The 144,179-nt window shown below is 44.3% G+C and overlaps 1 protein-coding gene across 1 annotated transcript; it reads right to left on the bottom strand.

Annotated features, from left to right (window-relative positions):
- Positions 1–65,545: 65,545 nt before the first annotated feature.
- On the bottom strand, positions 65,546–127,891 carry B4GALT5 (beta-1,4-galactosyltransferase 5). Its single transcript, XM_054045714.1, has 9 exons — positions 127,608–127,891; positions 84,973–85,107; positions 76,401–76,514; positions 75,021–75,145; positions 73,901–74,017; positions 73,090–73,277; positions 72,703–72,825; positions 71,696–71,797; positions 65,546–67,654 (listed from the first exon to the last, which is right to left on the bottom strand). Exons 1-9 carry the CDS (start codon positions 127,732–127,734, stop codon positions 67,507–67,509), a joined length of 1,179 nt encoding a protein of 392 aa, XP_053901689.1. The 5' UTR covers positions 127,735–127,891; the 3' UTR covers positions 65,546–67,506.
- Between the last annotated feature and the right edge of the window lie 16,288 nt (positions 127,892–144,179).

Below are 144,179 nucleotides of genomic sequence, written 5' to 3'. Positions count from 1 at the left end.
GTCATCAACATTAAATTTCACCCTTGTCTTTCCGTGGAAGGAATTTGAGCCAGCTTCTCTTCACCCACCTTTTCAATGCAAACTGAACTCTTTTAGAATACAAGGGATGAGTGTGAATTTCAGTTTGCTGCTTTAATAAAACATTTAATGTTGCATTTCTTTGCTATGGGCTATTAAGTCCAGTCCACTCCACTAATGGGAATTCTGTATGGAATGCTCACTGAGTTGTTCTGAAAATCAACCCCAAGCCCATACCAGGAAGCGTGCATGTATGATGCAAGGACTCAAAGATTATTAATGGAATATGTAACCAGGAATCACCATGCATTAAACCCTGAATCTGAAGAAGTGAGGTTCTTACCCACGAAAGCTTATGCTCCCAATACTTCTGTTAGTCTCAAAGGTGCCACAGGACCCTCTGTTGCTTTTTACAGATTCAGACTAACATGGCTACCCCTCTGATACTAAACCCTGAATAATTTAACTCTATATGCCTTTGATGACCTATGCATAATTCATCCCTTTGACCAGTCTAGGAAAAGTCCCTGCTAGAACTAAATCTGGCAGATGGAAACTAATGTGTTACCCATTATTTCACCAGTGATCTCCCCAGTCATACCTGTGGGGGGGAAGTCCTGGCCAAGAGCATCACAAAAAATTCTTTAACCAGCAAACAGTTAGATAAAATCGATTTGTCCTACCTTTCTTTGGGAATAATTGATGTTTCCTTACTCTTTCATTTCCACTACTAGACAGAAATCAACTGCTTTGCAGGAGGCAGTGTGGCCTAGTATCTAGAACACTGGACTGGCACTCAGGAACCCTCGGTTCTACTCCCAGATCTGCTACTGGCCTGCTGGGTGACCTTGGACAAGTCACTGCCCTGCTGTATGCCTCAGTTTCCCCAATTGTAAAGCAAGGATAATGGTACTCACCTCCTTTGTTAAGTGCTTGGAGATCTACTGATGAAGAGTGATGGGGATTATTGTATTTGAAATGGTTTGCACCTGCTTCTTATATCAATGCAGTTGTACCTGAAAGTTTACAGGGCAGAAAATAGTTAGATTACATATCTAGGACCCTACCAAATTCACAGCCATGAAAAATGTGTCACGGACCGTGAAATCTGGTTTCCCCCCCATGAAATCTTGTGTGTGCTTTTACCCTATACTATACATATTTCACGGGGAGATCAGTGTTTCTCAAATTGGGGGTCCTGACTCAAAAGGGAGTCGCAGGGGGGTCACAAGGTTATTTTAGGAGGGTTGCGATATTGCCATCCTTACTTCTGCACTGCCTTCAGAGCCGGGAGATCAGAGAGTGGTGGCTGTTGGCCAGGAGCGCAGCGCTGAAGGCAGTGCCCAGACAGCAACAGCACATAAGTAAGGGTGGCAATACCATACCATGCCACTCTTACTTCTGCACTACTGCCTTCAGAGCTGGGTGGGAGGAGAGTGGTGGCTGCTGACTGAGGGCCCTGCTCTGCAGGCAGCAGCGCAGAAATAAGGGTGGTAATACCATACCATGCCATCCTTCCTTCTGCACTGTGCTGGTGGCGGCTGTGCCTTCAGAGCTGGGATCCCGAGTAGCAGCTGCCACTTTCCAGCTGCCGCTTTCCAGCTGCCCAACTCTGAAGGCAGCGGCACTGCCAGCAGCAGCGCAGAAGTAAGGGTAGCAGTACTGCACCCCCCCACAATAACCTTGCGACCCCCCCACAACTCCTTTTTGGGTCAGAATCCCTACAATTACACCACCATGAAATTTCAGATTTAAATAGCTGAAATCATGAAATCTGCTATTTTTAAAATCCTATGACTGTGAAATTGACCAAAATGGGCCGTGAATTTGGTAGGGCCCTACTCATATCCCAGGGGAAATATGCTTATTATTAAATATTTGTGCTACTGTAGAAACTTAAGGCATCAACCAAGATTGAGGCCCCATTTTGATCAGCACGTACACACCCCGTAAGGGTCCCAAAGAGTTTACACTCTAAATAGACAAGGGGTGACATTGGAAACAAAAGTGCAGAGAAGTAACTTGCCAAAGGTGACAGAAGCAAGAATAGAACCAATGTCTCTTCAGTCCCCATTCCAGGGCCGGCTCCAGGTTTTTTTGCCGCCCCAACAAAAACAGAGTACCACCCCCGAAGCAAAGTGCCGCCCCCAAAGGGCTGGAAGGCCGCCCCTTGAATAGTGCTACCCTAAGCACATGCTTGGAATGCTGGTGCCTAGAGCTGGCCCTGCCCCATTCTGTGCCCCATCCTTTACCTGCAAGGAGGGAAAGGTGCCTCAAAGGAGGTGCTCCAGCAACCAAGCTGTGTGTTAATTTGGACAGGCAAACACTGGTTGGGAAATCTTAATGGACACAGGGCAAATCCCAGCCCTAAATCACCAGCAAGACTCTCACTAAAGTCAGCGGGGCCACAATTTGGAGAGGAGGATACTGTAAGAGGGGAAATGCTTTGCTCTTTATGTGGAAACAAGCACCAACCTATTCTGGGGATAGAAAACACTACGCTAGTTAGATGGTGTTTATTTGACTAAGATGTGTTGACGCTGATGTTCACAGCATCTTCCCTACAGCAAAGCAGCATCGTTAAACAGCCAGGAAAGATCACCTTGTCACGCTGCTATTGCATTCACTGCATGTGGGAGGCTTCTGTTCACACTGTGACAAGCTTGTAACAGCCAGCTGCTGAACTGTGCAGCCGTCATGAATCACAGCATGGTTTTCAAAATTCTTAAAACACGAAAAAACAGCTGTAGCTGGGAAGAAATTTAACATGGCCAAAAGCCTTCCCCAGTTACAGCTTTCATCCCTCCAGCAGCTCCTTTAATGCTACTTCCTTTCTTTTGTTACAGTCTGGGTTTAGAACAGTACGCTACAAAGAGTAAGAAAAAAATTGGTTCTGTCGTTTCCTACTGACAAATCTCTTTGTAGGCGACTCTTCCAGTGTGCACTGGATAAGGCAAAGTCTACCAAAAGTTCAATCTCATTCATGCAACACTCCTGGGGTTGTTTGACACACTGTTTTTTTTTAAACTATAACTTCCAGTTGCTTTGGCATACTATAAATAAACCTGGGAAGTCTGTAAGCTTGCTAAACCTTAACTAAATAATTAAACATTTTTAAAAATCCCTCACACACAATCCAGACTGTCTTAGGGGAAGAGAGAAAGAAAATTAGACGAGTATCTCATGCTATTTTTTCTTTCCTCTCTCTTTCCCAGGCTAACAGAAGAAAGCTGCCATCTGCTCTATCTAGTTAGCCCACAAGAGGTTTGAGACGTTAACTCTTAAAAAAGCTGCACCAGAAGTGATTTAAAATCTTTTCCACTCCAAGCTATAGGCATAGAGCTAGGATAGTAAAAACCACAATGCAGAAAGTACAAGAATCTTCCTTCCGGTGCAGAAACAGTACTGCCTAGAATTCAGATAGAGGAGGGAAGAGCAAATCATCAGACACAGAGGCTGCATTTAGTTAGGATGCATCTCCTATACCATGGACACTTCAGATCCCAGTGGACATTGCTAGCTGGCATAGAGAACCAAGTGTATCCAACTTGGAAGTGATGTGTGCATCAAACACAAGGGTAAAGGCAGAGCTTCCAAATCACAACGTTTAAGAGTTCAGAGTCTAGGCCCAGTTTTCAAACACAGACACCTTAACAGAAGATCCAGCTCTCCCATTCATATTAGCACTTAGGTGTTCAAACACTAGATCTGGTCACAGAGCAGGAAAACATTCTTCATAAATAAAATGAATCCCCAATCAACAGCCAAAAAGTGAATAATATGATGAATATCGTTGAGCCATCTCTAGAAATTGTCAAATAACAGAAAACAGTCATACAATTTATCAGACACTGAACTATCTGCAAATACTATTCATCCAGCACTTGCTCTACCATGTAGCTATTTTATGCCACTTTGAGAAGCAGAAAATGGATTTTATGAACCACAATACTTAGATCAGCACTTTTCTGAAATTTGAAACAGTTTTGATCCAGATCTGATCTATAGTATCAGATTCAAACCCCCTCAAATTTAAAAAGAGTTTGGATCCATATTCAAATTCTTTAGCCCAAGCTTGAAAAATCCTATAGAAACAATACAGCTTGGGCTCTCTAATGAGCTTGCCTAGGTTTGGAACCTGAGTTCTCATTTCCTGGAGGACATTTACTCCAAACTATGTGAAGGACATTGTTCTTTTAGAAAAACCCTCGGACACATTTCTGTGAGCGAGCTACAAGTTAGATGGGGAAGGAATTCCGTACTTCACTCTATGAGACAATCAATCCATCCCGCAGCCACTTAGTGTTTGAAAGGTGTTTAACCATCGTACTTCTCCATGGACAAATTAAAAGCATTCAGGCCACCGGGCCTGCCACTTGACATTTGTGCTGATGTGTTTTTCTAACAGTGCATTAGAAAACATTTGACCTATTACTGGAGTCTGAGTCAGTCATTTCTGCAACTAAACCAATATACAATGCCCTACTTCCTGTCAGGAGACCTTTTGGCTCTCATGAAACAATTAGGCAATGGCCGTATTTCACTGACCTTTGTGGTCTCACCATCTGAGATGGCAAGGGAGTTTAAATATGAGAAAGAGGAGCACAGCCAGCTACTCAGCTTGCAAGGAAAACTGCTTTCTCTCAACAGAATGCCAGTGAGTGGGGGCTTGATTCTGCCCCCAATGAATTCAAACCACCATTGACTAGAATGGGGTAGGATCAAGCTCTAGGGGAAGAATGTGTGCATGACAGGGCAGAGTCAGAGCATGACCAAGGCATAGGGCAGGGGTCGGCAACCTTTCAGAAGTGGTGCTGAGTCTTCATTTATTCACTCTCATTTAAGGTTTCGCATGCCAGTCATACATTTTAATGTTTCTAGAAGGTCTCTTTCTATAATATAGAAAGTCTATAATATAGAACTAAACTGTTGTTGTATGTAAAGTAAATAAGGTTTTTAAAATGTTCAAGAAGCTTCATTAAAAATTAAATTAAAATGCAGAGCCCCCCGAACCGGGCAGTGTGAATGCCACTGAAAATCAGCTCGCGTGCTGCCTTCGGCACCCATGCCATAGGTTGACTACCTCTGGCATAGGGGCTGAGATGCAGTTGCGGATGATTCATTCAACAGACATTTTTAGGTTGTTCAGTTACTCCTCCTGCAATCCAGGAGCAGTTGTTACTTCAAACTCATTACAAACTGCTGTTAGAGGAAAGTGGCCATGGGGGGCAGATACTGACACAAACATGTGTCTGGGATCGTCTACAAAAACAACATCCCTCACATCCACGGTATATGCTGGGCACAATGTCCTTGCTGGCCTACAGCATCTGCTCCCTGCCTCTCACCAGCCCGTGATGGAAATAGATTGAGCCAAAACACTAGAGACAATTTCCCAGATGAGAATTAGAACAAAGCAGCCAACAAAACAAACCGTGGGCTCGATCCTGAGTCAGGTGATGTAAATCAGAACAGCTCTATTGAAGGCAGTGGGTCAATGCCAATTTATACCACCTGACGATCTGACACTATATAGAACACATGAGCAGTAGCCTCTCAACATGACAGCTGCCCAGTGGGTGAATGTCCCAGCACTGATTTGATAAAGGGCTCACTGAATCCCAAACTGCACCTAGCCAGAGAGAAAATAATTTTGGAAGAGGAAAGGGGATTTTTGTAAAGGGTGTGCTCTGTTTTCTCTGTGTCCAGGCGGCTTTGAAAACTCCCCAGGAATGTGTGGGTTACACTTGCACTCGCAACGCTCAGTTTACGAAAGAGAACTTCATTTATTCTTGGAATCTACCTTTCTTGGAAGCTGCTTACAGGGAAAGAGCCAGGTTTCTAAAGGGATTTAGACATCTTAAGTTGCAAATAGACGCCCAGTGGGATTTTCAAAAGCACTTACACACCAAACAATGGACGTTAGATGCCTAGGTCATTTTGAAAATCCCACTATATGCCTATCTGCAGCTATGGATGCCCACACAACTTTAAAAATCTGGCTCCAAGTCTTCCCCAGTGCTCAGCTACATGCCAATTTCCTCGCAGAGTAGTACACACATACTGCTCGCAGGCCTCTGCAAAGAACCACTCCAAGTTCTGCCTATTTTTAAAGGGGCAGGTTCCAGAGCTCTCATCAATATTGTTTATTCAGATCAAATTACTACCTTTAACAAGAAGAACCCTTCTCTAAAATTGTCTGTCCCAGGGTGCTTGCACATTACAGTTGGGCTCCCCTGGGCTAGGGCACAACGACCGCAGCCCAGAGGCAATGGCTTGACTTCACTGTGCACCCACTAGAGCCCAGCCCTCTTTTACCACAGAAACCCCACAACAGAGCCCTGATCCTCCTTTCTTAATATCCCCCCCTAGTTAATTAGCCTAGTTAAGCCCCTGCACTCCTTTGTTAGGCAATGGATTTCATAATGCACATTCCGTCAGGTCCATAGGCATTGAGATCGGTGATCTCTCGCTCACAGACTGTGACTATGCTGATGACCTTGTTCTTTTAGTACACAGCCCCGACAGGTTTTGTGAGGTACTCCAGTGTATGGAGGAGGAGTCAGCTAAAATTGGTCTCCATGTTTCATGGTCAAAGACAAAACTGCAAAATTTAGAACCAGGTCCCTCTGCGACTCCAATCTCTTCGTACAAAGAAACCGTTGAATCGGTTTCCAGCTTTTGCTACCTGAGTTCTATACTTACCAGCTTCTACAATTCTCACACAAGGTGCTCCATCGGATTGGCATTGCAGCATCTGCCATGGGCTGTTTACAATGGATATGGAATCAACGTCATCTTAGTATGACAACCAAGTTCAGGATTTATTCAAGCTGCATCCTTCCCATACTGTTGTACAGCTGCGAAACATGGACACTACCCCGCACAGACTGGACAAAGCTGGAGGCTTTCCACACAAAATGTCAACGTCGTATATTGGCCATGAAGTGGAGTGACTGCATCTGTAATGCAGATGTTTATGGTCACTCAGGTCTACGGACTACTGGGGCCATTGTCCGCAGGCGGCGCCTTACGCTTTTCGGACATGTCGCAAGGATGCCACAAGACGTTCCAGCGAACGCCATTCTCCGGGTGGCTTGTAACATCCGGGATAAAATTCCACTGACCGAGGGGTAGAGGCAGCCCAGAGGCAGAACCCCTATTACATGGGGTTATCAAGTCTGTTTCGATGTTGGACTCGGGCTGTCAAGCCTTTGCGGCTACGCAGGAACGGACCAAATGGCAAACGATCGCTACAGTCGACTGTCTGGCTAAGCGTTGACGAAGAAGAAGACTAGTTAAGTAACACCTGGTTAAAGTGCTTCAATGTAGGGACATTAGCCTCAGATCCCTTGGGCAAGAACCTCAAATGGTATAATTTGAGCGATGCCAATTTATACCATCTGAGAATCTGACACGTTGACTCGCGCTGTTAATCCTTTCTTGCCCCTGAATTAGTCATTTAGGATTTTTGTTTGTTTTTATTTCTGCAGATGTGACATGAAGGGGTTGGCCTGTGAGCACACAGGAAACTCATGCCTCTTTCATGTGGCTCCAGCCTTATTATTGTTAATCGGGTCCCAAACAGTCACAAAGCAATTCTGGAATTTCAAAATGCGCTTCATTATGAGGCAGTAGTGACATGAGACCAAGAATAGCAACAGATGAGACATCCAGTATCCATCAGAACAACAAGAACAGCTGTTGGAATGGTGAATACAGGGGTTTTACTTAGTACAAAGCACTGCACGAGAAGGCATAAACACTCATTTAGATTAGGAAAGGAAACCCAAGCATATAGCAAGTGTATTCATATTAGCAACTCTCCGCTCAGTTATTAAAGCAGGCTGATCAAATGTTATTAAAGGGCCTGAGTCTGATCCTGTGTCAAAGTCAAGGGGAGTTGCAGGTGCTGAGCAGTTCCTCTACATTTCAGATCTTAATCTAGGTAAATTGGTATCCACAACACCACCACCAACCCTCAAAAAAACCACGCAGCCTTATGTTCTCCTGACTGATCTCTCTCACATAACATATCAAACACAGGATGTCCAGGGCTTTACCTTCAGTATTAGAGCTGAATGGAAAATAGAGGGGGGGAAATCGTGAAAATGTTCATGACATTTTGGTCATGTTTTTCATACCTACTTTGCCATCAAAATTGAATTTTCACCAACGTTTTCTCGACAATTATAATCAGCACTATGCCCTCTGCCAATCAAACTTACAGTGACAACTGGAAGAGAACTCAGGCCAAATCTAATGAGGTTATCGTGAATTTTGTGATATTTGGTGATTTTCTTAAAGCCCCAGCTCCTGGAGCCATGAGAAAATTTCAGTTTCATTAAAAAATTATTTTTCTAGGCCTTATGGTTGCAGAGAAAAGAATGAAAATGTGGGCCCTGTGTACCCTAAAAGATCAAAAAACAGAAGATAAATACAAAGAAATGTATATTTACTTATTAAAAATCTCATGCTTTTTAAGCCAATCTCATGATTTTTGAACCTTTGAGATTGAGGCCCCTACCACTTGAGCTATATAAGAAAATCTCCATGAGCATTATAGGGCCTAAGACATGAGGTAGAACCGTTCTGATTCCATCCAGCAAAGGGCAATGATACATATACACATAAGCCAGTGCATTACAGTGCTTTGCCCTATACATAGTTTTTGCACTCTATCTACGGTTATTCATTGAGCTACCACTCCCTGTTTTTCCACAGCTTCACATTCTCCAGTCCTGATCACTCTTTAGATCCTATTGTTTGATTTGTTCCCTGGCTTGTTTTAACTCGACTTTCCCTGTTGTTATTCTCATCTCTCTAACCCTTGAATCTGACTAGTCCCATTCCCAGACCTAACAATAGCATATTTTGTTATTTTCCTCCTTTCCACATTGTTTTTTATTCAGTGTCTGATTTCTTAACATCAGAGCCTGGGGAGGGGATTCCCCCCCCCGCCAAAAAAATCATGTCCACGGTTGCTGAAAAGAAAATGAAAAGGTTAATTAGCACCCCAATATTTTGCAAAATTCTAAGGCAAATTTGGCAGGCAAACATTTCTGATTTCTCCCATCTGCATGAACAGCTTGCTAGATGAAATGTGCATTCATATTATACATGAGAGACACTACTTTTCTTCAATTTTCAAATACTTTGCTGCTCCTGTTCTTATGGAACAAAACATCAACTATTGATAAAATATTAACCAAATGCCATGTAAATTCCAGCTGATGTAATTAATCCTTCTGCAAACAAAATAAGCAGGTATTTCCACAGACCCAGATTTGCTTTCTGTAGACCTCTGTGGTCTCTTTTTTTCTTCGGAGTCAAAGTCCTTATTTTTGCCTCTGAAAAGCATCTGGATTCAGTTTAAATAGTCATCCCGTAACCACACTGAAGGAATTGCTTTGGAATGCTGCACACTGTGATGTCAGTGTGCCAGGTACACTCAAAACAGCAGAAAAAGGAATGGGTTTTGCTTTGCAGCCTTCATCATGATGCTGTGGAACTGAGAGGAAAAAACAATTCCTGCTGTATTTTGTTGATCTAGGCAGGCCCCTATCCTGCAAACATTTATGCACAGGAATAACTTTATTCATCCCAGTAGTGCCAAGAAGACTACTCACGTGCAAAAAGTTCAGTTCTACTAGTTGAGGTTGTAGCAGACTCATCAAGATCTACCTATGTCCCAGCCTCTGCTGGAAGGGCAATAGCATGCTATGGTGAGTGGGTGTGGGCTACACAGGGGATGATACAAAATAGGGCTCTGCGATTTACACTCCAGTATATTTTATGTGCCAGATCCTGAGAGTTCAATGGGAGCTGCAAATGCTCAGCCCCTCGGACTATGATGCTAGTCTATTCGTTCCTATTTTGCTGTACCGGTGTGATTTGTCCCAGGATTTCTCCTGCACCGAGCTATTCTATCTTAGGGGTGACGGTTTTTTCAGTGCGGTTTAGTGGAGCGTGAGGCCTTAGCTCCCATTGCCCTGGGAGGTGTAATTGTGTGGATGTGGTTTGGGTATAAATAGGGCCAGTTTTAAATAGGGCCACTTGTTTCTCATTCGTCGGGTTGTGGGAAGCCAAATGTCAACTTTTTTTTCTTCGGCCAAGTCTACTCTGGAAACTTTGCTGATATAGTGACGTCAGTGGGGGAGGATTTTTTATAACGTCTTTATACTGGCAAAAGCCCTAGTGTTAGGGTGATCATACGTCCCGTTTTGGCCGGGACAGTCCCTTTTTTAAGCCCTAACCCGGCCGTCCTGACTTTTTTGGCAAAAGTGGGCGTTCGTCCCCTTTGCTCTTGCCAGCTTGATCAGTTGGCAAGAGCAAATGGGACAAAGACTCACTTTTGTCAAAAAAGTGGGGTGCAGGGGAATGTGTGTGGGGGGGGGTGGCATGCAGCAATGCCAGCCCCGTGCAGGGGGGAAGGCGGGCAGGGCTCGGACAAGCAGCAATGTCAACCCCGCGGGGTGGGGGGCTTGGATGAGCATCTCGGTGGGAGAGAGGGGGCTTGAGCTAGCCCCACACAGTGTCCCATTTTCCCTTTGGGAAATATGGTCACCCTACCTAGTGTAGACACAGCTTCTAGCTTGCAGCTAATCTCGTTCAGGGACTGGATATAAGGCGTACCGGGGAAAAGCAGTGGAAGCTGTGTCTGCACTAGGAGCGTTTGCCAGTATAGCTATACAGGCAAACCTTTTCTACCATAGAGCCAGCCTCAGCCTCAGCCTCTGCCAAGTATTTCTCCTGCCCTATTGCCGGCATCTCACCATCACGGGCACAGCCTGAGGCCTCATTTTTGTTTTAAAATCAAATGTACAATGATGTTCTGACTAGACAGGATGTGGATTTAATTGACCAGCCAGACCCCATTGAAGTTACACTACATTGTACAGATGTCCAGGCAAAGATGACCGAAGTCAATGGGAAAGAATCCCGTTGGCTGAGATTCTGTGTTGAACATCCAGGAGGCACAAGAAAGAAGGTGCAGGCCAGGGGCAGGGAGGAAACTAAGGTGGCTTTCTGGTACCTTTTCACCCTCCCAATTTTGGGCTGCTCAGGAGCCAAAATGGCCTCAAGGTTACTTAAGCAGCCATAGGGGTTGCTCTAAATTACAGCAGACTCCCTGGTGGCCCCTCTGCAGCTTGCATAATGGCCCTGACCCCTCCCACTCCTGACATGACTTCTTCCACTTCTGGCCCTGTCATAACTATAAAGGGAAGGGTAACAGCTGTCCTGTGTACAGTCCTATAAAATCCCTCCTGGCCAGAGACTCCAAAATCCTTTTCCCTGTAAAGGGTTAAGAAGCTCAGGTAACCTGGCTGGCATCTGACCCAAAGGACCAATAAGGGGACAAGATACTTTCAAATCTTGGGGGGGAAGGCTTTTGTTTGTGTTCTTTGTTTGGGTGTGCGTTCGCTCTTGGGACTGAGAGGGACCAGACATCAATCCAGGTTCTCCACATCTTTCTAAACAAGTCTCTCCTATTTCAAACTTGTAAGTAAATAGCCAGGCAAGGCGTCTTAGTTTTACTTTGTTTTCTCAACTTGTAAATGTACCTTTTACTAGAGTGTTTATTTTTGTTTGCTATACTTTGAACCTAAGACTAGAGGGGAGTCCTCTGAGCTCTTTAAGTTTGATTACCCTGTAAAGTTATTTTCCATACTGATTTTACAGAGATGATTTTTACCTTTTTCTTTAATTAAAAGCCTTCTTTTTAAGAACCTGATTGATTTTTCCTTGTTTTAGATCCAAGGGGGTTGGATCTGTATTCACCAGGAGTTGGTGGGAGAAAGAAGGGGGGATGGTTAATTTCTCCTTGTTTTAAGATCCAAGGGGTTTGGATCTGTATTCACCAGGGAATTGGTGAAGGTCTCTCAAGGCTACCCAGGGAAGGAAATTAGCCTTGGGATGGTGGCAGCGGACCAGAGCTAAGCTGGTAGTTAAGCTTAGAAGTTTTCATGCAGGCCCCTACATTTGTACCCTAAAGTTCAAAGTGGGGATACAGCCTTGACAGGCCCCAACCCCAGTTTTCCCCTTGAATCTACAACAGCCCAACAGTGTCCCAGCACCAGAGGAGTTCTCCCAGATTCACTTGTCACCTGTCTACAGCCCCTATATACTACAGGAGGGAGAGGGAGAGGCAGTGTTTTCCCCAGGAATTGAAATTTGGGGGGGGAGGGTGTTCGAATTTACGTGGGTAGGGGAGCAGGGGAGTCATGGCTGATGAGGGGTGAGACCTTGAGGGTGAAGGTGGGCTGTATGGCACCATAGTAAAAACTGAAAAATGTTTCATGACCATTTTATTAGATTTAACTCATGTTTTAAAATCATCACATAAGTTAAAGTTGGCTACTCAAGCCTTCTATGAAGCGCTACATCTACATCCTTCTTGGTTCCTTGTTATAATTTTGCACAATTCTGTTAATGAACTTCTTGAATGCAATGTGTTCATCTTTGGTGGCTTCTCGTGTGTCCGGTACTTCCATTCCTTCAATTGAGATGCTCATTAGTTCATTCACATGATCAGGCAGAAGGCGGCTTCTTTCAGAACATAAAATTCTATTCAATGATGAAAAAGAACAGTCAACTGTAGCTGTAGTGACTGGGAGTAGCAAGAGATGAATTCCTATTTCTTTCATCCCAGGAAACATAGCATAAAGATCGGGTCGAGCCACTAATGATGATAAAAAAGAAGTTGAAGTCAAATCTTCATTCATTCGTCGTATGATATTCCACTCTGTGTTCAAATTCTCTATTCTGTCCTGAACACATGGCAGCCCCATTGCTGGTAGTGCCTCACTTCACCCAACTGTCAGTGTTTTATAGGACAAGGATCTGTAAAAGCTACGTAGAAGTTGAGCAGAATCTAGAAGTCGCTGTTGTAGATTTTTAAGAATCAAGTCTGTGTACTTTTTCAGTTGTCTTAACAAACACTTCTTGTCCTCGTCACTTAAGGATTCAATATAAATGCCTTCATTAGTCAACTTCTGGACGGAAGTCTTTGCTTCTTCTAGTACTTTTTCAATGGATAGCTCTCTGATTGATCCAAATGTAGCTTCTATTGCTGGACAAAGATCTACTACTGTTGTAGCAGATGCCTGGATGGCATTGTTTAATGACTCAAGTGGTTTCAACGGTAGACTTACAAGAGAGAGAATGGCAATAGTCTTCTCTGAACATAGTAGCAAAAGTAATCCACCAGCCTCACTACTTAGATCCATCCCATCTTGGTAGATACTTTCCAAAGCCAGTAATAACGCTGGAGTAATTTTAAGACAACAGCCAAGGATTGCTCCTGAGAAAGCCAGAGGGTTTTCCCAGGTTGGACTAATTTGAACTTCAGTCCCAGTGTATCTTCTATATTTTCCAAGGTATTCAGTCTTTTTTTACTCTTGCTGAAAAAAGAATATAACAAAAAGACATTAAATTTATAGCTTTTTAAATGTCTTTTGAAGAGTCTGCAGCTTGTACTAGTGCTAATTGGAGTAGATGGCCTCTGCAGTGTGTATAGGAGAGATTAGGGTTACACTTTTCTCTGAGCAAAGCTTGTACTCCACCATGTCTTCCAGAGAAGTTTACAGCTCCATCAAATGCACAAGCAGACATCTGTTTGGGGTCCAATTGAAAAGCATTTAACACTTCATGGGTTGTCACAGATGCAGCCGATGTGTCTTCTATAACTTGAATATCTAGAAATGCATCTACTGGCCTACCACTGACATCAAGATAACGTACACAATGACTTAATACTTGATGCCCATTTGCATTGGAATGAGGAGTACTTGTGGCACCTTAGAGATGAAATGGGTTTTAGCCCACGAAAGCTTATGCCCAAATAAATTTGTTAGTCTCTAAGGTGCCACAAGTACTCCTAGTTCTTTTTGCTGATACAGACTAACACGGCTACCACTCTGAAACCTGTCATTTGCATTGGTGCATTCATCAGCCATGTATGCAAATTTTTTGAATGTGGTGAGAGAGTTCCTCACTTTTACAACTGTTGAGACTTTCACTGTTGCACCACATGCTTCTAGCCAGTCAGTTGAGTTTCTTGCAGAAAGATAGTGAGCATTTGCTGGTCTTGTTCAGAACCAGTGTTCAACTTCAGGATGAACAAGTGACAATGCACTTAACATTGGCCTCCAGTTTGTAGTGTGTGGTATCTCTTACTTAAATAGAAAGTATGATGCCACAGCCATGTTTGTTCGCATGAACTGTTTTTTGTCTCCAGCATTCTTAACAGCCTCATTAACACTCACCGGTGTTGTGCTTGGTCAGTGGAGACTCAGAATTTAGAGGTGCTTTCACATGAGTTCACCTCCCAGGTGGGGGGCAAGAAGGCACCTTACTCATTCCTCCAGCAGCTCACGGTTTGCTCTGGCCACTGTTGTTCGTTGTGCCACCGTTCACTCCATCGCTCTATTGCCACTGGCCCTGCGCTGTCACCTTCTGCTGCCACCTGCCACTGTGACCTCTGCGAGTTGGTCTCTTGAGGTTCCACCCAGCGCTCAGTGATTTCAGCTGAGTTCTCAGTGGGGGAACCTCGTTGCTAGTGCAGACTGGGCCGTCTCTTCCACAGAAACACTGTCCCACAGCAGGTCTAAGCACTCAGACGGGATTATCAGTGATTTCAGCTGCAGTGATCACTTAACAAAACAAAAGACTGTCTATGGAGCCTAATCAGCTCTGTCTTTAAACAGTGGAGAGGGGCAGGTCAAATAATACTTGTGACTCAGGCAGACCATCAAGCAAAACACCTGTCCCCACCCTCTCTCTTGATGCCCTCAATCAGCACAGGCTAAGTACAGTTCTACTGCCCTTTACTCATACAATAAGAATAACAACATTTAATTACCCCCCACATTCAAGTGATTTGTAACCCAACCCCAGCCAAAACCTACTGCCCTTTACTCATACAATAAGAATAACAACATTTAATTACCCCCCACATTCAAGTGATTTGTAACCTAACCCCAGCCAAAACCTATCACTTGGGCAACACAGCTCTGGTTGCTGGATACCTAGTAGATTAGGTGTGAATGTAAATACAATCTGGTCCTGAAGTCTTTCCCCCTAGCTCCCAGCTCATCACTAGCTGTCAGGGAGAGCACAGTTAAGACTGCGTACAAATCATAATCTGAAATTATTAGGTTGGCCAACATCACCGAAATGAATGCACTGACATTGTCATAAAAACAACAGCTGTATCAGGAAGCTAGTCTATGTTCATACTTTTCAAATCTATTATACTTTTTCAGATACACGTATTTTATCAGACACTTTATATGCATTTAAAGTGTGTATTAATGTTTCAATTTCAATTCAAATTTCCGATCACTAAATTGGCAACACTGCATATAACTAGTTCACAAAATTGTGGGGGGAGGGTGTTGGGGAAATTTGGGGGGGTGTAGGGAAATCCCTGGAGAGAGGGGCCTAACCATTCCCCCGCCCCCAGGACAAATTCTGTACCCCTTACGGAGTTATCTGCCAGGCTAAAGGCCTTTTGGAACTAATGGACAATTTCTCTCAGTAAAGACGACAAGATTCGGCCCATAAACACTCCCATGTGATTAAGACCCATATACTTTGTAATATAGTAGTTATGGTAATGGAATCTATAGTAAAATAGAAAGTCCTTCAGGATTAGGTAGAAACATTAACACAGGCAATGGACCTAATCCTGCTCCTATTCCAATCAATGGGAGCTTTGCCGTTGTCATCAGTGGGTGCAAGCTTTGACCCTAAATCTTTAAAGTTATGTATTATTTTTAGTCATTATTTTGACTCTTCCCCCCCCCAAGATCTCAAGTCCAAATTCAGGGGAAGGAGGACAAATGATCCCCTGGGGTTCTCTTTAAGGATCTGTTCAATACAACACATTGTTTTTTCCCCAATTTCCTCCTCTAATGGCTATTTAAACCAAAAGGGAAGGAAAAGGCGTGATGCTTTCTAATATTAACACAGTTCGCCTCCTGAACACCCATGTTGTTTTGCAGATTACAGTTCTGGGCCTTCCCGTACCTAGGGTTGCCAACATTGTATTTCAAAAACAAGGGACCGTTTTCTTAGCACCCCACCCCACCCTCCTCCTGATATTATTAAATAAATAATAATAATTAATAATCGGTAATCACCTAAATTTGCCAGGGATATTTCTTGCTGCTTGTTGCAGCACTCAGCAATTCTCGATCTCGTTGGACAGAGATGAAACAATAACCTTGTAACCCTACTGATATTGCCTAATCTTTATTTGTTCAAGGACATTCTAAAGAGTCTTTTAGGAATCATGGGAAAACATCTTCTGGGTTTGTTTTAGCAGCTGCTCTCCACAAGGGCTGCCTCAGCCTTTTGCTGTACTTGCCAGAATTGTAAAATTAGTTTCATAACAAAACTTTCCCCATCACATGCACTGCTATACAAAGACAAAAATCAAAACCAGATCTTTTAAAGAGATACACTCAGATTATAAATCCTGGCCCCAAGTCTGATCTCATTTGCACCAGTTTTGTACCACGGTATTTCCATTGGCTTCCGGGAAGTTAATTCTGATTTGCACTAGTGTAAATGAGAGGAGAATCAGGCCATGCGGACTGGATCCTCAACTGTACCTTTCCACATTTGTGATTTTAGAGCTACAGGGTGTTTTAAATGATGCTGGCCGGAGCAGTCCACTAGGCACCACGCAACTGGCCAAGGACAAGCAGGAACAATATCAGCACAGCCCCCCCACGTGGTCAAAAGTCACGAGTTAGGCCTCCAAAAGTCACAAGATTAAAAACATCTCATGATTTGAAGCCAAAAATAATGATTTTGGGGTTCTTTTTATTTGCCTTCTGCTTTTTGAACACTTGGGGTTCACTTAGCTTATGTTTTCAAGTTTTTTCTGCAACTATTAGAGCTAGAACCTTTTTGTTGTTATATAAATGAAAACTGAGATTCTTCTGTAAATCACATGACTCCTGGAGCTGGGGCTTTAAAACCCCCCACCAAATATCACGGGGCACATCAGAAAACTGGGAGAGGTTGCCACACTGCACTGTGCACTGCATCCACTCCTCAATGTGACTCTCCTGCCTCCTGGAATGAGTCCTATGCCAAGGGGATTCTCAGCAGCCCCTTTAGTGTTCTGGGGGTACTAAGGGACCGTAACAGGAGCTGAGGATCTCACCCCATGTTTTACTGACCAAACAAAATTCCTTTGGCTAAACCTTCACTCCTTGCCTGAATCACTTTGTCGCAGTTGGATTCATCCAGCCACTCCAGAAAAGATCCCATGGGCAAAATGACTGGTGAATGAATGTGTCAGATCTGAAAGGGCCCTATGACCTTCCACAGCCGATACATTCATCTGCCATAACCTATGTCTTTGAAAAAAAATATTTCCCTACTATTGTTCAGATCATTATTTCATCTAGACACACCTGATATTCATCTTTTCAAAGCTGTAGGTATGCAGACCAGACAGTTAGCCCTTTGGCCTTCCCCTTTTTTAATACTCTTTGACAGCAGTGGTGTGCTGGAAATCAATGTAAGTTACAAAGCTTCTTAAAAGTCTGCTAAATTCATCTGAGTAAATGTCAAGAGTTCATCATTATTTCGAAGTGGACGGAGCAGGAATATTCCAGTGATCTATGTGAATCACGAGTAGCTAAAGGAAAATTAAGTATAGTACCAGGAAGTACGAACAAGAAATTTAGAGACAATCTGGACACTAAATAAGCAAAACCCACTTGGAGAAAACTAGTGTTTTGTGGCTTGGTAATAGTTCTTTGCCCTGCCAAATTACCTTCCATTCATGGACGTCAAAGTCCTTTACAAATATTAATTAACCCCCCACAACACCATGCTGCCAGATAAATATTATCATCTTTTTTACAGACAAAGATACCGAGGCACAGAGCATTTTAGGGCTGTGTATGTACGAGACCACACAAATCTGCCCACTTGATTTGCCTTCGTGGTTACTACAGCCAGGGCTGCAGTCACACTAAACACATCTGTGAATAACCAGTCAGAGGTCTACTAGAAAGACATGAACTGTTACATTCCAACAGGCTCACCTCCTCCTCCACCACCTCTTTTTAGAGGAGGATGGAGAAGTCAGGTTGCCACCACCACCTTGACCAGCTGCTCCTACCAGAGAGAGTGAAGAAGAGCCAGGTTAATCAGTTGACAGCTGTTCCCCACTGGGAGTCAAGCTATGACCTTCCTTAGACCCTTCACTGCTGACAATGCTGCTTGCAAGTGCAAGAGAAGCCCTGCACCATTCTGTAGAAGGAGGAGGAACTTTCTCCAGGAAGACATTCTCCTGTTGTAGCTACAGAAAAACAAACAAACTTGCTTCACTACCATATTATCTCCATCCAGATCAAGTGCCTGTTACCAGGACCGTCCCTAGACATTTTGGTGCCTATGCAGCCCTCCCCCCCCCCGTGGGGGGCTGTGGGGGGCCCCAGGCCTCTGCGGGCGGGGGGGGGGGGTAGGGAGGAACCGCCCCCCGGCCTCAGCCTGCTCTGCTCCCCTGGCTCCCAGCCTTGGGGGGCAGTGGGGAACTGCCCCCCAATACTCGCCAGGGAAGCGGAGCAGGCTGGGGCCAGGTCGCTCCACTTACCATGCGGTGAGAGCAGGCCCGTCCCCTGCAGCAGTCCTCAGGGGAGTGGGGGTGGGACTGGGGCAGAGCAGGGGCGGGAAGAAACGGGGCTAGGGCGGAGCAGGGGTGGGGGCCATGGGAAAGAGGCGGAGCAGAGGCTGGAGCATTACACAGCTGTGCAGGGCACCAGGAAATGTGGTGCCCCAAATTCCCTGGTGCCCTACACAGCTGCATACTTTGCGTATGGTTAAGGATGGCCCTGCCTGTTACTAGGTAGATCACCTCCCTTTAGCAACCAGTCTGGGAAAGTTCTGCTGACAGCAGATTAGGCCTTTGTCTTCTAATCTGAGTCTGATGGCAATTTATCCAGCAAGGTGTAGAACAACAGATCCAAGGACAGAACTTGAGTTTTGATCCTCCTAATTGCCAAGCCTCACCCATGACCATAAGCAAAGGAGAATGGGGTAATGAAGAGAGCTGGTCAAAACATTTTCAGTAGAACCATTTTCCATCAGAAGATGCTGTTTTGCTGAGATTGAAATGTTTCGCAGGAACATGTCGCTGTCAATGAATTTTTTAACGGAAAAGTTCTGAAATGTTTCCTTTTGACTTTCCCATTTCAATTTAGAATATAAAAGTTGAAGTGAGAAAGTCGAAATGAAACGTTTCAATAAGGTCATTCCAATTGTTCCAACAGGAAATATTTTGGAATATTCTGTGAAAATTTTGAGATTTCCATGTTTCGTCTTGATTTGGGACAAAAACAATTTGCAAACTATCAGAATTTCCCACGTTATAGAAATTCCATTTTCGAGGCAGTTCTAATAATGAATGCTTGTTCTATGTATGCATGACTACGAGGAGGATGGCTGAACTGAGCTGTGTGCTGTGGGGTTCATGGAGGCCAAATATCTTGGCTACGTGGTAGAAAAAGGTCTGGTAAAACCTCAACTGAATAAGTTAGAGGCCATCCAAAATTGGCCACGACCAAGTTGTAAGAAGCAGGTCTGAGCATTCCTAGGGGTGGTGGGGTATTACCGGCGTTTCATCCCCCATTTTGCCACAAGGGCAAGTCCCCTAATGGACTTAGTGAAGGTCTGTGGTCCGGATCCAGTCAGATGGTCCGATGCAGCAGAGAGGGCATTTGCGGACCTACCTATTGATAGCCCCGGATTTCACCAAGGAATTCATCCTTCAGACAGATGCATCTGAGGTGGGGTTAGGGGCTGTCCTGTCACAGATGGTTGGGGAAGAAGAACACCCAATTCTCTACCTCAGCAGGAAACTCTTTCCAAGGGAACAAAAATACCCAGTGGTAGAGAGAGTGCCTCGCCGTAAAATGGGCCATGGAAACGTTGCATTACTACCTGCTGGGGCGCAGATTTGTCCTTGTGACTGACCATGCCCCTCTTCAATGGATGCAACGGAACAAGGAAAAGAACACAAGGGTAACCAGGTGGTTCTTATCCCTCCAACCTTTCCAGTTCCGGATACAGCACAGAGTGGGCAGTCGCCATGGCAACGCCGATGGCTTATCACGTGTACACTGTCTGGCATCCCAAGCTGCCCAACCCCTTGGTGTTAAGCAGGGGGGAGGGATATGTGATAGACCCAGAGCAGTTGGGAACAGCAGAGTAGTAGAAAGCTGATATACTGGTCAATGGATAAGCAGTTTTCTGTTCCCTGATTGACCAGAGCAGGGGCTGCTCCAGGCTAATGAGAACACCTGACTCCAATTAACCTGCTAAGAGTCAGGTGAGGCTGTTAAGCACCTGACTCTAATTAAGGCCCCTCTGATGCTATAAAAGGGCTCACTCCAGTCAGGCCAAAGAGAGCCAGGGGAGAGGAAGTGCAGCTGAAGGGCTGGTTAATGAAGACACCCTCAAGTCATTGGTAAGGGAGCCCTAAGGTAAGGGTGAAGAAGGGAGAAGCAGGAGAGCTGTAGGGAAGTGGCTCAGGGAAATGTAGAAACTCTGGCAACGAAAGGTTGGCTGCCAACAGATGCTACCATTAGGGTTCCTGGGCCGGAACCTGGAGTAGAGGGTGGGCCCGGGTTCCCCCCAATCCACCACTAGAGGAACACCTCCTGGGAGGGGAAGACAGGCCCCTGTCAGGACAGAAGGCTAAACTGTTTTGGTATGAGGCCGTAGGAGCAACAGAGACTGTGGGAGTTCTCTCATTAACCTCCTTGCTGGCTTATGATGAAAAGGGCTCAGTAAACTGTATCCCTGGCCCTAGAGAGAGAAGGGCTACATGGAGGGTTGCAGTGAGCCTCTGAAGCTAGCATAAACCGCCTGGAAGCGCGGGACCCACGGGGACAAGGTCGGAGCTCTGCCACACCATGTACTGGGGATTGTTTTGAAAAAGCCTTTTGTGACTGACACAAACCGGGAGTGAGGTCTTTGCTAAAGGAAAAGCAGCAGCCAAAATAAACTCTTGGAAATGGATGAAGCCTGCAGTCTTTGGAAGACCACCAGGAACAAAGCTCCTTCATTATAAACAGCCCCACAATGAAGTTACACACACTCGGCTTTCCTAAAGGACAAGGTCTTGACCTTAGCCAGAGTCGGTTTTCATTTCAGAGCCTTTGTTTTAAACTAACTCGTTGGCCCACAGCAACCCCAAAAATATATGTACAGTTCGGTTTTATCAAACGCCTCCTACATCCTGCTTTGGTTGGGAGCTTTAAATTTGTTTAAAAGCATTTGCAAAGATTGAGGTTTTAATCTATTTCAGAGAATTTATTTTGGCTGCTTTTCCTCCTTTACCTAAAAAAACAGTTCTGGTTTCCTTCATAAACACAATTGTTCTATCACAGCAGGATTCTGTGTGGACAATCTGCTAATCTTTAGTTGAAACAAAGAAAATGCGTCTTTCTTTCAAGAAAGCGGTGGGATCCTCTGGCTCTGCATGGAGTCCAAATTTGATATTACCCAGACCAGTATTACTCCCTCCCCAGTTCCAAAGAGAATGAGCTGTTGGAGCAGATACTTGTTTTGGAAATCTTCACCATGTATTCTCACTGAATAAACATCCACTTGTGGGCCTTTCATACTGGGTCCTTCTGAACGGACATAGAGCAGAACTGAAACAATGACAGCATTTGTAATGATCTAGGGAATGATTTGTGCTAGTTCATCATCTTTTAATAACCAGATCCTGAGAGGGGCTGAGCACCTGCTATTCTCATTGATCCCAGAATGGGTCAGGAGGATGTTCATAAGAACAATATAAATATAAGAACGGCCATATTGGGTCAGACCAAAGGTCTATCTAACCCAGTGTCCTGTCTTCTGACTGTGACCAATGCCAAGTGCTTCAGAGGGAATGAACAGAACAGGAAATCATCAAGTGATCCATCCCCTGTCACCCATTCCCAGCTTCTGGCAGACGGAGGCTAGGGACACCATCCTTGTCCATCCTGGCTAATAGCCATTGAGGGATCTATCTTCCATGAACTTATCTAGTTCTTTTTTGAACCCTGTTATAGTCTTGGCCTTCACAACATCCTCTGGCAAAGAGTTCCACAGATTGACTGTGCATTGTGTTGTGATGCTGTACCCCATAATGCTTTTTATAGAAATATGCTTATGAATATAAATGACATAACTGCATATGTTTTATGCTACATATGCCATGTAACATATCTTTGCAAAGGTTATGTTCTACTGAATGTATTCATCCTATTTGTAGGCATGTATCATTTTTATATCTGAAGTTATGAGTGTTGGCTCTATGCTTGTATTTAAAGTGTTTGCTGTAGGAAGCACATAAGACAGATTTGGTCAACATAGTGTGAAGGGGTTATTCAAGTAATTGGGAGTACTTAACTAACAATGAACATTGAAAGATACCGATCCATATCTGAGCTTTCCTGGGAACGTTCAAACTAACATGTAAACAATGGCGTTGGCCTGTAAAGAACTGAGTCATGCATAGACATGTGATTTGCCCATGTGACTCCAAAACTCCATATTGTAGCTGGGATTCTGCATAGGAGAACACAAGGGGTTTACACCCACAAGAAAGTCTATATAAGGCCCTGGGAAACCCCTCCATTTTGTCTTCAGCTTGCTCAAGAGATGCCTGAAAGAAACTGGAACAAAGGACAATAACTACAGGGGTGTGAGTGATTGCTGGACCCAGACTAAGAGGAAGTCTAGTCTGTAAAAGAAGTTTATTGGAACATCTCTAAGGGTGAGAGTTATCTGTATTTAGTTTCTTACTGTATTAGGCTTACACTTGCGTATTTTATTTTGCTTGGTAACTTACTTTGTTCTGTCTGTTATTACTTGGAACCACTTACATCCTACTTTTTATATTTAATAAAATAACCTTTACTTATTAATTACCCAGAGCAAGTAATTAATTCCTGGGGGAGCAAACAGCTGTGCATATCTCTCTCTCAGTCTCTATCAGTGTTAGATAGGGTGAACAATTTATGAATTTACCCTGTATAAACTTTATACAGAGTAAATCGGATTTATTTGAGGTTTGGACCCCACTGGTAGCTGGGTATCTGAGTGTTGGAGACAGGAGGACGTCTTAAGTTGTTTTCAGTTAAGCCTACAGCTTTTGGAAGACGTGGTTCAGATCTGGGCCTGTGTTTGTAGCAGGCTAGTGTGTCTGGCTCAACAAGGCAAGGTACTGAAGTCCCAAGCTGCCAAGGAAAACAGGCTCAGAGGTAGTCCCAGCACATCAGGTGGCAGTCCCAGTGGGGTTTCTGTGACTCGACCTGTCTCAGTATTGTGTGAAAAAATACTTCCTTTTGTTTGTTTTAAACCTGCTGCCTATTAATTTCATTTGTTGTACTCTAGTTCTTATGTTATGAGAAGGAGTAAATAACACTTCCTTATTTACTTTCTCCTCCACACCAGTCATGATTCTATAGACCTCAATCATATCCCCCCTTAGTCATCTCTTTTCCAAGTGGAAAAGTCCCAGTCTTATTAATTCAGTAGTTAGGGCACTAGCCTGCAACTCAGGAAACCTGGGTTCATTTCCCTGCTCTGCCACAGACTACCTGTGTGACCTTGGGCAAGTCACTTGGGTGCCTAAGTGGTCCTTTGTGGCTCTGGGCCTAAGTGCCAGATATAGATGCTACTGTGATCCACAAAACCCCTGCTTGGCTGCTGTCTAACTCACTGGAAGTTCAGGTGCCTAAATGCCTTTGAGGAACTGGGCCTAACTGACTTTCAATGAGACTTAGACTCCTAAGTGCTTAAGTCACTTTTGAAAATGGGACTTGCATGCTATTGAAAGGTCTCATTACCATTCTCTCTCTTATTTATGTCTAGGGGATTTTCAATGTTGATCCACAGATATATTCATAGAGAAGATACGCTTATTAACTAATGTCAAATTCTAATGTATAGTTGCACTGGCAGTCTTGGATCTGGGGTTTGTTTGCAATGGGCTCTTGAAAGAGGTTATATCTCCCTTCCAGATCCCAACAAGAATTAAAGGGCCAGATTTTTAAAGAGTTAAATTACACAAACATGTGCACACAGTTACTGCAGGTACACATGCAAATTAAGAAATTGCACAGGCAAATAGCCAGCTCTTCACGTGCACACACCTGATTTGTGAGCACAACCATAGTAATGGCAAGTGCAAATGAGACAGGCTTTGCACACTCAAACTCTTTGGGTGAAATCCTGATCCCCTTACTCACATTAAGGAGCACCTCAGTCCATAAGAACCTGTACTGAAATCAGTGGTATTGTTTGTGGCTTAAGGTACTACTCCACACAAGTGAGGATAGCAGAAGCTGTCCCTTTAAAAACATGACCCACAATATTAGGAAGGAATCCTCAATGAACCAGAATTGCTACCAAATGGGTCTATTCCAACTGAAGGGGTAGGTGCAAGATATGTAAATTCATTTCCCTCCCATTCCCATCTTAACTCCGCTTTCTTTCCTCTCCCACCTTCCCCCTCCATCAGTCTTGGCAGGACAAGTCACTTTGTAGCATGGTTATTTGACAGCTCTGGTGTCACATCTAGATGCTCTTAAAACCTTGAGCTGTTTATTTGGTTCATTAAATCCCTCAGGATATTCCAGGGAGCTCTCGTAATGCTGTTTTATATGTAGGGCCCTACCAAATTCACGGTCCATTTTGGTCAATTCCCTAGTCACAGGGTTTTAAAAATAATAAATGTTGTTATTTCAGCTATTTAAATCCTGAAATTTCACTATTTTAATTGTAGGGGTCCTGACCCAAAAAGGAGTTGTGGGGTGGGGGGTTGCAAGGTTATTGTAGAGGGGTTGCAGTGCTGCTACTTCTGCAGTGCTGCTGGCGGCGGTGCTGCCTTCAGAGCTGGGCAGCTGGAGAGCGGCAGCTGCTGGCCGGGAGCCCAGCTCTGAAGGCAGAACCACCGCCAATAGCAGCGCAGAAGTAAGGATGACATGGTATGGTATTGCAACCTTTACTTCTGCGATGCTGCCTGCAGAGCTGGGCCCTCAATAAGCAGCCGCCACTGTCCAGCCGCCCAGCTCTGAAGGCAGCAGCGCAGGAGTAAAGATGGCATGGTGTGGTATTGTCACCCTTATTTCACACTGCTGCTAGCAGGGCGCTGCGTTCAGAGCTGGGCGCACAGCCAACAGCCGCTGCTCTCTGGCTGCCCAGCTCTGATGGCAGTGCAGAAGTAAGGGTGGCAATACCACAACCCCCCTAAAATAACCTTGCAACCCCCCTGCACCTGTCTTTTGGGTCAGGACCCCCAGTTTGAGAAACACTGCTCTCCCCCATGAAATCTGTATAGTATAGGGTAAAAGCACACAAAAGACCAGATTTCACAGTCTGTGCCACATTTTTCATGGGCGTGACTTTGGTAGGGCCCTATTTATATGGTTTATCTGGAGATGCCAACTGGAGGGCCCAATCCTGCCTCTCACTCCAGTTTGAGAACTTTGGCAGTGACTTCAGGGAGATCAGGATCGGGCCCCTTAAAGGACGAAAATGTATCAAAAAAGCAGCAGCCTGTTAGCTTCCTATGCAACACGAGGGAAGGAAAGAGCTGGCTCCCACTCTGTGAGTGGGGTTAGAACTCAGCTAGGATGAATTAGAACAACTTTCCCATCCAGTCTTGAAGGCCAATGGGGATCCTTTCTGATTTACCGCAGGCGCTTTCATTTCCTCTGACTCTATGGCACAAAAGAGGGTCAGCAGAGAATGTGAATGCAAAAGCTGAAGCCCTCAGTGGTGGTGAAGCATGGTGGGGCTGTGTGACCCCGTGTCTTCATTGAAGAGGAAAGATTTGATCCTGGGTGTCACCACATCCCTACGGAAGAGCTCCACAGAATCCTAGTCTATTAGTCACCCTGAGTGCAGGTGAGCCCTGCTGGAAGAGGTCAGTAGGGACACATACCAGGGAAGGACCTGGCCCCATGTCTGGTGTAATATGATAATCAAAAAATAGCAAAACTTGGATTTCTTTTTCCTGCGTTGGAGGGGGTCAAGTTAACAGGAAATAGAAGAGAATCCATGGAAAATGCATCGTTCATGAGTCAGCGTTTACCAAATCCAAACAATGGTAAAGAGGGAGAAGTTTTGCTAAGTGCACACATCTTAAGAACTACTGCCATGGTGATCATTTATAGCAGTGGGGCAGATTAGACTACAGAAAACAAACCAGAGTCATTTTTCTCCTCCGTGTGACACAATGGACGTGTCTGATATTTTGCTTTTCAAGTCTTGATCTTGCTTCTAATGAAGTCACAGAGAGTTTTGCCAGTGACTTTAATGAGAGCAGGATCAGGTCCTATGAAAAGGAGATCTATTATTGCTATTAATGTCCAAATACGTTTGTCTATCCCCACATGCCAAGGAAATGACTGTTTCTTACTCAAACTTGAATTTAGATCTTGTCTGAACGAAAGCATCTCATGGACTCAATTCAATAAAAAGATGGTCACTGTTTGTCCTGCAAAGGCAGCTACCAGGACACAGAAATCCAGAAATGTTGCAGCTTCCAAAGCATAAAAGTTCTGACAGTTTTCTCCAAATCATGCTGTTATTATACATGAAAAGAACCACTCTAGGAGACGGACCTAGAGTTTCTGTGGGACCTTGAGCAAGTCACTTAACATCTCTGGGCCTCAGTTTGCCCTCCTCTCCTATGAGGTGTAGTTTTCCTGAGCTGAAAGGTGCTGTGATTCTAGTGTAGCATTATACTCCAAATAGGGTTTGGGTTGAGATCAGTACAGTAGTGTAATAATGTTGTCATCCTCACTTCCAACACAAGTGTACCATTCTGACACAAGTGTCAACTTGCTAACAAGTGGTGTCTTGCAGATCATCTTCCCAGTGGAAGAGAAATCAGTGACCTGGAGTCTTGGTATATTTAAATGTAACTTGTTTTATTTATACAAATACACCAGTCCTTGAACAGAGGTGGTCACAAACAGAATGCAGGCAATCCCCACTTTCTGGGATCTCAATGCAACATCAATGTCCAGGCCCCAAGAACTAATTCCAGTCAGAGACCAATCTCTCCTGCTGATCCCACAGCTCCCTCCACCACAACTTTTCAAAACAAAACACACAGCATGTCATCCCAAGACTTAACAATTGCTTGTACACTAATAAAAAAGAACTAGGAAGGCTGTGTAATAGCATCACCTGCCATACTTATATAAAGAGGGGAAAATCATGAGGTCCCTATTCAGGCAATAGGTTTATTGAGTAACTTTAGAGACACACACACACACACACACACACACACACACACACACAACCATGTATATAATATGTTTGAGTATGTGTAGACAACTCAATAAAGATAAACATCTTCTCCCACTAGTGGCAATATAATTTGAAAGATGAATTATGACAAAAATAAGTTTCTTTTTCCTTCCATATAGTAATATATTTTAAATTGTGATTCTATATTTATCATATTCATATTGCAGTAACATCTACAGGCCCCCATCAGGGATCAGGACCTCATTGTGCTGGGTGCTGTACAAACACAGAACAAAGAGGTGAGCCCTGACTCACAGAGCTTACAGTCTATATAAATATTACAAATTATTTTAATTTGGGCAGCAAACTCTACTTTATTTCACACATCAATGAAGAAGAGACTACACACTACCCCATCTAAGTCTTTTTTGGAGTTATATTTTCTTTTTCAATATTTATAAACACAGAAATGGCCGTTTCACATTTTTTCCTGCATTTAAAAAAAAACAAAACATTTTCTATTGTATTGCACTATTAATCTTTTGGCAGCACCAGAAACATTAATGACCAATAATGACCTAATATAAACAACATTAGGGAATAATGTTATCACCAGATTATAAATATTTGGGTATGTGACATGAAAACAATCCACCACTTAATATAAAAGAGCACAGAATATGACACTGACTCACAGGCACTCCCTAACTCCCCGAAGAAAGCAGTTTATTAAAGAACTTCTCCAGATCAGGGTGTTCTTTCTGTTCCTGAACTTCTGATCTTTTTTCTGACCCATTTGTCATTATAACCACCATTACATCATGTCTCCCACTCTGCAGTTACCTAAAGAATTGTTTATGGCATTGCTTCAACTGCTTAAGTGTACTATTCAACGTGATTCTGTATGACGGCAAGTTATGGCCAGCTTGATATGGGTCAGAGTACATCTGCTTCCACTTCACCCTGTGAAAGTCTCCATCAGAAAGCTAAGGAAGGGATGGGCTGTTTAACCGAAGTGCATGTACATTCATAGATATAACATGGCAATGTGCTTGCTGATTGTATCACTACTGAGTCCAATCGTTTATTATCTTTGAAGGGGTTGCAATGAACATCAAAGATACCATTAACAATTAACTTGCTACTATATAGATATATAAAGCCACTAGCAATTGCAGGGAAGTTTAAAGAAAAAGCCTTTTGATTCACTTGATGAGGCCTAATTTAGCCCAGGCCCTATCATCCCTTATCAAATTCAAACTGGCTGGTACAATTTACTTGCATACAGAAAGTAAGAATGCCCCAAACTGAACCCACTACAGGAACTTTCTGGACAAGCCAGTTTATTTAAGGGCAAAACTGTCCCATCACAGTGGTAGGCAGATTAAGAAAGCTCACAAAATGACAAGGAACAGTAGAGAAATGTGATTTATGCAGATGCTTTGAATGTCCAAATAAGGTTTTCTGCAGCCTATGTACAACATCAGATTGCCTCCAAGGAATCTATAAAGGGGGCTTGCTCCAGCTAAACAGGGGTGCTTTTAACACCACAAATATGAGAACTACTCTATATTACTACAAAAATCCCATCCAGCATAAGAGGCACTGCATGCTTTAGGTGGAGTAAGTATGATACACAGCAGCCAGATGTAATGCAATGACACTGCACAGATGGATAGACATATGTATGCCCATACATGCACAGAAGCCAATATAAACATCACAAAGCCAGCATTAGCCAATCCAGATGGTTATGGGCAATCTTTTGAGCATCCTAGAGTGGACACTGAAACCTACAATGATTTTAATAAAATAAAAAGAAAAGGCACCAGTCCTAAGAAGTTCCCTACTCATTAAATCTATTAGTCTATTTCACGTTGACTCTTTTAGGGCAACACTTCAGTAGATGTAATTCAATTTGAATTGCACAGACTTCAGTTGTCAGTTAGACAATGCAAATGCATCTTGCAGATCACAGCAGGCTACGAAATCCAAAGAAAGGTTTCAGTCTTTTACGTGGGCATCAGTAACAAACAACACTGTGTGTGTATTCTGTGCAGCAGGTAGGCTCTATTCCTCCCACTCTGAGTATTTTTCCTTTGTGTCGCATTAGACTTAAGTGGAGGAAGGGAAAAAAGCCACTGTAGCTTGCTGAATGATAAATACAGTGCACTCCTTGCTAGACCCGTGCTCACACTACGCTTTGGGTTTGTTTGCTCATTTATTTCAGTTGCACAGACAATGCCATCAGCCAAAGGTTCTGTTCAGTGGAGACACTGTTGTTCACTGCCACAGGTCTGGCTTGAACTAGCTATGCAGAAGGAATCAGTACATAGAGGGAGGGATTGTGCCTAGACTAGGACCTAGGAGTCAGGACTTCTAGGGTATGTCTACATTGCAATAAAAAACCCACGGCACCGAGTCTGGGTCAGCTGACTCAGGCTAGCAGGGCTCAGGTTGTAGGGCTACAAATCGCAATTTGGGACAGGGGTCTCAGAGCCCAGGCTGCAACCTGAGCCCAGACACCTCTATGGCAATTTTATAGCCTTGCAGCCTGAGCCCAAGTCAGCTGATTCAGGCCCACTGTGGGTCTTTTACTGCAGTGTAGACATAGCCCTAGGTTCTAATCCCAGCTCTAACAGGTGGGAAAGGAACTTCACTGCTCTGTGCCTCAGGTTATCCAGCTGTAAAACGTGGACATCACAATACCTACCTTAGTGAAGTATTGAGAGAGCTGATTTAACGTTTCCAAAGAGTCTGGAAATCCTCAGATGAAAAGTGCCAAGTGCCATTATTAAAAACTATACAGCGCTGGAGGGAATGGGCTACCTCTTTGCCAAAAGAGAGCAGAAAAGGCTCCGTGCTCTTAAATAACTACTTCTGCTATGGATTAGCAACAAAGTTTCAGATTACAAAGTACCGTGCTTTAGATATTTGAAGTGAATTACTTTTTAAGACCGTAAAATATCGTTTTAAGCCAATAAAACACCATATTAAAGCCTCTTGAAATGCTTATTGCTCAAGTTTATCAAACTAGAATTTCTGAAACTCCATCTCTTGAAAAACTAGCATTTTACCAAACTTCAGTTGAGGTGACAGACCCAGCACAGGAAGTATGGGATGAAATCAGATGCAGGATGTTACTCTGCAGGGAATTTGTAATGAATCATTTGGCACCATCTTGAAGAAGGAATGACAGAATCAGATCCTTAACTGGAGTAAGCTGACACGGAAGTCAATGGACCCATTTAAACCTGCTGGGAATGTGGCCCTGAATTTCCATAATATGGCCATTCCAATGGTGTGCTCTCTGATATGCACAAGATTATCTAGTCAGGAAGTTTTAAAAAAGCATATGTAGCACTGAGAGCTCACGGGTATTTAGGGGCATGGGATACCACAAAAACAGCACTGACAGTGCTCATGTGAATTCCTAATGCCGGATCATTTCCATTGTGTCATCTCATGCCCCTTCACGAACAGGTTTCTGTTCTATAAACAGTCCTGCAGTCTGCACAGGAATACACCAGAGATCGAGGATAGGGGCTTGAGTAGGACTCTCCTCTTGAGAGATGTGGGAGCTCATTGTATTCTTGGGAATCATAGGCGTTCAGCACCTTTCACGGTCATGTCAGAATGGAAGAGGAATTCTGCCCAAATGGAGCTTTCCATTACAGAACACCATCCATAGGAAAACAAATACATTATTTTTTTAAAGCAAACAAACCAACCAACCCTCACTGTTCCTTCTTGGTATCAAGCAATGTCCTCAAGAGCAGAAACAAGCCGGCCAACAAAACGTTCAAGAAAGCAAAGTAGTTCAGGAAATGGCTCAAGAGCAAGACCACATCACCGTGCAAGTAAACAAAGATCATTAGCTACCAACTCATTAGGATCAGTCTCCTGCTTCCTTACCGCAGCTTTTGATGCTTTTCAGAACTCAGGCCGCGAGTTTCATAGTACCATCTGAATGCAGCCTATGTGCTTTCCTGCCTCGAGTCCATGGGCTTCTAAAACCGCAATGAAAATAACGTACAAGGAAAGATGTTGGGACCATCATCTGCAGCATGTGCTCTCCTGCCCAAGCCCATGTCTGACATAATGGTGCAGTGGTTCAAATACAGAGACCTATCTTTTCAAAAGTAACTAGTGGTTTTGGATGCATCACATTTTAGGTGCCATCTTAAACACCATAGAGGGACCTGGATTTTGTGAGGGAGGGGGCTCAGATTTTTCCAAAAAACAGGCCTCAGAGTGTCTCAAGTTGGGCACTCAGAAATCGAGGAAACCAAAAATCACTAATTATTTTGGAAGCTCAGGCCAGAGTAACTCGGATGAAGACAATGAGTCATACGCCCATTTCACTGAGAGCAGAATTATTCCTCTTCTGTTTGGACAGAAAAGAAACTGCAAATGTGGCACCTCCCCGTTAGCAGACCTTCTCCCTGTGCACTTAGGGTCAGATCATCTTACTTTCCTGACAAAGACACTTTTATCGTTGTCCTCTCCTGCTAGCTTTACAGAACCATCATCGCTCTGGAGAGGCAGCTGGATTCTGTTCTGAATTTGTAACTAAATTCTAAACATAGACTAGTCCCTGAGAGGATTGCACCTGAGCCCAGCTTGGCAGTCAGGTCCTGGGCAGGGCTGGCTCCAGCATTTCTGCCGCCCCAAGCAAAAAACAAAAAAAAAAGCCGCACTCGGCAGCAGCAGTTCGGCGGCAGGTCCTTTGCTCCTAGAGGGAGTGAGGGAATTGCCGCACATGCCGCCCCTTTCCCTTGGCCGCCCCAAGCACCTGCTTGTTAAGCTGGTGCCTGGAGCCGGCCCTGGTCCTGGGGCAGTATGCAGGACCGGTAGGTAGAAACTAGCCAGATTTGCCCAACTCTTCTCCTAAATGGCCTTGTCTGTTTTGGGGACCCGGCCCCGTTTTGCGGTACAAGAACACGTTACTGTTGTAACCTTTCTGCAAGGGGGTTCATGGCAGCTACAAGGGGCAGGTTCAAGTAGCTAGGGGTCTCTCTGAAAACTAAAACGCCAACTGCTCAAGCCCCCCGCCTCCAAATTTCTGAGATCATGACATGGGCACCCTTACTAGGCAATACTTTCCCTTTCAGGAGCACCAAGGAACAAGAAAAGAATTGTTAGTGGGAAAGAGGACAGCATCGTCTAGGGAAAACATAGCAACAATGTCTTTCTTTCTCCTACCTCTTCCTCCTAGGCTGGCAAGTCTGACTGGGGTCCTTGGGCCAGATTTTTAAAGATTTTTAGGCACCTAAAGATGCAGATGGGCCCCCAATTTTTATTGATTTCAATGGGAGTTCAGTGCTTAGGCTGTTTTGAAAATCCCACTAGGCACCTATATATCTTTGAAACTCTGGACCTTTCTCTCTGTCTCTGGGCACTTGCCACAGTTAATCCCAAACAAGCCTCTGCTGAACTCCTTATTCATGCTTCAATCACTTCCTATCTCCTCCTTTCACCATCTCCTCATCTGTGACTGCCAGGGAGTTCAAAATCCCCTGGCCAGCCTCAGCTTTCACTGTTCAAAGCTGAAAATGAAGCATATCACTCACTTCCCCAGGCACCGTCACTGGCTTCCTCTCCACCCCCATTGTGGCCTGGTTTTCAAATTTACTTTCCACAGGACCGCCTCTCCGCCCACTCATGGTATTCTTCTAGTCTTGGCCCTTCTCCACTTCCCAGCACCTCACACCTCTGCATTTGTGTCTGGAACACCCTCCCTCTTCTTCCCTGGGAGTCACTTCCTCCCTTTGGGACAGATTTTCCATGGCTCATCTTCCTTCCTGCTGGCACAAGCTGTGGCAATTAGAAGTCTGGTTTTCAGAGCTGCTGAGTGCTCCCGGTTCCCACTGCCCTTGCTAATAATTATGGGTCTCAGCCCAGGTGTCAGTCAGGCCCTTGGTATCTAACTGTCTGATTATGGGCTCAGTTCAGGTCATTAGATATGCAGATATTAAAATTAGCACCTACATTTCATTAGCAGGTGCATTTTTTGTGCTAGGATCAGGGTCAGCCTGGCTGCACCTTTTTTCCCCCTTTACATTTTGCCTTTAAGCTAGTGATGGGGCCCAGCTGCTGAATTCAGATCCAGTTTTCAAGCCCCACTTTGGAGGTATCTGGATCCAGATAACGGTTTGGCCCATTCTAGAGCTAGGAACCAGCTTCAAGCTGAGGTCTGGATCCAGGGTCAGATTCTGAATTCCCCAAAGCCCGGGAGGATGAAGTTTGGTTCAAGCCCATTTCTATATGGGGACCACCAGTTGCAGCAGTCAGGCTCGGACCTGCGGGCTTGACACGAGGAATGTTTTAAAATCCTTCCACAGCCTCTCGCTAGATAAGTGATTGATGGTGTTTACCAGCTCATGGAATGTGCCTGCCTGCGCCCAGAATTGGGCATGCTATCCTGGCACACGGTGCAGGGATCATGGAGGTTTGCATGCTGAACGATCTCTCCCAGGCATGTGCTTTTGGCACTGGGGAAGCGACTTAGAGCGGAAAAAAGAACCCACAAAAAGCTGTTTTCTGTTGCTTGCTCAGCTCAGCTTCCTATTTCCTATACAGTTATGAAAGGGAGCACTCCCGAATCACGCTCTGGTCCAAACTCTCATGGCTCAGCCTGTACCAGACACTGCAGTGACTAGGAGGAAGCTGGATAGAGTTCTAGCCTTCTACTCTTTTACGCCCATGCAGAGGAATGTGGCTGGTTGCTATTAACGCACTCTCTTCAGATTTCATTGCTCTGTTGCCATTTCCAGTCCCGGTCATGCTGTAAAGCCCTAGAATTCTCCTGCCACTGGAGACTTTTGGTATCGGTGGCTAATCATACCCAGGATACAAACCTCACGGAGATGAAGCTTGCAGACTGGATAGGAATTCCAGATGATCAGCCTCATTACTCTGTTCAGTACCTCTGTGCTGCGCATTGTTACTTGAGTTCACATTATTTTTCTGCTGTAAATCTTCTGGTACGTCTACGCTGCAATGGCAGCATGTGACTGCCACACTCCAGCTCGCTGCAAACTGCCTGGCTTGGGCAACAAGAGCAGTGAAGCCGCAACCACATGGGCCTCAGCACAGGCTGCGTATGCCTTGTGCTGATACTGCCGCAGCGTCACTGCTATCCACTCGCTTGAGTGAGTCTACACACGCTGCAGCAACCTCACAGGACTGCAGTGTAGACACACCCAAGGACTCACTTTGGAGACATGGAATCAGAGACTGGGCCAAGCCCCAAGTTGCAAACAGTCTTGAACTTCCAAATGGGTTTTGGTTCAACATGGATAATGGCCAGCTTCAAACCTTGGAGAGAGGCAAACTTCTTCAAAGCTCCGGTGTGTCCACACAGTCTCTAGCACTGAGCAATCGCCAGCCCTGTCTTCCCATTCCAAATCCCGTAAAGCAATCCATGCACTGTTCCACCTTCGTATTACAGCATCAGCTCTAACCCCACCTCAGCAGAGAAAGGAGACTGCAACATTTGGGCGCCCTCTTCCTTAGGAGGGTCTTGGACCCAACTCACTATTTCTGGAGACTTCCTCATTGTGTGGAGAGAAAAGGGATTCCCTATTCACAAACAGAGCCTGTGTTGGGGAAAAAAAAAAGTGGCCAGACTTAGAAACATACGTGAAATTCTCAGCCCATTAAAAACGTGATCCATGGTACACGAGGACAAATCCCTGTTGCTCATTCACAAACCGATTATTGTCAGTACTCAAAAACTGAGCCATTTTGATTGGACACAAGTCAATGGTTTTGTTTCTACTCCCTGATTGGATGAGCCGTAACTCTTAGAATTAGGTTCCCAGAGTGAATCCTCATGATTACAAATTCATCCGTCACTTTCTCCACAGATTCTGCCAGGGTCACTTTAAATTCACTGTTTCTGCAAAACATTCCTGCCAGCAATTGCACTCACCTCTGGGACCCATCGATCTCAAGATGTTTGTCAAGGCCCCAAAGGGCCCTGAACTCAAGAGAAGGGAATTCATTTACAAATTCAAACAAATATTCCTCAATATTTTGTATTATTTCCTCCAGGCTCCCCTGAAATCCCTCCCCCAGGGAATGATCAGAGTTTTCCTTTGCTACTACACAGGCAGTTTGGTTGACATCATACGGCAGCGGCAGCATTTTCACAGAATGCACTAACTTCTGTGTACTGTAACTCCTCACTTAAAGTCGTCCCGGTTAACGTTGTTTTGTTGCTGATCAATTAGAGAACATGCTTTTTTAAAGTTGCGCAATGCTCCCTTATAACGTTGTTTGGCAGCCGTCTGCTTTGGCCACTACTTGCAGAAAGAGCAGCTCGTTGGAGCTAGCTGGTGGGGGCTTGGAACCAGGGTGGACTGGCAGCCCCCCTATCAGCTGCCCGCTCCCCTAAGTTCCCTGTGCGGCAGCCACCCAGCAGGCTATCAATTGTCTGGCAGTTCAGCTGTGCCTCCCCCCACTGCCATGTGCTGCTCCTGCCCTCTGCCTTGGAGCTGCTCCCGAGAGCCTCCTGCTTGCTGTGCAAAGGAGGGAAGTGAGGGGCTGTCAGGTTGTCCCCTCTCCCCCTGCCCCATCTCCATAGAGCAGGGCGAGGGGACACGACAGGGCTCAGGACGGAGGGAGCTTGCTGGCAGAAGCTGCTGTCTCAACTTGCTGATCTACTTAAAAAGGCAATGTACTTAGACTGGGGTCAGCATACTGAAAAGGGCAATGCACATCTCTCTCTCTCTGCCATGCTGTCTCCCCTCCCTCCATTCGTGCTGCCTTGTAGAGTGTGAGGCTACATTAACAACCATGTGTTAACGCTTGAGGGCTCAGCTGTTCTAGTTCATCATTTAGCAGCAAGGCATTCCCTGGGAAATATCCCACCCTCTGACTCCTCCACCTCAACCAAGCTTCACAATCATCATTGCTGTGTACAGTATTACATTGTTTGTTTAAAACTTATACTGTGTATATATAGATATATAGTTTTTTGTCTGGTGAAAAAAATTTCCCTGGAACCTAACCCCCCCATTGACATTAATTCTTATGGGGAAATTGGATTCGCTTAACATCATTTTGCTTAAAGTCGCATTTTTCAGGAACATAACAACAACGTTAAGCGCGGAGTTACTGTATAGCAAATCAATCTAGGCCAACAGGACAAACCAATTAGAGCGGCATAGTCTAACCTGCACAGTACTTAGTATGGTGGGAGATATCCCTATGTGCAAGTCATTGACAAGGTGTGAGGAAGACCCAGCTATTCAGAGGTATTTAAGCACCTAACTCCCATTGATTTCTAGCTTCTTATTCTTCCCCCTTTTTAAAAGACGGGCAGGATTTTGTCAGAGAAACTGGATGGAGAAACAGAACCAACACGCTGGCCTTTACAGCTGCTAATTATTTCTCCTAGCTCCAGGGCTATCTAATGTCTCCATCTTCTGTTGGGTTTATTCAGTAACAGCTTGGAATTTATAAGCGCCAAATGCTTTTCAGGAGTGCTTTTTAACCCCCCATTAAAGGCTGAGCGGCAGTGTTGATTATCTCAGCATTCTTATGGCATAAATGTAGAATGTTTTGGTCATCTTTGATAAATATCGTTTTTATTATGACCTAAATGTGGGTGCAATTGATCACTTACCAATTCCAGGATTACATTTGCAAACTGGTAACTGTGCATGCAATTGACCAGTTAGTCAGAATGGCCAGCACTGATGTACAATGTGTATGTGGAGTTCTGGTAACTGTGGGTATGCTTCTCTGAAAACTCAGGCATTGTGTACTACAAACAGCATAATTATGGGCCAGATTTCAAACTAGCATCAATTATGGTAAAATGGATAGCTAGCCATTGCACATACAGTTACTGCAATTACCTCTACCAAAGTAGCTGTGCTTACAAATTCAGTGTGAACCTTTTTGACTGCGCAATTCTGAAAATCCAGGGGCCAAAATATAAGGGATAGGAGCTACGTTTTCAGAAAAAAAAACCCACATAATTAGATGTACAGTTAACATGAAATTACTGTCTGAAACTCAGAATAATGCACTACTTAAATCAATGTTTGTGAAAGTTGTCCCCCAGATATGGTAGCATACATACAGGTCTTTGCTCCTGGGGAGCAGATAGAAGATGCTACATGGTTGACCCTGACCTTGTAGTCCCTGCATATGCTCACTCCACTGTCTGATTTCAACAATAGAACAGGAGCAGCCCAGTCTGAGAACTTGGCAGGCCCAATAACACCAGCTGCTTGTAATTGGACCATTTCTTGGTCTGCCCTATGGCACATGGCATCATTTCGAATTGTTTCCTCCACAGTCAGGAGGGCTAGAAACTTACTTTTTTAAAAAAATGAAAGTGTCCTGTCATCGCAAGACTCCAGGAGCTGGGGCTTGAAGAAAAACACCACGGGTAACATTTTCAAAACCACCTCGGTGACTTCAGAGTCTAAGACCATAGTCAAAAGTGATTTAGGACCTTAAATTGTAGTGATTTAGAACCATTGACTTTTGGAGACTTGGAGAATAAGTGACTTAGGCACTTTTCATCCCAGCTATTGTAAGACTTTCAGTAAAATCATGAGTGTTGGCAATGATGGGCATCACAATGGGGGTCCCAAATACTGCAGGGCTACACCATGCAAGCATTTGGATTCTTTCTGTAAAGTTTCTGGCCCAGAGTCTTAGCTACGTCCAGTATGCACTGGTTCCTGGAATACCTTTAGAATAGCCTTTGGGCTGCACTAAACTATGCTGGCTGGCTATCGCCCCTATGCAACCAGTGAAGATCACTAAAGTGTACTGGTGCTCTGGCCACATTTCTCCTGGACCCACTCCTCACACCAAGGGCAAGGAAGGCGGGTGTAGCTCTACCTGCAGTTCTGGTTGCCCCATCTCAAAAAAAGATATTAGAATGGGAAAAGAGAGAGAGAAAGGCAATGAAAATGCTGAGGGGGCTGGAACAGCTTCCATACAAACAGAGATTAAAAAGACGGGCCGTGTTCAGCTTAAACAAAGAGACAACTAAGGAGGGATATGCTAGACGTGTATAAAATCATGAATGGTGTGGAAAGGGTGACTAGGGAAGTGGTATTTATCCCTTCACATAATAGGTCAAAAGTGTAAATGGGTTAAAAAAAGAATCAGATAAGTTCATGGAGGATAGGTCCATCAGTGGCTGCTAGCCAAGATGCTCAGGGACACCCATGCTCTGGGTATCCCTGAACCTCTGAATGCCAGAAAATGGGAGTGGACAACAGGAGATGGATCACGTGATGATTGCCCTGTTCTGTTCATTCCCTCTGAGGCATCTGGCACCAACCATTGTCAGAAGACAGGGTACTGGGCAAGACAGCGTACTAGCAGGGACGGCTCTAGGCACCAGCGTCCCAAGCCTGTGCTTGGGGTGGCACTTTTCAAGGGGAGGCATTCCAGCCCCCCCCCCCTTTTTCTTTTTTTTTGCTTGGGGTGGCAAAAAACCTGGAGCCGGCCCTGCGAACTAGGCAAGACAGGGTACTGGGCATTGTTCTGACTCAGTATGGCCATTCTTCTGATCTTAAGAAAAGCAGAAGCAAGTCATTCTAGCTCTACACTCCCCAGGGATTCCCACATGCTGGGGGAATCCCCAGGTAGCTAGGAAAACAAGCCTTCTGGAGCCAGGGCCAAGGATCTGTCCCACTCTATGCTTTGTACAAGGGGTAATATTGGCAGGTTTTTGTTCCTTCTCCAATGCAGTTTTTGCTAGGCTGCCATAGCACTGTTTTGCCAGCAGGTGGTGCTTTCGGACTGTTTTAACGAAGCTTGTGTTGCATGATGAAAAATAAAGATTCCAGCTTTGCTCGCTCTCCTGTGTGGGGCTTGTTTAGCTATGAACACAGGTCCTGGCCACACAGCCCACAGTTAGGAACCAGTGAAAACGAGCCATGCACTGCCCTTGGCATAGGCCTGGGTTGCCCATATGGATCGTTTCCCATAAGCAATTAGGCAGCTCATTTGCTATGTGGATGGGCACTCGAACCAGCCCATTGTATGTGGTAAATCCAGTCCTCCCATAGCTGTGCTGGGTAGACACTTCCCCGCACGTGGTGAGTGACCCGAGGGGGCTGGATCCCACATGAAGGAGGAGAATCAGGCCCCCTAACTTGTGGTTGTTTGTCTGACTGCAACTGTCCGATTTGCCTCTTGCTACTCTCCACATGCTCAGAATGGCAGGGAACCTGCTGCCAATCCACTACTCCTTATCCTCTGCCAACACCGCTCTGCTCAGCCTTCCACCTCCCCTGCTGCTGCTTGCTTGCTTTATAGCAGCCTGACAAGTGTGAACTTCCCAGCTCTCTGAATTCAAACCCACCGGCAGGCTGATGTTCATAGAGATTGAGGCCAGAAGGGAACACCAGATCATCTAGTCTGACTTGCTGTATAGCAAGGGCCACCAACACGGCACAGTATCCCCCTACTAAACCCAGCAACCCAAAGGAGACCAAACATTACAGCCCAAAGGAGACTAGACTGTTATGTGCCACCCAGGTGCCCCAGGAATGGCTGGGAAATGATTAGATGTGATACACCCAGCTAATCCTGGCAAGTGTCCCACACCCACACGCTGCAGGGGATCACAGAATCATAGAAGATTAAGGTTGGAAGAGACTTCAGGAGGTCATCTAGTCCAACCCCCTGCTCAAAGCAGGACCAACCCAACTAAATCATCCCAGCCAGGGTTTTGTCAAGCCGGGCCTTAAAAACCTCTAAGGATGGAAATTCTACCACCTCCCTAGGTAACCTATTCCAGTGCTTCACCATCCTCCTAGTGAACTAGTGTTTCCTAATATCCAACCTAGATCTCCCCCACTGCAACTTAAGACCATTGCTTCTTGTTCTGTCATCTGCCACCACTGAGAACAGGCGAGCTCCATCCCCTTTGGAGCCCCCCTTCAGGTAGTTGAAGGCTGCTATCAAATCCCCCCTCACTCTTCTCTTCTGCAGACTAAATAACCCCAGTTCCCTCAGCCTCTCCTCGTAAGTTATGTGCCCCAGACCCTGTAATCATTTTCGTTGCCCTCCGCTGCACTCTCTCCAATTTGTCCACATCCCTTCTGTAGTGGGGGGACCAAAACTGAACACAATACTCCAGGTGTGGCTTCACCAGTGCCAAAGAGAGGGGAATAATCACTTCCCTCGATCTGCTGGCAATGCTCCTACTAATACAGCCCAATATGCCATTGGCCTTCTTGGCAACAAGGGCACAGTGCTGACTCATAACCAGCTTCTCGTCCACTATAATCCCTAGGTCCTTTTCTGCAGAATTGCTGCTTAGCCAGTCAGTCCCCAGCCTGTAGCAGCACATGGGATTTTTCCTTCCTAAGTGCAGGACTCTGAACTTGTCCTTGTTGAACCTCATCAAATTTCTTTTGGCCCAATCCTCCAATTTGTCTAGGTCACTCTGGACCCTATCCCTACTGTCCAGCGTATCTACCTCTCCCCCCAGCTTAGTGTCATCTGCGAACTTGCTGAGGGTGCAATTCATCCCATCATCCAGACCATTAATAAAGATGTTGAACAAAATTGGACCCAGGACCAACCCTTGGGCACTCCACTTGATACCAGCTGCCAACTAGACATCGAGCCATTGATCACTACCTGTTGAGACCAACAATCTAGCCAGCTTTCTATCCACCTTATAGTCCATTCATCCAATCCATACTTCTTTAACTTGCTGGCAAGAATACTGTGGGAGACAGTATCAGAGGGGTAGCCGTGTTAGTCTGAATCTGTAAAAAGCAACAGCGGGTCCTGTGGCACCTTTAAGACTAACAGAAGTATTGGGAGCATAAGCTTTTGTGGGTAAGAACCTCACTTCTTCAGATGCAAGAGACAGTATCAAAAGCTTTGCTAAGTCAAGATATCTCACATCCACCGCTTTCCCCATATCCACAGAGCCAGTTATCTCATCATAGAAGGCAATCAGGATGGTGAAAAAAACCAACAACCCAGGTCATGGTTATCAGTGAGCAAGCCAGCCAGCCATTTCAGTGATGTTGAATCATCCATTACTCACCGAGGAAGCCCTCTGGGAGGCATACTCCACATTCTTCTGGAGGGCATGGATCACGCTGACAGGTTGCCAGTGTTGTAAAGCTATTCAGAGCCACATCCCCAGCTGGCACACGTCAGCATAACTTCGTGGATGCATGCAGCACAGAGCGTCGTCCCTGGTCTTCTGCCCTGTTTAACTGCCTCACGCCACCCCCACCGCTCTCCTAGAAACTATCCCTGGCTCGTTCATCGTGGGAGGTGAGGCAGGCAATTCCGCTGTTCTCAAAGGCCTACTCAGTCCCATTAATCTGGCAAAAGTGAAAATCTCCAGCTACTTCCCTTCTTTGTGCCAGACTCTGTGCTGGTTGTTTCTATTCCCCTCGTGGTGCGAACGAGGAAACTGAGCCCTTCCTGCCAACTGTCCCCTTCATCGCCTCAAGGCTCCGAAAAGGAAACAGCTGAGCACTATGGGCTTCGCTGCGGTGCCTTTAGCCACTCTGACAGCATACAGTACAGCAGCCATATTGCTAGAGAAACCAGCCTCCAGGGAATAATCTCAGCCTAAGAGGGTTCCCAGGGCAGCACAGAGCTCTGGGAATGGCTCTCTAGCCCCTGCCCCCTTCGTTCCTAGCATAAGGGGCATGCTGAGGAAGAGGGCATGGGCAAAGCATGCTGCCCTCCAGCTATTCTCAGCCTACATGAGAGCCCCCTGGGGAGGCTGTGCGTAGCTGGCTCAGCAAAGAGCAGCCTGGACGCTGCTCTAAGAAGCACCAGTGGCCAAAGCGGCTCCCAGATGGCCTCAAAGTATGAGCGGAGGCACAGAGGTGGCTTAGGCGCCTTTGCCCAGCCCTTCTCCATTCCTGTGCTGAACAGAGCATCTGGCCTTTGCATAGCGCCTTTATGCACTATGGGGACATCTAATCAATAGTCCTTCCCTGTCCTGACAGCGCAGGCTCCCACCTGATCCAGCTCCTGACCAGATTTCATGTAACTCCAATACCACCTGGCACCCGCACCTGAGCAAAGCAGCATGGTCATCTCATCCTCACCTGCAAACACGTCTCCCTCCCTGCTCACTTGGGGATCCACTTCCAAATGACTCTGTTTTCAAGGCCTTCCACGGGCTCATTCTGCAGAGACCTCATGTCCTCTGCACCTGTCCCCACTCCCTGGGCTTCCTTAGCAGCAGGCTCCCCTCCGTCTGTGTGCAGCACTGCCCCCTGCACTTTAATGGCTGCAATGATTGTTCTAATACAGTGGTTCCCAAAGTGGGGTTCACAAACCCCTGGGGGTTTACAGGGGGTTCGCCAGAACAATTTCACTAATGGCGGCCAGAGGACTCCAGGCATTGGAGGCAGCAGGTGGGACCTGGTTGCAGGGCAAACAGTCTTCCGAGCCCCAGGGATAGCGGGGCAGAGCAGTTTGGGCTGGCAGCCCGAGCCCTGCCCCCGTCAGCGGGGGAGCCGACAGCCCGAACCCCAGGGAGAGCGGTGCCGGATGCTGAACCAGACCTGAGATTTTATCTTTCTCCAGTGGTTCTGGACTTCCAAGAGCTATGCAGAGCAAAGCAAGCGCATCCATCACACTGAGGAAATTTAAACTTAAATCCCTGGAAATATTCATTTTTAGGAGGGGGTTCATGAGATTTCACAATTTAGTGAAAGGGGTTCGCGGGCTGTTAAAGTTTGGGAACCACTGTTCTAATAGATGCTGAATTGCCCATTTTTGAAATGGGGGTTTGGATGGACAGGAACTGGTCAGTCCCCTTTGAAGACCGATATCAGAGGTCGTGAATGGCATTCCAATTCATTTACTGCTCTTAGAATCTCAGTGTCTCTTCAGCTGAAAAGACACAATCAGCCAGCCAGCAGCACCGACCTATGGGGGCCTCTTAGTGCTACGGGCTCTGCAGCCATAGAACTCCCTTGCCCCAATGAGCTTACAGTCTAAGAGATATTGGTAAGAGGCAACATTTTACATTCTGATGCATCACTGAATGGGAATACCTGTTATTTGGACTCAGTGTGTTGTTGATTATGAAGGAGACAGTCTCGTCTCGTACTTGCTACCTCTCTGTGCAGTAAGATTAGGGTGACCAGATAGCAACTGTAAAAAAGCAGGATGGGGGTGGGGGGTAATAGGAGACTATATAAGAAAAAGCCCCCAAAATCGGGACTGTCCCTATAAAATCGGGACATCTGGTCACCCTAAGTAAGATTGGGAATATGCCCCCATGTGTGGGTTTCTGGCCTCCGGGTTATCAGGATCCTCTCTCTTTTTAACATGGGAATCTATATAGCTATCTACATTAGGCATACTTCAAATCTCTGCTCCCCACCAAAATCTCTTCCTTTCTCACTGCCTAGTTTTACTACAGACTTTGGACCAGATTTTCAAAACAGTTAAATTCACATATGTATATTGTGTGTTTGAGAGTGCAAGGCAGATAGTTGTGTAAATCTGCCCAATGAACCCCTCACATACTCAGTTGCCTGAATTGGTTGTGCACTCATCATGATAACAATGAGCATTAATTAGACACAAATTTGGCTCACACAGCTGCACACCTAACTCGTTTGAAAAACAGCACCCTTTGAATTAATGGTTCCTGTTCCCAGCTGTGGGGATGATTTCAGAACAGGACAGCTCAGTGTGGTTACATACCTGTAGATTTCTCAGTGAAATACTAGATGCTTTTCAGTACCTGAGAACATGAGTCACTTGTGCTTAGCGAATTCCAGCAGAATTTGTTTTCTGTTCCCAATAGACTCACATTGTCAGAAGGCACATCCCTCTGCAGGCTTAGCTGTCAGGGTGATTTGTGGTTATGGAGCCTGGCTGCTGTGGAGGACAGTTTCTTGGTGCACAGACTGCACCGTACATTGGTCAACCTCACAGCAGTTCTGGAAATTTCCTGGGCTACACCTATACTTAGTGACGAGACCATTTCACGAACACTGATTGCATGAAATAATGAACTCCCGTTTAGTGCATCCACCGAGCAACACAGTTTGCAATAGCACCAGTGTGTTGCATCCACACACCAGGTGCCTTACAATCATTGGACCAGTGCATTCTGGAACACCAGAAGCCCCACCCCAGGTACCTCCAGCATTTTCACTGGGAGCAGTGGGTTTGGGATTATTTCCACAGACACAGCCCTGCATGCTGGGATGGATTTAGAGCGACTGGCTGAAATGGTTGCATCTGCAGTGCTTTCTGCTTCCTGTTCATAATGAGAGAAGCCTTTACTACAGTCTGCATCAGAGCCAGAGACCTTGACCCAGGCATTGCAACTAATTGGCACAAGCAGTGCTTGTAAAATGCCTTGGATGGTTGTTGCTTACACTTGGCACAGCTAGAAGAGAGGTGGCTTTAAACTATATTTCTGCTGCTCTAATCCTGGGACTCGGGGGGGGGGAGCTGTCATAAAAAGCCCCTGCATAATTTAAAGCAGTCTAAAGGCTGCTCTAAATTATGTTGGCGAGAGTGGTCCCATAGGAAACACACTATCACCTGAGGATTGACTGGAATATATAGTTCACCCCTTCCTAGCTTGCTCTACAACCTGCAATATACCTACCCTGCTACTTCCTGCACACTACATGCCCCCTATGCCAGGTGGGGAAGTAGGTGACAAAAACAGCTTTCTGCAAGATAGAGATTCTGCCAAACAACAGGAAGCCTCTGTGGCCTCTTAGAGCTGGTTTCAGGTCCTGTTGTGCCACTCCAATAGGTCAAACCGTAGCAGGGCTGCCCCAAAAGACATCATAGCCTTGGCCATTCTCAATCCCCCCTAACTCCAATGGCAGTTGGGGACACTTGTATCCCACAGGAGCAGGCCATCTATGTACCCCGACAGTGCTCAATGGCACCTGATAACAGCATAAGGTACCTCAAGAACAGGAAACCCCCACTGATCCTTTTCTGTAGGTCTAATACTTCCATTTGATGGTTTAAAAGGCCTTGCCAGCAATGAATAATTAATTACACCTGACAACACCCTCCACAATAGGGATGCATCATTAACCCCCTTTAACCACTAGGGAAACTGACACATGGCCAGGTGATGTGAATTGTGCAAGGTCAGAGAGTGTGTTGGTGCTGGAGGCAGGAATAGAACCCAGAAGTCCTGCTTGCCAATCTCCAGCTCTAAATACTAGCCAGTACCTCCTCCTTACTGTAGGGATATAGAATCATAGAATATCAGGGATGGAAGGGACCTCAAGAGGTCATCTAGTCCAACCTCCTTCTCAAAGCAGGACCAATTCCCAACTAAATCATCCCAGCCAGGGCTTTGTCAAGCCGGGCCTTAAAAACCTCCAAGGAAGGAGACTCCACCACCTCCCTAGGTAACTGATTCCAGTGCTTCACCACCCTCCTAGTGAAATAGTGTTTCCTAATATCCAACCTGGACCTCCCCCACTGCAACTTGAGACCATTGCTCCTTGTTCTGTCATCTGCCACCACTGAGAACAGCCGAGCTCCATCCTCTTTGGAACCCCCCTTCAGGTAGTTGAAGGCTGCTATCAAATCCCCCCTCATTCTTCTCTTCTGGAGACTAAACAATCCTAGTTCCCTCAGCCTCTCCTCATAAGTCATGTGCTCCAGACCCCTAATCATTTTTGTTGCCCTCCGCTGGACTCTTTCCAATTTTTCCATATGATGTGGGTTGTAAAGCACTGTATTAGAGCTAGGTATTCTTATGTTTGATTGCCTAATTTCTCTCTTGTGCCATAGCCGGGGAGGGAGGGAGAGGGGAGGGAGGAAATAGCCTTTTCAAGAAAGAGGCTCTGGTGAGATTTTATTGTAGCAGGCACTCCCCAGAGCGTAACTTCTATTATCTCTAATTTCCACTTTTATTTAGACAGGGGACCACACCTAGTTGCACAGGAGGAATGTGTGTGTAGGTGTTCAAAAGATTTACTCCTGTGTGGGTGAGAAACTCTTGTAACACAATTAAAAGCTGATAAAAACCCTACAACTCCTTATTGTGGAGGGTTCTAGCCATTTCTTCGGCTGAGAGGCTCAAACAACATGTAGGTCCCAGTGGCCATTTGACAGGCCTTGGATGGTGCCCACTTGCAGCTGGCTATTGGAAGGGCTCGCTGTCCATGGTCTGGCCTGAAGAGCTTTGTAATCCAGTGATTAGCACCAGCAGTGAGTTCCCACTTCACACACAGGCAGGTAGAAAGGCTTAGGAGATGTCAATACTGCAACTGAGAGTGGGCCTCCCAGCCTGGAGACAGACACTCGCTAGCTCAGCTTGAACTAATGTGCTAAAAATAGCAAGGGAGGCTGTGGCTGCGGAGGCTAGGCACCTGAACGGGGACCGGGCCAGCCAGGCAGCCGTGGACTTGTCCTGAGCCACCCCCATGTTGCAATATCTACACTTCTGGAGCATGCTAGCTCCCGTAGCAGAGCTCATGAGTCTGCTTACGTGGGCTGGGAGGCCTGCTCCCAGCTACAGTGTACACGTCCCCATAGGCTGTGGCTGTGATACTGGGCAGGGGTCCTCACTAGCTAAGGCAGGAGCTAAAAGCAGTGACGGGTAGGAGATCAGAGATTAGCAGGGATCTGGCTAATAGGATCCTGGGAGAAGGTAGCCGGGGAGACTAGTTTGGTTTAAGCCCAGGCAGGCCTATTTTTCTGTCAGTGCTAAAGGTAGCTCTCCGTTCCAGGGAAGGTGTTTGCGCATGTTTTGCTGGCATGCCTGGAGACTTTGCTACACCAGAAGCGTCGTCCCCAACAGTCAGGCTTTATGAGGAACAGGTCCACATTAGACACCATTTTGGCCCTTCGCTTGTTGTCAGAGATACATCGCGAGTTCAGGAAGCCCCTGCACGTAACGTTTGTTGATCTTAAGGCTGCATTTGATTCAGTAGGCCGTGTCGCGTTCTGGAAGGCCTTAAAGGGCGTAGGTGCAGGGCCGGCTTTAGGAAGTGTGGGGCCCAATTCGAACATTTTCGGCGGGGCCCCAGCAGGGATGACTAAAAAAAAAAGCCTTTCATTTCTTCCATGTATTATTTACTTTCCATAACTAGATAAATAATAAAATTAGATATTATGCACATTGCGTCATATATGCTGTTGATCAGTTATTAATGAGCTCCATTTCACATGTGTGGGTCCCCGCCACTCCTTGGGGGTGTGTGCACATGTGTGGGTCCCAGCTGCTCCCTGCCCTGCCCCGCCCCTCCGCCCCCCCATTGAAGCAGGTGTGCAGGGTTACTTCCCGGGGAACTGCAGGGCACCAGTGGACATGGGGTAGGCTGGAGGCAGGGCAGGGGCTGACTGGAGGTAGGGTCTGGCTGCAGGCAGGGCAAGGGGTGCTGGGCTGGCTGGAGACAGGGGTGTGTGGGACAGGCTGGCTGGCTTCAGGCAGGGCCACAGGGGGGTGCGGCAGGGGACAGGGCAGGGGGTGCAGGGCTGGTGCGGGAAGGGGGTGCAGCAGAGGCAGCTGGAGCCCCAGCCCTTTAAATAGCCCCCAACCCCCCCGCTATCCCAGGGCTCTGGGGGCTATTTAAAGGGCTCAGGGCTCCCCTGCTTCTACCGCCCCGGCCCTTTAAATAGCCGAGGGAGCCCTGGGGAAGCGGCGGGGCTCCGGTGGCTATTTAAAGGACCGGGGCAGTAGAAGCAACAGGAGCCCTGGACTTTTTAAATAGCCCCCAGAGCCCTACCCCAGGGCTCCAGCAGTGGAGCTCTGGTGGCAATTTAAAGGGCCTGGGGCTCCAGCCCCTGCTGGGCCCCAGGCCCTTTAAATTGGCCCCTGGGGCCAGGGCGAGCGCTTCCACTAGGTGACCCTAGGTGGTCACCTAGGGCAGCAGGATTTGGGGGGCGGCTTTTTGCCGCCCTCGGCGCAAATTCGGCGGTGGGTCCTTCACTCGCTCTGGGACCCGCCGCCAAAGTGTTCTGAAGACGCGGAGTGGAAGGACCCCTGCTGCCGAATGCTCAGAGGAGGAGGGCTGCTACCTAGGGCTGCAAAAACCCCGGCGCCACTTCTGCCTGGGGAAGCCAGGCCACCCCGGTACAGCGCACTGGCTCTTGCCGGTACGCCATACTGGGGCTTGGGCGTGGGGCCTGATTCAGGGGAATCGGTTGAATCGGCCTAAAGCCGGCCCTGCCGCCACCCCTCATTTGGTGGAATTTTTTCCTGGATGTTACAAGCCACCCGGAGAATGGCGTTCACTGGAACGTCTTGTGGCATCCTTGCGACATGTCCGAAAAGCGTAAGGCGCCGCCTGCGGACAATGGCCCTGTAGACCTGAGTGACCATAAACATCTGCATTACAGATGCAGTCACTCCACTTCATGGCCAATATACGACGTTGACATTTTGTGTGGAAAGCCTCCAGCTTTGTCCAGTCTCTGTGGCGTAGTGTCCATGTTTTGTAGCTGTACAACAGTATGGGAAGGATGCAGCTCGAATAAATCCTGAACTTGGTTGTCATACTAAGATGATGTTGATTCCATATCCATTGTAAACAGCCCATGGCAGATGCTGCAATGCCAATCCGATGGAGCACCTTGTGTGAGAATTGAAGGAGCTGGTAAGTATAGAACTCAGGTAGCAAAAGCTGGAAACTGATTCGACGGTTTCGTTGTACAAAGAGATTGGAGATTGGTCCTAGATTTTGGAATTTTTGTCTTTGACCATGAAATATGGAGACCAATCTTAGCTGACTCCTCTTCATACACTGGAGTGCCTCACAAAACCTTTCGGGGCTCTGTCCTAAAAGAACAACAACATCATCAGCGTAGTCAAGGTCTGTGAGCGAGAAATCACCGATCTCAAGGCCTATGGACCTGACGGAATGTGCATTATGAAATCCATTGCCCGACAAAGGAGTGCAGAGACCAGAGCCCAGCCCTGCCTAACACCAGATATTGATTTAAAAGGCGCTGACATCCGGTTCCCCAGCCGAACACGGGCAGTTGTTCCATTATGAAGCTCTCTAATCAAGTCCAGCAGAGTGGTAGGCACACCTAGGCGGCCCAGAGGCAGAACCCCTATTACATGGGTTCATCGAGTCTGTTCCGACGTTGGACTCTCAGGCTGTCAAGCCTTTGCAGTTGTGCAGGAACGGACCAAATGGCGAACGGTCGCTACGCCCAACTGTCTAGCTAAGCCTTGAAGAAGAAGCCAGGAAAGCATCAAACTTTTAATCTGAGGGTCCAGGGTTCAAGTCCCGCATCAGGCACTAAGCCTTTCCCCCTGTTGCATGCCCCAGGAGCTTCAAAAGGCATCTCTTCAGAGCCCTCCTTGAGTGTTAAAGCTCTTGCTGTTTAACTAAAGCTTCCTGACAATACGCAGAAGCTCCCTGTAAGTGATGCTGCCACTGGGCCATGGGGAAGGGGGAGAATGACCCAGGTGGTTTATTTGGAGGGAACGCATTTCTCAGCTGTTCTTTCCCTAACACATGGTACTGCTGTGAATGAGCTCTCGCCTGTCTCCAAAACAGCACGGAGCAGACTGTAATAAACACTGGGAACAGTGTTTGATTTCCAATGTAATGTGACGGGGGGAGTTGCAAAGGGGACTGAGACACTGACTCGCTGTGTGGTCCTGCCCCCTAAAGTCTTCCTGCCTTAGCTCCCCAGAGTGTAAAATGGAGAGAACAAGCTGGCCTCCCTTTGTAAATCCGCCTCCCATGGCAGGTGCTGCTGTATAAGAGCACAGTATTGGTATGGATTTGCACAAAGAGTTGGGGGCCACCTGTTTAAAGGTAGGTGCTCTGGGGAGTCACATGGTTGTGGGGGCACAGCCCTCTTGCACCTGAAAAAACTGTACATTTGCTGGTGAACTGAGCTGACCTGGCAAGAACAATTTCCAGGGTTCTGCATCTCTCCAGCATTGGCTTGAGCCTGAGCCTGCAAGCACTATATGTGCTGGTCCCTCACTGGCATAATAGTTAAAGGCCCAGTCCTGCATCCACTGAAGTCAGTGGGAGGAGTGGGGACGTTGTTACTGATTTCATTGGGAACAACATGCTCAGGCTGTAAAGCAGAGGGAGGGCTTTAGGAGGGGGAATCAGTTTTTGCAAAAGCAAAGCTGGTTTGGATTTAGCTCCCGCTTATCTGAACACTCCTTCCAAATTGCAGCCGAAGAGAGACAGGCTCTTGCACTCCAGTCATGGCAAGTGAACAAAGGAGTTACTGATGGTTCAGCGCTTCTTTTGGATTAGCGGGACTTCCATGAATTCAATCACCGGCTAGTCTGCCCATCCTTTAAATCTGATCAAAACCTTCGGAACAGAAATGCTTTCTATTAAACATAGCCTCCATCACCTGCCTTTCTTTGCACGGATTGCTTTGGACACAGGTATTATTGGATCCTTCAATCACTGGCTATAGAAAGTGGCCATCTAACTAATGAGGAAGTTCCAAGTTGTGAATGGCAGAGAGAAAAGAAGGATGCAATGAATCTCAACTAATAGCAGAGGATTAGGACTCAGTTGGAACTGAGACACTTATTGACAACAGAGCCCTCCCATGTGCATGCCTTCTGGGACTGGTTCCCTGGTGATCACACAGCTAACAAGATTAGCTGCTTAATTCAATCAGAGTGAGAGAAGAGCACTCGATTACAATAAAGGCAAAGTATGTATAATGTGACAGACCCCGGTCGTCAGCAGGCAGGATTGAACCGGGGACCTCTAGAGTTTAGTGCGTGAGCCTCTGCCACATGCTAAGGCTGTAAAGCAGACTCATTTTTCTAAGTGGTCTTGGTGCCACTAGATGGGACAGAACACCACACCCAGAAGGTGTGTGGGTTACACATGCATCCGGCACACTCAGCGTCAGCAGTGACGGAAGCTGGCCACATGTTAGGGTTATTTTCATGCTTCCCTTGCGGCGTGTCATCTGCAGGTCAGGGCTGCTACTGGAAAGAGTAGCTGCAAATTACTTGATGTGGTTATGGCCAATCAATCAGTTCAGCAAACATTAATTCACACCACACGTGGCCTTTTCCCCCTGATGATTCAAGTGCACTTTCTTCTCTGTACTTTCACATGAAACCATTTAAAAATACGTAATAGAGGCAAAGAGCCAGTGCCTACTCAGGGCTGCTCAGATGTCAGGGACAATCTGAAGACATCTGGTTTGAGGGCCCAATGCTTGGGGGAGCTGAGCTCGGCTCAGCACAAGTATACATGGCTTTATTTCTCCTTTAGGCACACACCCCGTACTGCGACCAGCTTCAAGGCTGTTCTAATTTGCATTGGCTGGTAACCAGCCCCCAAGGGGCTGTTACATCAGCTGAGAATCATCAGAGCACAGGGACAGCTGGCTATGCCCCCACTCCTACCCCCCAAGCACATTCCCTATACTGAGAACTACCAGTTTGTACCAGTTTGACTTTAGCCAACTATTTAGGCCAGTATTCCAGCACACACCATAATGGGAGCCAGGATGTGGCCTTTATGTTATTACTAAAACCATTTGGGAACAGACTGTGCCTAAGATTCAGAGAGCAACAGGGCATAAAACACCACAAGTCTATCTTCCAGTGGTTTTATATTGCTACGTATCACTTTACCGTCTGAGGAGGTGTGCAATCACACATGGAACTGGCATGGCTGTGCAGTTACCACAATGAGATTTGCCTTTCCATGCACAGAGGAGCAGTTTTGCATTGTCATTTTTACAAGCAACTAGTCACTTTTGGGCATGCAGCCACACTAACTGGGCATGCATCTTGGGGGGTGCAGTTAATGTCCGACCTTTTGAAATTCATCTCCTTTGAAGCTACACCGATATTCCTTTAATAACTTGGGAGGGATTTGCAGGGCTGCCCAGAGGATTCAGGGGGCCTGGGGCAAAGCAATATCAGGGGCCCCTTCCATAAAAAAAAAAGTTGCAATACTATAGAATACTATATTCTTGTGGGAGCCCCTGTGGGACTCGGGGCCTGGGGCAAATTACCCCACTTGTCCCTGTGGGCAGCCCGGGGGATTTGAAAGGGTTTATTTCCCAACCATATTTCAATGCGTCCTTCAGTAATCAGAGGCAGGCCGGATGTGTGTGTTTGCCAGAGCTACCTCTGCACACACAATCCACCCACACATCAAGGATGCATTGTTTTCCTAAATTTCAAGTATAGTGAAATTGATGTGGCATTGCAGATCTGAGGAAATCGCACTAGGAATGTCAATACTGGTAAATGAATAGCTCTGTTCTCCAGGAGCTGCTGAGTAGCATTTGTTCTCACTTCACCAAGCTGAGCTGCGGAGGGTTATTGGTTTTGCTCTCTCTCTTTTTTTTTTTTTTTTTTTTTTTTTCCCCTAAGCCAAAAGCAATTAAGCATGAGTGCAAACCTTCTGCTATTGTCTGAAAACTTGGGAACAAGGATGCCTACAGTTTGTGAGCCCAGTTATTGCTTCTTAAATAGTACAGCTTTAAAACCCAGATACGTTTTTATCAATCTCTGAGTCAGAGTCGCAGGTGCACCTAAGCTGTGCTGGGGAGGAGGGCCACCTGGAGAAAGCTTGAATAGAAGGAGACTTTCCATTACTTCCCTATTCCTTCCCCATCCTGGGGGCAGTTTGTCTTCAGCTCAAATTAGAATAGCCTCAAGGCTGCTCTGACTGACACCATCTTGAACAGTTCCAACAACCACACAACAAAAATATTAACCCAGGAACCTATCCTTGCCACAAAGCCCGATTCACCAGCAACCACACAACAAAAACACTAACCCAGGAACCTATCCTTGCAACAAAGCCCGATTCACCAGCAACCACACAACAAAAACACTAACCCAGGAACCTATCTTTGCAACAAAGCCCGATGCCAACTCTGTCCACATATCTATTCAAGTGACACCATCATAGGACCTAATCACATCAGCCATGCCATCAGGGGCTCTTTCACCTGCACATCTACCAATGTGATCTATGCCATCATGTGCCAGCAATGCCCCTCTGCCATGTACATTGGCCAAACCGGACAGTCTCTACGCAAAAGAATAAACGGACACAAATCTGACATCAGGAATCATAACAATCAAAAACCAGTAGGAGAACACTTCAACCTCTCCGGCCACTCAGTAACAGACCTGAAGGTGGCAATTTTGCAACAGAAAGACTTCAAAAACAGACTCCAACGAGAAACTGCTGAGCTTGAATTGATTTGCAAATTAGACACCATTAACTCCGGCTTGAATAGAGACTGGGAATGGTGGAGTCATTACACTACTTGAATCTATTTCCTTATGATAACACCTCTTGTCAACTGTCTGTAATTGACCATCTTGATCATCACTACAAAAGTTTTTTTCCTGCTGATAATAGGTCATCTTAATTAACTAGCCTCTTAGAGTTGGTATGGCATCTGTTCCGTATGTGTGTGTGTGTGTGTACACACACGGAGAAGATGTACACACACACACACACACTTGTTATATGTTCCATTCTATGCATCCCATGAAGTGGGCTGTAGCCCACGAAAGCTTATGCTCAAATAAATTTGTTAGTCACTAAGGTGTCACAAGTACTTCAGTTCCTTAAGGACTCTCCTAAAAGGCCAGAATTGTTAGAGCACAACGCACTCCAGCCCCATCTTGGCACACTCACAGCTATATTGGAGGGCCAGGAGCAGGTGGTACAGAGCCATCTGTACAAGCTTTATATCACCCAGGGTTCTCCCAATGCAACAGGAAACCCCACCTGTTACATGTGGGCTGCTCCCTATCCCCTTTGAGCTGCTGCCAAGGATCTAGTCCCGTGTCCTCAGCTTTGTGTCCTAAACTATTTCCTAGCACTGTGGTGAAATAGTTGCTTCAATTCACCCCCAACTTGGCTGCATTTCAGTGGTGGAGGGAAGAATGGATTCTTTCATATTCAGATAGTCATAGATTGTAGGCTTTACATTTTTTGGCATGCAGAGTTACAGAGCTTGCACCTACAAATCCGGTAATTGTGTGCCAGTGATGAGAACTGACCCCTGGCACATCCAGTCATGGTAGCAGCACACCTGAAGTCTTTGAAAATCTGGCCCATACAGCTCGTGAAGTGCTTTTGGGAGCTTTGGACTGAAAGGCACTAGAGGCATTTGTTGCATGAGTTTGTATGGTGACAGTACTCAGATTCCCTTCCACCAGAGCTCCCAGCACCATTGTGTTAGGCGCTGCTCACCTCCTTCCCCCTCCAGGAAAAGACAGCCCTGTCTTGCAGAGCTCACAGTCAAGACAGACAACTTTCCATTGAGCCTGCCAAGATGGACACCACTTGCAGTGGTGTTTTTTGTAATGTGGCCACTGTGTAGAGATCAAGATATAGGAAACTGTATTGGAACCTGCAGACAATTAGTAAACAGCACCAGATCTGGCTTCCTTAAAAGTGAGTATGGCCTAGAGGTTAGAGCACAAGACTCTCCTACAGTTGTCGGCCTTTTCCCCTTTCTACCATGTGCCCCATATGGCCCCTGAGAATTCAGCTACACATTATTTTTAAAGGGCATCTGGGAAAGCAATGAATAGCTGAGATAAGCAAAGGGCCAGGGCCGTTCAAACGTCAGGGACAAGCTGAAGGGGGGAGAGGCTCGGGGAGGGTTTCAAACCCAGGGCAAGGTCTCCTGCCAGAAGCTGAGAGAGACCATAAAAGTGTCCTGCCCCCACTCCACAGGACTGAGACGAGGCTTTGCCACTTTGCTTCCGTCAGAGCACAGGCAGGTGCCAGCTCAGCTCCAAACCCTGGAGCTGGGCTGTTTGCTGAGCAAGGAGGAAGGAGCAAAGACTAGAGAACACAAGCCGGGGCAGGCTGAGTGTTTGTTTAAACTGTAAAAGCAACAAGAGAAAGGATTTCTTTGGACACCTCCCCAGGACAGGAGTTGCAAGGAGATGTCGCAGAGAACCAGACCTCTCCTTTCCCGTTGCCGTGGATGCCTCGTGTTGCCTCTTGACTCACAAGTGCCTTCCCTTAAATAACAGTCGATGCCAATGAGCAGTGCCAGCCCAGGAGGAGGAATAAATACATGGGAACAAAACCACCCTCCACTCCCCAAGCAATCCCAGTTTCCAGTAGCAGTAAGCACCCAGAAAAGGCTCTTCACTCTCTCAGTGCACACAATGAACATAGCACTGCTTAGCTAGGCTGTTGTCCCCTACCTTTGGTCTGGTTAAGGTCAGTCCAGTCTGCAACACATTGCAGCCAGGCAGGTAACCAGGCTAGGAGACATCAGGTTCCCTGAACGGGTTGTGGGATAGCCAGGCCTTAACTCTGTAGCTCGATTGCCAACACTGGACTCTAACAAGGACCAGTATTGTTTGCAGCATCTCTAGAAGGTGAGCCAAAAAGACCAGCCCCTGCCATTAGCTGTACTAAATTCCTCTCAACTGGATGTTGCTAATTACCTTTCATCCTTTTTGCTCTGTTGTCCTTTCAGTAATCCATCTCACATAGGATGCTGAATGGAGGGCTCAAGCTAAGTAGTATGCTACTGGGGTTGAAAGGAAAGCCAAGCCACATCTTTCTAACACAGCATCTCATTATGACCACCACCCTGGCTGGATCAAGCCCCAGCTACCCTGAAGATTGAATTTCGATCTATGAACCACTGCCACAGCTCCAGCTCCTCTGGAACAATACAGATAAAACCCAGGACTCAGTGTGAGAGCTGGTGACAAAGCATGATTGGTAAAGGGGATCTGGCTATGGAACAAACATATAGAGGAGTTCAGACAAATCCAGAGTCTGAGCATCTTTAGGAAATGCTGCAAAATCTTCCCCTGCATAAAGCCCTTGCCACCGTAAGAATGACACTCTCAGCACAGACATCCGCTTCAGCCCAGGAAATTGCACCCCCTCCAAAATAGAGGAAATTAACAATAATAATAAAAAAAAAAAAACCAAACAAGCCCTGGCCCCAGGCAGAGATTTTATCTCAAAGAGGGTGAAGTGCCAGAGAATTCAAGAAGTCCACTAGGGACTTCACAGTTGCTATTGATTGGATGTCAGAGGAGCTGATACTATCACATGGGCAGCAGTATAAAACCCTCAGATAAATAGCCAGATCCTACAAAGGAAAGCATGTGGCTCCAACTGGGTTGTGTGCAGCTGGAACACAGCAAGCAACTGGATTGCGCTAAGGTTCCTTAGCACTTTGATTTGTGACATCAGCCTTCCATCACTCTGCCCAGCGTGAGCCCAGGCAAATCACTTAATTCCTCCATACCCAAATGTCCTAGTCTGAACAATGAGGATGCTACTCCCCTTCTTCTGGGGGAACGGGGTGGGGATGAGGACTAGTAGGTGCAAAGCCCTTGTCTCACTCCAATGATTTGGGATGGCATCTCCTTTGGGAAGCATCACTTCTATACTGTTGAAGGTGCCACTGTAGGCAGCAATACAAGAAACACCATCAGCTGTAGGATGTGATAGAGAGGGGAGAATTCACATGCCATCTCTCTCCGCAGGGCCGGCTCTAGGCACCAGAAAACAAGCTGGTGCTTGGGGCGGCACATTTTTAGGGGCAGCATGGCCGGCGCCAGAATGCCGCCCCTAAAAATGTGCCCCGGCCGCCCTAGCTCACCTCCGCTGCTGCTGCCACGGCGCGCGAAACAGCTGATTCGCGCGCCGCTACTCGCCCTCCCTCCCAGGCTTGGGAGCAGCGGCGCGCGAATCAGCTGCTCTGCGCGCCGCGGCGGCTCGGGGTCTCCCCCTCCCTCCCAGGCTCTCAAACCTGGGAGGGAGAGGGAGATCCCGAGCAGCCATTTCGCGCACCGCTGCTCCCCCTCCCTCCCAGACTTGAGAGCCTGGGAGGGAGGGGGAGCAGCGGCGCCCGTGCCACGGCCACTCGGAGTCTCCCCCTCCCTCCCAGGTTCTCAAACCTGGGAGGGAGGGGGAGACTCCGAGTGGCCGCGGCGCGGCGCCACTGCTCCCCCTCCCTCGCTCCCAGGCTTGAGAGCCTGGGGGGAGGAGGCAGGGCTGGGGATTTGGGGAAGGGGCGGAGTTGAGGCAGAGCTGGGGGTGGGGTAATTAAAGAACCAGGGGCGGCCAAAATGGTTTTTGCTTTGGGCGGCAAAAATCCTAGAGCCGGCCCTGTCTCTCCGCCTTCTGGATTACAGAGCCTGGGGTATTTCTAATCTCTTCTCCTTTACTGGTAGGAGCTGCATGTTTCTTTTCAGTTTCCCGATGCTCTTTAAGGCACAGAAATGTCCCAATTTTTCCCAGGTTACAAAGGGAGCATCCACCAGCTGAATCAGAAATCCATGGTGAGCCACCCGTGGCAGGAAGCAGTTATGCTCCAGCTGTCTTGGAGGAGAAAGTCATTACAATTTAGTGTGATACCAGTTGTTAGGGGAGTCTAATTTCTAGCCCACACATTGCAAAGGGCAGGAGCCCGAGATTATTCACTAAGCATTACTGTCACTTGATTATTACAGCTGCTCTGACGGTACGGCCAGACGTCGTCCTACCCTGGACCGTTCTTGTGTCTGTGTTTGTGGTAAAACCCAGCCTAACAATTCTTTGCTAAGACTTCAAAAACCAGCAGTGATTTCTCCCTCCTGCAAAAGCAGATACACCATGAAAATATGGGTAAAGAACCAGAAAAACAATTTCTGCATTTTCTTTACAATATTTTCATTACCAGTCCCCCATTTGCGAATATTTTCAAAGTATCTCTATGCAGTTAATCAAGGCTCATCTCAGAAAACTGCTCCCAGGGCTAGTCTGCACCGGTAATGAATCAGGCATAGCAAGACAAGGCCATTCTAGTATGATTTATTGTGCCTAGAAAAAGCAAGGTACCCCAAACTTGATGAAATACGACTAACTCAGACGCTGCAGGCTTCAAGGACATTTTATTTAGGGCCATTCAGGGGAAAGTTGGACAATGTTAGACATTTTGTAGAAGGAAAAATAACCCAACATTTATGGAAGATGTGTCAGGATGCAAAAAAACTCACCCAAACGAGCCTGTTGTCACTAACAGGAAGTTGACTTGAGAGATTCTGCATCTCTCTTGTTTCAGAGATAGACATAAGACAGCCTCAGAGATTTAGGGGGGAGGGATAGCTCAGTGGTTTGAGCATTGGCCTGCTAAACTCAGGGTTTTGAGTTCAATCCTTGAGGGGGCCACTTAGGGATCTGGGGCAAAATCAGTACTTGGTCCTGCTAGTGAAGGCAGGGGGCTGGACTCATATGACCTTTCAAGGTCTCTTCCAGTTCTAGGAGATAGGATATCTCCATTAGAATTTAATTAAACTTTACCCCCTCCACTCCCAAAGCACAGGGAAATCAGGACTGAAATTCACTGCGTGGTCCCTCTGTCCAGAAGAGAGCTATTCATATGCTTGTCCTACTCTAAGGTTAATCAGCACCAAGATACCTTTTCCCCCCCTTCCATGCAAAACCCTTTGAAGATGTAAATGGAAGAATCACAGGCAATAACCCTGTCCCTAACAGAAAGGCAGTTGTTATTTAGTCCAGATTATCTGGCTGATCTGTCAGCAGCATCTGAATGGAATGCTTCCTGGCCTTTGTGACTGGCAGACAGAGAAGCACATATGCAGAGCACACTGCTCCATGACTTCCCATGTGATCTGATAAATAAAGATATAATCAGCCAGAAGGCAACATCTCTTGTGGAACTTTGCCACCTGAGATGGGCAGGCACCGAATCACATTTCAATCTACCTCACACCTTCTTGGATTTCGTCATGTCCAATCCTGATGACAAGGAGGAGAAAGATACTGCCAGATACAAATGCCGCACTGAGTGGCAGAACCAGCCGCAGGTACCTGGGCACCGTACCTTTCTTCTGATACTCTGGCTATTGACTCCAAGGGGATAGGGCAGGATGTGGGCCCAAGGCTTCACTACTAAACTGGTCTGTCTTCTGTAGGATCAATGAAACCTCTTGAGTTTCCCCAGGAGATCATGTTTCCTTTGGTGGAGCAGTTTGCTAGGCCAGTGAACAAATAGTTATTCATGATTCAGTGATGAATCAATAGGACAGCCCCTACTCTGAGAAAGGCCGGAATGGTTTCTCTATTGTGTATCCTCCCATAGGTTTGAAGTTTTATTTTGTGCACATGAAAGGTGCTGGATAGCCAAGCCTGGATCCTCTTTAGCGACAGAGCATATAGACCCCGGGCAGCAGCAGCTTCCTTATATATGCTCTTCTTCCACCCTGCCTTTTATCTCCATGGCCCAGTCCAAGCCTTGGTTTCCCTGAGACTGCCAACCAAGCGGCTGATGAGTGACACCTGTTGGTCTAGTTCATGGGATATGGACACTTGTCTACTGAGAACTGGACTGAGACCCGCACGCTCAGCCAGCTCGCAGTAACTGTCACCTTCCTAACTTCAGCCCTGGCTGGAAGAGGTGATGGAGGGTGACAGACTGCATCCTCGCATCACTATTCTGTCTCTTGCAACTAACTTTCTCCCTTCTCTGATGTTATGCCAGTAAAAAGCTTTCACCACAACCAGACTAGTCAGTGCCTAGGAATGATCAATTACCCCACCTGCTCAATTCCACTTGAAATATGTAGAAACTGATACCGAGAGATTAAGGCACAAAGGGAGAACATTTCCATTACTACACCAGTCCCACCGGATCATGGTCAGAAGCTCAGTGGAGAACAGAGAATGTAGTTTCAAAACTACCTTTAATCTGAACAAAACCCTTGAGAGACTGGTTCCCCGGAGCAGGCCAGCAACAACATGATAACAAAACATACTTCTAATCTGACTCAGTAACTTTAAAAGCATCACTTTCGATAACAGGATTAAAGTTATTGTAAGCTTGAAGAAGCACATTACCCCATAGCCAAGAGTTACATGCGCAATGAGTGGGAGGAAACTGCAGTGAAGGAAAGGGAATGAAAGAAAAAAAAAGTTAATTATCTGTACAGTAACTGTTTTCCAGGAGATGTTGTGCACACATACCTTCCCCTCTAGGTGCATGTGCCCAGTACACTTGAGTTGGAGACTTTTGCCAGCAGTACCTCTAGGTGGCGCACGAGTCCCTGATCCTTTTGCTCTCAGGTGAGGGGTAAGTGGGATATGTTTGCTTCCTCCCTCTCTAACTTCTCATCACTGTAACCAGAGGCAGATTAAGATTTACTGGGGCCCTGGGTGCAAAACATTTGGGCCCCCCACATCATTCCCAACCATGGAGCCCTGTCCCCTGCTCCTTCCCTTCCCCCAAGGCCCCTCCCCCAAAGCTGGGGCTATCATAAGAACTGCCCAGGGAACCTGGGCCACTATGGGGAATCCTGGACCTCCCCCACCCCATCTGCCCTGGGCAGCAGCATCCTAGGGCAGGGACACAGGCACGGGCTGCTCTCGGGCACGCCGGTCCGCCACCCAGGGAGGGGTCTTGGACCAGCTCTGAGCAGGGGGCAGAAGGGAAAGGGAGGCTTGAGCCAGCTCCATGTGTGGGGCAGGAGGATAAAGGGAGAGGGAGCTTGGCCAGCTCTGTGCGTGGGAGAGTGCGGGGGAAATATACTCAAGCTAGACAGGTTTGGTCTTCTGACCTGGCCGGGGCCTCAGGGGGAAAAGGAGAAGCAGAGCCGAGGAGCAGGGCTGATTGGGGGCGGGGGTGTGTGTGTGAAAAGCGAGTGAAGGACCTGCTGCCCAACTGCCGAAGACCTGGAGTGCTGCCCCGTCAGTAAAAGTGCCACCGGGTGAGTAAAAGTGCCGCAGCAGGTGGCGCCTTTTTTTTTGTGATCGCTCTCTGTTTGCTACACCTGGCTACGTCACTGACACCTGGTTGAGAACCACTGGCCTAGAGGGAAATCTGGTCTTCTTGGAAGACCATGAAAGGAGGGTCCATCCAGGAGAGCCTGAAGTTCTGAAACCCTCCTTGTAACCAGAAATGCCATCTTCATTAGACAATAAAGGTAATGATGATGTAGCCATAGGTTCAAAGAGGGGTCTTATGAGTTTGGAGATGACTAGATTTGAGATCCCATACAGGTACAGACACAGAAGGGTAAATGTTTTAGGGTTCTTGTAAGGGCTACTCAACAAAAGAGGGTGAGAGAAAATGGAAAAACCCATCTACTTGTGGATATAATGCAAAAAACTGGAAGCCAGGTGGACTCTCACTGAACTAATCAAAAGGCCTGGGGATGTCAGGTGCAACAGATAGACTAGCACATCTGTAACCTCGGTCTGATGGGGTGATAAATATTCTGCTTAAACTGAAAATCTCTTCCACTTTGCTGTGTATGTGGCTCTAGGGGATTTCATTTCTCAACTTCTTGGGAGCACAAGAGACCATCCATACTGTGAGGTGGAGATACTGGCAGCCGGGATGTTGAGACTTCCCTTGGTTTTGACACAGGAGATCCTTGACTAGTGGTAAAGTTATCGGCGACCAGATGGGAGAATTGATGCATGTGTGTGAACTAATACTGTTTAGGCCACACCAGTGCAGTAAGGATTAATGTTGTTTTATCTCTTTTCCATTTCCTGAGTACACTTGGAATGCAAGGAACTGAAGGGGATGCATATAAGATGACTGGATCAAGGGAGAATGTGATGGAACCCAAGCGGCAGCCAACCCTGAAGCAAAGTCTCATGCACTTGTTCAGGTTGGTTGTGAACAAGTCTATTGCTGGAAACCCCTAGCAGTGGAAAAACTGAAGGAAAATGTCCTTTCTGATTGACAACTTGTGTTGGTCTAAGAAAACCCTGCTGAGAGAATCCACAACTGTGCTCCTCACTCCTGGAAAGTGGAAGGCCTCCGAGGAAACGTTGTCACATATGCATAGATTCCATAAGAGGGTAGCTTTCTGGCATAGTTGAGATTATCGAGTGCATTGGACACATACCTGTAGCAGAATGTGCCTTCACAAAATCTCGCAAAGGAGAAGGCAGGATTCTGTCTTGAAACTAGAATGTCAGCTGTTTATTCCAGTGTGTTGGCACTTTAGGCCTGAAAGAAAGAAGGGTTAAAGCTGCAGTAGATAAATTTGTCCTGGTTTGCTAATTGAAACTGATCTCTCCCTTCCCTCTGAAAAACAGATGACTAAAGCCAGTTTAGAGAACGATGAGAGCTCTGGTGTGGCTAAAACACAACAATACTTTTATTTTAATCTCAAACTGCACTAAAAATCCAACAGCAAAATGGCAAGAACCAATCCAGAGCAAAGCTGTTCTCGTCCAAAGCAGTCAGAGGTCAACTTCAGTTACAGCCCAAGAGCATCAGACTCACGTGTGCATGTCAAAGGATAATGTTTAATAAACTCTGCTAATGTTGAAGGCCACCTCCCCCTGAGCAGATGCCGACAACGGCAGCTTGTGCGAAGGGCAAACACTCACATACAGTTCCAATCTTCATAACACCCACAATCTTTATAACACCTCTTATCACTAGATAATCTGATTAGGCAAACTCCTTATGTATTACACACCCAAGGACCTGCCCAGACCATCTGAACACACACTGCATCAGAGCTAGAGCATAAAGCAAGCACAGGACAGCGCTAGGAACTGCAAGTATGACCCCCAGCTCTAGGACACTCCACCTGTAGCTTTTGCTGTGTCACTTCAACTCTGCCTTCAAAGTTCCCTCCACGAGTGCATGAGACGCATAATTAGCGTTTAATATAAGCTTTTTGGGAAGATACATTACAAAGGTGCCATCTGTCAAACATACTCTGCTCTTTCCCCAGAGATTACAGACAGCTGACCACTATGGGAGTGAGTAAACAAAAAGGTTCAGATGGGCAGTCTCTGGGACATTTTGCTGCAGTAGAAAAAGCTGGTGAATCCAGCTCTAACGTGGGGTGGGCAAAATCCATCTTGAGGAGCTTCCTCTTTAATTTTAGAGAAAACTGGAGGCTCATGAGGCTTTGAAGGATCTCTTCCATACACAGATGACAACATGAGAAGCTGCCCCATAGTGTCCCCCACCAATTCAGTCCTATTCTAATCACAGCTACCTCTCTTAAGGAGGCAGGGTGTTCAGTCAGTTGCCTTGGATCTGTGCCAATTTGGGTGGTGGTAGGCAGTAGACCAGGGGTCTCAAACTCAAATGACGACGAGGGCCACATGAGAACTAGTACATTGGCCCAAGGGCCACATTACTGACACCTCCCCCCATGCCACCCTCAGCCCCACCCCCACTCTACCCTTTCCATGAGGGCCCCGCCCATTCCCTTCCCCCATTCCAACCTCTTCACCAAAATCCCCACCCCAGGGGGTACAAGAGGGGTGTGGCAGGGGCTCAGGGCAGGGAGTTGGTCTGGGATGCAGGAGGGGTGAGGGGTGCAGCAGGGGGTCAGGGTGCAGGAGGGGTGCAGCAGGGGGCTCAGGGCAGTGGGGGGAGCTGTGCGGGGTGGAGTAGGGGGTTCAGGGCATGGGGTTCAGGACAGACAGGGAGCCTGCCCTGCCCCCGCTGCACGTCAGGCCCGAGCTGCTCTAGGTAAACGTGGGGGGGGGGGCATGAGGAGCTCGCGGGCCACAGAAAATAACCCTGCAGGCCGCGTGTTTGAGACCCCTGCAGTAGACGTAGGTACCTGCCCACAAATCACTAAATACTCAACTCATTTCACCAGGTCATCAGCCAATCGTAAGTTGGTGGTGGCAACATCAACCAAATCTAATCCAGACGGCTAACCTTCTGACTGGCAACCTGGCATGCACAAGTCTTTCCCACGTGCAATTGCTGCATTTGAATCACAAAAAGGCAAAGAATCTTCTATTCTTTTTCTTTGGGGCCTGAGCAGTGTGGTTTTCCCTTCCCTTTGCACAGGTGCTCAAGAGAAGGGCTACAGCTGCTTAGGAAAGGAGAGAATGCCTGTGGGGATGCTAAGCAGCTGAGGTGCAGGACTACTAGTTGTTTCACTGCTACATGTGCTTCCCCCATGTTTGTTGCATCCACCTGCTGTCTTATCTGTCACTTATATTCAAGCTCTCCAGGGCAATGACCATCTTGATTATGTTTGCACAGTGCCTAGCACAATCAGGCCCTGATCTCAGAATGCCCCTGCTACATGCTGCTGCAATAAAAATAAACCATACCCAAGAGCAGAAGATTGGGTGGACCCTCACTCTTCTTTTCTGTTTGTTGACATTTTGCTCTGTTCTGAAGACTTACCATTCAAGGTACAGAGACCTCCTCTTTCCATCCTCAACAGATACAAGCCACAAGCCTCCCCTTCCTCCCCAAAAGAGGGCACAACATAAGAGACTCCACTGCAATTTCTTGGTTCTTGAATATGTATTTTTTTACTGAAAAATCATTCATAAATTAAATACAAAAATGTACAAACACATGGGTAAATAAATGTAATGATACAAAGGATTGCTCTGCTGAAAAAAGTGTGTGTGTATGTGTGTGTGTGTGTGTGTGTGTGTGTCTTAAAACACTACATTTCAGTGCAAACATGTACCCTGGCACCTCTTAAAATCATAAGAGTATGTTCAAAAGCCATGATGGTGAACGGATACTACCTGTGGTTTAACTCCACCTCAGACGGTGGGTGACTAGAAGTATGTGACTCTTGCTCAGTTGGTAAATTCGTTATAGAAGAAGAGGATCTTTAAAAAAATAATGAACTTTAAATAAATATTTTAGCAAATAAAACCCCACATGGCTTGTAAAAAAAAAAAAAAAAAAAAAAAAATCAGCATTGAACATGCCCTGACTCCCAGCAAGGTTAGTAGACCATGTTGACATACACGGGGTGCACAAGGGGCCTTGTTGAATTTCAGCTGCCAGAATACGTACAGTTCTTTTTACTATGAGAATTTTTACACCATAACAGCACATGCGCTTGACAAAGTGTTTTAACAATTACATTTCTACACAATATTTGACTTAGCTGATAAGATTAACAGTGCACATTTTAAGATATTCCACATTTTAGAGAGAGGGAAAAACTCAACCTGATTGACAAAAAAAATGCAAAGAGTGACATTGATTAGCTGTGAAATGGGCACTTTCAGGCCAACCTTAAATGAGTACATTTCTGAGTAGAGGTAATGCCTTTTTTGTTCAAAACATAGGGTGTAAGAGATGGTAAATATACATTAAAGACTGAGGATTCAAACTAAAATACAGTAACATCTACTCACACATGCATTCACAATTCCTGTGGTGGTGAATTTAGACCATTTGAAATACATTCCTTGTTTGAAGCACCATTAAAGACATCAGTTGCTAGCAACATTTCAAGATTAAAGAAATGAGGGGGAGAGTAAAGGTTCAGCATTTGAAAAGGATCCACAAGAATTACAGAGATCAAGAATCAGAAGCAAGAGAGTCTTTATTGCTATATGTGCCATAAAAAAAAAAAAACTATAAATAACCTTCAAGAAACAGTTTTAAAGCACATGTATTCCAAGACTTTAAACCTAAATTACAAACTTACCAGCACTTTCAAGGGCAGATGAACTGTCCTTTCATGCAGGCTGATAAGATCTACACAACAAGAACTCCATGTTTTCTAAACCAAAGTTATTCCAGAGACAAAAAAAGAGTCCTGGTCAATCACACCCACAGCAGATGTGTATGGGGATCATATGTCCATGGAACCAAGAAAATAATGTAAACCATAAGAGTTAAGGAAACAGAAGGCAAACAATTCAATAAAAGAAAGTTAAGTACTTCTGAGCTTAAATACTCACAATCTCTTTATATAGATATATAAAAAAGCAACCCAAAGCACTTTTACCATATAGAAGTCGAGTAAAAGTGAGTTTGTACATACTGTATAAGTGATGGATTGGTTTTAAACCAGAAAAAAACAACCCTAAAACAGGCACAACCCAAGGAGAACAGTTCAGAAAAAAACCTAAATCTGCAAAACTGGATGGGGACAACCACCAAGCACTTCAGTTTTGTATACTCATGTTTTCCTGAACTAATTAGAATGCCCTTCATTTTTTCTCATTATGATTTTACATCTGTGGATAAATCTAGCTCACTATTTGTACTTGTGGAATGCATTCCCTGGCTAAGGATTATAACCAAGGGTTCTACCTACAGTTAGAATGTACATTAGTTCAGTGTTCTGTTCAATTTACACAATAAATATATCAAAATATTATTTCATGAAACAAAAATGTTACATTAGAGGAATCACTGTAGAACGTTGTTAATTCAAGGGCAGATTTAATAAACTGCAGCTGACTGCCCAAAACTAAAGACAGTGACTGAGGAGGGAAGGTAAGATTTTTTGCATGGAAACCACACAGGCCTACTGGTGAAATTTGAGGGGAGAGGGGGAGAGAGAAGAGGAGGAGGGATGTGTTTGAGTAAGTCTAGAATCTAAGCTTGCACTTGCCACCACTGTGGTATAGAGGGTAATGGGCAATGAAAACCCAACAGGAATAAAATGGGAAAACTCCATATGAACTATAATTTACACATTATCTACCACACAATGATATGAACTGGATATTTGTTCTTTCATGAAGTTTCCCTTATCCCTCCCTTCTCCCAAAAAGCCCCCGCCATTTCCATAGTATGCAATGATGTGGCTCCATATTTCTGAACCCCGACATCCTACCAACTAAGGCCCCTATCCTGTAAACACCTACGCTTAACTTTACATCACTGGGACTACTCACATGAGTAGAGGGACTTGCTCAGGAGTAAAGTTACCTACGTGTTTGCAGGATTGGGGCCTAAATGAGTGACCTTAATATGTAAACCTTTAGCTTGAGTTTTAATTGTAAAAGAAAATAAAAAGGCATTTTACACAGCTTATTTACACTTACACTTCTTTAAGAAGCGATTCTGTGGTATATACTTCAAGCAGGTCATTAAAAAAAACCACACAAATGTAGAAGAATGGTATCATCTTAAGTTTCATTTGATCTCCTATTAGGGCAGTTGCCTACTGGGTTGCTTCTGGCATCCAAACTCAAGAAGCCAACAGAGTCATTCAGCCAAACTGGTTCTGTGAGACAAAAGCACGTCAGATCACTGTTGTGATATTGAGATTGTTGGAGGAGACGGAATGCAGAGACGAGAGCAGCAGGTCACACCATCGTTCATAAAACCAGAAAGCGAGCGAAGTCCCCGAGCTTGTTGCACAAACAATCGGACTGGGCCAGACGATTTGGGCGTGCACTTTCAATTTTATTCTTCGAAATACTGTGATCCTTCATTAGACAATGTGTTTCTTGTCCTTGGTAACTCTATAAAAGAATGTCTAATGTGTTGCTTTCTTGGTGAAGGGCAAAGCAAACTTATTAACTCCTCTCAGTATTCGTTTACCAGAGCCAGCTCTGGTGTCAGGTTAACAGTTATGTTTTTATACAAGGCGTCATATGTAATGTTTGGAAAGTAGTTCAAGTTACTGAGACCGTCCAGGACTTGCCTCTCTTTTGACTTCCTCAGCAACGCATACCTGTTTAAAGAGAACAAAAGATGGATGTATCCACTCCCACACTGCTCAAGGCTGCAGAAATTTAGGCTAAGAGCTATTACACGCAGTCCCAACAACAAGAACAAGAAAAAACGAACATGAGAAAATCCTCCTGAGCACAGACCCCTTAAGATAGATGTATAAGAGACAACTCCAGCATTTAGACACGTAAATATTTAATACACTTTGCAGAAATAAAATTTTGATCCACTGTCTGGAGTGATGCATAGCACAGACCAGAATCAGATCAGTATTATTTTTCTAGGCTAGTATGTTTTCTGTGTGTCCAGCCGGCACAGTTTTGTCAAACTGACAATATGCACAGAAATAAGAATTGGTAACTTCCTTCCCAAAAACGGTAGATCATGAGGACACAAAGCAGCTGAATGACTCCAGGTGTTTTCTGCATGCCCCTATACAAAAATAAGACATGGCCTTCATCCCACAGAACTTATCATCTAAGTGAGACAGAGCAAACGGGGGGCGGGGGGGAGGAGGGAAGAGAGGGGGAAGGGAAGATGACAAAATAAAGCCACTCACAAGAGCAGGAGCAAACAGCATTGGACTAGTGGCAGGCAGAAGCCAGAAGAACTGAATTTGAGGAGGGGGAAAGCAAAGGTTCTTGGCACCTCATTTCAGGGTTGGGGGCAGCATGGAAGAGAGTTACAAAGGTACAAGAGACAGCATAGGGTGTGAGAAGAAACAGATGGAAACATACAGGCAGGGTAGGTTCTTTGGTACTTGCACAGCCCTCATAACTGTCGTATCTACATGTTTCACAATCTTTTAATGCTTTTCCAAAGGGGCGGTTAAAGTAGAGCACGAAGACTTTGAACTCGGCTCAGTGAAATATTAAATCAGTACAGGAACATGGAGGTGAAGTAGTTAATGTTACAGGAGCAGCAGGAAGAGCTTTATCTGGAGCACACTGGATAGATTGAAGAGGGGGAAGGAGTGAGTCCAGAATGGAGAAGATTACAGTAGCCCAAGCAGGAGAAAAACAGTGGCATAAGATAGAGTTTTAGCAGTGGGGATGGAAAGGACACAGCAGAGGGAGAAGTAGCAGTGAAGATCTGGCAAGAGATTGGGTGTGGGGAAATTGATAATCAGCTCAAGGTTTGAGTGAACAGACTGAGTGCGTCAGTAAGGACAATGTACGGGGAAGTGAAGTTCCATTTGATCAATTAAAGTCTGAGAAATAGTGGGATCCAGGAGGAAATGTGAGGAGGCTGGAGGTTCATCAGCACAGGGCTCTGACACTACAGGAGCAGTCAGGCAAAGCTGTTTACACCAGTGACATCAATGTAAAGCAAGGCTAAGTTGCACCGGGGCAAATACCAGCTTTGGCCCATCTACACTAGGGAGCACCCTCGAGTAAATACACTGGTGGCTCTAACCAGACCCCATACTGGACAAAGGCCTAGTCTACAGAAAAAAGGGAATAAAGGAGTTAGTTCAAAGGCTTTGAACGGAGTCAGGTAGGCCTGTCACTGTAAGCTTTACAGTCAGCAGTGGGCTACGATGTTATGCTCGGATGTGTAATACCTCCAACTAGCAAGGTGAATGGCTTAAAAAAATAATCAGACTGCTTCAAAACCCTCTGAAACATACTATCTCCTCAACGCTCCTCAAGTGACTGTTGCCAAATAAGTGACAGCAGTTCACTGGATGCACGCTGACCATCAGCCTACAAAATTCCAGATCTGATGAAACAAAGGAGGCAAATCTAAAGCTCTCATTTCCACTGCACTGTAAAGCCCTTTGATGCTTTAGAGAAACTGAACAATTGTGACATTTTCCCCTGAAACTGACGTCCTTGGTTCAGCTACAGAGAATTGAAATGGTAGAAACTTATTTCCCTCACCATAATCTGTTTGGTAGCAAAATGAAAGCTAGATATAGAGAGGAAAAAGATTTTTCTCTCTATCAAATGGAAGCTCGGAGAACAGGAAAGTTGATGCTGGAAAGAGGCCCGGAGCTTAATGAACTGCTGGTTCATTCCCTGCTTGAATTTGCAGTTAATTCAAAAAGTATTAGCAGGGTGAGCTTTGTGAGTTTCTCTTCTAGAGCTCTCCTAGCAGTTCCTGTTCTGGTATTCGTAGTGATAACACAATTTATAGCTAATTGCCATTCTAAACAAACAGTTGTAGCTTGTGAGGTGTTGAGTCATGTAATTGTTCACAAATAAAACATTCCCACTGGTTCGGTTAAACAAGCTCTTTCGTACCACTGCATACTGCTCGCTCATACGCCTCCTGGGGCTCCTCTGGAAAACAGGGACAGCACCTGTGCATTTATGCTTCCAGAAACAGCTCTCTGGGCCCTGCTGGAATGCCAATCCTGATACACAATTTAACTCTTCACAGCCTCTTGAACAGGAACAAAACCTAATGATGTGGAGCTTTTCCCGGTGACTCAGCACACTATCACCTAGACTATAAGCTTTGTGGAGCAAGGCACTCTTTTGTTACTTCTCTTTACAGTCCTAGCATAATGGAGCCCCGATTGGCATTCCTAGCCACTACTGTAAAATAAAAATAAAAATAAAAATCAGTTAGCTGGATGCAAAATCTTGCTCACTTTAAAATTATGGCAAAATCTATTTTCTCCTATTGCAGCTGGGTTTTACTCTAGAAAAATGAAAAAGGAAGCCGACTGAGGTGTTCTTTCACCTCAAACAAAAATGGAGCAAAACGGTTATGAAGCACATGACACAGACATATTGCTTTTGCAATGGAAGCTACCTGCATGATGCAAATATAAGAGAGTTTGAAATCCCTCATAAACAGGGTCTAATAGAAACAGGGACAGAGGTTGTTATAGTAACTATAACACAAGGCTGTAGATCCTGCTACCATCCCTCTTGCAGGCTAAGCAGGGCTGGCCTGGTTCTAGGTTTGGAAGAGAACCTTTAAGGAAAACGCACATTGCTTCAGTACGTGGTGCTGACTATTCCACGTGAGGCTCACTTTCTACAGAGTACAGAACCAGGGCCGCAGCTTGTTACCAAAAGGTTCTATGCTGCTGAAACTCTTTTGGAAAAGCAACAACCACTAAAGAGGACCTTAGAATAAAGAGTCCAGGGTATTTACCAGGCCAGTTTGGGTTATTACATCCTGCCTCCCTGCAGTTCTGATTATTCCCTTCCTGTCCTAAGACTGTTGTGAACAAATTCTGTGCATTGCTTGACAGCTGCCACATATCACCCTGGAGGTAAATGAAGTGAGTCTCTTATACAGTATGAATGATAATTTGTGAAGTGCTTTAGTATACAACATTAGAACATCCGAGCTGCCATATGGGGTCAGACCATGGTCCATTTTGCCCAGCATCCTGTCTCTGACAGTGGCCTATACCAAAGCTTCACAGGGAGTGTACCAAACAGGGCAATCTTGGAGCGATGCAGTCCTGTCTACCAAACCCAGCTTCTGGTAGTCAGAGGCTTAGGGTCACCCCAAGCATAGGGTTGTCCCCCTGACCATTTTGGCTAACAGTTATTGATGGATCTATCCTCCATAAACTTACTACCCAGTTCTTTTTTGAACCCAGTTAAACTTTTGGCCCTCAGAACATCCCGTGGCAATGAGTTCTACAGGTTAGCGGTGCATTGTGTGAAAAAGTACTGCCTCTTGTTTGTATTAAACCTGCAACCTATTAATTTAATCAGGTGACCCCTGGTTTTTCTATTGTGTGAAAAGGTAAATAACACTTCTCAGTTCACTTTCTCCACACCAGTTAAGATTTTATAGCTCTGTCATATCCCCCCTTAGTCATCTCTTTTCTAAGCTGAACAGACCCAGTCATCTTACTCTCATCTCGTATGGAAGCTGTTCCATACCCTTGATCATTTTTGCCACATTTCTTAATTTTTTCCAGTTTCACTATACTCTTTTTGAGATGTGGTAACCAGAACTGGACTCAGTATTCAAGGTATGGGCATGTCATGGATTTATATAGTGGCATGATGATTTGGGGATCCTTCCGAATTAAACATAAATCTTCAATAATAGAAATCTCACTTGCCTTCCCAGGAACTGGACTTCGCCTCGATGATGGTGTGGAATTGACTTGTATTTCCCTGTGACTCCTCTTGGTCGAGTCACTGAGTAGCCTGCATACCGCACCCTGTATTATAAAGATAAGACTGACTGTTGCATTTGCTCCAAATTCAATACTCGCCAAGGCTGAACAATCATGAGCCACAACAGACTCGTCGTCTGTAGTAAGTACAGGTTTCCATTAGCTAGCTAAATAAAGGGAGAAGATTTCAACCAGTTCAGGCTTTGGACAAACTAAGCTACTTTCAGTACATTAAATTTTAATTGAGTAGTCAAATTGATCCTCAGATAAACATCAACATGAGAAATAATGCCCAAGGCCAACAATTTCACAGTTACTTATGGCAAGAACTAGACTTCCTCATTTTCTGTTAGTTACGAGCTTCCAATCCAATTTGCTTTAGTAGAATGGAATCAAACCTCAATCTATCCATTTATCAGGATACCCTAGAGGGCGTGATCATCTCTCCCCCTTCCCTCATGTGAAGAGGGCATGGAATAGTTCCACAGCCAATCCATACTGCCTGGGGTGGGGAGGGGCAGCTTCCCTTCACATGTTGTGTAAAACCCGTCTCCAGGCGATTGCAAAGCTGCTCAACCAAATTAAGGCTTTCAGGGGGCAGGCTTAGAACCAAGTCACAGCAGCAGATAAAATACCCATGCTTTATTTCACTCAGAACACGGCAGGCAGAGCCCTGAGGAGTGTCCACTGCCAAGAAGCTGGATGCATGCACTGTATGCCTGAAGAAATATATCCCCAACCTGTGTGGCAGCACATTCCTGTACCAGGCCAGCCACTACTGTATTATCAACGATGGCAGTTTGTACAACATGCATCAGGTGTTATGAGTTAGATGCTATTACAAGAACTCAATGAATAGAAGAGTCACACCATAGGAAAGTCTGCATGGAAGTTTGTCCATCCCCCTAGCCTTTGGGAAGTGGACTCAAGCCAAGACACCACATCAGTACCTGTTCCAAAGATCGTCATCCTCTCCGCCCCAGCCCCAGAACGCATTAGGAAAGCCATTGATTTTCCGAAACTGTTCCACTGTTAAGCCACTCACTCCACCAAAGAACTCATTATAAGGGAGCCTAAATAAAAGAAAGTGCATTAGTCACAACAGGTGTGAACAGTGTCTCAGGTCAGGGCTGATACAATTGCCTGCTCACAGACTGTCAGAGCAGCCATTCTCCTGGATGCAGCTGAATTAAGCCTTGAGCTATTGGGAAGTTTGCCTCTATTTCTGCTATGTTTACTTGCACAAAACCTGGAAACCAAACTGAAAATAATCTTTTAAAAATCTAGCTATTGGCTTTTTATCCATTATTGCATAAAGGGGGAATATAGTTCCTTACAGATACATATATTTATCCAGCTTGGCTGCAAAGTGTCTTGGCATCTGTCCACATCCATAATAGTTACGGTCATTTTCTGGTATATGGTCCACATCATGAAAGATCAGACAATCCCAGTCCAAGTCCTTCATTGCTTCCCGAAAGCCAATATTGAAGAGCATGGCACGGTTAAATGGTTGGTTACCAGCCTAGGAAATAGAGTTATTTCTCAGAAGAAGCTCAATATACACATTATATATATATATATATACACATATATATATATACACACACACACACACACACACACACACACAATGTACACTGTAAGTACATGTTTGGAAGTCAGTCATTCTTTTCATGGCCTCCTACACAAACTCAAGAGGGGGAAAAAAACCCTTAAATTCTTGCTTTTGTAACCCTCTTGCCCTGGTTTAACAATAGATATATGTGCTAAACAAACCTCATTTATTCTAATACACTTTAATTTCCCAGAAGCTTTCAGAAAGTGCCTGTGTCCAACATAGCATTCAGGTGAATGGCATATTATGAGAAGCTAGGTATTGTACACACATCAACATTAGGCAGTAACCTTTGAAAGCTTATGATATGTACTCTGCCTGATAAACAAAAACACACAGGACACACTTTGGAGAGTGGAATTTACTGTGCAATAACTGGGGGCAGAAGGCAGTAAATAGCCTTTTATATATGGGATGCATTGGGCAGCAAATCAGTCACGCAATAGCAAGTTTCATGTTCCAGTGGTTATTCCCACAGGTGAAGGCTTAGCCTGGAAAAATACATTGCATATACATGGGAAGTGACTCACTTGCTCAATGACATAAAACGCGAACTGTAAACGTTGGCGCTGTAGCATTGGAATAAGGTGCCTAAAGAGAACTGGAAGATGCTCATAACGATTGCGGAATGGTATCAGGATTGCCACCTAAGAGATAGAAGACATCAGGTAGTTGTTATATCTGGAAACCAGCTTTCACTTTGGCAGCCCACAAACCTACAGCTCAGGGCACTGGGTGTGCCTGAAGCCATGTGTATGGGTGTTTATAATCACAGGACCATAGACAGTGTTGATGGAAAAGGACTAACAAATCTAACCCATTTCCTGGGGCTGCCATGAAGGATTATTTTATAGTACACCATACAACATGGAGGAAACAATTGTGTGTTGGCCATTCACTCTCATGCCTCCTTTACTTTGTGCATTTCAGTACTCTAGCTTTTTAAAATAGATACTACTTTGAGAGATTAAGTTTCTTTCAAATATTAACTAAATTTCATGCTGGGTCAGGGGAGAGAGACTGACTGCACTGGAGACTTAAATCCTCTACCAACTGAACAGGTAGAGCACGATTCTCTTACACCATGCTGTTAATGTATCTCCACCCTCACAAGCAGGGAACCCTTCTAGCAAAGAAATCCATGGTCTCCAAGGTCCATGTTACCCTTGGTCTTTCTGGGCTAATTCTTGCACAAAACCAGAGGTAATTTTGGTGATCTGGATACCTATCAGTTAGAAACTAATTCATTACACAAACCACTAAACAGCCATCTGCACACAACACATTTCAGACCTATCAGCTGATCTGGATTTGAACAGTTACAGAGCTGACACGCGCCACATCCCATTAGCAACATACACCCCTCTCCAAAACTTTCTTATAAAAGAAATGAAGTGCTGACCCATCTGTCACTAGGTAACAGGCTCCTGAAGCTACGGGTTTATAGAGGACTGCTGTAGTCAGACAAGAAATACCTATGTTACAGGCAGCCCTACATTATCTGTGATGCAACTAAAGATATTTTTCTTTAGAATGGCAAAATGTAACCATAGCCCAGTTCTTGCCAATACCATTGTTTGTACTCCTTTGTACTGAACAAAGGCATCCCATTTTAATGTAGCTTGTGGCTGTTTTGAGGCTACAGTTTACCTTCCAGCGAGGCAGGCAGTCATCAGGTTTCCAATGGCCTCCTAGCTTGATGTCCGGGTCTTTAGAGAATAATTGATGGATATCCTCCATTCTGATTTCACTCATATTTACATCAATTGGGCCCTCTGTGTACACAATGGAAAGAAGAGGTCAATATTCCAGTCCCAGCAAGAGAAGGTGCATCTCAGGCTTCTCACATATTTCGGTCTCATGGTCCTACATCAGTGTGCATGCTTCTGCCGACTTCACTTTTCATACACTTATTACTAGGGCTGATTGCAAAATGGGTCTTTTCCTGTCAAGTATCAAAAAACTGCCACAGTACCTCATGATCTCATTCTCCTTTATAGGTTGGGCTCCCTAGTCAGACTACATCTCCCATGATGCATCAGGGTCTTCCCTCTTGTAGAGAGGCAGTGCATCATGGGAGACTTTGGTTGTGATGCACAATAGGAGTTGTCGTCTGGCCAGGGAGCCCAGCCTTTAGAAGAGAATGGGAGGATAAGGCACTGCGGCATTTCCAAATCAAAATAACGAGATTCAATGGAAAAAAAAATTGATCTTCAGCAGAAAGTCTTCTCACGGGAAAGTTTCGTTTAATCAAAAGCCAATTTTCAATTTAAAACAGTTGACAAAATTTTTCTAGTTTCTTCTTTCCTCACTAGCATTTGGATTCCCAACACTCCACCTTAGTCACTATTTTCTGACCATAGCTCAAGGAAGAGACACTTTCCCAATTAAATTCAAACTAGGATTTTTAGAGGATAGTTTGGTGGTCCAAATCATTGTATTCCATTGCTCGGTTTCTGGGACAAGTCCAGATTGGCAAATATTGCAGTAACCCCTGTGAAGAGGTAAGGAGCAAGCACTTCTATCATTCCCTTATTAAAAAAAAAAAAAAAAAAAAAAAGTGTCTCAGAGATTGATTCGCTTTGGGAGTCTGGTAAAAGTGATCTACAGCATTTGTGCTTGCAGAACAACATTTCTGCTCATTCCCCACCCTCCTAACATAGCTAAATGAAAGAAGATGCAGTGCATAAGTCAGGAGGTAGAAAAACGGTACTAGAACACACCATCCAAAAACATGCAGGAACAGACAAGGACTCTGGAGCAGTTAGGTAAAGCAGTGAAGATCTCCCAGAAACCCACATGTGGAGATATGAGGATATTCTAGTTATCAGCATAGCTGCCGAATTCCCAAAGACTGCAACGTACACCACACTGGGATGGTGCAGTACCTGTAATAAAACAGTACACTTTTCCTACCTCCTCCCACTCCCACAGGAAACAGGTTTTATAGGTTGTAACCTGGAAGGAGGGGGCAGTATGGAGATGGAGGATAGGGAGGGGAGGAAGATAACGAGTCACAGCACTACTCACTCATAGAAGGGAGTCTCTCGGGACAGGTATGGTTTGGAAAGTAGGTAAAATCTTCAGGAAGAAAAGTTGTGGTTTGCAGAAAGGTTTCACTGTGGTTCAAATCAAGAGGATAATCTAGGGAGGGGAAAAGAAAAAGCTACTTGAGCTATAGGTTTTTCCATTCTCTAATATTCTATTACTAACAAAGCCATTTAGTATCAGAGGGGTAGTAGCCATTTTGGTGCTTTTTACAGATCCAGACTGAGTCCTGTGGCACCTTTAAGACTAACAGATGTATTGGAGCATAAGCTTTCGTGGGTGAATGCCATGCATCCGACAAAGTGAGCATTCACCCACGAAAGCTTATGCTCTAATACATCTGTTAGTCTTAAAGGTGCCACAGGACTCTGTTGCTTTTTTACAAAGCCATTTAGCTGACAATTTCACAACTACAGTGTATTGATGGAACTTCAGCTACAATGAACTGCAGGCATTTCCACACAGCTTTATTCCTTGATAGGTCATGATCAGACTACAGTTTCTCGGCCTGGCCATTTCAACAGACAGCGTGCACATGGCAACAGGTGGACATTTAGGAACTGTCCCAACATTTCTGCTAGGCAGAACAGCTGAGGCTGAAAGGACCACAAGAGAGGCATATGGGCCAAGTTATGCAGAAGGTTAGATTAGACTATCATAATGATCCCTTCCGGTTTTGCAACCTACGAATTATTTGAGTTGCATCTTTTCTCATTAGAAAAGATCAGACTGAAGTAGAAGGTTGGGTGAAGGAGAAGAAAGCACTGCTTGGATCACTTTCCTAAGGGCACACATGCCAACTCCATCTCCAGATCTATCCTCCAAGCCTGGCAACTTCTTTCATGAATGAAAGGTTGCATATCTTGCATAATTCTACTTCTCGTTCTCTTAATATACCGCTTTAATAAAAAAATCCAATGTTAGGTGCAGCCTTTTATTCAGTTAACTAAAAATAAAGAGCAAGTGAGGCTGACACTTCAGCAGGCCATGACTGTATCTGAAGAGCATGTTTCTCCAAAGCAGCTCTCTTATTTCTCAGTTAAGCGTAAAGACATTTATCACTTTGTGAGTTTCATTTATTTTAAAAAGGTTCTGGGCCTCCAGGAAGTGTATTTCTGTTTTCTACAGACAATGCATGCTCCATTCTTTTACAAAGTGTTTCACAAATAGCCACTTTAGGCAACTGCTGAGATCAAAGGGGAAGTTATAATTGCTTTCAAACATTAGGAGAAACTTTTAAATTAGCTGTACCAAACAAGACCCCTAAATCACAATACTGTACCTCTCATAAATTAAGGGTTTGAGGATCAAGACATTCTCTGCAGAATCTGCCTTTTGAGTCAAATGTCATCGCACTTTACAAAAGGGGAAAAAGCCAGGGGACTGGGTTTTATGCCTGCCTCCTTGGAGCTGGCTGGGGACGAGGAGTGAGTGCAGACGTGGGTGACTGGCTCGCTGCCCCCCAAAATGGACCCGATTGAGGGGTCCTGTTCTCTGTACCTACAAGCTCTGTTTTAGACAGTGTTCATGTCATCTAATAAACCTCTGTTTTACTGGCTGGCTAAGAGTCACGTCTGACTGCGAAGTTGGGGTGCAGGACCCTCTGGCTTCCCCAGGACCCTGCCTGGGCAGACTCGCTGTGGGAAGCGCATGGAGGGGCAGAGGATGCTGAATGCTCCAAGGTCAGATCCAGGAAGGTGGAAGCCGTGTGAGCTTCTTGCCCTGAAGAGAGTTCCCCACTTAGAGTTATGGACAAGTCATTTAACACCTCTTTGCTTAACTCGGAGGAAACAGTTCCCAAATTGTGTTAAGTACCGTGCAAAGAGAACAAAAGGACAGTTCCTGTCCCAAAGAGTTTACAGTTTAAACCGAGGCCATACAATACATTGCACATATCATTACATTGTATGATCTGTGAACATCACATGGCCAGAACTGATATTCTTGCTGGACACAATCAGTCTGGATAACTATTTTATAACTCAGGGTTTTTTTAATTTAATTTGTTTTTTAAAATAAACCCCAATTGAAATTAACCTGTGTTAATACCTAAATGATAATCTATTAAAATTAAATAAATGATTATCATGCTGAGTCAATGAACCCTCAAATTTTTATGAATTAAAGGGAGCTGCTTTTTTTAAAAAATTATACACAAAAATCGAGGGGAAAACATTTTTTTATGTCAACTCAAGCCTTAAATAACATCTTCGTGCTAAGCCCCACATTAAGTACCTATATTCTTTTCAGTCATTATAATGGAGCAAACACTGGTATTTACATTTTTCCAAAGCAAGTGCTTTGTGGAAAAAGCTGTTGCCTTAATTACTTTTGGTTCAGTCAAGCTAGCAAGTGTAGCAAGACTATTTTCTTCATTTGGACTATTTCATCTAAAGTTGAAAAACCAACTGGGAATTGAAAAAGCAGGAAAGCTTATTTTCTTCTCCCAATCCATGAATAAAAACCAGGTGGGCAAGGATGAAATCTACCATTTTTTAGAATTAGGAGGTGATGGGGGCCAGATTTATGAAGATATTTAAGCACGTAAAAATGCAGATAGATGCAAACTTGAATTTTCAAAAGAAAATAAGGAAGTTAGGTGCTTAACTTCCATTGGTTTCAACTTTATTGATTTAAATGCGAGTTAGGTACCTCATCTGCTTAAGTGCTTTTGAAAATCCCACGAGGCCTCTATCTGTATCTTTAGGCACCTAAATACTTTGAAAATCTGGCCCATGGTGACCAGAAACATTTATTAAATCTGCTTTAAATACAAAATGTGCTTTGATGCACTTTTTCCCCTTTCTGTATACTGTATATTTAAGGTAGTTTATTTAACTAAAAACCAGTTTTAAAATTCTCTTTTTGTACATTTACTTGAATTTCAATTTCTACCCAAATGCAACTTGACACAAATCCAGAGGGGAAAAAATGTAGTAAAGAATAAATTTGTTAGTAAAAATTATTTTTACATACCTTGTTCACTAAGAACCTGAATAAGTGTTTAAGCTATATAATTGCTTAAATACCTATAGATGTAGTCTAACCACCTTCTAGCAAAACAAAAGTACCTACTTAATTGTAAAAGATATATTTGGTTTCAAAACAACATGTTTTAATGGTTACACCAAACAAAGAAAACAAACTTTTCTTTAGAAAAGTAAAGTACAAATGCAAAACAAGATTAAAAATCAATTATTTAAATCAAAGTTTCCTGCTTGCTGATTTAGATCATGCTTAAAATGGGTGATTAAAATAACTTTGAATAAAATCAATCCATCCTGCACTAAATTAAACTACAATTCACCGTTTCAATATTTCAGGTTCCTTCCTCTCACTACTATATGGCATTCCCGTGCAATTAGCTCAGTTTATCAGAGCGAGTAGTAATTGCACAGTCTTATTCAAAACTAGAAAGTGAAAGAGGCCAAGATGGAATTGCAAATAAACACTGACAGCCCAGGGCATATTATTAGAGTCTAAATGAGCCAATTTATCTTGGACACTTGTTATTGCTATGACAAAACAAATTCCCATTAAAATTACACTGGTAGTACACCCTCCATATCAGGGGTGGCCAAACTGTGGCTCGTGAGCCACATGCAGCTCTTTTACTGTTAAAGTGCAGCTCGCTGAGCCCCCCACAGCCCTCCCATTCTGCACCTATCAGATTAGAGGTGGGGAAGAAGCTTGGGACCTCTACCTTGCAGTGGGGTGGTGGAGTAAGGGCTTCTGCCCAGTGGGAAGGGGGGGGGTCCTTGGACAAAGGCACCGACTTTCCAAACTGCTGGGGGTGCTCAACCCCCAGCTCTGCCCCAGGCTGTGCCCCCACTCCACCCCTTCCCCCAAGGCCCAACCTGATCCCTTCCTGCCCAGTTCTCCCCCTCCCCCGAGTGTGCCATGTCCTCACTCCTCCCTCGCAGAGCCTACTGAACATTGAAACAGCTGATTGTGGCAGGCGCGGGGGGGAGGGGACGCTGATCTGTGGGACCTGCTGGCGAGTGGGAGGCACTGAGGGGATGGGGGAGCTGCCGGTGGGTGCTCAGCATCCATCCTTTTTTCTCCACACCTGGAGCACCCACAGAGTCGGCACCGATGGTCTTGGGGCTTCTGCCCAGCGGGGTGCACCTGCCGGGGCTCGGGGCTTCACAGGGGCAGGGCTGAAGCCCCAAGCCCTGGCCCCCCAGCAGGTGTGTCCCGACTCTCAAACTTCTGAAGATTATCATATGCGGCTCAGAGGGTCACTAAGTTTGGCCACTCCTGCTCTATATCTTGCACCACTTTTCTCAGGTCTCTATCGACAGTATCTTGTACTGATGCATGAAGAGAGTCAACTCCTTTTCTTTATGCCTGGAATGTGTAGCTATTGCCTTTGGTGTCTGACAAAATGCAAGAGGGAAGATAGTTGCTCTCCATCCACCCAACCCCTGTGCATCCAGATTCCCTCATATCCAGAATCTCCAACTGAGCCTCATCCCCCTCGCACTCTGAACCTCCCCTCCCCCCAATGAGCCCCACTCCCTCGAATCTGGACCACCCCGACGAGCCACTCGGATCCCTACCTCACTGAGCTCCAACTAGTTGCACCTGGATCCCCACCCCACTGAACCCCACTCTCTCAGCATCTGAACCCCTCCCACTGAGCTCCTTGCACCCAGACCCCCCTGCCAAGCTCTATTCCTCCCCCTCCCCCCACACATGCACAGACCTCCCCTGCTGAGCCTCAACCATTTTCACCTGGACCCCTTGCAGAGTCCCATTACCGTTGCACCCAGAACCCCCCCAACAAGCTCTTGTGCAACCAGAACCCCTCACTGAGCTGCCTGCACCCAGATTGCCCCACACAGAACCCTCTCTATCCACACCCAGATCCTCCCACACTACCCCCTCCACACTTGGATCCTGCCTTGTTGAGCCAGCCTGCCTGCACGGAGGGGCAGAGCCCTGGGGTGTTCTGGGGCAGGCCCTGTCCTTGCACTGTGTCAGGGTTGGGTGCAGTTTCATAGCTGAGTCCATGTCCCATGGAGGGAGCTGCACAGTGATCTTCCCACCTCTGTGCAGCCAGTGGCCTGTGCTCCCCAATGCCATGCTGGAGTCTCCACATTTATTTGACAAATAAAATTTGCAGAATTTTAAAATATTATGCACAGATTTTTTATGGTTTTTTTTGGGATGCAGAATGCCCTCAAGAGTAATGATATACCATATATGCCAGTAGTTGAATCTTTTTTAATCTGCGGACTCCTAAAAATTTTTGAATCTTAGAAATTCAACCTGTGGTCTGTGGACCCCTATTATGCTTAAATTGCTTAGACTGAAATACGACTGAATAGAATTCAACTATAAATGCTGCACATGCTTGGCATGGCATTTGGCAAATTTTGAGAAAAAAGGCACTAAACGGTGGGCTTCTATGGTGACAACAGTTCTGGGTTTTGATCTGTAGGTGGGGGTATTTACATGTTTTTCTGATTAATCAGAAAAACCAATTCCTTTTCTGAAATCTGAAATTTTATTTTCATAGACACCTTTCGCAGACCCCTTAGATATGGTCTGCAGACCTCCAGGGGTCTGCAGACCACAGGCTGAAAATCACTGGTATACGCCACTGAACACAAAACCAACCAGGTCTCCTGTTTAATAGCCAGCGCTGCGCCATGACCACACAAGGTACGTTAAAGCGCGGCAGCGCTTTAGTGTTGCCAGTGTAGACTAGCCCTGACACGTGAACAATCCCATTCATTTCAGTGGGTGGCAAACCAGACTTTCACAAATTGCAGGGCTCACAAACCAGGAGGGGCCCAAAGAACTAGCTGGGGAGGGGCACAACGGATGTATAAAAGAGATGTGCATGACTTTACCACCACATGGAGCAGTAGAGGAAGGAAGGGATTCAATTGGTTTCTTTTTCTTTAATGTGTGGGCTTAGCTTTCAGAAGTTAGATTAAAACAGATTTTTCCAATTTTCACATATTAAAATAGACTGAACTGAGTTGCCATATCCAGTGGAAATTCTAGTCTTTTAATCAGGTAGTGAAGACTTAAGTATGTGGTGAGCTACCTGTTGCTTGGGTAATTTGTGAATGCATTAACAATTAACTTTACGGTAGAAAAGCTTAAGAAAGGATGTGACCTATCAAACACCACAGCAACTCTCACTCCCTATTTACAAAGGGGAGGCAGAGTGAGGATCCTGGATTTTAGTCATAAAAGTAACATTTCTCCTGTAACACTCTTGACCCACTTGTTCTCCTAGTGAAACCCAGTGACCCTCATGAGGTGTGGTGCTTATCTGAAACTCACTGTTATTCCAGCCTGATACTGCATAAAGGTAGGTCAAAACTTTTGCACAGTGACTCACTTGTTCTGTGTTAACACTGAAAGGAGCAGTTTCAGTTGGACATCAGTTTGCCTAACTCTTAGTTTTAGAAAGAAATGCCTTCAGCGCTTCATTCTAAATGTAAATGGTTACTTATAAAGGGTTTGCTAGTATAGTTTATACCATTTCCTCCGAACAAAATAAGCTATAGAAACAAAGAGGTTTTTTGCCGGTATAACTATGTCTATTTATAGTAGGCACAGCTAGGTTGGTCAGGCGTGGGGGGTGTGCATGTGACCAAATTAGCTACGCTGGTAAAAGTCCTAAATTTGAATTCTTTATGTAGCTAGAAGAGCGAGACACACTATATATTACCTAGACCAGTGGCCCCAAGTTTCTCCTCACTTACAAACTACTTGTTTACAAAATCAGACAAAAATACAAAAGTGTCACAGCACACTATTACTGACAAATTGCTGACTTTTATTTTATAATTATATGGTAAAAATGAGAATCAATTGGAATATAAATATGGTACTTACATTTCAGTGCATGTATATAGAGCAGTATAAACAAGTCATTGGCTGTATGAAATTTTAGTTTGTACTGACTTCGCTAGTGCTTTTTATGTAGCCTGTTGTAAAACTAGGCAAAAATCTATTTGAGTTGATGTACCCCCTGGAAGACCTCTGTGTACCCCTGGTTGAGAACCACTGACCTAGACCATTGGTTCTCAAACTTATTTGATCACAACCCCCTAATTTGTGTCTATAGTTGCTATGGTAAGGTAAGCACACTTTCTAAAAGGAAAATGGAACACCATGTGGGGCTCACCCGAACCCTCCTTTCCCTCCCACCACGCAGAGCTGGCCCGAGCCCTTCCTACCTGCCATAGCCCCATCGCTCATCCCCCCAAACCCTTTTTTGGCAAAACTTGGTATTTGTTCCATTTGCTCTTGCCAACTGATCATCAAAAAAAGTTGGGACAGGGCTTAAAAAGGGGACGGTCCCAGCCAAAACGGGCCATATGATCACCCTCAGCTGTGGTAAGAGCTGCCCAGAGAGCCCAGGCTGCTATGGGAAGCCCCAGATCCTCCACCTGCCCTGTGCAGTGTGCCAGGTGCCTGAGAGCAGCCCCCAACCTGGGTCCCTGCCCCCTGGGGCACGCCGCCTAGAGCAAGTGGAGGGTTTGGGGTTCCTCACAATGGCCCAGGATCCCTAGGCAGCTCTTACCACCACTTGTATCTGGCTTCTGGCCTGGCCAGAGGGGAGCTTGGGGAGAAGGGGAGGAGCAGGGGGCCCCATGGTGAGGGGGACTTGGGGGAACCCAAATGTTCTTTGTGCCCAGGGCCCCCATAAATCTTAATCCACTTCTGCACAGCCGACACTGCTACAGCAATTTTACGTGACACTGCCATCGGTTTGGCTTGGGCTACCTAAATTAAAATACAATTGGGATGGTGTAAGAGGTGACTGGCACCTAAATTCCCTCTCTTCTAGGCTGTTTTTTGTGTGTGTGTGTCCTAGGAACATAACAAAATTGCACTACTTGTCTAAAGAAAAAAAGATAAAAGGATGAAGACCAGATTAAGAGAACTGGCAGGGAAATTCCTTGGGGGAGATTTAAATTTAGGCCACTTTTGGAGGCGGAAGATGGGCATGTATGAAGAGCAATTTGGTTCAAATGGATCACTAAAATACAAAGGTGGTATATCCAAAGCTGTCAAACCAGCATTACATTACAGGGAACACAGTGCAAGCAGTTAAAAATAAAAAAAATAAAAAAGTCGGGGGCTTGTAGTCGGAACCCCTGTATCTACTCCCAATTCTGAAACAAAAACAATTTAGGGCAACTTCAAGTCCTTTCTTGCATGTGAACAGTGAGGCTCATAAGCATATGCATTTCTGTGTTACCCCTTCAAGAAAACAAAATGTGATTTCACAGATGTCACACTGCATCTCTAGAAAGCAGATGAAAGAAAAAGGATGCAACCCATTCTTATCTTGTTTTGTAAATACCTCAGTTACTAGAGGCATCTGAGGAAAGGGCCATATAGACTATTATATTTAGATCACCCTCCATATTATATTATATTATAGAGGGTGACCTAAAAGCAAACTCTCCTCTCGTGTCTACCCATGCATTCATTCCCCTAAGAAAAACTGTTTAGACTGAGTCACTTTCCAATGGTAATGGGAATTCTAATCAAATTGACTTAATTACTAAAAATATACCTGAGTCATTCATGCTGCTGTTCCTCTTGGCATAGGCACTGCGGACCACCTGCTCATAAACCTGAGCTCCTATTGTTCTCATATTCTCACGAATCATGATGCCTTGGGCTTGCATCATGAAGAGGTAGGTGTTCACTGAAAGAAATAACCAGAGAGATTAAATTAGCAGCAAATTTTATAGGTAAGAGAAACTCAAATACTTAACCCTTTTTGGAACTATTCTGCTTCACCTCAGTTTCCTTGAGTCAAGAAGCTCTTTGTGCGGGTGGGGGGGGGGGGGGAGGAGGAGGAGACACATGCCCAAGTTGCCCAATGTGGGATGGGAAAGATCATACAATTTCACAAGGCTACATCTAAGGCATATTTCAAAATATATCTGGAACAATAAAAGGAATTTAAACTATTTAGTCCTAAAATCCAGGACTATATTTTATAGTTAGAGGCTACATTCCTACTAAACCCTGATACCACTGGGTGACGTTTTTAATAAACCAGGAAATACAGGACTTTGTAAGTGGGGGACTTCACTAAGAGTGAATTAAGGGTTTTGGTGCGGATGGTGCACTACAGCCTGATTAGTAACAGAAATCAGCACATAAACATGGAATTTATTCCATTTTCATTAGCCTTGAAGCTCACCTTTAGTCAGTATGTTAGCAAAGCCTGTTAGGATGCTTAGAACTAGACTAGTAAGTAGTAATAACTCTACCTTTACTCATCATGTATCTTTTTACATGTGGCTAAGTCCTCTGCTGCCTTTTGTCTGGTTCCCTTTTGCCTTTTCCAAGGCCCCTATGTATCATGTTTGGACATATGCATTTTTGTGCCACCAGCCATTTTGGACAAAAAGGATTTTTTTAAAAATAGATTTACCCTTACTGGCAGCATTACTAATAAATACAGATGACATATGCCTTTCCTGGCTTTCTGAGGAACATACAGAGAACTTACAGCAGAGCTGTAAGATCTCCTGCTTAGCTGCTCTATCCCAACGAGAGCGCTCTCCCATCGACATCATTAAACCATCCCCAACAAGCAGCAGCAGGTACGTTGGCAGGGAGGCTCATGCCGACATAGCGCTGTCCACATTTACACCAACGGAAGTGCCACTTATGTCTCTCAGTGGGGTGTTTTTTCACACACTGGAGCAACATAAGTTATACCAACAAAAGTGCTAGTTTATACACAGCCACAGTCAATTTCTAAATAAAGTCTATTTGAACAACTGCACCAAGGCCACAGATTATTAATGACAAAGAAGATGTATCCTAGAAGCGAGTTACATTGTAGAGCACAGAAAAGAGCAGAGCATCTCACCCCATAGGCTGCCACTAGCCTGATAGCAGAAACCCCTACCACAAGGAGGGGGTGAGCCATGTGGAATGGAATAAGGGAAACTGGAATAAAGGGCAGGCATGTAATAGTCTGTGAGGGGATTTCTATCTATTTTTAAAGAAAATTGCTAAAAGAATTGTGTAGAAAGAGGAAATTTTATACATGGTCCAAAATTAAAAGACAAATAAGGCTCACTGACAAATTTACGTAGGTTTTGTAAAAAGTGTGGTAAAGAAGTCTACATACATTCTCCTTCTGGTTTTATCTTTCATTTACATTTTTAATATGCTACAATGAATAATTCCACAAAAGGCCGTGGGGTGGCTCAGGAAAATGTGATATAACTTAATATTCTGACCTTCTGATGACTCAGCTGATGAGGCATGGTTTTTGGCAAGTTCCTAGGAGAAGCAGGAGTTTCTGCCATTTGGATAGTGACAGTTTATGGAGTGAGATGCCTTTTTTCCCTTTCTGTGCTTTGTAAAAACTTTTGGACAACTCAGAGAAGAGGGTACAATGACCCAGGTGTCAGCCTTGGCACATAAAAGCTCTCCTCAGTATACATGCCATGGCAGCATTTTAACGTGGCTTGTGTAGTCATGCAGAGCTTGTGCACTGTTCACTGGCACTTTACAGAGCTGAAACTTGCTGTACTCAAGGGGTGTTTTTCCACACCCCTGAGCGAGAAAGTTGCAGTGCTGTAAATTGCCAGTGTAGACAAGCCCTGAGTATCACTGCTCTAAACCATGCGGTCCCATCTTTGCTTTGAGCAAAATTCTATCTAATCAGCATTGTCTCTAATCTGTTTCTCAGCACTTCCGAGGATGGTCACCCCCTTATTTCAAGAGACTGTTTTCCTTATAGCCTAGCAGCCCTCAGTGATAAGTGTCTTCCTCTGTGACTAGAATGTTCCCAATGTCTAAGATCATTACTCTATTTTATCTCTACCCCAGAGGACAATCACCCCTTTTAACCTCAGATAAGATGTACAGCACTTTGAGGGTGAAGCATTATGCAAATACTATGTATTTGTTATAGTATTCCCCAACCCTTTAATCACGTTTCTTGCTAGCTACAAGAAGAATTCATTTTCACTAGTCTTTTCATTGTCAGATCTTCAGTTCCCTTTTGCCACTTTGCATCACAATTCTAATGAGATTTAAAATGTTTGTATTCATTTTTGGGGCTTGAATAGAGGAAAAAACAGACTGTTTGAAAGTAGAGGAAAAATGCAGGTTAAATTAACCTAACACAGGTAAATGATTTAAACAGGCGTATTTAAAAGTGACCCAAGGCCCCCTGAAGCAATGAGATGGAAAAGCTAGAAGGAAAGATGAAAATACTAACAAGTTAAGCAAAGATGACATCATTCATTAAAAAGGAGGCCCTCAGCACAAGGGTGAGCAGTAAACCAACAAAATACCTCTGAACCCAAGGACAAGGACCATACATTTTTGTAACAAGCAACTGGCTTTCTGTAGCAACATACAGCACAAAGGCTTAACTTGGAAAAACAAAGGTTGGCTCATACCAGGAAGCTCCAAAGCTTATTATGCACCCACTCAGTCACTGACAGCACAGGTTAGAAAGGTTACTCTAGGGCAGTGGTTCTATTGGGCCCCTTTCTGAGTCTGATTTGTCTTGCGTACCCCCAAGTTTCACCTCACAAACTACTAGCTTACAAAATCAGACAAAAATACAAAAGTCACAGCACATTATTACTGAAAAAATGCTTACTTTCTCAATGTTACCATACAATTATAAAATAAATTGATTGAAATTTGTACATACATTTCAGAGCAGTATAAACAAGTCATTGTATAACATTTTAGTTTGTATGGACTTCACTAGTGCTTTTTATATAGCCCGCCATAAAAATAGGCAAACGTCTAGATGAGTTGATACACCCCCAGAAGACCTGTGTGTACTCCCAGGCACTAGGGCACTGCACCCACATTCCCCAGTACAAAGTTCTAAAGTGAGGGCATGTCTACACTACAAGCACTACAATGGCCCAGCTGCAGCACTGCAACTACAGCACTGTACCCCTCAAAAGTGGGTAGTTATGTTGATAGCAGAAATCTTCCATTGAGCTAGCTGCGTCTACAGTGGGGGTTAGGTCGACCTAACGATGTCGCATAGGTAAGGCTAAGAATTTTTCAGAGGTCACGGATTCCATGACTTTTCGTGACTTCTGCAGCGGCCGGTACCCCTGGCCCAGGGGTCGCCTGAGCAGCTCAGGCAGCTCTTGAGACAGTCACACTGGCCACTGCTGGGGCAGTCGCAGGCCACCGCCTCCCACCTCCCGCAGAAGCAGGATTTTGGGTGTGGGAGGAGACTCTGGGTAGCGCTTACCGTGGGGGGGTCCCCAGAAGCAGTGACACCCCACTCCCTCAGCTCCTAGGCGGAGGCGTGGCCAGGCAGCTATACACGCTGCCTCCACCTGCAAGCACCACCCCCGCAGCTCCCATTGGCCGTGGTTCCTGGCCAATGGGAGTTGCGGAGCCAACGCTTGTAGTGGAGGCAGTGTGCAGAGATGCCTGGCCACACCTCCGCCTAGGAACTGAGAGACAGGAATGTCGCCGCTACCAGGGATGCGACTCCCTTTCCCCCAAGCACTCACAGTGCCCTCCGGGCCAGCCCCCCAGAGATTTAGTCAGGGGTATATAGTGTAAGTCATGGACGGATCACAAGCCGTGAATTTTTGTTTACTGCCCGTGACCGGTCCATGACTTTTACTAAAAATACCCATGACTAAAATCATGGGCAGCGAGTATAATAGGCCAGGGGAGAATCTGCCTCCCCCAGCGCTGCTGAAGCAGCCAGACCCCTGGTTGCGGGGTTTGGTGACACAGTTTTTGCCTCATTATGCCCCATGCAGATTCCAGGTTTGCCTCCTCAGCCGCCCTGCTGGGGCCAGGGGAGTGGCGCCTATCCTGCAGCCCCAGAACTCTCGTTGTATAAAAAATGCTGCCATTATTAGGAACCTTAAAATTATCCATAACTGGGACATGCGATTTGTTCAGATTACAGGAAGCCATATTAAGCACTGCAGTCTTTATCCATATAAAGCACTTAAACAACTTCAACGGGAGTCATGGTTGTTCAGCAGGTCATGATCAAGCCCAGAGATAGCCATGCTTAAGTCTTCAATAAGGAATTTCTGAACTGCACTCAAACCTCCCCAATAGAAGTTATTAGCTTCCAAGTGGAGTTTCAAAGTTACTGATTTTGACCTATAAAACGGTGAGTAATTTGGGACTTTTCTACTTACAGACTGCTTCTCTCCATGCAAAACTGGCACAGCTATGATCAGCAGAAGAACTCAAGCTACCAAATATCCTGTTGCTGTTTTGTCTACAAAAGAATGTGCATATGTACATATGCAGTTGCAGTGCTTGTTCAGGTTGAACTATGCTTCAGCTATGCAGTAATTCTTCTTGGAATGAGATCTTGTTGATCTAATGCAGGGGTAGTCTAAAACAGGCAGATCACAGGCCAAATCAAGATCACTAGATGCTTCTGAATAGACTCTGAAATCTTATTTATTTATTATCATTATTGTTATTTTATTATTTTCTTGAGTCTGGACCTTGACTATACCCTTGACTTAGAAATCTGGGCCTTCACAAAAAATAAACTATCCCTGATCTAATGGTTCATACAGGATTATTACTATTAATTATGTTTGCATAGTGCTTTTCATCTCATAGCAACACCAAGTAATTTACAAGCTATATTTATACCAAAGGTGGCAGACAACTAATATACATCACGTTGCATGACAATGGAGGGAGAGAGATGCTGGCTAAGGCCAACTTGGCTGGGATTTATAAATATGGATCCAGATTTATCAAACTTTAGTCTTAATGTCATTTAAGGCATCCAACTGCAGCTAGAAATCCCCACTCTTGAGATGTGACAGTATGGTAGATCTCAGAAAGAGAGAGAGAGAGAGAGAGAGCGCGAGCGCCTTATAAGCTTATAACAAAGGAAAGAATGGCCATGGCCCAAGAACTACAGACACTAGTTTTTGCTACGAAACTAAAGATAGATGGGAATAGCTTTAACTGTGAGACAAAGCCCAATTACATAGTCAATGCTGCAGGCTGCCTGTAATAACTTTTCAGTTGGTCTTTTAGTAGCCCTTCTAACAAAGAAATAGAATAACCTCTTCTCATGGGAAATGAATTTAACTTCACTATAAAGATACGCCAACAGTGGGAAACTTTCCAGTTCAGAGGCTTATTAGGAAGAGGTCCTGCTAACCAGTCTATGCAAGAAGGGATAAGAGTCCAGTGACAGTCACTGTCTGTTAGCACGTTTCTGAAATAGGAAGAGGAAAGAAATGCTTTCTTTAGTGTTTCATTGTTGGGAGGAAACAGTAAGAACATCTAGTTTGTTTTATTAATGAAATAATGCACTCAGCAGCAGATGGTATGAAGATAAAAATACAGCAGGAACTGCTAGACAACAGCCAGGAAGGGTGCAGGGGGGGAATTCAGTTAACAGACAGCAACCTGAGAGAATCAAAGGGGTGGGTTCACACACTACAGAAACAGTTATCAGCTTGGAGTACTGGAGCCCGATGTTTCCTGATGAGACAATCTTCCCAGATTACTCTTAAAAAAAAAAAAAACTAAAACCATGACCAACACAAAAGCATGCAGTATGGTTTAGGGGCGCTCGTATCAACCTCTGTTTCTACAGTATCTGACATTCTTCCTGATTTGTAAGTAGGCCTGAAAGCCTTGTTTAATGCATATGGACCACTTCTGAATTAACAAAAAATATTCTAATCAAGCTATGTTAACTTTTTCAGGAAAACTAGGGTTTATGGAATGCTATTCACCTGCGTTCCAGAACGTAACTGGTGACCAATCCCAACGGTCATCTAGGAACAAGTCTGACAGTAAGCTCCAGAAATTACTGACCCTAAGAGGATAAGCTCTTCAGGGCAAGGGCCATCTTTTTCTTACATGTTTGTCAAGCGTCTAGCACAACATGACCCTGACCCATCATTGCGGCTCCTTGGCACTACCGCAGTACAAAGATTGAACTCCACTTTTGGAAATAATTCAAAGCTGACAATATTACACAAAATATTGCACTCAGCAGTACACATGCAATATGCTAAAGAATCTGAAAAACAGATCTCTTAATTCATTTTATTAATACTAATGTGTATTACAGTAGCATAGAAGCTCCAATCATGATCAGGACACCATTGTTTTTGTCCACTGACTAGTACAGATAGACATTTTCCCTGATGCAAAGACCTTGTAATGTGGCTTAAAAGAGACAAACGGATGTAATAACCTACAGAGCCTTCTCTACAGCGAATCTTTTGTTAAACTCTTCCAGCAGCATTCTACCCCCACTGCAGCTCCATTGGTGGTAGCAGCGGTGAGAGCTTTTACCGAAGCTCAGCACAGACAAGGCCTTAAATAACTGTGCAATTCCTATGACTGTTAGACTACCAAGAGCACAGAGTGGGCACTGAGCGATTAGGAGGCTGGATTTTTTTTTTTAAATTTTCCCTCCCCATATTGTACATGCAAAGATACACCAACAATTCTACTGGCCCTCTATCTAATGTAGATAAGAAGAAAAGTATTCTCCAACTATGCAGCTGCAAAAACATGCAGTTTTATAGGTCTTGAATTTATATTAATTTTAGAGAACAAATGCTTATTCTTAAATGTGGTAACATTGGTATCACCCCTTTATCTACCATTTATTAATAAGTTATTCCTTGCTGAACAATTTATAGCACTAGCTAGGCTAAAAATTAACAGCGCAGAAGCACCACACGCAAGTAATTACAAAACATTTACCCAGAACTGGCAAGTTTTCAAACTGCACATGTATGGATTGACTGAAGAAACAGATTAGACATCATAAAGTATTGCTTAACCAGAAATTGAGTATTGAGTATTTCTCTATATATACTATCTCAGAAATGTGAAAGTATATTGAGGCTGCAAAAGAGGATTTGTAGATTTTTTTTAAGACTAGAAGGGACCTACGATCATGTAGGCTGACCTCCCGCAAAACACAAGCCATAGACTGTCACACAGGAATTCCTGCATCCAGCCCATACCTTCTGGTTGAGTTACAGCATTTTGTTTTTAAACCAAAGACCTCCAGTCTTGGTTTACAATCTTCAAGTGATGAAGAATGTACAACAACTCACAGTAAGTTGTTCCAGTGGTTAATTGGGATGATTTAACTTCAAGAGAACTAGCTTCTAAAATACATACTGTTCATTTGAGTGTGCCTTTCATCCATGGACCTCAAAGTTGCATATATTAAATCTCAATCTCTGAGGTAGCTGAGTTGTTATATGATTAACCATATAAACTGGGAGCCAGAATTCTAATCCTAGCTCTGATACATACTTGATGTGTGGTCCCAGGTAAGTAATCCCCCAAGGGTAAACAATGTCCTGGATCTTCCATCTATAAGATATGGGAATAACTACTCCTTGCCATAAATCAGTATGCTCAGACAGTGCTATAAGGTGTAGCTGTTTTTAACATCTTATTAGCTAAGTGTATACTGTCATTTTCTGAATGGCAAACAGGCACATAATTTAAACTACTTGTCTACTGTCAGTACCAAGCCAGTCAGAAATAAAACCCAGTCTGATTCCCAGTCTCCTGCTGTAATTACTAAACCTTTTCTCACGAAAAGTGATACACCTGGGAGGAAAAAAATATGGAGCACATCAACCAACATTTGCCTAAATTAATGATTACCCTTCCTAGCAAAAAGAATGAGGAGTACTTGTGGCACCTTCGAGACTAGCAAATTTATGTGGGCATAAGCTTTCATGGGCTAAAACCCACTTCATCAGATGCATGCCTTCCTAGCAAGAATTGGATTCTCTTATTTTAAGGTAATTAGAGCTCATGAAGAGACGCAATTCCACATTAGCTTGTCTCTTCTTTACATTCCTTCCCTCCCCCTTCACAACTATCCAGATGTCGTTGTCTCTCCATTTACTGTAATCAATCAAGGAGAGAGTTAAGAGACCAGACTAACTTCTTGCTAGGGTCTCTCTTTCCCCAGGCCGGTAACCCTCTCTCTAAGAGGAAGGAGTACTTGTGGCACCTTAGAGACTAACAAATTTATTAGAGCATAAGCTTTCGTGGACTACAGCCCACTTCTTCGGATGCATCCGAAGAAGTGGGCTGTAGTCCACGAAAGCTTATGCTCTAATAAATTTGTTAGTCTCTAAGGTGCCACAAGTACTCCTGTTCTTCTTTTTGCGGATACAGACTAACACGGCTGTTACTCTGAAACTTCTAAGAGGAAGGGAGGCATCAACTGCGGATCCGATTTTCCACTAAGCCAAGAAAAGTAATGCTACTGTGTCCAATTAGGACTTATGGGCATTACACAGTTAAGTCTATAATGCCACAGACTCTCTCTTCAATGAGCTTAGTACCAATATCAGTAACCAACACCTTATCTCTTCTTAACGTGGCACCACCTACTTACTGAGAACCTGAACCCTGGCAAATGCTTACAGTTCAGCCTGTAGGAAACAACAGCAAGAGCCGCATCAGAGTCCCAACCACCACCTCAGAACTGCTTTTATTTTAAGACCGTCATAAATCCGTCATTCACTGAGCACTGATTCCTCACTATCCTTAGGCAGAGTGGGATCTTTACTTAATTTACAGAGCCATATGCTTTCAACAAACAAGTTTCTGGGGAGAAAGAGAGGGACTCATGCCCTCCCTTAAATGCAAGAGATCCAACTAGTTAGTTCCTACTCCCACCCCCATTCCTTGGGCCAGAAAGTGGCAAGAATGCCAGAGGCAAAAACCTTTTAAGAGAGCAGCAAATGCCACTAAAGGAATGCTCAGATCAATCCACAGTCAGCCTCAACTAGATCTAAGAAGGGGTCTCCTGGACTCCTGGACCAGGGGAGCGTGTATGTATAACGTCATTCATTCCCCTCCCCAAAACAAGAATGCCTAAAAACATGGTGCTGTCTTTCAGTTTCACCTTCAAGTTCCAGATACCAAGAAAATCATACTTGGAGGAGGCTAAATTTGAGCTATTTCCTGCACTTCTTCAAAATAAAACCACTACATTTATTTACATGGTGTTTCTAGCTGTGCTGACCTTTGCAGGCCCAAAATTCAGACACTCTAGAGCAGGCTGCTACATCCAGGGAAGAATAGACAATAAAAATCATTTTCTTAAAAATTTAAAGCCACTATCTATATCACATTCAATTTAAAGAAAAATAGCATTTGGACTGGTTAGTTCTTTAAATTAGAAAAAGATTACCTATGCTCAGGAGAGATTACAAATTATTTTTAGCCTGGAAGATTTTAAACAGAATAATGGGTTTATCTGGTTTGGTGGATTAAATAAAGCCTTGCCATCTAATCCAATCCTAGCTTCCTAACCAAGTTTTAGAACCCCAGCCATAAGAATTAAAGAGTTTATGGCATGCAGTCATTTGGGACATTCCACATTTCTCAGACAGGAGTAAGATACTTGATATACTTCTCAGCAGTGCAGTTTCAATTCACTACTGGTGAAGACAAAATGAATCTAAGCTATTAACACAACAAACTAGGAGCTGTGGCTGCAACTCCATTCTTATGGAGGCCAAATGTGTGTGTTTCTGGTCAGTCATCAGATAATAGGTGTCTCACCCCTACTGGGGTCTAGGTTTAATTCAAATTCTGATTAAGATCTTTTACCTAATGAGAAAACTATAGACTTGACTGATTAACATTCAAGTCTCATGCAAGAATGTTAAAGTTAATAATGCAAAAGGAAAGCACACCCCTAAATTCTCCAGTGCAAGTGCAAGGCTTGCAATTAATTTTTTTTTTTTAAAAACATGGAAATGGAACATATCTGCTCTACAGTCACTGAAACACACATGGGATCACACAATGACATTTTAACGAGTAGAACCAGGCCCTAAAAATATTTGAATATTCTTTCCATCTCCAAAACTTGGGTTTACAGATCCAGAGATTCTAGGACTGGAAGGGACCTCGAGAGGTCATCGAGTCCAGTCCCCTGCCCTCATGGCAGGACCAAATACTGTCTAGACCATCCCTGATAGACATTTATCTAACCTACTCTTAAATATCTCCCGAGATGGAGATTCCACAACCTCCATAGGCAGTTTATTCCAGTGTTTAACCACCCTGACAGTTAGGAACTTTTTCCTAATGTCCAACCTAAACCTCCCTTGCTGCAGTTTAAGCCCATTGCTTCTTGTTCTATCCTTAGAGGCTAAGGTGAACAAGTTTTCTCCCTCCTCCTTGTGAAAAATTCTGTGCCAAAGCCAAAAGGGATTGTGAGGCAATGTGCACAGCTTGGAGTGTTGCACTGTTTGCCTCCAGTGTGGCAAAACTGAAGAAAATTTGAGATTCAGCCTCTAACTTCAACATCAACTCAGTGTGCAGCAGCAGTCAAAAAAGTGAACAGAATGTTAGGAATCATTAAGAAAGGGATAGATAATAAAACAGAAAATAGCATATTACTTATATATAAATCCATGGTACGCCCACATCTGGAATACTGTGTGCAGATGTGGTTGCCCCATCTCAAAAAAGATATACTGAATTGGAAAAGGTTCAGAAACGGGCAACAAAAATGGTTAGGGGTATGGAACAGCTGCTGTATGAGGAGAGATAAATAAGACTGGAACTTTTCAGCTTGGAAAACAGATAACTAAGGGGGGATATGATAGAGGTCTATAAAATCATGACTGGTGTGGAGAAAGCAAATAAGGAAGTGTTATTTACTCCTCCTCATAACTCAAGAACTAGGGGTCACCAACTGAAATCAATAGGCAGCTGGTTTAAAACAAACAAAAGGAAGTATTTCTTCACACAACGCACAGTCAACCTGTAGAACTCTTTGTCAGAGGATGTAGTGAAGGCCAAGACTATAACAGGGTTCAAAAAAGAATTAGATAAATTCATAGAGGATAGGTTCATCAATGGCTATTAGCCAGAAGGGGCAGGGATGGTGTCCCTAGCCTCTGTTTGCCAGAACCTGGGAATGGGCGGCAGGGGATGGGTCACTTGATTACCCATTCTGTTCATTCCCTCTGGGGCACCTGGCACTGGCCACTGTCAGAAGACAGGATACTGGGCTAGATGGACCTTTGGTCTGACCCAGTATGGCCATTCTTATGTTGTGGTTCATATGTAGTGTCAACACTATTCCTATTTCACAGAAACAGGTTTATTCCCTAAAAGCAATATAAAAATCTAAAACAAAAAAAAAATCTCCTGCCAAGGTTTTAAACCCTCATACTGGGGCTAAAGAGTCAAGACACAACTGCGACATGGAGCTCAATATTTCAGATAAGATTCTGATTTCAAGGCAGATGCAATTAACCTAGTAAAACTTAGTATAGCTTCAAGGCTGCTTTATGGTAATGGGACTTTTTTTATCTTAACTGCACCTAATGACTCATCTTCCCCTTATTATTTACTTTAGTCATTGTTCAACATGGTGGAAAATAAAAGTGACATTTCAATATGCATTTTTTCTAAACCTTTTCAGTCCTCCGGCTTGAAATTTGTTAAGTTTCACTGTTGGATTCACACCACTTCCAATTTTTTGAGGGATTTGTTTGGTTTTTTTTTTAAATCACATGGATGACTGTGCCAACAGCTTGGTGCCCCTCGTCAAAAAAATGGGTCACTTATTTTTCACAATACAGTAGAAGTTTCCTGTTGGGAAGACATTCTCCACAGAATGTCAGAACTAAAACTGCAGAGTGAACCTATGGCCCAAAACAATTTCAGACTTCTGGTCTACTTCACTACAGCAGTTTCCTGTAAGCAAGGTCCATTATACTTATGGAAAGTTTAAAAAAAAGTTTGGCTTCAAAACAAAAGAACGCATTTAACAATGTATTGAGGTCAACAGACTAAGTTACTTCTAGATTTAAAATCAAACAATTGTGTCCCAATGCAGCTACAAAAATCATACAAAGTACCCAGACACTGCATAAGATTTCAGAGGGATTCTTATTGTCTGACATTAAAAACTGCAACACTGTAACAAAACTGCTGCAACTGCTATAACAGGAGAAAGATGCAACCTTGATGCTCTGGTATCAAGGCTGCCATTTCACATGATTCATATAAAAACATGTGGTTATGTGATAGGTGTTTATATTAGGCTTTATCAGGAATTATTTATGTAGACTTTGGATAACTTTAAAATATTTCTTCCACCGGGTGGCAAACAGCTGATAGAGATGGCATTATTCAGAAGGTCCAACTTACTGCTAAAGGACAGAGTTGCTATTTGGTCAAGAAGAAGTTATTCTTCTACCCATGGTGAATTTCTTTATCCCTTCTGGTTAACAAATGCACCAGACATTCATTTGCAGGAAAGCAGAGATCAGGACCAGCCAGACCCAAGTTTAAGCTGCTTAATTTCAGGTGAACGAGGACTGCGCTCTAGACCAGAACTAATATGATAGCTGGGTCCTTATTTCTGAACTGCCTATTTTGTGAGAACATTCAGAAAAAGGGAAATTTTATGGGGATACAAAGTTGTCTGTGTACGAAGCCCATGTTCTCAGGAATTTTGTAAGCGCAAAAGGTAGTATAAGCACAAGCTGTTATTGTTATACAGGAAGGCAATGTTTATTTAAAAAACTTCCAGTTCAACTTTTAGTATTGAGAAAGTGATCTTTCCATTTTAGGTTCAATGATTCCAATTCCATTAGCAGGTTTTCAATGTCAAAATAAGATCCATGTGAATGTAATTTACAAAGCTTACTCAACAGATATCCTTACTTTCATGGCTGAAACAATGTTTTTTGTTTGTTTGTTTCCAACCCCTTTGGGGAAGGTGGAGAGGAGGAATGGAAAAGAGATGAGGTTCTCTCTCTCCTCCCCCAACGATAGACAGACAGTCTTTTAAAGGCCAAACATACATTCAATGTAAGCAACTGGAATTCTAAATGGACAACTGGTATCTGAAGGCAAGCAGAGACGTATTTACATATCTTTATTTCATAAATCCCTATTTTTGAAGTGGCCACTGCATAAGCTCTCTAAGGTGCCACAAGTACTCCTGTTCTTCTTTTTGCATAAGCTCAGTTACTTTGTTTACAGAAGGTGGCTTCTAGAAGCCACCATAATTTCCCCCCTATAGTTCCCACATCCTTTTGGCCATGGAAAGCTATGTTTACCAAAACTACTGCCTGAATTGACCAGACATGGTCCTGTAAGACTGGTATGCCCCCTCCTTCACAGCAGGAACAAAATGCATAGCAGGTGAGGCAAAAGCACTACTAGACTTTACCACCACCACCATACTTAAAACATTGTCCAACCTGTTACAATCGAATTAAAAAAAAGTAAAATTTACAGTCTGATATTAAGTGTTAACAAGGCTACCCTGGGAGATTGAAACAATGAAGAGTCCTTGGGGCACCGTAGAGATTTATTTATTTGCCCAAATAAATTTGTTAGTCTTTAAGGTGCCACAAGGACTCTTCGTTGTTTTTGCTGATACAGACTAACACGGCTACCACTCTGAAACCTGGGAGACTAAGTTTATCAAGGGGAATAAGTACCTCATCAGCATTGTCTTATAATCAGACTTCAGAATGCACCCTGAGGGCAATTAAGTAGTCCCCACCACAGCCTGTTGCTTTCTCTACAGCATAAAGACTTGTGTGCTACAAAATTCAGTTACCAGAATCCACTATTCTAAATTAGCTCTAACCAGTGGATCTGCTAGTGGTACTGTATGTTTTGTAGTTTGTCTAATCAGAAAAAAATAACCAATAAAATGCTATACCATTGCTAGGAGGTCAAAAAAAACAAACAAACAATCTTGTGGTGCATTTTATCCATATTGTGGAATTTTAGAAACTAAACTTGTTAAGAGCCAAGGCACTATCCTTGGCATTCTTGACAAATTCCAATACATTCTGCCTCCCTAAATTCCTCCTACAGCTTCAAGGATAGGGTATTCCACCCTTCCTATTCTCAAGTATTTCATAGTGTTGATGTGCATTATTATTAAACTGTTGCCATGTTCCACTCCAAAGGCCACTTACACTTTTGGGGGGGGGGGGGGGGGGACACGGGACAATAGCCTCTTAACTACCTCTTCATTATATAATGAAGCTGCTTAGCTAATGGATCTTAGAGCACTTTGAGATCTCAAATGAAAGGTGCTGGACAAGTGCAAAGAATTAGCACTTTTGCAAATTATCAAAACTACAGGCTCCTCAAATCTATAATATTACTGTGATTCTGTTCAATCCACATTTTTGCATCTGAGCTATTAAAACTTAAGACCTTACTGCATGACACTGATAGGGGTGGAGGAGTCAAAATTTTAAAAGATTTCTCTTCCTATTTCATGAATGATTCAAATTTTCATTGACTGATATGAGAATAGGACAAAAATCGATAGAACATAAGCTGCAATTAGGTTTGACAAGCCCATTGATTGGGCAAATAATGTCAACTGACTATCAAATACTGTCCAGTATTCCAGCAACGTAGATTGTGGCCTACCTTTCTGATTGCATCATAGTGCCACCTGTTAGCAAGCCTACTTAAATGTCCCAATCACTCACTTGACTAAATGCTAACACCGCCTGTTGGGAAAAGGCGGAACTAACCTCATCCTGACTGACTGGAATCGAAGGGTACATCTACACTACCCGCCGGATCAGCGGGTAGTGATCCATCTACCGGGGATCGATTTATCATGTCTAGCGTAGACGCGATAAATCGATCCCCAATCGCTCAGCCGTTGACTCTGGAACTCCACCACAGCGAGAGGCGGGAGTGGCAGCCATCGATCCCATGCCGCGAGGACGTGAAGTAAGCGATTCTAAGTCAATCTACGATATGTCGACTTCAGCTACGCTTTTCTTGTAGCTGAAGTTGCATATCTTAGATTGAGCCGCCCTCAGTGTAGACCAGGCCTTACTGAACAAACACTATATTTATGTGTGTATATCTTTATTTTACACTAGGTCATCAATGTACATGGTGGTTTACAAAACACATTCAACAAGGTAAAAAACAATCCCTGCCCTGAAGAGTTTACCTGCTAAACTGACTACAAACATACAGAAATTCACAAAGAAGGGAGTGGTGGGAGGTAGATAACAATTCAGTCATTAAACCTCCTCCCTAACTAGAGAGAAGATGTACAGCCGTCAGCCAATTTTTCATGCAGCTTTTCTGCCCACCTAGTGTAAATGCATTTAAAAATTACTTTTCTTTTATAGTTACTATCCATTTATTTCATTTTCTTTTCTTTTTTAATAACGGTTCTGTCTTAAGTAAATTTCAAATGTAAATGCTAACCCAACATTAATAAAAATGTTAATTACTATTATTCTTTAGAGCTTCACTTCATTATGGTGGGTTTTTTTAGTTAAAATAACTCAGGTAAGTAACTTGGGTTTTTTTATAATTAGGCATAAGTATCTAAGGCTAAACCCAGTGGAGACCATAAAGTCTTGTTCTTTTTTTGTTATTGTTAGTAACAATAGTGAGGCAGACAACGAAGCACAACCTTTGGAAAGTGGGGAGGGCCTTCGATGGATGCCAAAGGTGAGCTCCTATTCCTCCTACAAGGTACAATCAGAGTAGTTATAAGTACCAGCAGAAAACTGCAGTGTATCACACCTAATGCACGTAAGGGTATGTGCTGCTTCTGTGGAGTCGCACAATAAATAAAGGTACCAGCTGCAAAATTGAGTCCTTCACACCATGTCACTCAGTGATCCACTGAAAGTGTGATGTGGGATTCAGAGTGATACCAAAATACTTGACTTCTGGTTTCTAAAGAAAAACACAAAAACCCTTCACTCACAAAGGCTATGTCTACACTAAAGACCTGACAATGGCACTGCCGTACCGATGCAGCTGGCATCGCTGTAAGATCTCTCATGTAGCTGCTCTATGCCGACAGGAGAGAGCTCTCCCATCGACATAATTAAACCATCCCCAACAAGCAGCAGTAGCGATGTTGGTGGGAGACACTTTCCTGCTGACATAGCGCCGTGCGCACTACCACTTCTGCCGGCAAAACATATGTTGCTCAGGGAGGGGTGTTTTTTCACACTCCTGAGTGTCGTCAATTTTTCTGACGTAAGTGGTAGTGTAGACATGGGCTAAGAGTGATCTCCTCACAGTAACAGCCTCTTACACACGCAGTAGTGAAGTCTGGTCTCCTAAAGAGTAATTTCTGATGAAATAAATGGAATAGTGAGTCCTTAGTTCCAGTAGTCAGGGCTTAAAACATTTATCTAACATTTACTGACTCATGGACTAAGCCTCACATCCAGGGTGGAGAGTACCCCCAAAGCCATGCTCCCTGCAATTAAAGAGTGCTGCATTGTGCACCATATGCAGCAAATTTCTATTTAATTGATTTTATTGAAATGATACTATATATTTTGCTTCCAAGTCTCAGTCTCTTGGGTTTCCATTCCCACCTCTGACACTGATTGTCTTAACTACAAGGCACTTCTCCTCCAGCATCCATAAAATGAGGACTAGAACTACTTATCTACGATAGTAGTGTTTAGGAAGCTAAACCCATTAGACTAATGCACTATGAGCTCCTTGAATGGAGGACAGGATGGAAAAGTTTTCACCTCATGGTCACCATTATCTTTTTGTTTTGTCCTCCCTTTAGTATTCAAACATTTTAGAGATATAGAAGGGTGTTGCTGCCATTGTACATTCCTGTCTGAATTTCAAGTATTATGTTGTTGGATAAACTACTATACTTAAAAATAAAGGAAGGCTGTCCCCAGTTACCCCCTTTGCTGAAATGCAGTCAAATATTTTAGCTTGATAGCTAGTCTCAGAGCTGGCATTTTCAAGGATTTGATCCATTTAAAATAAGGCAATGAGCTTATCCCTTGATTAAATACATAGCATAATCCACCTAAATCTTGTTAGCTGAGAAGCAAGTCAATCGTCTTGCTAGTCGTAGGTGGTGTTTTATTTTGCTGCCAGGAAAGCACTGAAGCCGTCTTACTAACTGAAACTACACCTGAGAAAGTCACCTGCATATTACAGCAAAGGAGGAAGTGCTGAGCAAACAATTCTGAGCAGAGGTTTCAACGTTTGCTGAAACAACCCAATTCAGTGCATCTGCTGCAGGGAGGTTTAGATTGAGTCAAGGCACTGGAGATTGTGGGTTTCTTTTATAATCCTACAAAATGTGATCTATATCTGCAATAGACAGCAATCAGTGAAAAGATGCAGATTCATCTCAGCACAGGCAACATAATAGATTGCCTACAGACTACCTTCTTCAGTGACTGGGGTCTCAATGGCTCTTTGCTGTATCTTAGCTTGGTCAGCATTAGGGATTCCACTGTTTACCTCTCAGTTAGGATTTTCAATAGCATCACTGAATACAATGTGGGTGGGACGGGGACCACAATTTTATTGCTAAAGAATGGAATTTTTATGGGCATGTCACATTTGCAGCTTGATACTGCTCTCTTCCCAAGGAGAAACTAATCAATACTGCAAGTAGCTGGTATTTAATGGAGGGGAAAACTGAAAGCAAAAATGATGCATTTTTAAGATCATCATCAGGAAGGCCTGGTCTCCACTTAAAAGTTGTGCTGGTATAACTACGTTGGTTAGGGGTGTGATTTTTTTTTTTTAAATCAAAATTGTCCCCTCGTATGGACATAGTTGAACCAATATAAAGGTACTTTATACCAGTGCAACATTCCCCTCCCTGTACATAAATGTGTGATGTGTAAAACACCTTCATCCCAAGGACTGTGTCCACAGTAGGAGAACTGTACTGCTATCCTGATACACTTAAAGCAGTTCAATTTTCTAGTGCACAACACCTAAGTCTCCCTCTTCTACCACATCTCCCAGAAACCCCAGGGATGCTGCTATGCAAGCAGAGCTAGCTGACTCTTAGCTCCTCTTCCATGTTGTGAGGGACATACAAACTGGGGAGCAGGGAGACAGTCCACTCTGGGAATTCCAATGTTAGCCACGGACATTAATAGATAAAACAAACTCACAAAAGTCCATTTTAAGCACTGACTAAAAAATCCGTTTCCATCTCAGTTGCTTACCTTTCATTCCTTTGGCTCTTGTGAGGTTATCCTTTCAACAGTGCACCAGTTAGGGTCTTCCAAACTGGACAAGATGAGTTTCTACCGGTAAAAATAATCAGGAATTCTCTCTCTTTTTAAGCTTCTAAAGAAATAAGAGGCACAAACCCTCTTTTTCCCCCCTTGTGTTCACTTTTAACATTTTTTTCCATCTCGATGCTTACAGTACAATTCTACTCTGAAGAAAGCTCCATGTTCCAGTGATTTCTGCAGCAATGAACTCAATGAGCTCAGTTTGCCTTCAAGAATCAAGCTAGGTTCTTTTCTCACTCTTCACCAGAAAAGGTTTCACAGGCCAAATTATGTCCTCTCTATCTGTGGTGTAAAGTTAATATCTTCATTGGGGCTGCACAGGTGTAACTGAGTGGAAATTAACAAAGAACTCTACTGATCATGCATAAGAAGGGGCAGAATCCAGTTCACACACAGTGGTGTTGGCTCAGCAGAACTAGCAGGAATAATAAAAAGCTAGTGCAACATTGTTGTGAATCATTAAGTCTGCAGATCTGTATTGATGCATGCATCAATACATTAACAGATCTGTTGACAAAGGTACAAATTTGTACATAAATTAAAGTCTGAAAGTAGCTAAACAGGCACATAGAGAATGAAATACTTTCAGAATAAGCACAGTATACTTTTTGAGGCCTCAGATAAATGAAGTGTAAATTTCCCATTCAAAAGAAGGATCTATTCTTAGATTAGGCTTATTTAAAACAAAATTGCTTTATATGCAACATTTTGGTGCAAAGGCATCTGGTCTCAGCCCTGGTCTACACTACAGAGTTTGTAAGCTACCTTATTGTCAATCTAACTCTAAGGTGTCTACACTAAAAATGCAGCTCTCATTGATGTAACTTGCCCACTACACCAACTTAACTCCACTTTCATGAAAGGCGTAGTGCTTAAGTCAACATAGTTAAGGTCAATGCAGTGTCAGTGTAGATACTGCATTGCTTACATCCGGGTCGGCAACCTTTCGGAAGTGGTGTGCCGAGTCTTCATTTATTCACTCTAATTTAAGGTTTCGCGTGCCAGTAATACATTAACGTTTTTAGAAGGTCTCTTTCTATACGTCTAGAATACATATTGTATGTGTTGTATGTAAAGTAAATAAGGTTTTAAAAATATTTAAGAAGCTTCATTTAAAATTAAATTAAAACGCAGAGCCCTCCGGACAGGTGGCCAGGACCCAGGCAGTGTGAGTGCCACTGAAAATCAGCTCGCATGCCGCCTTCGGCACGCGTGCCATAGGTTGCCTACCCCTGGCTTACATTGACTGTTGCTGCCTTTCAAAAGCCATCCCACAACTTCCCAAACTGATAGTTAAATTGGTGCAAGCACTCCTGGTGAGGACGTGAACGGTTGACACAAGGAGCATAGTGTGGATATGCAAAGCAAGTTTAATTACTGTGTGGTAGCTGTAAGTCAAAGTAACTTAGGCCTTGGCTACACTTGCGAGTTACAGTGCTGTAAAGGCTCCCCCAGCGCTGTAACTCACTCCCCGTCCACACTGGCAAGGCATTTGCAGCGCTGTATCTCCGTGGTTGCAGCGCTGCATGTACTCCACCTCTCCGAGAGGAACAGCAAGTATTGCGCTGCTCCTGCAGTGCCAGTGTGGCCACCGAATGCGCTGTGAATGGCCTCCAGAATTATTTGGCAGTATCCCACAATGCCTGTTCTAGCCACTCTGGTCACTAGTTCAAACTCTACTGCCCTGGCCTCAGGTAACCAACCATGTGACCGACCCTTCACATTCCTCAGGAATTTTAAAAATCCCCTTCCTGTTTGCTCAGCCTGGCGTGGTGTGGAGTGCTATCAGCGAATCTTTCCAGGTGACCATGCCTCCACGCGCCAAGCGAGCCCCAGCATGGAGCAATGGCGAGTTGCTGGACCTCATCAATGTTTGGGGGGAGGAAGTTGTACAGTCCCAGCTGTGCTCCAGCCGTAGGAATTACGATACCTTCGGGAAGGTATCAAAGGACATGATGGAGAGGGGCCATGACCAGGACACCCTGCAGTGCAGGATTAAAGTGAAGGAGCTGAGGAGTGCCTACCGCAAAGCCCGCGACGCAAACGGCCACTCGGGTGCTCCCCCCGCAACCTGCCGATTCTACGAAGAGCTGGATGCGATACTTGGGGTTAACCCCACCTCCACTCCGAGCACCATCATGGACACTAAGAGCCGGTGGGGGGTGGGGGGAGGAAGAGGAGGAAAACGGGAGTGATGGTGGTGGGCCGGATGGACACCCCCCGGAATCCCTGGAGCCATGCAGCCAGGAGCTCTTCTCGAGCTAGGAGGAAGGTAGCCAGTCGCAGCAGCCGGTACTTGGTGGAGGACAAACAGAAGAGCAGGTTCCCAGTAAGCATTTTTTTTTCCCCCCAGGAAGGAATTTTTTCAGTGCGGGCTCTTTGGGAGAGGAGGGTTAGGCATGCATGCCTAGATGCGGAATAGTGCATTGATGTGGTTTATCACATCGCGGTAATCGGCCTCGGTAATCTCCTCGAATGTCTCATCCAGAACGTGTGCAATGCGCTTGGGCAGGTTTATCTGGAGAGCCACCGTGGTCCTTGTCCCAACCAGGCTAACGTGTCCACGCCACTGTGCTGCGAGGGGCGGGGGGACCATTGCTGCACACAGGCAAGCTGCATATGGGCCAGGGCCGCATTGCAGTAGAAGACCCTCCCTTGCTTCCCAGGTCACCCTCAGCAGCGAGTCCAGGACAAACTCCTGTGGAAAATGTTGCAACAGTGTTCAGTGTAGGTGCCCCCTGAAGCTGTTGCCTCTCCCCAAGGCACAGAAACCCAGAGGACAGTGCAGCCCTGAAACAATCAGTCCCCCTTACTCACCATTTTGAGGATCCTGTGGTATGTGTGTGCTCTGTTTCAGACAGGAAAATTATGCTATTGTGTAGACCCTGTGTGTTTTCTACTCCTTAAGTGCGGGGGGAATCATTACTCTGTCTGGTATAAACAATGCTGCCTCTGTTAAATGTTGCATTTTGCCTATACAGCTGCATCAACCTTGAGACCTCAGCCGTCCCTCTTATCGCCTGCTCAGAGACTGCAAAGATTCAGGAAGAGACCGCGAAAAAGCAAAGAAGACATGCTGCAAGAAGTGATGCGGCAATCTATTAAAGAGAATGAGAAAGCACAGGACTGGAGGGAGAGAGAAAGCAGGATCCGCCAGGAAAACACAGCACACCGGCAGCAAAGCACTGATAGGCTCGTAAGCATCCTGGAGCACCAAGCAGACGCTATCCAGGAGCTGGTAGCCATGCAGAAAGAGGAGCAGTACCGCAAATGCAAACGCCACCCCACCCTACAGCCCTTGTCCCAAAACTCTTTCCGTTGTGCCCCACTGTCACCTCCAACCCACTTTCCCCAACTTCCATGTTCTTCACGCCACCCGCTGCCTCCAACACCAGTATCTTCACCACCCAGCCCTGAAAACCACGACCTTTACCCTCTGCATTCAACTCCCATCACCATGCAGTATAGCTGTCCTGAAGTGCAGCACTCACTGCACAGCACACCAGACAGGACATAAGCGAATCTGTGATTGTACTGTTCCCCACGCCACCCCCTTGTTTCTTTTCAATAAATATTTTTTTTTCCTTTTCAATAAATAGATTCTTTGGCTTTGAAAACATTTTTTATTATTGCATAAAGTAAAAGACTCCTTAGCCCAGGAAATAAACAGGCACTGCAAGTCTGCTTGTCTGCTAAGCAGACACTGATTCCTAAAGATTGGAACTACTGCACTTCACTCCTGTGGAGGGCACCAGATATCACTGCTTGTTTTCAGTCTCAAATTGCTCCCTCAAGGCATCCCTAATCCTTGCAGCCCCGCGCTGGCCCCATGTAATAGCCCTGCTTTCTGGCTGTGCAAATTCAACCTCCAGGTGTTGAACCTCAGAGGTCCATGCCTGAGTGAAGCTTTCACCCTTCCCTTCACAAATATTATGTAGGGCACAGCACACAGATATAACCGCAGGGATGCTGTTTTCGACCAAGTCCAGCTTCCCATACAGAGATCGCCAGTGGCCCTTTAAACGGCCAAAGGCACACTCCACAGTCATTCGGCACCGGCTCAGCCTGTAGTTGAATTGTTCCTTGCTGCTGTCAAGGCTCCCTGTGTAGGATTTCATGAGCCACGGCATTAACGGGTAAGCGGGATCTCCAAGGATCACAATGGGCATTTCAACTTCCCCTACCGTGATCTTCCGCTCTGGGAAAAAAGTCCCGGCCTGCATCTTCCTGAACAGCCAAGTGTTCCGAAAGATGCATGCGTCATCCACCTTTCTGGGCCAGCCTGTGTTAATGTCAATGAAACGCCCATGGTGATCCACAAGCACCTGGAGAACCATAGAGAAATACCCCTACCGATTAATGTGCTCTGATACTAGGTGGGGTGGTGCCAGAATAGGAATGTGCATCCCATCAATCGCCCCTTCACAGTTAGGGAACCCCATTTGTGCAAAACCATCCACTATTTCCTGCACGTTACCCAGAGTCACGGTTCTTCTGAGTAGGATGCAATTAATGGCCTTGCAAACTTGCATCAACACGATTCCAACCGTCGACTTTCCCACTCCAAACTGGTTTGCGACCGACCGGTAGCTGTCTGGAGTTGTGAGCTTCCAGATTGCAATAGCCACCCGCTTCTACACTGACAGGGCAGCTCTCAATCTCGTGTCCTTGTGCCGCAGGGTGGGGGCGAGCTCCTCACACAGTCCCATGAAAGTGGCTTTTCTCATCCGAAAGTTCTGCAGCCACTGCTCGTCATCCCAGACTTCCATGACGATGTGATCCCACCACTCGGTGCTCATTTCCCGAGCCCAAAAGTGGCGTTCCCTGGTGCTGAGCATGTCCGTGAATGCCACAAGCAATTTTGTGTCGTACACGTTATGCGGCTCGATAGCATCATCGGACTCCTCACCCTCACTTTGGATCTTAAGGAATAGTTCAACAGCCAAATGTGACGTGCTGGCGAGACTCAATAGCATTCGCCTCAGCAGTTCGGACTCCATTTCCCACAGACAGATCGCGCTGCACAGAAACCGTTGAAAGATGGCGCCAAAGGTGGACGGAAACAAAGGGATTTCTGGGATGCGAAGCGATGCATCACGGGGCATTGGGACAGGACCCAGAATCCCCCGCACCCATGCCCCCTTCCCACAACCCACAACGCCAGAATGGGAAGAGGTGCTCTGTGGGATAGCTGCCCATAATGCACCGCTCCCAACAGCGCTGCAATTGCCGCAAATGTGGCCACGACAGTGTGCTGGGCAGCTGTTAGTGTGGACAGACTGCAGCGCTTTCCCTGCTCAGCTGCACAAAGTCAGGTTTAACTCACAGCGCTGTAAATCTGCAAGTGTAGCCAAGCCCTTAGGTAGACTTAATTTTGTAGTGTAGACTTGCCCTCGGGAATATAACTGCATGCTAGGTACTTTTTCAATGAAGTGTAAATATTGCAGCTACGTAAATATTGCTCCCACTTTGCAGTAACCACACCCAGTTAGCCTGAGTCTAATCATGTGAGCTCAGAAATGGAAATAAATCCAAGCTTCTACGCAGCATTTGCAGCACTGATGCTGGTTACTGCTGTCAGCCAGACACATTCTGACAGCTATTGAAAGGATTCAAATTTATTTTACAAAATTTAGCATATTATGTGGGTTCTGTAATCTCAATGACCTTGAAGAGCCCATAAACACAGGTGGGGGAGGGAGATCATCAAACTGATGAACAATCCTACAGACAGGCATAAAGAAAAACTTCAAAGGACAATTTTAAAACAAAGAAGGAGATTACTTTGTGTATCTGATTAAAAGATACAAGTTGTTCTTCTTGGAGAAACTCTCCTACATAGTATGCAGGGTTCTCTAACCATCCGCTGGTGTAACAGCAATGTTCCTTTGGCATTTGTATCTCCAACTGGAGTATCTAAGGGGAAGGGCTTCCTGGAAACTAACCCTGCATGATAAATTACAGCACTTCAGCACTGCAGAGGGATTTCACTGCTTTGGAGACTGCTGCTGTAACAGACTTCTCTGACTCAGCAGCTGAAAGGGATGCTGGGAAGGAAGCACACACACACACACACACACACACACACACGTCATGCATTATTAATATAGACTCTGGCAGCAGGGTGTGAGTTGGAAAAACACTGAAGAAACATGACTGCAGAACAAGACAAAGCTACATCCATTTAAGCATTTCACATTCGGAATCTGGCTATATTAGATACTTCAGTCTGGAGTCACACCCAGGGGCGATGGGACACACATACTGATATCACCCAGCTTTTAGAGATCCTGTCACAGTGCCTCTGATCAGCAGGTGACTGCACCTCTGCTGTGAGGGCCCACAGGACTTTATTTCCCCTGCATCAGCCTCAATACTGAAAACAGGAGTTGGCCCTGGGTGTGGCCCACTCCTTACATGTCAAGTCATGCTGCTTTGATTTGGGCTTTTTCCATTTTGATTTAGGTCTGTTTTGACTATTTTTAGCTGCATTATATATGTCAGCACGAGGCACCATACAGTTATTTTCCTTTATTTGTCTTCAATTCTACTACTAAATCCCCTTCCAGGCTCATGATCCCCAGCTCTCCCCTCCCAGTCATGCCCAAAAAGCCCGTTAGGTCATGAGCTTGAGGCACTGCATTAGCCACACTGTAGACAGCACTGTCTTGAGCACAGACTAGTTTTATGTAGGGAGAAGCGGTCTATAGAAGAAAAATCACATTTCCTTCTTCAAGGTCACACATGAAACACTGAATGCATCAGCAATAGGCTCCCTTTTGGGAATGACAAACTACCACTCTAGAGGCCAAGTCCTGGATTCTGCAACACATGCAAGACTGCCACTGAAGACTACAGGAACTTGTGGAAGAAATAATGCAGGTCAGCCCCAAATTTACCACTGGCAATAAAATATTAGACAAAAATACAAGAAAGTTGGTTTGTTATTGGCCAATTCAATACCTTCAGCTGGGGAAGAAAAAAAAACAAAAAACAAAAAAAATACCAATCTTGATTTTGCTTTCAATTCTCTCCCAATCCCAAAAATCCACAGGCATTTGTCACAATAGATGGCAGATTATCAACATTACCAAAGAGATGAGCAAAATACATCATTTGTACATTATTCATATGCAACAAGATGATAATCTCAGCCAAAAGGCCCTAATGAAATAGCAGGTGCTCCCCTCACACACAGGGTGCATAAGCAGGACACAATCACCACCTGACTACCCAGTGACTACATTTAGGCTTTTTATCGTTCTTGTTCTTCTATAGGTCTTGTACCTTTTTCCTAAGTGCTTTGGGCATGTTAACACACACACTTTTCTTGCTTCGCCCTGCACCTAGACATTTAGCATGACAGGTGTTGACACACAGCAACACTACAGCAGGTTAGCACAAGAAGCAACGAAGACAACTAATTCCATGCTGACACAAAGTTGTCATTGCAATGTCTATGTAAGCCACTGAGTCTTCCCAATTTTCATAGGGGCCTATAGATCTCTTCTTGTAAGAAAAGAAATTCAACTGCCTATTGACAGATTTAAACATATCCACAGTATGTTCTTGGTCCTTCTGTTGAATGCCTACACTATAGTTAGACACTTGCGGGTGGCCTGTGCCAGCTGACTCGTGCTCAAGGGATTTAGAGTAAAGGGAGGTTTAATCGCGGTGTTGACGTTTGGGCTCAGGATGCAGCCTGAGCTCGCTTCACCCTCCTTCCTCGCACAGTCCCCAAACCCAAAAGTCTACACCTGAGTCAGCTGGCATGGGCCAGCCACTTGTAGTGTAGACATATCCTAAGCTACAAAGCCATGACACTGTCAACAGCAAACAGATGGGGGTGTAATGCAACACCAGTATCCGTTTCGGTAGCACATGATAAATGATAAATTATCGTTGTATACTAGGGGCTCTGTAATCCAAATCAGAATTGCTCAACTACTTGCCAGGAAATTCCCCACCCACGTCAAGGAAGAGCCACACTTCAAGGCCTTCGTACATACACAATATGTACCAGAAGAAGAAAGAATAGTCCTCCTAGAAGAGACATTTATTCTATAGTTTGGAACCACAATCTCCAGAGAGGTATTCAGTATTAAATTTTCAGTCATCCTAAAGTTGTCCCATACTATCATTCCATTGTATTGTTTGGTAATTTAGGCCTTTGTTTTTAGAGGATGTTTACAAATTCCTATAATTTGTAATTTTTAAAATTTAAATAAAAAAAGATCAATTTAATGATTCCCCAGCACTATTTACAGCTCAGAAATTAACACAGCAGCTAACAAAAATCCAGAGAAAACCACTCTGCACAAGCAAGTAGGACACAAAAGTGACCTCCACAAACTTCAATAAACAAGTCAAAAAAGGGGGTGAAAAGTGAGAACAGCTTAGCACAACATACAAAATAAAAAACACAAAATATCTCAAACTCCCCATCACCACAACTGGAACACACTGATTTCATAGAGCTGGGAACGTTGGGGAACTTGTAACCCAGACACAGATTGCGATGGGCAAAATGTAGATTTGGTTTTGAAATAGTGTTTTGAAAGTTACACAGATGCCCTGCTGGCCTCCAACCTGTTCCCTTCCAGAAGGCTAGCTGGGGAAGCTGACATTCCTCCGACTCAATGAGCTTTAACATGAGCTTGGAGTTGTAGGCCTACCAAGGAGATGCAAGCAGCTAGCTATTTAAACGTGATTCTCTTGGAGATTTCTTGACCTACTGCACTACTATAGTATCAAATGACTCAAGAGCTGGATGGATGTTCTCAGGTCTTTAATCCTCTCCAGATGAAAAAGTTAAGGATTTTTTTTAGAAGCAGTGTTTGTGGATGGGCATGCAGGTGCAGCAAAAGCTTAGCAAGATGATTTATTAGGTGGAATTTGACACCACCTTTGGAAGGTCTGCTTGAGGAGTCCATAGCTACACCTTAGGCTTATGATGTGTACCGCAGCACCACCCAATCCCTGAAACCTCAAGTACGTGCACCATGCATACTGAAACTGCTGCCATGAGGTAAAAATCTAGAGAACACCGTTTCAGAGTGATTCTAAAGGTGGTTCTCTCAGTTTTGAAAGGATCATGTTAAACTTCCCGAACTGTAGGCTGCCTAATGGAAGGTTTTAAAGTGCAGCATGACCTTCATGAACCTGATTGCCACTTCCACAATGCTGAAAGATCCAACACTACCTAAATTAACTCAAGGAAATAACGTAATCCTGACAGGCTGTAGCTAAGGACAGATCTTTAACATCCACACAGCCTCAGCTTAAAGTGCCATTGGAAAAACGTCATATCAGTTCCAGTCAGCTTATCTACCTCAGAAAGATGAAAACTAAGATAATCATGCCAAGATTTGACTCATTTCACACAGACTGTAGGTGTTTTTAGACAGAGACTAAGACCTTTAAGACACATCCCAACAGAGGATGAGAACATGTTTTCAGATTAAATGTAAATGATCACAAAAAGAAAAAACTGGAAATTCTTCATTATAACTGAAGTTGGGCCACAGTCTCTCTGCCTTTTGAATGTTATGCAGTAACTACACACTCCAGAGGCATTTTTTATGGGGACTGATTACATGTACAGTCCTTTCATTGCTTCTGGGACTATTCCAGTAACAGATTAGGATTCATTTGTGTATCTCCAGGGATACCCGGCTTGGGAAGTTACATCACACTTCAATTATTATTTGCATTATCATAGTGCCTAAGAGCCCTGGTAAAAAACCAGAAGCCCATTGTGCTAGGCACTAGAAAACAGACCAAAAAGCCAGACCCAAAAGCTAGCAGAGGCAGACTGTGTTTGCCTACAAAATAAAATAGTTCCAGAAAGTTCCAAGAAATTATAGGATTCCTGGATCTGTAGCTTTAATGTAAAGTGTGCTAGTTCAACAGGTCCAAAAAGAGCCATATAGACAACATCACCATCTTGACCCCAGTCAGAACTTCTGGAGTTTATTCTCCACTCCACCATGTGTGTCTTGGGAACAATTTATCTTTTTGTGTTTCAATAGCCTACTGTACAAATAAAGATAAGTTTCATGATGTCTCTAAGGAAGGAATTACTTTACCATTCATAAAATACTTTGAGCTCTTTATATGGAAGATGTTCAAGTATTATCATCACCACACAAATGCTTCACTGTTCAAAGTATAGCTAGCCAGATGGAAAACCTGGTATGGAAACATCTCTCTTTCTAAGGAGCTCCGTCTAATCAGTAAATTATACACACAGGAGCCTTTTATGAGTAAAATTGTTCAGTGACAATTATTTTTATCCTGCCCTTAGACAACCCTATTGCATTTTCTCTATCTGAATACCTGTGTAAGCACTGCGCTTGCCGGAATAATCCATAAGAGATTCCATAAAACATCAGCTAGATCAAAATGCATGTCATAGTAACACATTTATAGGTAGGCACGGGTGGCCTTTCCACCTCAAAAATCCCACTGTTACTACCCACCCACTTCTGCTCAGCAACTGAGACCCTCAGAAATTTCAGACTGCTTAGCTCTTAAAGATTCATGCTCTGTTTGGAAGTTAAACTTTGCCTACATTACGGCACTGATACGGGAAAAGTTGCCACACACATAGATCCCTATAGTTTCATCTCCCTTTCCCTTCCGACCTAGTCTCTAGGGTTTGCTTCAGACGCTGTCTGAGTTAATATAATTAGTCCACCTGGAAAAGACAGACAATGGGCTCAGAAAACAAGTCAGCAGCTGCCAGACCCTTTGTCTCCACAACTGTAGCCACCTGAGTTGTCCAGGACCCTGGTTGACACTGCAGCTTTCCGTGCTGTCAGCTCTAGTTTTTCAACCTCCAAGACAGCTTATTATTCAGGCATTGATGGCCACAGCTGTGATTCCTCTCCTTCCCTCAGAAATAGGAGGCTGGAGTTCTCCCATAGGGATCCACTGACGCCATAAAAACACAGCTACACCACTCAATCTATTGAGGAAAAACCCTGAGTGAATCCAGCTAGGAAAAAGCACTCTGGCAGGTAGAGATAGGCACTGAGTTTTTCTTCCCCCCTCCCTCTCCCACCGAGAGTGCTCCACTCCACCTCTTCCCACCCCAGTTCCCCGAGGCCCTCGTGGCTCTCAGCCTTACCCCAAGCCCCTCCCCAAGTCGCCAAACAGTTGTTCAGTGGTACCTCCGATCAGGTGTGGCTGGTGGGTGCTGAGCAACCACTATTTTTTCCCCATGGGTGCTCAAACCCCATAGCACCCACGGAGTCAGTGCCTATGATCAATCTCCAGAGTTGAACTACTTGTGGTAGACTGTTCATTGAAGATACAGAAAGTTGATTCCTCAGGCCACACAAGACAAAATCTGGCAGCATCCAGGAAAAAAAGTAATCCATGTTTGTTTAGTTTGGTTGGAGAGCGATTTGGTTTGTTGTTAATTGTGAGCAACATTTGATTTCGGCATGCATCTCTGGAAGTAATTATGATGGATTCAACCAATGTTTTGAATCCATAACATTTCTACAGGTTATTCATTCATTTTGCAAATAGCAGAGAGTCAAGCACAACACTACAACTGGCTGGACAGCAGCAATGCCATATAAGACTTTGCCACTACATATTGTTGTGATAAAGCTTTGATCCATATCACTGTTTTACAAGAAAACCCACCAAACAGGAAGCTACTATGGCTTATTCTGTTAGCCTGCATGAATTCCACCTCATGGAGAGAATACAGCAAAAAACAAAAGAATGGTCATACCTGGTCAGACCAACGGTCCATCTAGCCCATATTCTGTCTTCCTATAGTGGCCAGTGCCAGATGCTTCAGAGGGAATGAACAGAACAGGACAATTTATCAAATTATCCATCCTCTGTCCTCCAATCCCAGCTTCTTCCAGTCAAGAGGTTTAGGAACACTGGGAGTATGTGGTTGCACCTCTGACCATCTAGGTTAATAGCCAATGATGGATCTATCCTCCATTAACTTATCTAACTCTGTTTTGAACCCAGTTATACTTTTGGCCTTCACAACAACCCCTGGCAATGAGTTCCACAGAGTGACTGTGCATTGTGTGAAGAAGTACTTCCTTATGATTGTTTTAATCTTACAGTCATCATTGGGGGACCTCTGGCTCTTGTGTTTTTTTATAGGGGGTAAATAACACTTCCTTACTCATTTTCTCTCCATCATTCATGATTGTACAGACCTTTATCATATCGCCCTTTAGTCATCCCTTTTCCAAACTGAACAGTCCCTGCATTTCTAATCTCTCCTCATATGGAGGCAGTTCCATACCCCTAATCATTATTGTTGCCCTTCTGTGTACCTTTTCTAATTCTAATACCCCATCTCAAAAAATAAAATAAAATAAAAAAAGTAAACAGAACCGCACACAGTATTCAAGATGTGGGGGTGTACCATGGAAATATATAGTGGCATTATGATATTTTCTGCTTTATCATCTATCCCTTTCCTAATGTTTCCTAACATTGTTAGCTTTTTTGGCTGCCACTGCATGTTGAACAAATGTTTTCTGAGAACTAGCCACAATGACTCCAAGATCTCTTTCTTGAGTGATAACAGCTAGTTTAGACCCCATTATTAGAGGGTTTCTGTTTTTGTAGCCCCTCTAATCTCCCTGAGCATTTCACAGTCAGTCACCATCCTGATCAGGTGGTCAGTAGTATATTCTTACTGCTGTACACTTATTCAAGAATATGATTTCTATCCATAGAGATTCTATGGTACAGTTTGATTCATTTAGATTTTTATTATATTTTACTTCTTTCCTTCACATATTGTGCCACTCCCACACCAGCATGACCTACTCTGTCATCCCCATATATTCTGTATGCTGGTATCAGTGTCACATTGATTATCATTGTTCCACCAAGTTTCTGTGATGCCTATTATATCAATATCTTCATTTAATACCAGGCACTCAAGTTCGCCCACCTTAGTATTTAGACTTCTAACATTTGTACATAAGCACTTATAAAATTTGTCAATATTTAGTCGTCTACAATGAATATCTATTTTTAAAATGTTTAACCCTACAATACTGAGCACCCAACAGAAATAACTAAAACCAGCAATCCAAGTCAGATAACACTGTTCAACATAACTGATACCTAACAGGCATATAAAAAAAACAGTAACTTACATTTTTATTGAGACTGGTATCCAAACATGCAAGTCTTTAGCCTTGCCAAAAAGAATGCTTCCAACTAACGCATGTTAAGAAAGAGAGAGAGAGCTGTAGCCCTGACATCCTCTGTCACTTGGGTATTAGACACAATGGCTGCAGAAGCAATGCTTGTAATAACTGTGTTTAAACATGGCCGTAGTGTAGACAATTCTCGTACCCCATAGTAAGAGATGGCTGAAGCAGGTCTCCTTAGTTGCATGTTCCTTTAAGAGAAGAGCATCTTTAGTCCTAAAATTAATCTCCAAGACATAAAGCTGTGATTATTCATCATGTTTACTGTCAGTCTCATGCCATGCTTAACATAGTAGATCTGTTAACTCTTAATTCTACCACTGAGCAGCATGCTTAGGTAAACCAAGCATTTAAAACTACTCAAGCATTCTGTCTATGAGTTTTGTACTGTTGCCCATTACAGTGATATCTGGCAAAAGTAAGATCCCCAGTGGATTTCATGGAAATCTAGTTCTGTTCCTTTATCAGGGTATAAAAACTGTTTGGGGTACAGCGCTTTTTCTTTGATTTGCTTGGGGTCTTATTTATTTTAACTCTTTTCAGAGGGGCAGGTAGTGATCAATTATACCTCCTGGGAGTCAACTAATCTGGATCTACATTTGTGACCATGGTGAATCAGAAGAATAAACTAACACAAAATTACTGACTGAGCGGCAGATGCCCATGGGGCAAAGGATGCTCAAGCATTGCTTGTGTCCTCATTACTTATTTTGTCTTGTGTACATTTCCTGGAGATTTCCCTCCCCTCCCCAGTAAGAAACGATCACTGACGTCTCTGACGCCCATCCCTCTTTCTCTGCTGCAGTAATTCTGGTATTCTTCTTTCACATCTCCACCCATCTCTGAAGGGGGCTGAACCTGACCACCTCTTTATAGTACTCTGCTCACCTTATTGTCTCCCATTGTAAAACAGAGCTCAATTTACAATCCACCTTTTCCACACTGCCCACTGCTAATAGCTCTTGAGCTGTTTCCAATGTCAATGCTTACCATCACAACGCTCCAAGTCTTGTCAGCTATGCCCAGCTTCCCTCACCACCTTATTGTAACATTTCCACCACTAACTGCTGAGCATTTGAGATTTGTCAAAATGATACATTATACAATTAAACTGTATCCATCACATTTGACAACAATTAAGTGAGACATTTTACAGGGAAGGACAACAGGTTAAGAGCAATATGTAGAATGACACATTAGTAGCAGTTGTGTAATTTTAGATTCCCTTTTATTGCACTACTGTTTATTGAGAGAAAATGTCTAAGCACTGGAGAGAAAAAAAGATGCACTCAAGAATTTTGCTACCATGCTAAAACCAAGTTCTTTGTTATTTTACCATAACCAGCATCCCCCACTGATGAGTTTGGAACAGGCATCTGTTATCCACTAAGTTTGGAGAAGTAAAACCAAAGTGAATTACAACTCTACTAGACAGAAAGGGCTTTTTTTAACCCAATGATCTAGCTTCTCTTCATTTTCCAGGTTCAGCCAAATGAGACTCCCAATGCAAGCCCAGGTATAAAGAAAAAACCTCTTGTCAAAGGTAAAAGCTGAAGGAAAACACTTCTGGAATACAGAAGGCAGTATACAATTACAGTGTGAAGGCCTCCGTTTTCCTAAGTATTCAGGGCTATGTAGCAACAATCCCGAAAGAGAACCAAAAACAAGTTGCTGGAGATTCCTAACTTAAGGTGAAAATGCTCAAGATAAGCAGTAACTGACTCTACAATTGATTTGTGAAAGCACTGCTATTACTTTGAACCGAGATAGGGAATAACATTCCAACTTTCTAATTCCTGTTAAGTTTCAAAACTGCATTGGCAAGAGAGGACTACATTTTTAGGAGAGCTAAACTAACCACACTTTGACTATAGCATAAAAAAAACCACACAGATTTCTACAGCAATGGCTCAACAAGCAACCAAAAAATGTGATAGTTAAGGAACACACAGCGCAATATAGATTAAAACTTAAAATGAAACTGTTTAGCTCAAACTAAATCTGTGCTTTTGAGTTGTTTCTGTATAGATTTACAACTCCCTGCTTCAGTGTTGGGTTCTGTGTATGTATGCAGTTTACACAAATTTACTTCTGGGCATGTGTCCTAGTGAAACTGGGCACTATTCTTAATTGGAGGACGCATAGACTTGGAAACAAAGCTGGAAAACCCTATCTTCAGAACTTTGGGAACAGACTGAAGTATATGGATGTGTGGTTCTTTTGTTTATAGCACAGTTAAAGCCAGTGCAGTTGCATTTTGTGATTTAAACCACATTTGCTTTATAGCCCTTACTGAAGTTATCAGCCAGACACTGAAAGAAGACATGTTCTAAGAAAGTAAACAAAAACGTGTCCTATGATTCTCAATAGCATCCCTTTAACCTATTTGTTGCCCTGAATAGTTTTACCATAAGTCAATAAAAACAGACTGCTGTTTCAGTAAGGAGCCCAGATATGAAATGACAGCTCTTTGGGCCTTTGAAACTGTCTTTAACAACCAATCCATGTTAATAGTGGCGCTCAGTTTATCATGAGGCATAATGCACAATGGCAATTAATGGTTATGTGGTATTCTCTCTAATAACCCTTTCCAAACCAGAAACAAGACAATGAAACTGAAGAGCTGAACAACATTAAAATTCACAGGTTTCTTGGGGTTGGGGGAAATCCACTGCATTTATGCAATCAGCAGAAGTAAATAGTTCTGGGCCGGGAAGGCAGATTTTATTTAAACACGTGTGCGCACACATAGAGGAGTATTTTGTTCAAGTACCAAGGAGAATTAGAGGTTGGGTGTGTTTACATTCATTCTTTCACTCTGTGCAGGCTCTAGCTTGCAGGATGCTAAGGAGGGTAGACAGTTTCAGGAGCAAGGATGTTTTGTCAAGAACAGGAAAGGGTGGCGTTACCCATGGTTCAGAGGAAAAAAACAGGGTCAAACCCAAATCCCAAGAAAGTCAGGTTCCCCATGGATACGTGACAAGTTTGTCTGTTTCCTACAGAATTTGACCTTTCATTTCCCTAGGCTTTGCCTACAATATAGGCTTGAAGTTCTTTTAAGGATTTCCCACTATTGCAGCAAAAATGTAAGTGCTAGCCAAGCTGTCAGCATTTAAACCATATTCAGATTCCAAGGCGAGAAAGGACCATTGTGATAATTTAGTCTGACCTCCTTTATAACACAGGCCATAGAAATTCCCCAAAATAATTCCTGCATCCCTTGTAGAAAAACATCCAACGTTGATTTAAAATTCACTGATCGAGAAATCCACCATGACCCTTCATCAATTGTTACAATGGTCAATTACCCTTGCTGTTACAAATTTACACCTTATTTCCAGTCTGAATTTGTCTGGCTTCAACTTCTTGCCACTGGATCACATTATTTATCTGCTAGACTGAAGAGCCCAGTATCAAATATTTGTTCCCCCATGTCATCAGGCTGTAATCAATCGCCCTTTAACCTTCTCTTTATTAAGCTAAATAGATTGAGTTCCTGGAGTCTATCACTATAGACAACCATGGTTGTGCAGATCTGTTCACAGCAGGGTTAGACACTGCCTAAAATGGTGGCAGCCACTTAAAGTTCACTCCCACAATTACTCTCATTGGTTGAGCTGTACCAGTGAGATATTTCCAAAATAGCTTAAGGAAAGGACAATGCTAAAAAGACAGCTCTTCTAGTTGTGATGGACTGTCAACATGCAAACACACCAACAAGCTTAAATAGCACCAAGGAAATGTGAATTGTCCTATTAATTCAGGAGAATGTCAATGAACATGCCAACTGAAGCCTTGTCTACTCTAGGCCCAGGGAAATTTTACAAGCAATTAATCACAGTTAACTCAAGCAATTAATGCAAAACAAATTAACTAGATTTTAAAAATTGCAGTTTTAATTGCACTGTTAATAATAGAATACCAATTTAAATTTATTATAAATATTTTTGGACTTTTTTCTACATTTTCAAATATTTTGATTTCAATTACAACACAGAATACAAAGTGTATAGTGCTCACTTAATTTTTATTACAAATATTTACACTGTAAAAAAAAATAGACTTTTAAAATTCACCTCATACAAGTACTATAGTGCAATCTCTTTATCGTGAAAGTGCAACTTACAAATGTAGAATTTTTGTGTTACATAACTGCACTCAAACAAAACAATGTAAAACTTTACAGCCTACAAGTCCACTCAGTCCTACTTCTTGTTCAGCTAATCGCTAAGACAAACAAATTTGTTTACATTTACAGGGGATAATCCTGCCCCATCTTATTTACAATATCACTGGAAAGGGGGAACAGATGTTCACATGGCACACTTGCAAGGTATTTACATGCCAGATATGTTAAAAATTCATATGCCCCTTCATGCTTTGACTTGTAGATTACATATATTTGCACTGTAAAAAAGAGTGCAATCAAAAATATGAAGTGAGCACTGTACACTTTGTATTGTGTTGTAATTGAAATCAATATTTGAAAATGTAGAGAATATTCAAAAAGATTTATAATAAATTAACATTGGTATTGTATTGTTTAACTGTGTGATTAAAACTGATTAATCGCGACTATTTAATCCCATGATTAATTGTGATTATCTTTTTTAATAGTTCGACAGCCCAAGTTTTTTCATCATTGTCCCAATTAAATCTAATCGGAGCAAATCTAAATGACATTGTACTAGCAGCCCATCTACACAAAGTCCCCCAGTATGGCTCACACCAGTGCAGCTGAACCAGTGACAATGGTGGAAAATTTTAATTAGAATTCTTTAGAGCAGTCAAGGCTAAATGGTGAAATTTTCAAGAACTTTATTGCATTAACATATGCACAGCTGTGCACCTAATTTGCATGTGCACTGGTGCCAGCTGGAGGATTTACAGTTGAATCCGGCACTCCTGCTAGCCATAGCATAAACAGGCATCACCCAACATTCTGTTTAATGGAAGGGAGCTAGAACACTGAGATCTTAAGATTCTCTGGCAATTGGAAAAGGGGAGGCCTAAGGAATGGACACTGAGGACAGCAGCATCCAGAGAGATCCCAGGGAACAACCAGGAGAGAGAGTTATAGGAAGCCAGGTAACATGTGAGAAAAGAACATGGTTCGGGGTGGAAGAGACGAAGGGTTGGAGAAAGGAGAGAAATGCATCTCCTGGATAGTGTCTCCTTGCGCTGAGGGTGAGAAGACATCAAATCCTACCAAATTCTCTCAAGTAATTCTTGCATCTCAGATAATGACTCGTTAGTTGCAGGGGAAAGGGGGTAGGTTTCCCTTTATTTCTAAAGCACCCATTCACCTAGTATCCCAAGACGCATGAGGGTTATCCCATAAACACTAAGATGTTTCGAAGGGAGGAGGTCGCACATTGTCAGAAGTGGGGTCCTCAGCTCATGCTACACAAAAGAGCAAGAGACTACATTAACAGTTTTATCTTGCTGCCAGGTAGGACTCCCCACCCAGACTAACTTGGGAAGAAAGTCTCAAAACTCTTTCCTGCACACATATGGAGTTGATGATGACAGGTAGGTGGACTCCCCCATGGTCACTCCAAAAGGGGGGAAAGGAGGAAGAGAAGATACCTCAGAAACTTCACTATTTCTGTTGATGTTACCTTGAATGTTCTCAGATACTATGGTGATGGATGACAGAATAACATCTTAAGATATGGGTGGGCACTCAGCTTCTCTGCTGCCAAGATGGGCAAAACAACCTCTCCTACCCAAAAGACAGGACTTTCAAGACTGTTTTCCGGTTTTTGATCCTGGAATTGGCAATACTACCCCCCCCTCACCCCTCAAACATGGGCTTACATCTCCTTTAGAATTAGGAGTATCCTTACCAGTGGTTTTAAAATGTGATCAACCATTAAGTGTTGCTTTAATGTAGGCAACTTGCAGAATTTTGTTGTTTTCTACAAAATCTGGTCCAGTACCTGAGGATGCTAGCCATTTATTAGCCTCATTAGTGCCAATGAATTATTCTTTTTGTCTCAAGAATTTGGAATTAATCTAGAACAGTGTTTTTCACCCTTTCTAGAATTGGCAGCCCTTTATTCAAAGTCCAATATTTTTGTGGACTCCCCACATTTACTGTACAAGTCAAAGATGTACAAATAATGATAAGCCTGTACAATTAATCTGTGTGCATGTTTCAAAAGGTTGACAGAAAGTACTTGATCTTGAAGGGTCAGTGCATGAGGGGAGAGGGGAAACAAAATTTTGTTTGCTTTAAATAATACAATTTTCAATGCCTCATGACCCCCTCAATTGCCTTTTGTGACCCCCTTTGGGGTCATGATCCATCAGTTGAGAAACACTAATCTAGAAGTATAGGACCAAGTAGAATTAACCAACTTCATTGCTCCTTATTTTTGAGACAAAGCAATTAAGACCAAAAAAACAACAAAGGGATAATGATATCTCTAACACTGCAGTTAATACTTGTTAATTCTTGATTTTAAAATTTAACTCTCAGGTTCAAGGAGTGTAAGAGGTTTGCAGTTTTGATCAGTTGAGGCCAGCAGGTCCAGTCAACAATGATGATGCAGGATCAGATCAGAGTTTACATAGTTTTTGTACGGGTGTCAAGTATTGGGGGGGTAGCCGTGTTAGTCTGTAGCCACAAAAACAACAAGGAGTCCAGTGGCACCTTAAAGACTAACAAATTTATTTGGGCATAAGCTTTCGTGGGTAAAAAACCTCACTTCTTCAGATGCATGGAGTGAAAGTTACAGATGCAGGCATTATGTGTCATTATATAATGCCTGCATCTGTAACTTTCACTCCATGCATCTGAAGAAGTGAGGTTTTTTACCCACGAAAGCTTATGCCCAAATAAATTTGTTAGTCTTTAAGGTGCCACTGGACTCGTTGTTGTTTTTGTACTGTTTACCTATATTGGCTTCAAACCAGCGTAAACACACACACACATACACCCTCCCCCTCCCAGGAGAGATGCAATTATACCAGTATAAGTACCCTTACACTGATATAGCTTATTCCTGTAAATTTAGGGAAATAAGCTAAAGTAGCATAAGACACATTTATACCTGTACAGTTATCCACACATGGAGTTGTACAGATTTAATCAATTTCAGTTACAAAACAAATCACACCCTGCCCAACTGAACTAGTTAGATCAGTACTAGACCCATCAACCTTTTACCCCCAATCGGGGATATTGCAGATTATGTATTCCTCATGCCACCTTATCTTAAACCAAACTTTGCACCCTCGATAATCTGTATGTTATTCCCTGATAACCAGAAACTTCTATGCTCAAACTCTGTTCACTATTTTTTAAACATCATCTTAATAAAATTTTTAAACCTGAACAGACATGAAGACTTAGTTTGTGAGGAGTTAAGAACCCATGACTCTCCTTGAGGTCAAGAGGAATTATTGGTTCTCAACACCCCAGAGAAGTGAGCAGTTTGGACCCAATCCTGTAAGGCCTTGTACACCTCTGAATTTTCAAAAAATTTCCTCTGGTGTTTAACAGTGAAAGCACCAGTGTAGACTGGATGCTGGTATTTTTTAACTACTGTGTCACCCAGACCTACTCTGAGCAGGTAAAGAAGCTCAAGTTCTGTCTACAGTCACTGGCATAGTTTGTGTTGTTGAATTACAAATTGTCAGTGGGGAGACAGCTATACAGGATGTTAGAGCTGAACATTTTTTCTTGCAGTGTTTAGAGTGGAACCACTGAACATGCTTCCCTCCACAAATCAAAGCAACTCTAAGGACAGGGTGGGCTGGAGGTTTGGGGGTTTTAGTCTATGTTGCAATAATAGGTCTCACTAGGAGAAATAACTATAGTCTAATGTAAACAGATGGCTGGCACTTCAAACAAAGGCATTTAGAAAGCACAAGTATTGTATGTGCAACACCGTACACTTAAAATCCTGTTTATGGATGCAGTCTAATTTGTAGTGCATGTACACACTAAGCAGAACCCAGAAATCACCCCCTAGAAGTCAGGAGTTCCTCCACTTCCTCTGAAGAAAAGATAAAAATGAACCTAGAGCAACCCTGCTCTTTGGACTGAACTCCCCTTTTCCCTAGTTGAAAACTGGGAATCCAAGTCTAAACACTCATAATAAGCAACCTGGAAACATCTACACAAAAAGTTTATTCGTTTCAGAAAAGACAGCAAGAACAAGAGGAAAAGAACCCAAACCCTTCCCTAAAAGAATCTGAATTCACCAACCATCTAGAATTTGTGGTCAAGACTGCAGGTTACTCTACTCCTATATTTTTATTCAAATACAGACTACAACAATACAAAACAATACAAAGGTGTATTTAATTAAACATTCAGCAGATCAGCCCCACCTTTTATATTCTTTAGCTGACTGACTGCATCCAACAGGGGCTAGAACTAGGACAGAGACTCATTCCTTTGCTTAAGAAAGCCTCAGATAGTTCAAATATTGTTAGAGTTACAGAATAAAAATGTTTACAACAGTTCTGCTTCACTCCCCATGCAGAAGAGCTATTAAGAACTACAGCACAGTTACTTAAGAACTAGAGACACAGCAATATTAACCTTCCTCAAGCCCTTCGTCATCACTTCAGACTCTCCTCAAATAAGAGCTAGATAGTACTTCTGTATTGCTTCCACATTGTCATTTTGGGATGTTATAATTTATCAAGGATTGCAGAACTCCCCTCCCTTAGAGCATTAGATCTAGTTGCCAAGTCAAGAAAGTCATGCTGGTAAACATGCATACCAAACTCCCAGGTAGCTGTGCAGATTTCTACAGTGGATACAATACAGAGACAGGTTTCAGGCCATCAGTGCTACCCAAGCCCCAGGTAAGAATAAGGTTTAAAAAAAGACAGGCGATTAAAGGATTCTGATGGAACTCAGACAACACTGTTGGTGTACTTTACTAGCGATAGCATTTTGGTGTGTGGTTGCCCATTTCACCATGCATGGTTGACCAGCAAGAGGGAAGTTTTAGCTCCTTAAAAGACAGTACACACTTCACACTGAGACATTTTAAGACTGAGGAAAAGGTTTCTGTTGGAAGGAGTTTAAATCATTAACACTTTTTTGATAATGCTTAACTCATTTACAGTGAACACTCCAAAAAGCAGGAAATCATCAGTGGCCTCGGAATTTAACCCATAGCAGGCCATAAATGAGAGCCCAAACTCAACTAGAGTTCAGAAACTGGAACAGAAGTAATGCAGCCTTGGAAAATTGTGTAATTACCAGCCCATCTTTTAGTAAGGTGGATTGATAAGTGAATAATATATTCTGAATTATCAAAAAAATATTTGTCCTAGATCAGAGGAAAAGTAGAATTTTGCAAGGTTGAAATAATGCAGGACACATACTTTGCATTACAGGTTTTTATATACATGGGCTTCTTTTGATTTCCATATTCTGTTATCAAAAAGTTCATGATCTACTTATAAGCCAATAGAAGAAATATTTTTAATCACTGAAACCAAACTGCATGTTAACCAAAAAGAAGAAAATAATGGATTAATACAAAATTATGTTCATGTTCATCTATGCTCTATTAGACACCGAAGTCTCCAAGGATTAATTTACAGCTACTAAATTTAATACACAGAGGGAACATATCTCCCTCCTTCCGGTTTTCATATTATACCAACAGGACCTAAACCCCTAAATGGATCAGTTGTGCATGTTAGAAACAGCGGGTGTTCTAAAGTATGCTGAAGGTGATGAAAATACTAACTTTATATAACTGATCTCTATAGAAAGCTTAATCATCAACCCAGGACACTCTCAGAACTGCTAGGTAAGCACACTAGTTGCATTTCATTTCTAACATGATTTTAAATCTGTTCACATTAGAAGGTGCAAACCATACCATGAATTTTCAGATCAATAGTTTGTACTAGACAGTGGAACCAGCTTATGTACAACCGAAAGAAAATTCCCTGATTCCTTTTCTCAGAAAAGGGCTTATCAGGATGTGATGCAGCCTCTGAAGTAGTAAATTAACTCTTTCACAAGATATACCTCGTATACCATGTACTGGATTAGAAACTAAACTTGTCAAACTGATCAACCTGAGAACATTTGGTAATACAGCATTCTTGATTTTTTAAAAACAAACAGTTACCATTTTCATAACTCAGTAGTTAGCAGTAAGACCCCTAGTCACCCGACTGAATTTAGTATAATGGTCTAATTGCACAGCCTAGGTGCCTCTGAAGCGAATAGCTGTTTGGTTGACTGCCGTTTGAAAGGGAAAATGGTGTCATTGCTCATTGGCTTTACAAACTTGCTTCCTCTTCCAATGCTCTCCCCTGCCCCCTGGCACGAGGGAATACACCGGACATAGAGGTTGTGTCATTTTTCTATTTTGAAAAAAACCACCCCACGTTCTAGGGTGGATTGCGGAGCATTTCCCGCTCTCCTTCTTGCATTGTTACCCCATTAGCTAACCCTGACTGAAACTGTACGAGCAGAGACCACCCCCTTCTGCGGTCTTTCCCTAAGACGTCTAGAAGCTCCGGGGGGAACCCCCCTCCTCCCCTCCTGGCGCTGTTGTCCCCCTACACAGCCGGCTCTCTGCTCACACCACACGCCCCCGCAGATGCCAGGTGCCGGCCAGCCCAGCCCAGCCCCGGGCGGTGTCAGAACCTGGCCAAAGGAGGCGGATTCAGGGACTCGGATCGCCGGGCCGGGCTCTCTGGAAGTTTCTGGCTGGCGCGGATCACGCGGGGCTGGCACCGGTTCCGCCCGCCGCTGCCCCGGCCCGCTCGGGGGGCCCGCTCCCGCCCCGCTCGGGGGGCGGGCAGGGCCATAGGCGAACCTCCAGCCCAGCGCGCCGAGGGGCCCCCTCCGCCCAGCCCCGGGATCCGGCGCGGAGCTGCCGCATCCCCCGGAGCCCCCCGCGGCCTCTCACCGATGCCGGGCGCCACATAGACGAAGTAGAGGAAGGAGGAGGAGAGCGAGAAGAGGAAGAGCACGGCCACCAGCGAGCGTCGGGGCAGCAGCCGCCAGGCCCCGCGGGGCCCCCGGATCAACCGCATGGCCCCCGGTCCGATCCGCCTGCCCGAGCCCGGGGCCGCTCACAGGCGGGGAGGGGGCGGCTCGCGCTCTACGGCCGATCCGCCGCCGCCAGCTCCCAGCCCCGCCGCATGAATGAGGAGCTGGCTGCGCTCCCCCCGCCGAACGGCACCGGCGCGCGGGGCGGGCGGGGCCCGAGGGGAGGCGGCGGAGCGCAGGGACCGTCTGCAAACTCCGCTCCGGCGACACTGCAGAATAGGGACCCGCCACAACTTCCCCTCCGCCCACACTGCAGAACTGAGACACGCCTCAAGCTCCTCTCAGCCTAGACTGCAGAATGAATAGGGATCATCTGCGAAGTCCTTTCTACCGACACTGCAGTACTGGGAACCATTTGCAAACACCCCTTGTTTCATATTGAAACACCCAGCGGGTGTCCACAAACTAATCAGTTTACACTGCAGAACTCAGGGACTCCCTGAAAACACCCTTCTACTCACAACAAGGGGAGTATCTCTTTGCAGCACTTATCACTAAACTACAGGGGCATCTGCTAAGTGCCCTGCACTCTCACTCCAGCATCCAGAGAGCCTCTATAAAGTTCCCCCCACTCTTGCTTCAGCTCCTAGAAAGAGTCTACACATTACCCTATGCTCACACTACAGCATTCAGGAATTATCTGCAATTTACCCACCCCTCCCAGTCCTACTGCAGTACCCAGGTACCATCTGTCAATTCTCTTCTGTCCCCAATCACACTACAATACCCAGAGAGCCTCTGAACAGTATCCTCCTCTTCTCCCCCTCACATTTCAGCATGCACATGTGTCTGCTCCTCTTGGGTTTACGCCCATGGGATGTCTACAAACATCTACAAACTACCCTTCTCTCCCACTCTACACTGGCTGAAAATTATCCTCTCGCACTGCAGCATCTTCAAATTACCCTTCAATTCTACTCACACTACAGAAGTGTGCTCTTTGCCTTCCTATTACATTGGTTAGTGTATGCATGAAAATTAATCCAGAATAAAGCAGGATGTGAATTTAAAGCAAATTAACTATTAGCTATTCCTGATTACCTCCTTTCACTGTCCGGTCAGGATCCAGGGGTGCAATCCAGAGCAGTGAGGGGTTGTGTCACCACTTGTCCGGCAATGCTGAGTGCCTTTACAGTGCTTTGCTGCTGGAGCTCCCAGCCTGGGACACTCACAATGAGTCTACAAGAATGCAGATCACACCCTGAGTTTCTGTGTGCTAGACAGCCCTCGTCCAGTAATTCTGACCCCAGCAGCCTGTCTACAGCCTTACTTTGGCTTCTACCCAGTCTTGTTGGTAAAAACTAGCAAGATGGCCCCAACACACTCTCAGTCGTGAATTTCCCCAAAACCATGTGTTCTGAAGTGCCCAGCCCTCTCCTGAACAGCTCAAAGAAATAATAAGATTCATTACTCCAGTAAAGAGACAAAACCATATCACAGTTTATTAACTTAACTGGGGTAAATACACCCTTCCCTTTAAACACAGCACTGAGTTGGTTTATAGTAAAATAAAACAAACTTATTAACAATAAGACATAGCTGGAGACAGTGTTGCTACATAAAAGTTAGAAAGGGTTACAAGCAAATAAAAATGAAAACACACATCTAAAACTCTAAAACTTAATCTAGCAAGATAAAGGCTTTGTTCAAGATGGTTTCTCTCACCAGTCATTCTTCTTCCCAGCAATGGCTGACTTTCCCTCAGTCAGGACCTTCCACAAAGCAAAGGGGGTTGGTTTCCCTTGTCTTTGCAGCTGAAAGATCTTTGCCTAAGCAAATTTCTCACCTATATTCAGTTCCAGAGAGTTCAGCTTCTCCCCTCCCCCTTTCTTTGAAGGATCCATATTTCTCAGCTTGTAAGAGCTCTGACCTCTTCTGTCTGTCTAGTGATGGATGCCCAAGATGGCTTTTCTCCTTGCTTATAGCTCAGTGACTTTCTTTCAAGAGGCAAGATGAACTCATGCTGTTCTTCCCTTACTGTGAGCTTCCCATCCTGTGTAAATGGGGCTTCCATTGTTTCTCATTCCACCATGCTTAATTTACATAGGAGACAGATAGATAGATTTGACATTCCCACCTGTCCAGGCAGATTGTACAGCCTAATATCACTGCTCTACAGCCAAAATGCTTCTGAAATAAATGTAGTCAAACTTCACTAATTCTGGGTCACCGAGAACGAAAAAGATGCTTAAAATTGTTGATTGGCTCTAGTTTTCAAGATATGCTATTGGGTCAGTATATACGACCCTTGACTTGGGAATGGCAGAGGATAAGTGAGTTATAAAGGGAAGGGATCTCAATTTAAACCAGAAATAACTAAAATACATCTTTGACTGGATCTATGAATAAATCTATGACTGGGTTTGGACAGTACTTGCTTTTTAGGCAAAACAATGAATGATGCAATCTGAAGCTGGTATTGCGTCATACATGATATGAATTGCATCATGTTATTCCTAGAAGTCAAGATGATGCAATCATAACGAAGCTTACATCACTCTGCTGAACAAATTGCCCTATATCAGCTCTAGAAATCATACAGTGTCGTGCTCTCTTATTTGTCAGTGTTTGATTTTGCAAAGGGACACATTTCTGTTTAGCCAAAGTGAGCAGAGATGCCTCGTACTTGTGTGAACAGTGCAGATAACTTCTGCTATATTTGTGGTGAAGTGACTTTTGCATCACAAAAGCGCAATATAACCACTATGGTTAAGAAAGCCTATCACCTTTATTTTGGCTGCAAAATTGGAGATCAGGACAAGAGGTGGGCCCCACACATATGCTGCAACACTTGTGCAACAAATCTTCGCCAGTGGTTGAACAGGAAAAGGAAATCTATGCCTTTTGCCGTGCCAATGATTTGGAGAGAGCCAACAGATCATACCAGCAATTGTTACTTCTGCATGGTGCCTCCAGTTGGGAAAGGTGTGTCAAAGAAGAAAAAGTGGACTGGGCATTATCCAAACATTCCATCAGCTATACGCCCAGTACCCCACGGAGAAGGACTGCTGGTTCCTGATGCACCAGAATCATTTTCACTTGAGTCAGACGAGGAAGAGGAAGAGGATGAAACTTCTGGTCCTGAACCATCAATGTCACAGGACCCACATTTTCTCCCATCCTCCTCCTCTGAACCACACCTCATAACACAAGGTGAACTGAATGACCTTGTCAGGGATTTGGAACTACCCAAGAGTAAGGCAGAGCTGTTGGGCTCCAGACTACAGCAGTGGAATCTCCTGGCAGGTGATGTTAGGGTTTCCATGTTCCGTGACCATCAAAAGGATCTTGTCCCATTCTTCTTCATGGAAGGTGATCTTGTAGCCTGCAACAACATCGATGGTGTGATGGCAGCCCTCAACATCGTTCACGATCCAGATGAGTGGAGATTGTTCATTGATTCATCGAAGACGAGTCTTAAAGCTGTTTTACTGCACAATGGCAATGTTTTGCCATCAATTCCACTTGGTCATGCAGTCCGTATGAAGGAAACCTATGACAACATGAAACAACTTTTGAGGTGCATAAACTATGACCAACATCAGTGGCAGCTTTGTGGCGATTTGAAGGTTGTTGCTCTCTTGCTTGGTCTGCAGACTGGATACACAAAGTACTGCTGTTTTCTCTGCGAATGGGATAGTCGTGCAAGAGATTCCCACTACATCAAGAAAGATTGGCCACTCCAACAGTCATTGGAGCCTGGGAGGAAAAGTGTTCAGCATCCACCACTTGTTGAATCAAGGAAGATTTTGTTACCACCCTTACACATCAAGCTGGGTCTGATGAAGAACTTTGTCAAGGTCATTGACAAAACACAAGCAGCTTTCAAGTACCTCCATGGAAAATTTCCAGGGTTAAGTGAAGCTAAGATAAAGGAAGGTGTCTTTGTTGGTCCTCAGATTCGTGAACTTCTTCGAGATGATGTGTTTGACCATGCACTGCATGGCAAGGAAAAGATGGCATGGAAAGCCTTCCAGTTAGTGGCAATAAATTTTCTCGGAAACAAGGCAGACAACTACAGGTTGTTGGTGGAAAACCTCCTCAAGGCATACAAAAGCCTTGGTTGCAACATGTCACTAAAGATACATTTTTTGCACTCTCATCTAGATTTTTTTCCACCGAACTGCGGAGCAGAGAGCGACGAGCATGGTGAGCGATTTCACCAGGACATTGCAACAATGGAGAAACGCTATCAGGGCAAATGGAGCCCATCAATGCTTGCAGACTATTGCTGGACAGTGACAAGAGATGCTCCATTTAATGAATACAAGAGACAAGCCAAGAAGCGCCGAGTAGACACTGAATAGGACTAAACTATGTATATAATAGTTTTTTGCCTTTTGTTTCATAATACATTTTATTTATATAACCCTTTTGCTGATTTTTACAGTGTTACATAAACAGGACAGGTGAAATATTATCATGTAAAGCAACCATAAACACATGAAAAGACCTAGGTTTACAATTTATGATTAAAAATCTACTATCTACACAATATACATAGACATAAAATGTAAAAACTTAAATATCTGAGAAACAGTAGCCAATCAGTTGTTTTAATTGTCATATTTGAATTCAGCACATCGAAATACATAATAAATAGCACATTTTATCTCTGAAGCAGACGACTTCTCAAAAATTGTAGACCAGTGTATCCATTGCTATACATAGTTCCTTACATAGTGTTATTACATACATTTCACAATTATATTGATCACCAGTGTGTCATTAGCTTTCAGAAAAGACGTCACTCCATACACCCTTATAATACAGTAACATTGTTTACAGTCAGTTGATTCAGTTGCTTATCACTTGAGATTCAGATCCCCTATCTTTATAGACCAGTGAACCTTTGAAATGGATTCTTCTGAGAGTTACCCCTCAAAGTAAAGTTTATTCAAGCAGTGAGGAAGACAACATGGAGTCTGACGGTGAAGGAAGTTCCAGGCTCTTTTTTCCCTTATTTGTGTTTGCTGAAATGCAAATGTCATCTCCTCCCCCTGCTGTCTTGATGGTCTGTCTACTGCTTATGTGTTAACATGGACCTTCATTGTCTTTGTCTGAATATCGGGCTTGTCAGAAAATCAAATACACATTCCTTTGATAGACCTGTTTAACAACTCTCCTGACATAAACGAGGAGTCCAGTGGCACCTTAAAGACTAACAGATGTATTTGGGCATAAGCTTTCGTGGGTAAAAACCACTTCTTCAGATGCATGAAGTGAAAATTACAGATACGAGCATAAATATACTAGCACATGAAGAGAAGGGAGTTACCTTACAAGTGGAGAACCAGTGATGACAAGGCCAATTCAATCAGGGGGGATGTGGTCCACTCCCAATAATTGATGAGGAGGTGTCATCACTTTCATACCAGGTCCAGAAGAGCCTGGGAAAGGTCAAAAGTGATACACTGTTGCCACCAATTTTTTAGCCTGCGTATATGTTTAATTGGGAGAGAAACAGCAGGAGCAGAAACAACAGCTGTAGTAGGGCCGGTCAGACACTGATGTTGTCACCAAAGCCCAGTTGCTTATTACAGATTTCACTCTGGACATTCTTTCCTTTCTGCTGATTGGCTATTGGCTTGAGCTCCCTCTTGCCCTAGCCTTCCCAGTCTATTCACTTCCCAGTCTATTCAGTCAACCCTGCCCTCCATGTTCCTCTTCTGCTCCCCTATTCCTTTAGCCCTTCTTCAATGTCCCCTCTCCTGCCCTTTGTCTGTGTGGTTAGCTAATCCCACCTCTCCCCCCAACAAAACTCCATCCAAATAAGTAGAAAAAGAATGAAGCCAACCAACAAGAGCATGAGGACACAAACCTGATGTTTGCAAACCATCACACTGGCTTGTATGTTACACACTGTCTAGTTCAGGGGTGGGCAAACTTTTTCGCCTGAGGACCGCATCGGGTTTTGGAAATTGTATGGAGGGCTGGTTAGGGGAGGCTGTGCCTCCCCCAACAGCCAAGCGTGGCCCGACCACTGCCCCCTATCCCCCCCCACTTCTCGCCCCCTGATGGCCCCCCCGGAACTCCTGCCCCATCCAACCCCCCTGTTTCCTGATGGCCCCCCCAAGACCCCTGAACCATCCATCCCCCCCACTCTCTGTCCCCTGACCACACCCAGAACACTCACCCCTGACTGCTCCCTGCTGCCCCATCCAACCCCCCTCCTTCCTAACTGCCCCCCAGGACCCCTGCACCCATTCAACCCCCCATTCCCAACCCTCTGACTATCCCGTCCCCATCCACACCCCCGCCCCCTGACCACCACCCCAAACTCCCCTGCCCTCTATCCAACACCCCCTTGCTCCCTGTCCCCTGACTGCCCCCAGAACCCCTGCCCCGACTGCCCCCTCACCCCATCCAAACCCCCTCCTTCCTGACTGCCCCTCGGGACCTCTGCCCCCATTCAACCCCCCGTTCCCTGCCCTCTGACTGCCCCGACCCCTATCCACACCCCAAACTCCCCTGCCCTCTATCCAACCCCCCCTGCTCCCTGCCCCCTTACCATGCTGCCTGGAGCACCGGTGGCTGGCGGTGCTACAGCCGCACTGCCCAGCCCGGCCGCCCAGAGCATTGTGCCGGCGGTGCGGCGCGCTGAGGTTGCGGGGAAGGGGAAACAGCAGGGGTGGGGCTGGGGGCTAGTCTCCCGGTTCAGGAGCTCAGGGGCCGGGCAGGAGGGTCTTGCGGGCCGGATGTGGCCCGCGGGCTGTAGTTTGCGCACCTCTGGTCTAGTAGCTCTTTGGGGCAATGGCAGTCTCTCAGGGCTTGTCTACACTTAAAAAGTTTTACCAGAACAACTACGTTCGGTGGGGTGAGATTTTTTGCTAGCATAGCTATGCTGGTAAAAGCCCTAGTGCAGATATATTTTTATACAAGTATAAAAGTGCCTTATACTGGTATAACTTTTCTCATTTAGGCTATGCCTACACTACAGACTTCTGCTGGCATAGCTGTGTTGATCCGGGGTGTGAAGAGGTGTGATCTCTGACTGACATTGCTGTGCTGGCAGAAGCCCCTGATGTAGATGTAGCTACATCAGCAAAGCTGTGCTTTTATGCCTGGTATAGCTTGTTTTGCTTAGGAGGGGTAGTTTTACTACATGCAGTTTTACAGTTTTAGGCAGGAATGCTTTGTCAGTATAGTATCCTGGTATTCCTATACCGGTCATTTGTTTCTAATGCAGAGATGGCCTTCGTGAACCACAATAAACCATACTAGTATAAGCACTTTTATACCATATAATTGCATCCACACTAGGGGGTGGAATCTGGCACTTTAACTATATTGGTATTGTAGGAATAGCAAAACATTTAAGTGTAGGCAAGCCTTTATTCAGTCTCGATCTAAGGTGGAGTTCCTAGGGGTGACAGGAATACAAATAAGTAATAAATAAATAAAAATAATTATATTTAGTCTGGAGACTTCCACACTAAGAATAACCCCATGAGTCACAAACTAATCGGTAAATTGACAATAATAATCCTTACCTTTCCTTTGAGAAACTTGTTTGGAAAGTATAACATAAATTCAAAGTATTTACTGATTGTAATTATGTCTCTTGTCCCTCTCAATGTGTATGACTCAGTGCTGCTAAGACCCCATCAGTGATATACGCCTACCCTGCAGTGATGCTGTTCCTCCACTTTCCTCTGTCTTTCTCTGCTCTTACACTGCACATAAGAGGAGGAGCAGTGCTGCAAGGCTGTTCAGAGAGTGCCTATGAAGGACAGCCACCAGCAGCACACTCAAAATACTCTAAGGAGAGGGGGCAGCACTCCATGGAGAGGGGGAGAAGCACATTACAAGGTACATAGTGTCCTTAATTTGTTCCTTTGATTTTGTTGTTTGATGGATGGAAAGGGGAAGGCAGAAAGCAGAAGTGTTCTGGTGACACAGAAATGAGAAGGAAATGTGAAGAGCAAGTGCAGGGAGGAAGGACAGAAAAGGGGTAGTGGAGGAAAGGAGAAGGAGGAAGGCAGAGAGATGAGGGAGTTTCACATAGGTGAAGCAGAGAGGATACAAATTTTAATATCCAGTAAGCCAGACATCCTCCCAGCAGCCTAGGGTGACCAGATGTCCCGATTTTATAGGGACAGTCCTGATATTTGGGGCTTTTTCTTATATAGGTGCCTATTACCCCCCACCTCCTGTCCCGATTTTTCACACTTGCTATCTGGTCACTCTACAGCAGCCCTGCCTCCCTCTCCTATGCTCTGCTGCTCCCACTCAATTACTCTTGCACTGTGATTTCCACTTCTTCAGCTCTGCATCATTTGGGGCATCAGTAGGACATTTCCTGCTATCTAGCAGAGCTGGGAGAATTGTCAGCTAGAAAGAGCTGACATCTCAGAGGTGGTGAATACTGGAGGAAATGGGAAAAGGCTAGGACTTCAGGGTCCAAGGAGAAGGGCCCTTTGCTTCTTTGCTCTTCCTCAGATACTTGGACAGCAGCGGTTTTCAAACTGTGGGTCAGGACTGCAAAGTGGGTTGTGACCCCATTAAAAGGGGGTCGCCAAGGCTGGCTTAGGGATCCGGACCTGAAGCCCGAACCCCATCGCCTGGGGCTGAATCTGAAGCATGAGGGCTTCAGCTTTGCCCTCCCCTCCTCCCCCCCGCCCAGGGCTGTGGGGCTCAGGTGGGCTCAAGCTTCGGTTCCCTTCTGGGGTCATATAGTAATTTTTGTTGTCAGAAGGGGGTCGTGGTGCAATTAAGTTTGAGAAACCCTGCTCTACAGGGAGCTGCTGTGCTTGTCTCTCATATTGCACCTGGGTCTGTTCCAGGCCATATTAGCAATCTTATGTCTGCCAGGTAGGTGCAGATTCTGCTGGTAGCCCAGGCTAGCCGCAGCTTCTGCAGGAAGTCCTGATGGCTTTTTTCAACTGGATCACTGCCTGCCAAACCAGACGCTGTAATAGCATCCCTGCTTAATAGCCTTGTTTGATTGTGTGCACCTAGCCCACAGTGGATGGGGTACCAGCTAGTTTGGTGGTAATAGCCCTGAACAAATAGTTAATATATTCTGTTGTGTCAGTAAACACACAGGTTTAATGAAAAGTATAAACTGGTGAAAGCAGAATGCAAATCCAGAACAGATTGACATTTTGGAGCAGGAGGAAGCAGCTAGAGGCATAGAACTATAAAGAGATGAACTGGGCACAATATTTCCGCATGCTGCCTCCTGTAAATGTGTAAGAAAGTGCAATCATTTATGAATAAAAGACAATGCAATGAAAGGGATAACATATTTGTCTTTTGACTTCGTCAGTCAGTGCCACAAGCTACATACATATATATCGACTTGTTACAGTCCAGATTTGAAGGGTGTATAACCAAGGCTGAAGACTGCACGTACAGGGATAGAAAAGATAAGGAAGAACAAAAATAAAGTTTGTAGACAACATAGACAAGAGTTAGGGTCCCCATTTTCAGAACTGCACCTACACAATTGCTCATGCAAAAGTGTGAGCGTAACCAAACATTCAACTTCTGCAGTTGTTTACTCTGTTGTGCTAAATGCAGGCAAATGACAGTTTAGATTTCTCACTGGCTGTTTACCTGCACAGTAACCATAACTATAAGCACACAACTGCAACAACTGCCAATGCAGATTAGTCATGCAATTGTGCAAGCATATTTTTTCATGGGTAATTCTTAGAATTTGGGACTAAAAGTTTGAAAGCCAAATTGTGATACAGTAACTCATCACTTGACCTGCTAACTCATGTGAAAACTACAAACTGCCTTAGCTTCACTAGAATTTGACCTCAAGTTAGCAACATCAAGTTAAGAACACACCTTTTTTTTCCTAATAAAGACAAGGCCATTGAGAAGAATTTGACCCCATGTGAAGTTCTATAAGAGTCAATTGGGACTACTTGCAACGTAAGATGTTACCAAACATGAGTAAGGGTAGCATAATGTGGCCATAAAGGAGTAGAAGAAAATAGGTAGAATTCTCAGAGCACTCCTTCACCCCTGTAAAAAAATTAACAGCACTTTTTGGAAGTTCTCATTAAATGACAGTCCAGTCTCTGATCAGCTGGAAATTTATCAAAGTCTGCCTCTGACAGTTTCTACACACCCCTAGCATGGAACTGGTACCCAGTTTAGGGGGATGATATTTGTTCTGCCAGCTTCAACAAATTACAGAATGGTGCCAAGACATTAAAAGTCCAGCTGGCATTTTATGAGTTTTACCAATATCTTTGTAGAGCCTGGCACTTTCAATTCAGGTGTCAAAGAGGAGACGATCTAGTGGTCCAATCCTGTGCGTGTAGAACACTTCCCCTGTAAGGCTGGTGATGGTCAGCATCTCTCAGCATCTGACCCTTTGTTATTCAGTACTAGTTAGTTTGCAATTTCATTTTCCCTGCAGCTCTTCCTATGATCACTATCATATATTTTATTTAAGAGAGATGGTAGGTGATGGTAGCTGTGCCATGCAGGGAGTGACTGGGAGTTACAGTTGATTACTTTATTTTGCAACCCCAGTCAAAAAAATTAATGATTTTCCCCCCCATTTTTCAAATACCCAGTTTTGCAACATTTAGGTCTGATCATGCGCCCTTTAAAGTCAGTGGAAGTATTATAATTGGACCATAAGGATATGTGTGTGGTAGCAATGTATACATTTTAAACCAACACACCCGCATATACACACAGTGCACAGCATAAATACATAGCATATGGCTCTTCATGCAGGACCATTGAAAAATAATTATTGATGCAGCCATGAATCTAACTTTACAAGTTTTATAAAAAACACAACAGGGTGTGTGCTTAATTTCATAATAAGATCACACCTAGGTGGCACTGGTAGCATGAGACTAAAGGCTGGGTCTGGACTAGCACTTAGGTGTACTGTCAATTTATTTAATGTTGTGTCTGGAGTAATAGTTAAGAGACTGGAGGCACATAAGTATTTATTAAGATGTTTTAATACTTAATTGCAAGAACATCAGAGTTGAAATATTCTCTTTGCAGGAGGGACTGGTTCAGACCTGTTTTCTGACTGCTCCACCTGCTAAGCTTTCTACCAAGACTATTAAGGCCCTAATCCTGATAGAATTTATGCACGTGCTTAACTTCAAGAATGTGAGTCATCCCACTGAAGTCAATGGGACTAGTCACATGTGTAAAGTTAAGGTGCCTATGAAAGATCAGGACTGACATCAACAGAAGAGACACAAGGTGGATGAGGTAATATCTTTTACTGGACCAACTTCTGTTGGTGAAAGAGACAAGCTTTCAAGTTACGCAGGACTCTTCTTCAGGTCTGGCAGAAATGGGCATTGGTTTATTGATGACTCTTACACCATGCATTTCCCAAGGTGTGTCTGAGAGCTGGCTTTTTCGGAGTTTCACATCCCTCCCCTTCCCCCCCCCCCCCACCCTGCAAGAAGACACTACCAATCAATCAAAATGTTTTGAAAGAGACACGTTTTCACCTTGAAGTTATTAGCTGTGGATTGATAGCTTAAAATATTAAGAGTTTGTCACTGACCTTTTCAAAAGGTTGAGGTGCTTTCTCTGAGTGTGTCTACACAGCAAAAAACAAAACAAAAACACAAAAACAAAAAGCCTCTGGCAGTGAGTCTACAGACAGGCTCACACTATGGCACTAAAATAGCTGTGTAGACATTCAGGCTTGGGCTGGAGCTTGGGCTCTGAAATCCACCTACCTCCTCGGGCTTCAGAGCCTGAGCTCAAACGTCTACACATCTATTTTTGGCATCTGCAGACCTAGGCTCTGAGACTCACTGAGGCAGGGTTCTTTTCCCGTGAAGACATATCAATACTGTCTGTCTCTGATGGTGTTAGCCCATCTCTGGATACTTCTAATTTATCCCTACAAGAGATGACTTACGCTGGGGCACATAAAAATGCCTCGGAGGAGCAAAATCTCTTTTCTGTGGAATGCACCAGATTGCACCAGATGGCAGGTACTTTCAAACATTTTCCAAGGGAAAACATTCCAGGCTCTCCTAGATAGTGAATAAATGAAATCCAGTGGTTATAGTTTATTTGGATTTTCAAAAAGCATTTGACAAAGTCCCTCACAAGAAGCTATTAAATAACGAATTGGTCATGGCATGAGAAGTAATGTACTGTCAGAGATTTGAAATTGGCTAATAGGGGAAAAAAAGATTAGGAAAAACGGTCAATTTTCAACATGGCAAAAGCTTAACAGTGGAGTGCCAGATGTTCTGTACTAGGAGTAGTGTTGTTTAATATATTTATTAATGATCTCTGAAAGGGGGTGAACAGTAAGGTGGCAAAAACTGCAAGTGACACAAAATTCCCTAGGTTAGTGAAGCCTATGAAAGATTGTGAGGAACTTCAGAGGGAACTCACAGAGCTAGGTGAATGGGCAACACAGTGGTTGATGACACTCAGTATTGAATCATGCAAGTCAATGTACACTGGAAGGAAAAAATTTGGATAACTCAGATGCACTGCTGGATTTTAAATTAACAACTTAGAATAAAACCAGAGGTGAAATTCTGGCTCCATTGAACTCAGTGGCAAATCTCCCATTTACTAATAGTTTCAGGATTTCACCAAACACTGCAAGTATGACAAGCTTAATGGAAACCTCTGCTTGGTAAGCAGTGGAAGTCAAAACAAGCGAAGTGTTGGACTGTATAAAAAATGTGATTGAAAATAAATCATATCAATATTAAAATGCCATTATATAAATCAATGATATGTCCTCATTTAGAATGCTCAGTTCCTGTCAACCTAACTAAACATATATGCATATATACAGCAAAAATAGAAATGGTCCAAAGATAGGCAATGAAAACTATTAGAGACGTGGAAAAAGTTCCATATGAAGAGAGATGAAAAGATTGGAACTGTTTAGTTTAAAGAGGAGATGAATAAGAGGGGACATGATAGAGGGAAACAATATAATGAATTAAATAGTATAATAAATCAGGTACTCCTATTTACCTTCTCATAATATATGACAAAGAGGCTATTCCAGGGGATACTGCAAACAAAATTTTTTTTTAACAAAATGCATAATTAACCAGTAGAACTCACTGCCACAAGTCATCATTGAGACTCAGAGCTTCATAGGATTTAAAAAAAAGATTAGACATGTGTATGGATAATGAGAATATTCACTGTTACATTAGATCAGATTTTTTTTAGATATGGGATATAAATCCTTCATAGCACAGATTACACACTAACTTCTATAGCTGTCTATGAAGAGGATCTTAACATCTTCCTCTGAAGTGCCCGGTTTTGGCTAGTGACAGAGAGAGGTTATTAAACTAAATGTACCACTGGTCTGATCTGATACGTTAATTCCTATATTTCAATAAGTCTTTCACTCCTGTCCACGAGTTCCACTGAGCAAGGAGTTAAATACAGGCTAGTGGGGGAAATGTTTGTGGGAGGGAGTCTTCTGTTTAACTATTGGCAGCATATCACTTCCCATATCAGAACAGTCTCAAACTATGTGGGAATTGGAATCCAGTTCTGAATTTCACACCTCAGGCCTGTCTTTAGATGTAACCAAGCTCCTGCACCACTTGCGTTGAAGTGAATTAATTTTCATCTTGTCTCCTTGACTCTGTCCTCATAGTCTTTATTCATGTAATTGAACTCCCCATTTGCCACACAGAAGGTATAGTGTAAAGCTGTGGTTCCCAAACTTGTTCCGCCGCTTGTGCAGGGAAAGCCGCTCGCGGGCCAGGCTAGTTTGTTTACCTGCCGCGTCCGCAGGTTCGGCCGATTGCGGCTCCCAGTGGCCGTGGTTTGCTGATCCAGGCCAATGCGAGCTGCTGGAAGCGGCGGCCAGTATGTCCCTCGGCCCACGCCGCTTCCAGCAGCCCCCATTGGCCTGGAGCGGTGAACCGCAGCCACTGGGAGCCGCGATCGGCCAAATCTGTGGACGTGGCAGGTAAACAAACCAGCCCGGCCCGCCACGGGCTTTCCTTGCACAAGCGGCGGAACGAGTTTGGGAACCACTGGTGTAAAGAATAGGGGCTGGGAATAAAGATGGTCTGAAACTTAGGAAGTGGCCGACAGCAAAGAAAAGTTTGAGAATCATGTCATTTAGCGTTTCAAATGGAAATAATTTTTAAAATGCTATTTCCTCTTATCTTGGCCTGCAGGCTGTTTTCACTGAGCTGGGATGGTTAAATTAGATTCCTCAGTTAGTTTTATTTCTAATCACTTTCACTTTGCGGTTCTCAAGCCCTTAGTGCAACATGACAGAAGCTGGACTGAGAAAACACAGCAGGGAAATGTCTACATTTAAATATTTTTATTTGAATTTAAAAACCAAAACATTTCTGGTAATACTAGGTTTGGTTTTTTTAATAACCCTGATCCTGGGCTGAGCTGTGGCCACTTTGCACTGGCACAAAGTGGCTCTAACGCCATTTTAGACAGCCTTAGGGAGATCACTCCAGCACAGATGGATCCTCCACAGGTTTATACAGCAGTTTCTATTATTATTGTTATTTTTATTAGCAGTAGTATTGCATTGATGCCTAAGAGCCCCAGTCACAGACCAGGGCCCTATTGTGGTAGGTGCTGTACAAACTCAGAACACACCACTCTCCCCCTTTACATACAATATAGAGGATGTGGCCAAGGGCAAAGGTGTATGGCTGGGCCTCCTTTACTCCCACCTGACCACTATCTTTGGTCACCTGGCACAAATTAGAGCAGCCTTTAGGTGCACAACTGACCCAGGACTGGAGGAGTATAAAAGTGACATAAAGCCACTATTACACATCTCCTCCTGAGTTGCATTGTATATTCTTTGGGCATAGCCCAAGGTATGGACTCCTGACATTATGATCCAAACTTGTTAGCAGTGCCCTTCCAAGAATTTCTCCCTGCTATTCATTTCTTTATTTTTACCCTTTCATGATCTATTGACATGATCAAGTTGAGCAAGAAACTATTTTTATGCAACTAAATAGTAACTGATTATAAATGCCCACAGAAAAAGTTCACTCCTGGCTTCCTGATATACAAGGCCAGTAAAGCCTAGTGTTGAACTGTTCTAGGGTCTTCCTTAGCTAAGGAAACCATGGAATGTCATTGGAGAAAATAAATACATTCAGGAAGCCAAGATGCATCCATGTGTCTCACAGAATAAGCATGATAATGCCAGGATCTGAGTAGTAAAGCTCCTCAGAACTTGAAGTAAGACTCAAAGCAAAAACACCAGACTCAAAAGGAAGTAACATTAACTTGTAACCAAGGAACAAAGTTTGACTGAATAAAGTTCATTCTAAATATAAAATAACCTGTGTTAATTCATGATCTGGAATCAAGTGTAATTATAGCATTGGCTCAGTGTCTGCAGTAGCAAAGGGGAATGGAAGATGTGGGAAGATACATTCACTGCTATGTCATAACCCCACCAAGTGCTTCTTAGAATGGCCCTCAAATAATGTACACCTCAAGTGCTAATATAGTTGCTGTGTCACAGGCACTGAGGGCTTGACCTTGTACCCACTGAAGTAAATTGAAGCATTGCCACTCACTTCAATGGGCACAGCATGAGAACTTGAAGGCTAAAATTTCAAAGGGGGCTCAGTTCTGCCTCTTATTGTGCATAAGTTGTGTGCAAATGATAGATTTCAGACCTCAGTGATTCTTAATCAGGGGTACGTGTATTCCTCGGTGTACACAGAGGTCTTCCGGGGGTACATCAACTCATCTAGATATTTGCCTTGTTTTACAACAGGCTACATAAAAAACACTGGCAAAGTCAGTAAAAACTAAAATTTCATACAATGACTTGTTCATACTGTTCTATATACGAGGGGTGGAAAAATGTACTCACTCTCCGAGCTGCATACAATAATCTTCAAAAGTTCAAGAGCTGGGTGAGCCTGCCGGGGCTTGGGACTCCAGCCCCACAAGAGGCGCCAGCCAGGGCTCATGGCTCCAGCCCTGCGGGAAAGGGAGTTTCAGGGCTCGGAGCTCCAGCCCTGTGGGGAGGAACCGGACGGGGCTTCTGCCCCACAGGGAGGGGGGAATCAGGGCTCTAGCACTGCAGGGAGGGGCCTGCCAGGCCTTGGGACAGCCTTAGGGAGATCACTCCAGCATAAATGGATCCTCCACATGTTTACACAGCAGTTGCTATTATTATTGTTATTTTTATTAACACTGCATTGATGCCTAAGAGCCCCAGTCACAGGGCCCTATTGTGCTAGGTGCTGTACAAACTCAGAACATACCACTCTCCCCCTTTACATACAGTATAGAGGATGTGACCAAGGGGTATGGCTGAGCCTCCCTTACACTCACCTGACCACTATCTTTGGTCACCTGGCACAAATTAGAGCAGCCTTCAGGTACACAGCTGGCCCAGGACTGGAGGAGTACAAAGATGACATAAAGCCACTATTGCACATCTCCTCCTCAGTTGCATTGTAAATTCTTT

The sequence above is a fragment of the Malaclemys terrapin genome, chromosome 12, assembly GCF_027887155.1.
Source record: "Malaclemys terrapin pileata isolate rMalTer1 chromosome 12, rMalTer1.hap1, whole genome shotgun sequence".
Classification (NCBI taxonomy): domain Eukaryota; kingdom Metazoa; phylum Chordata; order Testudines; family Emydidae; genus Malaclemys; species Malaclemys terrapin.
The sequence above is the reverse complement of the archived record's forward strand: the minus strand, read 5'-3'. Positions and strand labels throughout refer to the sequence as shown.

What these genes read in the sequence shown, in the direction of transcription:
- B4GALT5 (XM_054045714.1), bottom strand. Translation starts at nt 127,734, where the DNA reads ATGCGGTTGATCCGGGGGCCCCGCGGGGCCTGGCGGCTGCTGCCCCGA. An exon ending in GATGACGATCTTTGGAACAG is followed by an intron (nt 71,798 to 72,702) that starts GTACTGATGTGG and finishes TTTATAATACAG; the next exon opens with GGTGCGGTATGCAGGCTACT. An exon ending in GAAGTCCAGTTCCTGGGAAG is followed by an intron (nt 67,655 to 71,695) that starts GCAAGTGAGATT and finishes CTCTTTAAACAG; the next exon opens with GTATGCGTTGCTGAGGAAGT.